General features: G+C 46.3%; 2 protein-coding genes and 3 long non-coding RNA genes across 66 annotated transcripts in view; 2 read left to right on the top strand and 3 right to left on the bottom strand.

Annotated features, from left to right (window-relative positions):
* Nucleotides 1-44,276, top strand: part of LOC127929122 (serine/threonine-protein kinase 24-like) — a 75,982-nt gene extending 31,706 nt beyond the window's left edge. For all 5 annotated transcript variants that reach the window (XM_052516659.1, XM_052516658.1, XM_052516657.1 and 2 more), the window contains exons 6-11: nt 27,522-27,679; nt 28,415-28,600; nt 32,094-32,245; nt 34,438-34,612; nt 40,261-40,397; nt 41,829-44,276. In XM_052516659.1, coding sequence (XP_052372619.1) covers nt 27,522-27,679; nt 28,415-28,600; nt 32,094-32,245; nt 34,438-34,612; nt 40,261-40,397; nt 41,829-41,868 — 848 coding nt within the window. In that variant the 3' untranslated portion in view covers nt 41,869-44,276. The remainder of the gene's footprint in view (nt 1-27,521; nt 27,680-28,414; nt 28,601-32,093; nt 32,246-34,437; nt 34,613-40,260; nt 40,398-41,828) is intronic.
* LOC127929124 (uncharacterized) lies at nt 28,515-32,074 on the bottom strand. Its single transcript, XR_008133292.1, has 4 exons — nt 31,746-32,074; nt 31,401-31,469; nt 29,641-29,916; nt 28,515-28,654 (listed from the first exon to the last, which is right to left on the bottom strand). It is a non-coding gene; the product is annotated as an uncharacterized LOC127929124 (long non-coding RNA).
* A 13,999-nt stretch (nt 44,277-58,275) lies between the features above and the next one.
* On the top strand, nt 58,276-68,940 carry LOC127929120 (uncharacterized). Of its 50 annotated transcripts, none has more exons than XR_008133252.1 (7): nt 59,113-59,489; nt 60,500-61,895; nt 62,358-62,475; nt 62,716-62,924; nt 64,955-65,072; nt 65,149-65,312; nt 67,386-68,940. It is a non-coding gene; the product is annotated as an uncharacterized LOC127929120 (long non-coding RNA). The 50 variants fall into 50 exon arrangements; XR_008133253.1 differs by lacking the exon at nt 65,149-65,312 and adding an exon at nt 65,927-66,010 and having other exon boundaries at nt 64,955-65,110; XR_008133243.1 differs by lacking the exon at nt 65,149-65,312 and adding an exon at nt 65,519-65,682 and having other exon boundaries at nt 64,955-65,110; nt 67,424-68,940.
* Nucleotides 59,827-67,584, bottom strand: LOC127929121 (uncharacterized). Of its 9 annotated transcripts, none has more exons than XR_008133287.1 (5): nt 67,242-67,336; nt 63,395-63,642; nt 61,996-62,121; nt 61,706-61,869; nt 59,827-60,077 (listed from the first exon to the last, which is right to left on the bottom strand). It is a non-coding gene; the product is annotated as an uncharacterized LOC127929121 (long non-coding RNA). The 9 variants fall into 9 exon arrangements; XR_008133286.1 differs by having other exon boundaries at nt 59,827-60,039; XR_008133285.1 differs by having other exon boundaries at nt 59,827-59,997.
* Nucleotides 68,941-74,933: 5,993 nt separating the features above from the next.
* On the bottom strand, nt 74,934-143,923 carry LOC127929125 (solute carrier family 15 member 1-like; the record flags this gene model as incomplete). The annotated part of the gene is made up of 14 exons (XM_052516661.1): nt 74,934-75,589; nt 77,145-77,252; nt 77,405-77,542; nt 78,033-78,150; nt 78,237-78,386; nt 102,043-102,047; nt 102,223-102,357; nt 102,729-102,848; nt 103,699-103,780; nt 113,780-113,868; nt 116,754-116,786; nt 132,283-132,327; nt 143,199-143,288; nt 143,837-143,923. Coding segments are annotated over 14 exons (1,470 nt in total), but the record flags the coding sequence as incomplete, so codon positions are not given.
* Nucleotides 143,924-144,179: the final 256 nt, after the last annotated feature.

The raw sequence follows: 144,179 nt of genomic DNA, 5'->3' as shown, positions 1-144,179 counted from the left end.
GGGTTAATGTAGAAGGTACAGAGACATCAACAGTACTGACAGGGTTAATGTAGAAGGTACAGAGACATCAACAGTACTGACAGGGTTAATGTAGAAGGTACAGAGACATCAACAGTACTGACAGGGTTAATGTAGAAGGTACAGAGACATCAACAGTACTGACAGGGTTAATGTAGAAGGTACAGAGACATCAACAGTACTGACAGGGTTAATGTAGAAGGTACAGAGACATCAACAGTACTGACAGGGTTAATGTAGAAGGTACAGAGACATCAACAGTACTGACAGGGTTAATGTAGAAGGTACAGAGACATCAACAGTACTGACAGGGTTAATGTAGAAGGTACAGAGACATCAACAGTACTGACAGGGTTAATGTAGAAGGTACAGAGACATCAACAGTACTGACAGGGTTAATGTAGAAGGTACAGAGACATCAACAGTACTGACAGGGTTAATGTAGAAGGTACAGAGACATCAACAGTATCTGACAGGGTTAATGTAGAAGGTACAGAGACATCAACAGTACTGACAGGGTTAATGTAGAAGGTACAGAGACATCAACAGTACTGACAGGGTTAATGTAGAAGGTACAGAGACATCAACAGTACTGACAGGGTTAATGTAGAAGGTACAGAGACATCAACAGTACTGACAGGGTTAATCAACAGTAGAAGGTTACAGAGACATCAACAGTACTGACAGGGTTAATGTAGAAGGTACAGAGACATCAACAGTACTGACAGGGTTAATGTAGAAGGTACAGAGACATCAACAGTACTGACAGGGTTAATGTAGAAGGTACAGAGACATCAACAGTACTGACAGGGTTAATGTAGAAGGTACAGAGACATCAACAGTACTGACAGGGTTAATGTAGAAGGTACAGAGACATCAACAGTACTGACAGGGTTAATGTAGAAGGTACAGAGACATCAACAGTACTGACAGGGTTAATGTAGAAGGTACAGAGACATCAACAGTACTGACAGGGTTAATGTAGAAGGTACAGAGACATCAACAGTACTGACAGGGTTAATGTAGAAGGTACAGAGACATCAACTGACAGGGTTAATGTAGAAGGTACAGAGACATCAACAGTACTGACAGGGTTAATGAGACATCAACAGTAAGGTACAGAGACATCAACAGTACTGACAGGGTTAATGTAGAAGGTACAGAGACATCAACAGTACTGACAGGGTTAATGTAGAAGGTACAGAGACATCAACAGTACTGACAGGGTTAATGTAGAAGGTACATACTGAGACATCAACAGTACTGACAGGGTTAATGTAGAAGGTACAGAGACATCAACAGTACTGACAGGGTTAATGTAGAAGGTACAGAGACATCAACAGTACTGACAGGGTTAATGTAGAAGGTACAGACATCAACAGTACTGACAGGGTTAATGTAGAAGGTACAGAGACATCAACAGTACTGACAGGGTTAATGTAGAAGGTACAGAGACATCAACAGTACTGACAGGGTTAATGTAGAAGGTACAGAGACATCAACAGTACTGACAGGGTTAATGTAGAAGGTACAGAGACATCAACAGTACTGACAGGGTTAATGTAGAAGGTACAGAGACATCAACAGTACTGACAGGGTTAATGTAGAAGGTACAACAACAGTACTGACAGGGTTAATGTAGAAGGTACAGAGACATCAACAGTACTGACAGGGTTAATGTAGAAGGTACAGAGACATCAACAGTACTGACAGGGTTAATGTAGAAGGTACAGAGACATCAACAGTACTGACAGGGTTAATGTAGAAGGTACAGAGACATCAACAGTACTGACAGGGTTAATGTAGAAGGTACAGAGACATCAACAGTACTGACAGGGTTAATGTAGAAGGTACAGAGACATCAACAGTACTGACAGGGTTAATGTAGAAGGTACAGGACATCAACAGTACTGACAGGGTTAATGTAGAAGGTACAGAGACATCAACAGTACTGACAGGGTTAATGTAGAAGGTACAGAGACATCAACAGTACTGACAGGGTTAATGTAGAAGGTACAGAGACATCAACAGTACTGACAGGGTTAATGTAGAAGGTACAGAGACATCAACAGTACTGACAGGGTTAATGTACAGAGACATCAACAGGTAATGTAGGTACAGAGACATCAACAGTACTGACAGGGTTCATGTAGAAGGTACAGAGACATCAACAGTACTGACAGGGTTAATGTAGAAGGTACAGAGACATCAACAGTACTGACAGGGTTAATGTAGAAGGTACAGAGACATCAACAGTACTGACAGGGTTAATGTAGAAGGTACAGAGACATCAACAGTACTGACAGGGTTAATGTAGAAGGTACATGGACATCAACAGTACTGACAGGGTTAATGTAGAAGGTACAGAGACATCAACAGTACTGACAGGGTTAATGTAGAAGGTACAGAGACATCAACAGTACTGACAGGGTTAATGTAGAAGGTACATGGACATCAACAGTACTGACAGGGTTAATGTAGAAGGTACAGAGACATCAACAGTACTGACAGGGTTAATGTAGAAGGTACAGGACATCAACAGTACTGACAGGGTTAATGTAGGTAGGTACAGAGACATCAACAGTACTGACAGGGTTAATGTAGAAGGTACAGAGACATCAACAGTACTGACAGGGTTAATGTAGAAGGTACAGAGACATCAACAGTACTGACAGGGTTAATGTAGAAGGTACAGAGACATCAACAGTACTGACAGGGTTAATGTGAAGGTACAGAGACATCACAGTACTGACAGGGTTAATGTAGAAGGTACAGAGACATCAACAGTACTGACAGGGTTAATGTAGAAGAGTACAGAGACATCAACAGTACTGACAGGGTTAATGTAGAAGGTACAGAGACATCAACAGTACTGACAGGGTTAATGTAGAAGGTACAGAGACATCAACAGTACTGACAGGGTTAATGTAGAAGGTACAGAGACATCAACAGTACTGACAGGGTTAATGTAGAAGGTACAGAGACATCAACAGTACTGACAGGGTTAATGTAGAAGGTACAGAGACATCAACAGTACTGACAGGGTTAATGTAGAAGGTACAGAGACATCAACAGTACTGACAGGGTTAATGTAGAAGGTACATGGACATCAACAGTACTGACAGGGTTAATGTAGAAGGTACATGGACATCAACAGTACTGACAGGGTTAATGTAGAAGGTACAGAGACATCAACAGTACTGACATTAATGTAGAAGGTACATGGACATCAACAGTACTGACAGGGTTAATGTAGAAGGTACATGGACATCAACAGTACTGACAGGGTTAATGTAGAAGGTACAGAGACATCAACAGTACTGACAGGGTTAATGTAGAAGGTACAGAGACATCAACAGTACTGACAGGGTTAATGTAGAAGGTACAGAGACATCAACAGTACTGACAGGGTTAATGTAGAAGGTACAGGTCAACAGTACTGACAGGGTTAATGTAGAAGGTACAGAGACATCAATACTGACAGGGTTAATGTAGAAGGTACAGAGACATCAACAGTACTGACAGGGTTAATGTAGTAGGTACAGACACATCAACAGTACTGACAGGGTTAATGTAGAAGGTACAGAGACATCAACAGTACTGACAGGGTTAATGTAGAAGGTACAGAGACATCAACAGTACTGACAGGGTTAATGTAGAAGGTACAGAGACATCAACAGTACTGACAGAGTTAATGTAGAAGGTACAGAGACATCAACAGTACTGACAGGGTTAATGTAGAAGGTACAGAGACATCAACAGTACTGACAGGGTTAATGTAGAAGGTACAGAGACATCAACAGTACTGACAGGGTTAATGTAGAAGGTACAGAGACATCAACAGTACTGACAGGGTTAATGTAGAAGGTACAGAGACATCAACAGTACTGACAGGGTTAATGTAGAAGGTACAGAGACATCAACAGTACTGACAGGGTTAATGTAGAAGGTGTACAGAGACATCAACAGTACTGACAGGGTTAATGTAGAAGGTACAGAGATATCAACAGTACTGACAGGGTTAATGTAGAAGGTACAGAGTACTGACAGGGTTAATGTAGAAGGTACAGAGACATCAACAGTACTGACAGGGTTAATGTAGAAGGTACAGAGACATCAACAGTACTGACAGGGTTAATGTAGAAGGTACAGAGACATCAACAGTACTGACAGGGTTAATGTAGAAGGTACAGAGACATCAACAGTACTGACAGGGTTAATGTAGAAGGTACAGAGACATCAACAGTACTGACAGGGTTAATGTAGAAGGTACAGAGACATCAACAGTACTGACAGGGTTAATGTAGAAGGTACAGAGACATCAACAGTACTGACAGGGTTAATGTAGAAGGTACAGAGACATCAACAGTACTGACAGGGTTAATGTAGAAGGTACAGAGACATCAACAGTACTGACAGGGTTAATGTAGAAGGTACAGAGACATCAACAGTACTGACAGGGTTAATGACAGGGTACAGAGACATCAATACTGACAGGGTAATGAAGGTACAGAGACATCAACAGTACTGACAGGGTTAATGTAGAAGGTACAGAGACATCAACAGTACTGACAGGGTTAATGTAGAAGGTACAGAGACATCAACAGTACTGACAGGGTTAATGTAGAAGGTACAGAGACATCAACAGTACTGACAGGGTTAATGTAGAAGGTACAGAGACATCAACAGTACTGACAGGGTTAATGTAGAAGGTACAGAGACATCAACAGTACTGACAGGGTTAATGTAGAATGTACAGAGACATCAACAGTACTGACAGGGTTAATGTAGAAGGTACAGAGATATCAACAGTACTGACAGGGTTAATGTAGAAGGTACAGAGACATCAACAGTACTGACAGGGTTAATGTAGAAGGTACAGAGACATCAACAGTACTGACAGAGAAATCAACAGTACTGACAGGGTTAATGTAGAAGGTACAGAGATATCAACAGTACTGACAGGGTTAATGTAGAAGGTACAGTATCAACAGTACTGACAGGGTTAATGTAGAAGGTACAGAGACATCAACAGTACTGACAGGGTTAATGTAGAAGGTACAGAGACATCAACAGTACTGACAGGGTTAATGTAGAAGGTACAGAGACATCAACAGTACTGACAGGGTTAATGTAGATTGTACAGAGACATCAACAGTACTGACAGGGTTAATGTAGAAGGTACAGAGACATCAACAGAGACATCAACAGACATTAATGTAGAAGGTACAAGACATCAACAGTACTGACAGGGTTAATGTAGAAGGTACAGAGACATCAACAGTACTGACAGGGTTAATGTAGAAGGTACAGAGACATCAACAGTACTGACAGGGTTAATGTAGAAGGTACAGACATCAACAGTACTGACAGGGTTAATGTAGAAGGTACAGAGACATCAACAGTACTGACAGGGTTAATGTTAATGTAGAAGGTACAGAGACATCAACAGTACTGACAGGGTTAATGTAGAAGGTACAGAGACATCAACAGTACTGACAGGGTTTCATGTAGAAGGTACAGAGACATCAACAGTACTGACAGGGTTCATGTAGAAGGTACAGAGACATCAACAGTACTGACAGGGTTAATGTAGAAGGTACAGAGACATCAACAGTACTGACAGGGTTAATGTAGAAGGTACAGAGACATCATCACAGGGTTAATGTAGAAGGTACAGAGACATCACTGACAGGGTTAATGTAGAAGGTACAGAGACATCAACAGTACTGACAGGGTTAATGTAGAAGGTACAGAGACATCAACAGTACTGACAGGGTTAATGTAGAAGGTACAGAGACATCAACAGTACTGACAGGGTTAATGTAGAAGGTACAGAGACATCAACAGTACTGACAGGGTTAATGTAGATTTGTACAGAGACATCAGAAGTACTGACAGGGTTAATGTAGAAGGTACAGAGACATCAACAGTACTGACAGGGTTAATGTAGAAGGTACAGAGACATCAACAGTACTGACAGGGTAGAAGGTACAGAGACATCAACAGTACTGACAGGGTTAATGTAGAAGGTACAGAGACATCAACAGTACTGACAGGGTTAATGTAGAAGGTACAGAGACATCAACAGAACTGACAGGGTTAATGTAGAAGGTACAGAGACATCAACAGTACTGACAGGGTTAATGTAGAAGGTACAGAGACATCAACAGTACTGACAGGGTTAATGTAGAAGGTACAGAGACATCAACAGTACTGACAGGGTTAATGTAGAAGGTACAGAGACATCAACAGTACTGACAGGGTTAATGTAAAGGTACAGAGATATCAACAGTACTGACAGGGTTAATGTAGAAGGTACAGAGACATCAACAGTACTGACAGGGTTAATGTAGAAGGTACAGAGACATCAACAGTACTGACAGGGTTAATGTAGAAGGTACAGAGACATCAACAGTACTGACAGGGTTAATGTAGAAGGTACAGAGACATCAACAGTACTGACAGGGTTAATGTAGAAGGTACAGAGACATCAACAGTACTGACAGGGTTAATGTAGAAGGTACAGAGACATCAACAGTACTGACAGGGTTAATGTAGAAGGTACAGAGACATCAACAGTACTGACAGGGTTAATGTAGAAGGTACAGAGACATCAACAGTACTGACAGGGTTAATGTAGAAGGTACAGAGACATCAACAGTACTGACAGGGTTAATGTAGAAGGTACAGAGACATCAACAGTACTGACAGGGTTAATGTAGAAGGTACAGAGACATCAACAGTGACAGGGTTAATGTAGAAAGGTACAGAGACATCAACAGTACTGACAGGGTTAATGTAGAAGGTACAGTACTGACAGAGACATCAACAGTACTGACAGGGTTAATGTAGAAGGTACAGAGACATCAACAGTACTGACAGGGTTAATGTAGAAGGTACAGAGACATCAAACAGTACTGACAGGGTTAATGTAGAAGGTACAGAGACATCAACAGTACTGACAGGGTTAATGTAGAAGGTACAGACATCAACAGTACTGACAGGGTTAATGTAGAAGGTACATGGACATCAACAGACATTAATGTAGAAGGTACAGACATCAACAGTACTGACAGGGTTAATGTAGAAGGTACATGGACATCAACAGTACTGACAGGGTTAATGTAGAAGGTACAGAGACATCAACAGTACTGACAGGGTTAATGTAGAAGGTACAGACATCAACAGACATCAACATCAACAGTACTGACAGGGTTAATGTAGAACATCAACAGTACTGACAGGGTTAAGAGGTACATCATCACAGTACTGACAGGGTTAATGTAGAAGGTACAGAGACATCAACAGTACTGACAGGGTTAATGTAGAAGGTACAGGACATCACAGTACTGACAGGGTTAATGTAGAAGGTACATGGACATCAACAGTACTGACAGGGTTAATGTAGAAGGTACAGAGACATCAACAGTACTGACAGGGTTAATGTAGAAGGTACAGAGACATCAACAGTACTGACAGGGTTAATGTAGAAGGTACAGAACATCAACAGTACTGACAGGGTTAATGTAGAAGGTACAGAGACATCAACAGTACTGACAGGGTTAATGTAGAAGGTACAGAGACATCAACAGTACTGACAGGGTTAATGTAGAAGGTACAGAGACATCAACAGTACTGACAGGGTTAATGTAGAAGGTACAGAGACATCAACAGTACTGACAGGGTTAATGTAGAAGGTACAGAGACATCAACAGTACTGACAGGGTTAATGTAGAAGGTACAGAGACATCAACAGTACTGACAGGGTTAATGTAGAAGGTACAGAGACATCAACAGTACTGACAGGGTTAATGTAGAAGGTACAGAGACATCAACAGTACTGACAGGGTTAATGTAGAAGGTACAGAGACATCAACAGTACTGACAGGGTTAATGTAGAAGGTACAGAGACATCAACAGTACTGACAGGGTTAATGTAGAAGGTACAGGACATCAACAGTACTGACAGGGTTAATGTAGAAGGTACAGAGACATCAACAGTACTGACAGGGTTAATGTAGAAGGTACAGAGACATCAACAGTACTGACAGGGTTAATGTAGAAGGTACAGAGACATCAACAGTACTGACAGGGTTAATGTAGAAGGTACAGAGACATCAACAGTACTGACAGGGTTAATGTAGAAGGTACAGAGACATCAACAGTACTGACAGGGTTAATGTAGAAGGTACAGAGACATCAACAGTACTGACAGGGTTAATGTAGAAGGTACAGAGACATCAACAGTACTGACAGGGTTAATGTAGAAGGTACAGAGACATCAACAGTACTGACAGGGTTAATGTAGAAGGTACAGAGACATCAACAGTACTGACAGGGTTAATGTAGAAGGTACAGAGACATCAACAGTACTGACAGGGTTAATGTAGAACAGGACATCAACAGTACTGACAGGGTTAATGTAGAAGGTACATCATCAACAGTACTGACAGGGTTAATGTAGAAGGTACAGAGACATCAACAGTACTGACAGGGTTAATGTAGAAGGTACAGAGACATCAACAGTACTGACAGGGTTAATGTAGAAGGTACATCAACAGTACTGACAGGGGTTAATGTAGAAGGTACAGAGGGTTAATGTAGAAGGTACAGAGACATCAACAGTACTGACAGGGTTAATGTAGAAGGTACAGAGACATCAACAGTACTGACAGGGTTAATGTAGAAGGTACAGAGACATCAACAGTACTGACAGGGTTAATGTAGAAGGTACAGAGACATCAACAGTACTGACAGGGTTAATGTAGAAGGTACAGAGACATCAACAGTACTGACAGGGTTAATGTAGAAGGTACAGAGACATCAACAGTACTGACAGGGTTAATGTAGAAGGTACAGAGACATCAACAGTACTGACAGGGTTAATGTAGAAGGTACAGAGACATCAACAGTACTGACAGGGTTAATGTAGAAGGTACAGAGACATCAACAGTACTGACAGGGTTAATGTAGAAGGTACAGAGACATCAACAGTACTGACAGGGTTAATGTAGAAGGTACAGAGACATCAACAGTACTGACAGGGTTAATGTAGAATGGTACAGAGACATCAACAGTACTGACAGGGTTAATGTAGAAGGTACAGAGACATCAACAGTACTGACAGGGTTAATGTAGAAGGTACAGAGACATCAACAGTAGACAGGGTTAATGTAGAAGGTACAGAGACATCAACAGTACTGACAGGGTTAATGTAGAAGGTACAGGACATCAACAGTACTGACAGGGTTAATGTAGAAGGTACATGGACATCAACAGTACTGACAGGGTTAATGTAGAAGGTACAGAGACATCAACAGTACTGACAGGGTTAATGTAGAAGGTACAGAGACATCAGGTACTGACAGGGTTAATGTAGAAGGTACAGAGACATCAACAGTACTGACAGGGTTAATGTAGAAGGTACAGAGACATCAACAGTACTGACAGGGTTAATGTAGAACAGAGACATCAACAGTACTGACAGGGTTAATGTAGAAGGTACAGAGACATCAACAGTACTGACAGGGTTAATGTAGAAGGTACAGAGACATCAACAGTACTGACAGGGTTAATGTAGAAAGGTACAGAGACATCAACAGTACTGACAGGGTTAATGTAGAAGGTACAGAGACATCAACAGTACTGACAGGGTTAATGTAGAAGGTACAGAGACATCAACAGTACTGACAGGGTTAATGTAGAAGGTACAGAGACATCAACAGTACTGACAGGGTTAATGTAGAAGGTACAGAGACATCAACAGTACTGACAGGGTTAATGTAGAAGGTACAGAGACATCAACAGTACTGACAGGGTTAATGTAGAAGGTACAGAGACATCATACTGACAGGGTTAATGTAGAAGGTACAGAGACATCACAGTACTGACAGGGTTAATGTAGAAGGTACAGAGACATCAACAGTACTGACAGGGTTAATGTAGAAGGTACAGAGACATCAACAGTACTGACAGGGTTAATGTAGAAGGTACAGAGACATCAACAGTACTGACAATGTAGGGTTAATACTGACAGGGTTAATGTAAAGGTACAGAGACATCAACAGTACTGACAGGGTTAATGTAGAAGGTACAGAGACATCAACAGTACTGACAGGGTTAATGTAGAAGGTACAGAGACATCAACAGTACTGACAGGGTTAATGTAGAAGGTACAGAGACATCAACAGTACTGACAGGGTTAATGTAGAAGGTACAGAGACATCAACAGTACTGACAGGGTTAATGTAGAAGGTACAGGGTTAATGTAGAAGGTACAGAGACATCAACAGTACTGACAGGGTTAATGTAGAAGGTACAGAGACATCAACAGTACTGACAGGGTTAATGTAGAAGGTACAGAGACATCAACAGTACTGACAGGGTTAATGTAGAAGGTACAGTAGACATTAATGTAGAAGTACAAGACATCAACAGTACTGACAGGGTTAATGTAGAAGGTACAGAGACATCAACAGTACTGACAGGGTTAATGTAGAAGGTACAGAGACATCAACAGTACATAGACATGACTGAGGGTTAATGTAGAAGGTACAGAGACATCAACAGTACTGACAGGTTAATGTAGAAGGTACAGAGACATCAACAGTACTGACAGGGTTAATGTAGAAGGTACAGACACATCAACAGTACTGACAGGGTTAATGGTACAGAGACATCAACAGTACTGACAGGGTTAATGTAGAAGGTACAGAGACATCAACAGTACTGACAGGGTTAATGTAGAAGGTACAGAGACATCAACAGTACTGACAGGGTTAATGTAGAAGGTACAGAGACATCAACAGTACTGACAGGGTTAATGTAGAAGGTACAGAGACATCAACAGTACTGACAGGGTTAATGTAGAAGGTACAGACATCAGACATCATGGACATCAACAGTACTGACAGGGTTAATGTAGAAGGTACAGAGACATCAACAGTACTGACAGGGTTAATGTAGAAGGTACAGAGACATCAGTACTGACAGGGTTAATGTAGAAGGTACAGAGACATCAACAGTACTGACAGGGTTAATGTAGGTACAGAGACATCAACAGTACTGACAGGGTTAATGTAGAAGGTACAGAGACATCAACAGTACTGACAGGGTTAATGTAGAAGAGACATCAACAGTAGACATCAACAGTACTGACAGGGTTAATGTAGAAGGTACAGAGACATCAACAGTACTGACAGGGTTAATGTAGAAGGTACAGAGACATCAACAGTACTGACAGGGTTAATGTAGAAGGTACAGAGACATCAACAGTACTGACAGGGTTAATGTAGAAGGTACAGAGACATCAACAGTACTGACAGGGTTAATGTAGAAGGTACAGAGATATCAACAGTACTGACAGGGTTAATGTAGAAGGTACAGAGATATCAACAGTACTGACAGGGTTAATGTAGAAGGTACAGAGACATCAACAGTACTGACAGGGTTAATGTAGAAGGTACAGAGACATCAACAGTACTGACAGGGTTAATGTAGAAGGTACAGAGACATCAACAGTACTGACAGGGTTAATGTAGAAGGTACAGAGACATCAACAGTACTGACAGGGTTAATGTAGAAGGTACAGAGACATCAACAGTACTGACAGGGTTAATGTAGAAGGTACAGAGACATCAACAGTACTGACAGGGTTAATGTAGAAGGTACAGAGACATCAACAGTACTGACAGGGTTAATGTAGAAGGTACAGAGACATCAACAGTACTGACAGGGTTAATGTAGAAGGTACAGAGACATCAACAGTACTGACAGGGTTAATGTAGAAGGTACAGAGACATCAACAGTACTGACAGGGTTAATGTAGAAGGTACAGAGACATCAACAGTACTGACAGGGTTAATGTAGAAGGTACAGAGACATCAACAGTACTGACAGGGTTAATGTAGAAGGTACAGAGACATCAACAGTACTGACAGGGTTAATGTAGAAGGTACAGAGACATCAACAGTACTGACAGGGTTAATGTAGAAGGTACAGGACATCAACAGTACTGACAGGGTTAATGTAGAAGGTACAGAGACATCAACAGTACTGACAGGGTTAATGTAGAAGGTACAGAGACATCAACAGTACTGACAGGGTTAATGTAGAAGGTACAGAGACATCAACAGTACTGACAGGGTTAATGTAGAAGGTACAGAGACATCAACAGTACTGACAGGGTTAATGTAGAAGGTACATGGACATCAACAGTACTGACAGGGTTAATGTAGAAGGAGACATCACAGAGACATCAACAGTACTGACAGGGTTAATGTAGAAGGTACAGAGACATCAACAGTACTGACAGGGTTAATGTAGAAGGTACAGAGACATCAACAGTACTGACAGGGTTAATGTAGAAGGTACAGGACATCAACAGTACTGACAGGGTTAATGTAGAAGGTACAGAGACATCAACAGTACTGACAGGGTTAATGTAGAAGGTACAGAGACATCAACAGTACTGACAGGGTTAATGTAGAAGGTACAGAGACATCAACAGTACTGACAGGGTTAATGTAGAAGGTACAGAGACATCAACAGTACTGACAGGGTTAATGTAGAAGGTACAGAGACATCAACAGTACTGACAGGGTTAATGTAGAAGGTACAGAGACATCAACAGTACTGACAGGGTTAATGTAGAAGGTACAGGACATCAACAGTACTGACAGGGTTAATGTAGAAGGTACAGAGACATCAACAGTACTGACAGGGTTAATGTAGAAGGTACAGAGACATCAACAGTACTGACAGGGTTAATGTAGAACAGAGACATCAACACTGACAGGGTTAATGTAGAAGGTACAGAGACATCAACAGTACTGACAGGGTTAATGTAGAAGGTACAGAGACATCAACAGTACTGACAGGGTTAATGTAGAAGGTACAGAGACATCAACAGTACTGACAGGGTTAATGTAGAAGGTACAGAGACATCAACAGTACTGACAGGGTTAATGTAGAAGGTACAGAGACATCAACAGTACTGACAGGGTTAATGTAGAAGGTACAGAGACATCAACAGTACTGACAGGGTTAATGTAGAAGGTACAGAGACATCAACAGTACTGACAGGGTTAATGTAGAAGGTACAGAGACATCAACAGTACTGACAGGGTTAATGTAGAAGGTACAGAGACATCAACAGTACTGACAGGGTTAATGTAGAAGGTACAGAGACATCAACAGTACTGACAGGGTTAATGTAGAAGGTACAGAGACATCAACAGTACTGACAGGGTTAATGTAGAAGGTACAGAGACATCAACAGTACTGACAGGGTTAATGTAGAAGGTACAGAGACATCAACAGTACTGACAGGGTTAATGTAGAAGGTACAGAGACATCAACAGTACTGACAGGGTTAATGTAGAAGGTACAGAGACATCAACAGTACTGACAGGGTTAATGTAGAAGGTACATGGACATCAACAGTACTGACAGGGTTAATGTAGAAGGTACATGGACATCAACAGTACTGACAGGGTTAATGTAGAAGGTACAGAGACATCAAGTACTGAGGGTTAATGTAGTAGGTACAGAGACATCAACAGGGTTAATGTAGAAGGTACATCAACAGAGACATCAACAGTACTGACAGGGTTAATGTAGAAGGTACAGAGACATCAACAGTACTGACAGGGTTAATGTAGAAGGTACAGAGACATCAACAGTACTGACAGGGTTAATGTAGAAGGTCAACAGTACTGACAGGCTAATGTAGAAGGTACAGAGACATCAACAGTACTGACAGGGTTAATGTAGAAGGTACAGAGACATCAACAGTACTGACAGGGTTAATGTAGAAGGTACAGAGACATCAACAGTACTGACAGGGTTAATGTAGAAGGTCAACAGTACTGACATTAATGTAGAACGTACAACATCAACAGTACTGACAGGGTTAATGTAGAAGGTACAGAGACATCAACAGTACTGACAGGGTTAATGTAGAAGGTACAGAGACATCAACAGTACTGACAGGGTTAATGTAGAAGGTACAGAGACATCAACAGTACTGACAGGGTTAATGTAGAAGGTACAGAGACATCAACAGTACTGACAGGGTTAATGAGAAGGTACAGGACATCAACAGTACTGAAGGGTTAATGTAGAAGGTACAGAGACATTAATGTAGAAGGTACAGAGACATCAACAGTACTGACAGGGTTAATGTAGAAGGTACAGAGACATCAACAGTACTGACAGGGTTAATGTAGAAGGTACAGAGACATCAACAGTACTGACAGGGTTAATGTAGAAGGTACAGGACATCAACAGTACTGACAGGGTTAATGGGTTAAGAATGAGAAGGTACAGAGACATCAACAGTACTGACAGGTTAATGTAGAAGGTACAGAGACATCAACAGTACTGACAGGGTTAATGTAGAAGGTACAGAGACATCAACAGTACTGACAGGGTTAATGTAGAACGAGACATCAACAGTACTGACAGGGTTAATGTAGTAGGTACAGAATGACATGGACATCAACAGTACTGACAGGGTTAATGTAGAAGGTACAGAGACATCAACAGTACTGACAGGGTTAATGTAGAAGGTACAGGTCAACAGTGGACAGGGTTAATGTAGAAGGTACAGAGATCAACAGTACTGACAGGGTTAATGTAGAAGGTACAGAGACATCAACAGTACTGACAGGGTTAATGTAGAAGGTACAGAGACATCAACAGTACTGACAGGGTTAATGTAGAAGGTACAGAGACATCAACAGTACTGACAGGGTTAATGTAGAAGGTACAGAGACATCAACAGTACTGACAGGGTTAATGTAGAAGGTACAGAGACATCAACAGTACTGACAGGGTTAATGTAGAAGGTACAGAGACATCAACAGTACTGACAGGGTTAATGTAGAAGGTACAGAGACATCAACAGTACTGACAGGGTTAATGTAGAAGGTACAGAGACATCAACAGTACTGACAGGGTTAATGTAGAAGGTACAGAGACATCAACAGTACTGACAGGGTTAATGTAGAAGGTACAGAGACATCAACAGTACTGACAGGGTTAATGTTAATGTACAGAGACATCAACAGTACTGACAGGGTTAATGTAGAAGGTACAGAGACATCAACAGTACTGACAGGGTTAATGTAGAAGGTACAGAGACATCAACAGTACTGACAGGGTTAATGTAGAAGGTACAGAGACATCAACAGTACTGACAGGGTTAATGTAGAAGGTACAGAGACATCAACAGTACTGACAGGGTTAATGTAGAAGGTACAGTCAACAGTACTGACAGGGTTAATGTAGAAGGTACAGAGACATCAACAGTACTGACAGGGTTAATGTAGAAGGTACAGAGACATCAACAGTACTGACAGGGTTAATGTAGAAGGTACAGAGACATCAACAGTACTGACAGGGTTAATGTAGAAGGTACAGAGACATCAACAGTACTGACAGGGTTAATGTAGAAGGTACAGAGACATCAACAGTACTGACAGGGTTAATGTAGAAGGTACAGAGACATCAACAGTACTGACAGGGTTAATGTAGAAGGTACAGAGACATCAACAGTACTGACAGGGTTAATGTAGAAGGTACAGAGACATCAACAGTACTGACAGGGTTAATGTAGAAGGTACAGAGACATCAACAGTACTGACAGGGTTAATGTAGAAGGTACAGAGACATCAACAGTACTGACAGGGTTAATGTAGAAGGTACAGAGACATCAACAGTACTGACAGGGTTAATGTAGAAGGTACAGAGACATCAACAGTACTGACAGGGTTAATGTAGAAGGTACAGAGACATCAACAGTACTGACAGGGTTAATGTAGAAGGTACAGAGACATCAACAGTACTGACAGGGTTAATGTAGAAGGTACAGAGACATCAACAGTACTGACAGGGTTAATGTAGAAGGTACAGAGATATCAACAGTACTGACAGGGTTAATGTAGAAGGTACAGAGACATCAACAGTACTGACAGGGTTAATGTAGAAGGTACAGAGACATCAACAGTACTGACAGGGTTAATGTAGAAGGTACAGAGACATCAACAGTACTGACAGGGTTAATGTAGATTGTACAGAGACATCAACAGTACTGACAGGGTTAATGTAGAAGGTACATGGACATCAACAGACATCAAAGGTACAGAGACATCAACAGTACTGACAGGGTTAATGTAGAAGGTACAGAGACATCAACAGTACTGACAGGGTTAATGTAGAAGGTACAGAGATATCAACAGTACATCAACAGTACTGACAGGGTTAATGTAGAAGGTACAGAGACATCAACAGTACTGACAGGGTTAATGTAGAAGGTACAGAGACATCAACAGTACTGACAGGGTTAATGTAGAAGGTACAGAGACATCAACAGTACTGTTCATGTAGATTGTACAGAGACATCAACAGTACTGACAGGGTTAATGTAGAAGGTACAGAGACATCAACAGTACTGACAGGGTTAATGTAGAAGGTACAGAGACATCAACAGTACTGACAGGGTTAATGTAGAAGGTACAGAGACATCAACAGTACTGACAGGGTTAATGTAGAAGGTACAGAGACATCAACAGTACTGACAGGGTTAATGTAGAAGGTACAGAGACATCAACAGTACTGACAGGGTTAATGTAGAAGGTACAGAGACATCAACAGTACTGACAGGGTTAATGTAGAAGGTACAGAGACATCAACAGTACTGACAGGGTTAATGTAGAAGGACATAACAGAGACAGGGTCAATGTAGAAGGTGTACAGAGACATCAACAGTGACAGGGTTAATGTAGAAGGTACAGAGACATCAACAGTACTGACAGGGTTAATGTAGAAGGTACAGAGACATCAACAGTACTGACAGGGTTAATGCAGAAGGTACAGAGACATCAACAGTACTGACAGGGTTAATGTAGAAGGTACAGAGACATCAACAGTACTGACAGGGTTAATGTAGAAGGTAGAGACATCAACAGTACTGACAGGGTTAATGTAGAAGGTACAGAGACATCAACAGTACTGACAGGGTTAATGTAGAAGGTACAGAGACATCAACAGTACTGACAGGGTTAATGTAGAAGGTACAGAGACATCAACAGTACTGACAGGGTTAATGTAGAAGGTACAGAGACATCAACAGTACTGACAGGGTTAATGTAGAAGGTACAGAGACATCAACAGTACTGACAGGGTTAATGTAGAAGGTACAGAGACATCAACAGTACTGACAGGGTTAATGTAGAAGGTACAGAGACATCAACAGTACTGACAGGGTTAATGTAGAAGGTACAGAGACATCAACAGTACTGACAGGGTTAATGTAGAAGGTACAGAGACATCAACAGTACTGACAGGGTTAATGTCAGAAGGGTTAATGTAGAGACATCAACAGTACTGACAGGGTTAATGTAGAAGGTACAGAGACATCAACAGTACTGACAGGGTTAATGTAGAAGGTACAGAGACATCAACAGTACTGACAGGGTTAATGTAGAAGGTACAGAGACATCAACAGTACTGACAGGGTTAATGTAGAAGGTACAGAGACATCAACAGTACTGACAGGGTTAATGTAGAAGGTACAGAGACATCAACAGTACTGACAGGGTTAATGTAGAAGGTACAGAGACATCAACAGTACTGACAGGGTTAATGTAGATTGTACAGAGACATCAACAGTACTGACAGGGTTAATGTAGAAGGTACAGAGACATCAACAGTACTGACAGGGTTAATGTAGAAGGTACAGAGACATCAACAGTACTGACAGGGTTAATGTAGAAGGTACAGAGACATCAACAGTACTGACAGGGTTAATGTAGAAGGTACAGAGACATCAACAGTACTGACAGGGTTAATGTAGAAGGTACAGAGACATCAACAGTACTGACAGGGTTAATGTAGAAGGTACAGAGACATCAACAGTACTGACAGGGTTAATGTAGAAGGTACAGAGACATCAACAGTACTGACAGGGTTAATGTAGAAGGTACAGAGACATCAACAGTACTGACAGGGTTAATGTAGAAGGTACAGAGACATCAACAGTACTGACAGGGTTAATGTAGAAGGTACAGAGACATCAACAGTACTGACAGGGTTAATGTAGAAGGTACAGAGACATCAACAGTACTGACAGGGTTAATGTAGAAGGTACAGAGACATCAACAGTACTGACAGGGTTAATGTAGAAGGTACAGAGACATCAACAGTACTGACAGGGTTAATGTAGAAGGTACAGAGACAGGGTTAATGGACATCAATGTAGAAGGTACAGAGACATCAACAGTACTGACAGGGTTAATGTAGAAGGTACAGAGACATCAACAGTACTGACATTAATGTAGAAGGTACAGTACATCAACAGTACAGACAGGGTTAATGTAGAAGGTACAGAGACATCAACAGTACTGACAGGGTTAATGTAGAAGGTACAGGTCAACAGTACTGACAGGGTTAATGGAAGGTATCAACAGTACTGACAGGGTTAATGTAGAAGGTACAGAGACATCAACAGTACTGACAGGGTTAATGTAGAAGGTACAGAGACAGGGGTTAATGTAGAAGGTACAGAGACATCAACAGTACTGACAGGGTTAATGTAGAAGGTACAGAGACATCAACAGTACTGACAGGGTTAATGTAGAAGGTACAGAGACATCAACAGTACTGACAGGGTTAATGTAGAAGGTACAGAGACATCAACAGTACTGACAGGGTTAATGTAGAAGGTACAGAGACATCAACAGTACTGACAGGGTTAATGTAGAAGGCAGGGTTAAGGCTTAATGTAGAAGGTACATGGACATCAACAGTACTGACAGGGTTAATGTAGAAGGTACAGAGACATCAACAGTACTGACAGGGTTAATGTAGAAGGTACAGAGACATCAACAGTACTGACAGGGTTAATGTAGAAGGTACAGAGACATCAACAGTACTGACAGGGTTAATGTAGAAGGTACAGAGACATCAACAGTACTGACAGGGTTAATGTAGAAGTACAGAGACATCAACAGTACTGACAGGGTTGTAGAATGTCAACAGTACTGACAGGGTTAATGTAGAAGGTACAGAGACATCAACAGTAGAATGACATCAACAGTACTGACAGGGTTAATGTAGAAGGTACAGAGACATCAACAGTACTGACAGGGTTAATGTAGAAGGTACAGAGACATCAACAGTGACAGGGTTAATGTAGAAGGTACAGAGACATCAACAGTACTGACAGGGTTAATGTAGAAGGTACAGAGACATCAACAGTACTGACAGGGTTAATGTAGAGGTACAGAGACATCAACAGTACTGACAGGGTTAATGTAGAAGGTACAGAGACATCAACAGTACTGACAGGGTTAATGTAGAAGGTACAGAGACATCAACAGTACTGACAGGGTTAATGTAGAAGGTACAGAGACATCAACAGTACTGACAGGGTTAATGACATCAACAGAAGGTAATGTAGAAGGTACAGAGACATCAACAGTACTGACAGGGTTAATGTAGAAGGTACAGAGACATCAACAGTACTGACAGGGTTAATGTAGAAGGTACATGGACATCAACAGTACTGACAGGGTTAATGTAGAAGGTAAGAGACATCAACAGTACTGACAGGGTTAATGTAGAAGGTACAGAGACATCAACAGTACTGACAGGGTTAATGTAGAAGGTACAGAGACATCAACAGTACTGACAGTACTGAGACATCAAACAGTACTGACAGTTAATGTAGAAGGTACAGAGACATCAACAGTACTGACAGGGTTAATGTAGAAGGTACAGAGACATCAACAGTACTGACAGGGTTAATGTAGAAGGTACAGAGACATCAACAGTACTGACAGGGTTAATGTAGAAGGTACAGAGACATCAACAGTACTGACAGGGTTAATGTAGAAGGTACAGAGACATCAACAGTACTGACAGGGTTAATGTAGAAGGTACAGAGACATCAACAGTACTGACAGGGTTAATGTAGAAGGTACAGAGACATCAACAGTACTGACAGGGTTAATGTAGAAGGTACAGAGACATCAACAGTACTGACAGGGTTAATGTAGAAGGTACAGAGACATCAACAGTACTGACAGGGTTAATGTAGAAGGTACAGAGACATCAACAGTACTGACAGGGTTAATGTAGAAGGTACAGAGACATCAACAGTACTGACAGGGTTAATGTAGAAGGTACAGAGACATCAACAGTACTGACAGGGTTAATGTAGAAGGTACAGAGACATCAACAGTACTGACAGGGTTAATGTAGAAGGTACAGACATCAACAGTACTGACAGGGTTAATGTAGAAGGTACAGAGACATCAACAGTACTGACAGGGTTAATGTAGAATGGAGACATCAACAGTACTGACAGGGTTAATGTAGAAGGTACAGAGACATCAACAGTACTGACAGGGTACTGAGACATCAACAGTACTGACAGGGTTAATGTAGAAGGTACAGAGACATCAACAGTACTGACAGGGTTAATGTAGAAGGTACAGAGACATCAACAGTACTGACAGGGTTAATGTAGAAGGTACAGAGACATCAACAGTACTGACAGGGTTAATGTAGAAGGGGTACAGAGACATCAACAGTACTGACAGGGTTAATGTAGAAGGTACAGAGACATCAACAGTACTGACAGGGTTAATGTAGAAGGTACAGAGACATCAACAGTACTGACAGGGTTAATGTAGAAGGTACAGAGACATCAACAGTACTGACAGGGTTAATGTAGAAGGTACAGAGACATCAACAGTACTGACAGGGTTAATGTAGAAGGTACAGAGACATCAACAGTACTGACAGGGTTAATGTAGAAGGTACAGAGACATCAACAGTACTGACAGGGTTAATGTAGAAGGTACAGAGACATCAACAGTACTGACAGGGTTAATGTAGAAGGTACAGAGACATCAACAGTACTGACAGGGTTAATGTAGAAGGACATCAACAGTACTGACAGGGTTAATGTAGAAGGTACAGAGACATCAACAGTACTGACAGGGTTAATGTAGAAGGTACAGAGACATCAACAGTACTGACAGGGTTAATGTAGAAGGTACATGGACATCAACAGTAGACATTAATGTAGAAGGTACAACATCAACAGTACTGACAGGGTTAATGTAGAAGGTACAGAGACATCAACAGTACTGACAGGGTTAATGTAGAAGGTACATGGACATCAACAGTACTGACAGGGTTAATGTAGAAGGTACAGAGACATCAACAGTACTGACAGGGTTAATGTAGAAGGTACAGAGACATCAACAGTACTGACAGGGTTAATGTAGAAGGTACAGAGACATCAACAGTACTGACAGGGTTAATGTAGAAGGTACAGAGACATCAACAGTACTGACAGGGTTAATGTAGAAGGTACAGAGACATCAACAGTACTGACAGGGTTAATGTAGAAGGTACAGAGACATCAACAGTACTGACAGGGTTAATGTAGAAGGTACAGAGACATCAACAGTACTGACAGGGTTAATGTAGAAGGTACAGAGACATCAACAGTACTGACAGGGTTAATGTAGAAGGTACAGAGACATCAAGGGTTAATGTACTGACAGGGTTAATGTAGAAGGTACAGAGACATCAACAGTACTGACAGGGTTAATGTAGAAGGTACAGAGACATCAACAGTACTGACAGGGTTAATGTAGAAGGTACAGAGACATCAACAGTACTGACAGGGTTAATGTAGAAGGTACAGAGACATCAACAGTACTGACAGGGTTAATGTAGAAGGTACAGAGACATCAACAGTACTGACAGGGTTAATGTAGAAGGTACAGAGACATCAACAGTACTGACAGGGTTAATGTAGAAGGTACAGAGACATCAACAGTACTGACAGGGTTAATGTAGAAGGTACATCATCAACAGTACTGACAGGGTTAATGTAGAAGGTACATGGACATCAACAGTACTGACAGGGTTAATGTAGAAGGTACAGAGACATCAACAGTACTGACAGGGTTAATGTAGAAGGTACAGAGACATCAACAGTACTGACAGGGTTAATGTAGAAGGTACAGAGACATCAACAGTACTGACAGGGTTAATGTAGAAGGTCACAGAGACATCAACAGTACTGACAGGGTTAATGTAGAAGGTACAGAGACATCAACAGTACTGACAGGGTTAATGTAGAAGGTACAGTCAACAGTACTGACAGGGTTAATGAGACAGAGACATCAACAGTACTGACAGGGTTAATGTAGAAGGTACAGAGACATCAACAGTACTGACAGGGTTAATGTAGAAGGTACAGGACATCAACAGGGACAGGGTTAATGTAGAAGGTACAGGACATCAACAGTACTGACAGGGTTAATGTAGAAGGTACAGAGACATCAACAGTACTGACAGGGTTAATGTAGAAGGTACAGAGACATCAACAGTACTGACAGGGTTAATGTAGAAGGTACAGAGACATCAACAGTACTGACAGGGTTAATGTAGAAGGTACAGAGACATCAACAGTACTGACAGGGTTAATGTAGAAGGTACAGAGACATCAACAGTACTGACAGGGTTAATGTAGAAGGTACAGAGACATCAACAGTACTGACAGGGTTAATGTAGAAGGTACAGAGACATCAACAGTACTGACAGGGTTAATGTAGAAGGTACAGAGACATCAACAGTACTGACAGGGTTAATGTAGAAGGTACAGAGACATCAACAGTACTGACAGGGTTAATGTAGAAGGTACAGAGACATCAACAGTACTGACAGGGTTAATGTAGAAGGTACAGAGACATCAACAGTACTGACAGGGTTAATGTAGAAGGTACAGAGACATCAACAGTACTGACAGGGTTAATGTAGAAGGTACAGAGACATCAACAGTACTGACAGGGTTAATGTAGAAGGTACAGAGACATCAACAGTACTGACAGGGTTAATGTAGAAGGTACAGAGACATCAACAGTACTGACAGGGTTAATGTAGAAGGTACAGAGACATCAACAGTACTGACAGGGTTAATGTAGAAGGTACAGAGACATCAACAGTACTGACAGGGTTAATGTAGAAGGTACAGAGACATCAACAGTACTGACAGGGTTAATGTTAGAAGGTACAGAGACATCAACAGTACTGACAGGGTTAATGTAGAAGGTACAGAGACATCAACAGTACTGACAGGGTTAATGTAGAAGGTACAGAGACATCAACAGTACTGACAGGGTTAATGTAGAAGGTACAGAGACATCAACAGTACTGACATCAACATCAACACTGACAGAGACATCAGGGTTAATGTAGAAGGTACAGAGACATCAACAGTACTGACAGGGTTAATGTAGAAGGTACAGAGACATCAACAGTACTGACAGGGTTAATGTAGAAGGTAACAGTACTGACAGGGTTAATGTAGAAGGTACAGAGACATCAACAGTACTGACAGGGTTAATGTAGAAGGTACAGAGACATCAACAGTACTGACAGGGTTAATGTAGAAGGTACAGAGACAGAGACATCAACAGTACTGACAGGGTTAATGTAGAAGAAGGTACAGGGTTAATGACATCAACAGTACTGACAGGGTTAATGTAGAAGGTACAGAGACATCAACAGTACTGACAGGGTTAATGTAGAAGGTACAGAGACATCAACAGTACTGACAGGGTTAATGTAGAAGGTACAGAGACATCAACAGTACTGACAGGGTTAATGTAGAAGGTACAGAGACATCAACAGTACTGACAGGGTTAATGTAGAAGGTACAGAGACATCAACAGTACTGACAGGGTTAATGTAGAAGGTACAGAGACATCAACAGTACTGACAGGGTTAATGTAGAAGGTACAGAGACATCAACAGTACTGACAGGGTTAATGTAGAAGGTACAGAGACATCAACAGTACTGACAGGGTTAATGTAGAAGGTACAGAGACATCAACAGTACTGACAGGGTTAATGTAGAAGGTACAGAGACATCAACAGTACTGACAGGGTTAATGTAGAAGGTACAGAGACATCAACAGTACTGACAGGGTTAATGTAGAAGGTACAGAGACATCAACAGTACTGAATGTAGAAGGTTACATCAACAGTACTGAAGGGTTAATGTAGAAGGTACATCATCACAGTACTGACAGGGTTAATGTAGAAGGTACAGAGACATCAACAGTACTGACAGGGTTAATGTAGAAGGTACAGAGACATCAACAGTACTGACAGGGTTAATGTAGAAGGTACAGAGACATCAACAGTACTGACAGGGTTAATGTAGAAGGTACAGAGACATCAACAGTACTGACAGGGTTAATGTAGAAGGTACAGAGACATCAACAGTACTGACAGGGTTAATGTAGAAGGTACAGAGACATCAACAGTACTGACAGGGTTAATGTAGAAGGTACATGGACATCAACAGTACTGACAGGGTTAATGTAGAAGGTACAGAGACATCAACAGTACTGACAGGGTTAATGTAGAAGGTACAGAGACATCAACAGTACTGACAGGGTTAATGTAGAAGGTACAGAGACATCAACAGTACTGACAGGGTTAATGTAGTAGGTACAGAGACATCAACAGTACTGAGTACTGACAGTGGTTAATGTAGAAGGTACAGAGACATCAACAGTACTGACAGGGTTTTGTCTACAGAGACATCAACAGTACTGACAGGGTTAATGTTGGGTTGACATCAACTGGACCTGGGTTTGATGTCCTGGTCTGGCCTTCCCCAGGTTCCATTCTGGGTTTGAGTCCTGGTTTCTACCCCTGAACAGTTCCCCATTCTGGGTTTGAGTCCTGGTCGGGGTCTGGCCTTCCCCCTGGTTCCATTCTGGGTTTGAGTCTACCATTCTGGGTTTGAGTCCTTCGGGCCTACCCCTTGGTTCCATTCTGGGTTTGAGTCCTGGTCGGGCCATCACCCTGGTTCCATTCTGGGTTTGAGTCCTGGTCGGGCCTTCCCCCTGGTTCCATTCTGGGTTTGAGGCCTGGCCGGGTCTACCCCTTGGTTCCATTCTGGGTTTGTGGCCTGGTCGGGCCTTCCCCCTGGTTCCATTCTGGGTTTGAGTCCTGTTCGGGCCTACCCCCTTGGTTCCATTCTGGGTATGAGTCCTGGTCGGGCCTTCCCCCTGGTTCCATTCTGGGTTTGAGTCCTGGTCGGGCCTTCCCCCTGGTTCCATTCTGGGTTTGAGTCCTGGTCGGGCCTTCCCCCTGGTTCCATTCTGGGTTTGAGTCCTGTTCGGGCCTACCCCCTTGGTTCCATTCTGGGTTTGAGGCCTGGTCGGGCCTTCCCCCTGGTTCCATTCTGGGTATGAGTCCTGGTCGGGCCTTCCACCTAGTTCCATTCTGGGTTTGAGTCCTGGTCGGGCCATCCCACTAGTTCCATTCTGGGTTTGAGGCCTGGTCGGGCCTTCCCCCTGGTTCCATTCTGGGTTTGAGTGCTGGTCGGGCCTTCCCCCTGGTTCCATTCTGGGTTTGAGTCCTGGCCGGGCCTACCCCCTGGTTCCATTCTGGGTTTGAGTCCTGGTCGGGCCTTTCCCCCTGGTTCCATTCTGGGTTTGAGTCCTGGTCGGGCCTTCCTTCCCCCTGGTTCCATTCTGGGTTTGAGTCCTGGTCGGGCCTTCCCCCTGGTTCCATTCTGGGTTTGAGTCCTGGTCGGGCCTTCCCCCTGGTTCCATTCTGGGTTTGAGTCCTGGTCGGGCCTACCCCTTGGTTCCATTCTGGGTTTGAGTCCTGGTCGGGCCTTCCCCCTAGTTCCATTCTGGGTTTGAGTCCTGGTCGGGCCTTCCTTCCCCCTGGTTCCATTCTGGGTTTGAGTCCTGGTCGGGCCTTCCCCCTGGTTCCATTCTGGGTTTGAGTCCTGGTCGGGCCTTCCCCCTGGTTCCATTCTGGGTTTGAGTCCTAGTCGGGCCTACCCCCTGGTTCCTTTCTGGGTTTGAGTCCTGGTCGGGCCTACCCCCTATTTCCATTCTGGGTATGAGTCCTGGTCGGGCCTACCCCCTTGGTTCCATTCTGGGTTTGAGTCCTGGTCGGGCCTACCCCTTAGTTCCATTCTGGGTTTGAGTCCTGGTCGGGCCTACCCCCTGGTTCCTTTCTGGGTTTGAGTCCTGGTTGGGCCTACCCCTTGGTTCCATTCTGGGTATGAGTCCTGGTCGGTCCTTCCACCTAGTTCCATTCTGGGTTTGAGTCCTGGTCGGGCCATCCCCCTAGTTCCATTCTGGGTTTGAGTTCTGGTCGGGCCTTTCCCCCTGGTTCCATTCTGGGTTTGAGTCCTGGTCGGGCCTTCCCCCTGGTTCCATTCTGGGTTTGAGGCCTGGTCGGGCCTTCCCCCTGGTTCCATTCTGGGTTTGAGTCCTGGTCGGGCCTTCCGCCTGGTTCCATTCTGGGTTTGAGTCCTGGTCAGGCCTACCCCCTATTTCCATTCTGGGTTTGAGTCCTGGTCGGGCCTACCCCCTTGGTTCCATTCTGGGTTTGAGTCCTGGTCGGGCCTTCCCCCTGGTTCCATTCTGGGTTTGAGTCCTGGTCGGGCCTTCCCCCTAGTTCCATTCTGGGTTTGAGTCCTAGTCGGGCCTACCCCCTGGTTCCTTTCTGGGTTTGAGTCCTGGTCGGGCCTACCCCCTATTTCCATTCTGGGTTTGAGTCCTGGTCGGGCCTACCCCCTTGGTTCCATTCTGGGTTTGAGTCCTGGTCGGGCCTACCCCTTAGTTCCATTCTGGGTTTGAGTCCTGGTCGTGCCTACCCCCTGGTTCCTTTCTGGGTTTGAGTCCTGGTCGGGCCTACCCCTTGGTTCCATTCTGGGTATGAGTCCTGGTCGGGCCTTCCACCTAGTTCCATTCTGGGTTTGAGTCCTGGTCGGGCCATCCCCCTAGTTCCATTCTGGGTTTGAGTTCTGGTCGGGCCTTTCCCCCTGGTTCCATTCTGGGTTTGAGTCCTGGTCGGGCCTTCCCCCTGGTTCCATTCTGGGTTTGAGGCCTGGTCGGGCCTTCCCCCTAGTTCCATTCTGAGTTTGAGTCCTGGTCGGGCCTTCCCCCTGGTTCCATTTTGGGTTTGAGTCCTGGTCGGGCCTTCCCCCTAGTTCCATTCTGGGTTTGAGTCCTGGTCGGGTCTTCCCCCTAGTTCCATTCTGGGTTTGAGTCCTGGTCGGGCCTACCCCTAGTTCCATTCTGGGTTTGAGAACTGGTCGGGCCTTCCCCCTGGTTCCATTCTGGGTTTGAGTCCTGGTTGGGCCTTCCCCCTAGTTCCATTCTGGGTTTGAGTCCTGGTCGGGCCTACCCCCTGGTTCCATTCTGGGTTTGAGTCCTGTTCGGGCCTTCCCCCTAATACCATTCTGGGTTTTAGTCCTGGTCGGGCCTACCCCTAGTTCCATTCTGGGTTTGAGTCCTGGTCGGGCCTACCCCTTGGTTCCATTCTGGGTTTGAGTCCTGGTCGGGCCTACCCCCTAGTTCCATTCTGGGTTTGAGTCCTGGTCGGTCCTACCCCTGGCTTCATTGTGATCCAAACTGCTCTCATCTCTCCCTCAGCTGCCAACGTCCTGCTGTCGGAGCGTGGGGAGGTGAAGCTGGCAGACTTTGGGGTGGCGGGACAGCTAACAGACACCCAGCTCAAACGCAGCACCTTCGTTGGCACGCCCTTCTGGATGGCTCCAGAGGTCATCAAGCAGTCAGCCTACGACTGTAAGGTGAGAGGTCGAAGGTTACAGTCAGCCTATGACTCTATGGTGAGAGGTCAGAGATTAGTCAGCCTACGACTCTATGGTGAGAGGTCAGAGGTTAGTCAGCCTACGACTCTATGGTGAACGTCAGAGATTAGTCAGCCTACGACTGTAAGGTGAGAGGTCGAAGGTTACAGTCAGCCTACGACTCTATGGTGAGAGGTCAGAGGTGAGTCAGCCTACGACTCTATGGTGAGGGGTCAGATATTAGTCAGCCAACGACTCTATGGTGAGAGGTCGGAGGTTACAGTCAGTCTACGACTCTATGGTGAGAGGTCGGAGGTTACAGTCAGCCTATGACTATGGTGAGAGGTCAGAGGTTAGTCAGCCTACGACTCTATGGTGAGAGGTCAGAGGTTAGTCAGCCTACGACTCTATGGTGATAGGTCAGATATTAGTCTGTTTACGACTCTATGGTGAGAGGTCAGAGATTAGTCAGCCTACGACTCTATGGCGAGAGGTCAGAGGTTAGTCAGCCTACGACTCAGGGGTCATACAGGAAGTTCTGTTTATAATGACAACAAAGACGTTATCCTAAATGCCACACAAGGTCTACATCTGAATCGGCACCCTATTCCCTATATAGTACACTAGCCCATAGGACTCTGGTCAAAAGTCATGACTTTTATATAAACAGTAGGGTGTCATTTTGGATGATCCGAAGGTGAAAACATCTCTCTCCCTGTCCCTTCTGTGTTGCAGGCAGACATCTGGTCTCTGGGCATAACATGTATAGAGCTGGCTAAAGGAGAACCCCCACACTCTGAGCTACACCCGATGAAAGTGCTGTTCCTTATCCCAAAGAACACCCCTCCTACCCTGGAGGGGAACTACAGCAAGCCCCTCAAGGAGTTTGTGGAGGCCTGCCTAAACAAGGAGCCAAGCTTCGTAAGTGTTCCTTTGGAGTTAGGCTTCAGAAGTGTTCACTTTCAAACCCCAAACCTAACTGGTTTCAACTGGTTTCAACTGGTTTTACTTCCCTGTGAAGTGCTCTGTTAGGAACCACGTTTAAACCCCAAACCTAACTGGTTTCAACTGGTTTTACTTCCCTTTGAAGTGCTCTGTTAGGAACCACGTTTAAACCCCAAACCTAACTGGTTTCAACTGGTTTTACTTCCCTTTGAAGTGCTCTGTTAGGAACCACGTTTAAACCCCAAACCTAACTGGTTTCAACTGGTTTTACTTCCCTTTGAAGTGCTCTGTTAGGAACCACGTTTAAACCCCAAACCTAACTGGTTTCAACTGGTTTTACTTCCCTGTGAAGTGCTCTGTTAGGAACCACGTTTAAACCCCAAACCTAACTGGTTTCAACTGGTTTTACTTCCCTTTGAAGTGCTCTGTTAGGAACCACGTTTAAACCCCAAACCTAACTGGTTTCAACTGGTTTTACTTCCCTGTGAGGTGCTCTGTTAGGAAACACATTTAAACCCCAAACCTAACTGGTTTCAACTGGTTTTACTTCCCTTTGAAGTGCTCTGTTAGGAACCACGTTTAAACCCCAAACCTAACTGGTTTCAACTGGTTTTACTTCCCTTTGAAGTGCTCTGTTAGGAACCACGTTTAAACCCCAAACCTAACTGGTTTCAACTGGTTTCAACTGGTTTTACTTCCCTTTGAAGTGCTCTGTTAGGAACCACGTTTAAACCCCAAACCTAACTGGTTTCAACTGGTTTTACTTCCCTTTGAAGTGCTCTGTTAGGAACCACGTTTAAACCCCAAACCTAACTGGTTTCAACTGGTTTTACTTCCCTTTGAAGTGCTCTGTTAGGAACCACGTTTAAACCCCAAACCTAACTGGTTTCAACTGGTTTTACTTCCCTTTGAAGTGCTCTGTTAGGAACCACGTTTAAACCCCAAACCTAACTGGTTTCAACTGGTTTTACTTCCCTTTGAAGTGCTCTGTTAGGAACCACGTTTAAACCCCAAACCTAACTGGTTTCAACTGGTTTTACTTCCCTGTGAAGTGCTCTGTTAGGAACCACGTTTAAACCCCAAACCTAACTGGTTTCAACTGGTTTTACTTCCCTTTGAAGTGCTCTGTTAGGAACCACGTTTAAACCCCAAACCTAACTGGTTTCAACTGGTTTTACTTCCCTGTGAGGTGCTCTGTTAGGAAACACATTTAAACCCCAAACCTAACTGGTTTCAACTGGTTTTACTTCCCTTTGAAGTGCTCTGTTAGGAACCACGTTTAAACCCCAAACCTAACTGGTTTCAACTGGTTTTACTTCCTTTGAAGTGCTCTGTTAGGAACCACGTTTAAACCCCAAACCTAACTGGTTTCAACTGGTTTCAACTGGTTTTACTTCCCTTTGAAGTGCTCTGTTAGGAACCACGTTTAAACCCCAAACCTAACTGGTTTCAACTGGTTTTACTTCCCTGTGAAGTGCTCTGTTAGGAACCACGTTTAAACCCCAAACCTAACTGGTTTCAACTGGTTTTACTTCCCTTTGAAGTGCTCTGTTAGGAACCACGTTTAAACCCCAAACCTAACTGGTTTCAACTGGTTTTACTTCCCTGTGAAGTGCTCTGTTAGGAACCACGTTTAAACCCCAAACCTAACTGGTTTCAACTGGTTTTACTTCCCTTTGAAGTGCTCTGTTAGGAACCACGTTTAAACCCCAAACCTAACTGGTTTCAACTGGTTTTACTTCCCTGTGAGGTGCTCTGTTAGGAACAACTGGTTTTACTTCCTTTGTTTAAACCCCAAACCTAACTGGTTTCAACTGGTTTTACTTCCTTTGAAGTGCTCTGTTAGGAACCACGTTTAAACCCCAAACCTAACTGGTTTCAACTGGTTTCAACTGGTTTTACTTCCTTTGAAGTGCTCTGTTAGGAACCACGTTTAAACCCCAAACCTAACTCTGTTAGGAACCACGTTTAAACCCCAAACCTAACTGGTTTCAACTGGTTTTACTTCCCTTTGAAGTGCTCTGTTAGGAACCACGTTTAAACCCCAAACCTAACTGGTTTCAACTGGTTTTACTTCCCTTTGAAGTGCTCTGTTAGGAACCACGTTTAAACCCCAAACCTAACTGGTTTCAACTGGTTTTGGTTTTACTTCCCTTTGAAGTGCTCTGTTAGGAACCACGTTTAAACCCCAAACCTAACTGGTTTCAACTGGTTTTACTTCCCTTTGAAGTGCTCTGTTAGGAACCACGTTTAAACCCCAAACCTAACTGGTTTCAACTGGTTTTACTTCCCTTTGAAGTGCTCTGTTAGGAACCACGTTTAAACCCCAAACCTAACTGGTTTCAACTGGTTTTACTTCCCTTTGAAGTGCTCTGTTAGGAACCACGTTTAAACCCCAAACCTAACTGGTTTCAACTGGTTTTACTTCCCTTTGAAGTGCTCTGTTAGGAACCACGTTTAAACCCCAAACCTAACTGGTTTCAACTGGTTTTACTTCCCTTTGAAGTGCTCTGTTAGGAACCACGTTTAAACCCCAAACCTAACTGGTTGCATCTGGTTTCAACTGGTTTTACTTCCCTTTGAAGTGCTCTGTTAGGAACCACGTTTAAACCCCAAACCTAACTGGTTTCAACTGGTTTCAACTGGTTTTACTTCCCTTTGAAGTGCTCTGTTAGGAACCACGTTTAAAACCCAAACCTAACTGGTTTCAACTGGTTTCAACTGGTTTTACTTCCCTTTGAAGTGCTCTGTTAGGAACCACGTTTAAACCCCAAACCTAACTGGTTTCAACTGGTTTTACTTCCCTTTGAAGTGCTCTGTTAGGAGCCACGTTTAAACCCCAAACCTAACTGGTTTCAACTGGTTTTACTTCCCTTTGAAGTGCTCTGTTAGGAACCACGTTTAAACCCCAAACCTAACTGGTTTCAACTGGTTTTACTTCCCTTTGAAGTGCTCTGTTAGGAAACACGTTTAAACCCCAAACCTAACTGGTTTCAACTGGTTTTACTTCCCTTTGAAGTGCTCTGTTAGGAACCACGTTTAAACCCCAAACCTAACTGGTTTCAACTGGTTTTACTTCCCTTTGAAGTGCTCTGTTAGGAACCACGTTTAAACCCCAAACCTAACTGGTTTCAACTGGTTTTACTTCCCTTTGAAGTGCTCTGTTAGGAAACACATTTAAACCCCAAACCTAACTGGTTTCAACTGGTTTTACTTCCCTTTGAAGTGCTCTGTTAGGAACCACGTTTAAACCCCAAACCTAACTGGTTTCAACTGGTTTCAACTGGTTTCAACTGGTTTTACTTCCTTTCGCTGGCCTGGCAATATCAGAGAGCATTTGGAGGTAATTTGTGCATCTGTGCCTGCGTAGTTTTACCCTCTCTGTATCCAGTCCTGTCTCTCCACTCCTCACCTTGCTTAAACTTCCTTCTCATCCCTTCCGCTTTCCTCCTTCCCTCTCTCTCTGCAGAGGCCCACTGCCAAAGAGCTGTTGAAACACAAGCTGATTGTGCGTCACGCCAAGAAGACGTCGTACCTGACAGAGCTGGTGGATAGATACAGGAGGTGGAAGGCTGAGCAGACCAGACAGCAGGCAGAGTCCAGCTCAGACGAGTCTGACTCGTAAGTCAGGATCAGACCAGACAGCAGGCAGAGTCCAGCTCAGACGAGTCTGACTCGTAAGTCAGGATCAGACCAGACAGCAGGCAGAGTCCAGCTCAGACGAGTCTGACTCGTAAGTCAGGATCAGACCTAGACTGCAGGCAGAGTCCAGCTCAGACGAGTCTGACTCGTAAGTCAGGATCAGACCAGACAGCAGGCAGAGTCCAGCTCAGACGAGTCTGACTCGTAAGTCAGGATCCGACCAGACAGCAGGCAGAGTCCAGCTCAGACGAGTCTGACTCGTAAGTCAGGATCAGACCTAGACTGCAGGCAGAGTCCAGCTCAGACGAGTCTGACTCGTAAGTCAGGATCAGACCAGACAGCAGGCAGAGTCCAGCTCAGACGAGTCTGACTCGTAAGTCAGGATCCGACCAGACAGCAGGCAGAGTCCAGCTCAGACGAGTCTGACTCGTAAGTCAGGATCAGACCAGACAGCAGGCAGAGTCCAGCTCAGACGAGTCTGACTTGTAAGTCAGGATCAGACCAGACAGACCAGACAGCAGGCAGAGTCCAGCTCAGACGAGTCTGACTCGTAAGTCAGGATCAGACCAGACAGCAGGCAGAGTCCAGCTCAGACGAGTCTGACTTGTAAGTCAGGATCCGACCAGACAGCAGGCAGAGTCCAGCTCAGACGAGTCTGACTCGTAAGTCAGGATCAGACCAGACAGCAGGCAGAGTCCAGCTCAGACGAGTCTGACTCGTAAGTCAGGATCCGACCAGACAGCAGGCAGAGTCCAGCTCAGACCTGACTCGTAAGTCAGACAGACCAGACAGCAGGCAGAGTCCAGCTCAGACGAGTCTGACTCGTAAGTCAGGATCAGACCAGACAGCAGGCAGAGTCCAGCTCAGACCTGACTCGTACAGACCAGACAGCAGGCAGAGTCCAGCTCAGACGAGTCTGACTCGTAAGTCAGGATCAGACCAGACAGCAGGCAGAGTCCAGCTCAGACGAGTCTGACTCGTAAGTCAGGATCAGACCAGACAGACCAGACAGCAGGCAGAGTCCAGCTCAGACGAGTCTGACTCGTAAGTCAGGATCAGACCAGACAGCAGGCAGAGTCCAGCTCAGACGAGTCTGACTCGTAAGTCAGGATCAGACCAGACAGCAGGCAGAGTCCAGCTCAGACGAGTCTGACTCGTAAGTCAGGATCCGACCAGACAGCAGGCAGAGTCCAGCTCAGACGAGTCTGACTCGTAAGTCAGGATCAGACCAGACAGCAGGCAGAGTCCAGCTCAGACGAGTCTGACTCGTAAGTCAGGATCAGACCAGACAGACCAGACAGCAGGCAGAGTCCAGCTCAGACGAGTCTGACTCGTAAGTCAGGATCAGACCTAGACTGCAGGCAGAGTCCAGCTCAGACGAGTCTGACTTGGTCAGATCCGACCAGACAGCAGGCAGAGTCCAGCTCAGACGAGTCTGACTCGTAAGTCAGGATCAGACCAGACAGCAGGCAGAGTCCAGCTCAGACGAGTCTGACTCGTAAGTCAGGATCCGACCAGACAGCAGGCAGAGTCGAGCTCAGACGAGTCTGACTCTTAAGTCAGGATCAGACCAGACAGCAGGCAGAGTCCAGCTCAGACGAGTCTGACTCGTAAGTCAGGATCAGACCAGACAGCAGGCAGAGTCCAGCTCAGACGAGTCTGACTCGTAAGTCAGGATCAGACCAGACAGCAGGCAGAGTCTAGCTCAGACGAGTCTGACTCGTAAGTCAGGATCAGACCAGACAGACCAGACAGCAGGCAGAGTCCAGCTCAGACAAGTCTGACTCGTAAGTCAGGATCAGACCTAGGTAGACCAGACAGCAGGCTGAGTCCAGCTCAGACGAGTTTGACTCGTAAGTCAGGATCAGACCAGACAAACCAGACAGCAGGCAGAGTCCAGTTCAGATGTGTCTAACTCGTAAGTCGGGATCAGACCAGACAGCAGGCAGAGTCCAGCTCAGACGAGTCTAACTCGTAAGTCAGGATCAGACCAGACAGCAGGCAGAGTCCAGCTCAGACGAGTCTGACTCGTAAGTCAGGATCAGACCTAGTTTGCATACTAAATGGAACCCTCTTCCTTTTGCAGTGCACTACTTTAACCAAGGCTATTGAGTCATACTGTCGTGCTGAGCCAATTAGAGTCCTGACTCTGGTCTATCTTGTCCAATCAGGGAGCAGGATGGGCAGGCGTCGGGCGGGAACAACTTTGGGAGTGATGACTGGATCTTCACCATCAGAGAGAAGGATCCTAAGAAACTGCAGAACGGGGGAGAGGGACAGGAAGTGGAGAGTGGAGACATTTCAGGGAGGCTGTTTTCCACCATCATCTCTCCTTCTCTGGCCGAAGTAAGAAGCTCCCCCCTGTCATAGGGCAGACAGACCAACCCAACCCCCGGCCATGAGACAGACCAACCCAACCACCGGCCATGGTCAGACAGACCAACCCAACCCCCGGCCATGAGACAGACCAACCCAACCACCGGCCATGGTCAGACAGACCAACCCAACCCCGGCCATGGTCAGACAGACCAACCCAACCCCCGGCCATGAGACAGACCAACCCAACCCCCGGCCATGGTCAGACAGACCAACCCAACCCTCGGCCATGGTCAGACAGACCAACCCAACCCCGGCCATGAGACAGACCAACCCAACCCTCGGCCATGGTCAGACAGACCAACCCAACCCCGGCCATGGTCAGACAGACCAACCCAACCCCCCGACCATGGTCAGACAGACCAACCCAACCCTCGGCCATGGTCAGACAGACCAACCCAACCCTCGGCCATGAGACAGACCAACCCAACCCTCGGCCATGGTCAGACAGACCAAACCAACCCCCGGCCATGGTCAGACAGACCAACCCAACCCTCGGCCATGAGACAGACCAACCCAACCCTCGGCCATGAGACAGACCAACCCAACCCCCGGCCATGGTCAGACAGACCAACCCAACCCTCGGCCATGAGACAGACCAACCCAACCCCGGCCATGGTCAGACAGACCAACCCAACCCCGGCCATGGTCAGACAGACCAACCCAACCCCCGGCCATGAGACAGACCAACCCAACCCTCGGCCATGGTCAGTCAGACCAACCCAACCCCCGGCCATGGTCAGACAGACCAACCCAACCCTCGGCCATGGTCAGACAGACCAACCCAACCCCGGCCATGGTCAGACAGACCAACCCAACCCCCGGCCATGGTCAGACAGACCAACCCAACCCCCGGCCATGGTCAGACAGACCAACCCAACCCTCTGCCATGGTCAGACAGACCAACCCAACCCTCGGCCATGAGACAGACCAACCCAACCCTCGGCCATGAGACAGACCAACCCAACCCCCGGCCATGGTCAGACAGACCAACCCCCCCCGGCCATGGTCAGACAGACCAACCCAACCCCGGCCATGGTCAGACAGACCAACCCCCGGCCATGAGACCCAACCCAACCTCGGCCATGGTCAGTCAGACCAACCCAACCCCGGCCATGGTCAGACAGACCAACCCAACCCTCGGCCATGGTCAGACAGACCAACCCAACCCCCGGCCATGGTCAGACAGACCAACCCAACCCCGGCCATGGTCAGACAGACCAACCCAACCCCCGGCCATGGTCAGACAGACCAACCCAACCCTCTGCCATGGTCAGACAGACCAACCCAACCCTCGGCCATGAGACAGACCAACCCAACCCTCGGCCATGAGACAGACCAACCCAACCCCGGCCATGGTCAGACAGACCAACCCAACCCCCGGCCATGGTCAGACAGACCAACCCAACCCCCGGCCATGGTCAGACAGACCAACCCAACCCCCGGCCATGAGACAGACCAACCCAACCCTCTGCCATGGTCAGACAGACCAACCCAACCCTCGTCCATGGTCAGACAGACCAACCCTGGCCATGGTCAGACAGACCAACCCAACCCCCGGCCATGGTCAGACAGACCAACCCAACCCCGGCCATGAGACAGACCAACCCAACCCCCGCCATGGTCAGACAGACCAACCCAACCCCCGGCCATGGTCAGACAGACCAACCCAACCCCCGGCCATGAGACAGACCAACCCAACCCTCGGCCATGGTCAGACAGACCAACCCAACCCCCGGCCATGGTCAGACAGACCAACCCAACCCCCGACCATGGTCAGACAGACCAACTCAACCCTCGGCCATGGTCAGACAGACCAACCCAACCCTCGGCCATGAGACAGACCAACCCAACCCTCGGCCATGGTCAGACAGACCAAACCAACCCCCGGCCATGGTCAGACAGACCAACCCAACCCTCGGCCATGAGACAGACCAACCCAACCCTCGGCCATGAGACAGACCAACCCAACCCTCGGCCATGAGACAGACCAACCCAACCTCGGCCATGAGACAGACCAACCCAACCCCGGCCATGGTCAGACAGACCAACCCAACCCCGGCCATGGTCAGACAGACCAACCCAACCCCGGCCATGGTCAGACAGACCAACCCAACCTCGGCCATGAGACAGACCAACCCAACCCCGGCCATGGTCAGACAGACCAACCCAACCCCGGCCATGGTCAGACAGACCAACCCAACCCCGGCCATGAGACAGACCAACCCAACCCTCGGCCATGGTCAGTCAGACCAACCCAACCCCCGGCCATGGTCAGACAGACCAACCCAACCCTCGGCCATGGTCAGACAGACCAACCCAACCCCGGCCATGGTCAGACAGACCAACCCAACCCCCGGCCATGGTCAGACAGACCAACCCAACCCCCGGCCATGGTCAGACAGACCAACCCAACCCTCTGCCATGGTCAGACAGACCAACCCAACCCTCGGCCATGAGACAGACCAACCCAACCCTCGGCCATGAGACAGACCAACCCAACCCCCGGCCATGGTCAGACAGACCAACCCAACCCCCGGCCATGGTCAGACAGACCAACCCCCCGCCATGGTCAGACAGACCAACCCAACCCTCGGCCATGGTCAGACAGACCAACCCAACCCTCGGCCATGAGACAGACCAACCCAACCCCCGGCCATGGTCAGACAGACCAACCCAACCCCGGCCATGGTCAGACAGACCAACCCAACCCCGGCCATGAGACAGACCAACCCAACCCCGGCCATGGTCAGACAGACCAACCCAACCCCCGGCCATGGTCAGACAGACCAACCCAACCCTCGGCCATGAGACAGACCAACCCAACCCCTGGCCATGGTCAGACAGACCAACCCAACCCCCGGCCATGAGACAGACCAACCCAACCCCCGGCCATGAGACAGACCAACCCAACCCCTGGCCATGGTCAGACAGACCAACCCAACCCCCGGCCATGAGACAGACCAACCCAACCCCCGGCCATTGTGTTCCCTTCTCTCTGTCCTCCCTCCTAACCCTGTTGTTCCCTTCTCTCTGTCCTCTCTCCTAACCCTGCTGTTCCCTTCTCTCTGTCCTCCCTCCTAACCCTGTTGTGTTCCCTTCTCTCTGTCCTCCCTCCTAACCCTGCTGTTCCCTTCTCTCTGTCCTCCCTCCTAACCCTGTTGTTCCCTTCTCTCTGTCCTCCCTCCTAACCCTGTTGTGTTCCCTTCTCTCTGTCCTCCCTCCTAACCCTGTTGTTCCCTTCTCTCTGTCCTCCCTCCTAACCCTGTTGTTCCCTTCTCTCTGTCCTCCCTCCTAACCCTATTGTTCCCTTCTCTCTGTCCTCCCTCCTAACCCTGTTGTGTTCCCTTCTCTCTGTCCTCCCTCTTAACCCTGTTGTGTTCCCTTCTCTCTGTCCTCCCTCTTAACCCTGTTGTTTTCCCGTCTCTCTGTCCTCCCTCCTAACCCTGTTGTTCCCTTCTCTCTGTCCTCCCTCCTAACCCTGTTGTGTTCCCTTCTCTCTGTCCTCCCTCTTAACCCTGCTGTTCCCTTCTCTCTGTCCTCCCTCCTAACCCTGTTGTTCCCTTCTGTCTGTCCTCCCTCCTCACCCTGTTGTGTTCCCTTCTCTCTGTCCTCCCTCCTAACCCTGTTGTGTTCCCTTCTCTCTGTCCTCCCTCCTAACCCTGTTGTTCCCTTCTCTCTGTCCTCCCTCCTAACCCTGTTGTTCCCGTCTCTCTGTCCTCCCTCCTAACCCTGTTGTGTTCCCTTCTCTCTGTCCTCCCTCTTAACCCTGCTGTTCCCTTCTCTCTGTCCTCCCTCTTAACCCTGTTGTTCCCTTCTCTCTGTCCTCCCTCCTAACCCTGCTGTTCCCTTCTCTCTGTCCTCCCTCCTAACCCTGTTGTTCCCTTCTCTCTGTCCTCCCTCCTAACCCTGTTGTGTTCCCTTCTCTCTGTCCTCCCTCCTAACCCTGTTGTTCCCTTCTCTCTGTCCTCCCTCCTAACCCTGTTGTGTTCCCTTCTTTCTGTCCTCCCTCCTAACCCTGTTGTGTTCCCTTCTCTCTGTCCTCCCTCTTAACCCTGTTATGTTCCCGTCTCTCTGTCCTCCCTCCTAACCCTGTTGTGTTCCCTTCTCTCTGTCCTCCCTCTTAACCCTGCTGTTCCCTTCTCTCTGTCCTCCCTCCTAACCCTGTTGTGTTCCCTTCTCTCTTTCCTCCCTCCTAACCCTGCTGTTCCCTTCTCTCTGTCCTCCCTCTTAACCCTGTTGTTCCCTTCTCTCTTTCCTCCCTCCTAACCCTGTTGTTCCCTTCTCTCTGTCCTCCCTCCTAACCCTGTTGTGTTCCCTTCTCTCTGTCCTCCCTCCTAACCCTGCTGTTCCCTTCTCTCTGTCCTCCCTCTTAACCCTGTTGTTCCCTTCTCTCTTTCCTCCCTCCTAACCCTGTTGTTCCCTTCTATCTGTCCTCCCTCCTAACCCTGTTGTTCCCTTCTCTCTGTCCTCCCTCCTAACCCTGCTGTTCCCTTCTCTCTGTCCTCCCTCCTAACCCTGTTGTGTTCCCTTCTCTCTGTCCTCCCTCCTAACCCTGCTGTGTTCCCTTCTCTCTGTCCTCCCTCCTAACCCTGTTATGTTCCCTTCTCTCTGTCCTCCCTCCTAACCCTGTTGTGTTCCCTTCTCTCTGTCCTCCCTCTTAACCCTGCTGTTCCCTTCTCTCTTTCCTCCCTCCTAACCCTGTTGTTCCCTTCTCTCTGTCCTCCCTCCTCATCCTGTTGTGTTCCCTTCTCTCTGTCCTCCCTCCTAACCCTGTTGTTCCCTTCTCTCTGTCCTCCCTCCTAACCCTGTTGTGTTCCATTCTCTCTGTCCTCCCTCCTAACCCTGTTGTTCCCTTCTCTCTGTCCTCCCTCCTAACCCTGTTGTTCCCTTCTCTCTGTCCTCCCTCCTAACCCTGTTGTTCCCTTCTCTCTGTCCTCCCTCCTAACCCTGTTGTGTTCCCTTCTCTCTGTCCTCCCTCCTAACCCTGTTGTTCCCTTCTCTCTGTCCTCCCTCCTAACCCTGTTGTTCCCTTCTCTCTGTCCTCCCTCCCTAACCCTGTTGTGTTCCCTTCTCTCTGTCCTCCCTCCTACCCCTGTTGTTCCCTTCTCTCTGTCCTCCCACCTAACCCTGTTGTTCCCTTCTCTCTGTCCTCCCTCCTAACCCTGTTGTTCCCTTCTCTCTGTCCTCCCTCCTAACCCTGTTGTTCCTTCTCTCTGTCCTCCCTCCTAACCCTGCTGTTCCCTTCTCTCTGTCCTCCCTCCTAACCCTGCTGTTCCCTTCTCTCTGTCCTCCCTCCTAACCCTGATGTGTTCCCTTCTCTCTGTCCTCCCTCCTAACCCTGTTGTGTTCCCTTCTCTGTCCTCCCTCCTAACCCTGTTGTTCCCTTCTCTCTGTCCTCCCTCCCAACCCTGTTATGTTCCCTTCTCTCTGTCCTCCCTCCTAACCCTGTTGTTCCCTTCTCTCTGTCCTCCCTCCTAACCCTGTTGTTCCCTTCTCTCTGTCCTCCCTCCTAACCCTGTTGTGTTCCCTTCTCTCTGTCCTCCCTCCTAACCCTGTTGTTCCCTTCTCTCTGTCCTCCCTCCTAACCCTGCTGTTCCCTTCTCTCTGTCCTCCAGTTGAAGCAGCGTCAGGAGGCAGTGAATGGGAACCCCATGGCTCTAGATGAACTGAGAGAAGCTATTCTCCTAGCTGAGGAGGCCTACCCTGGGATCTCTGACTCCCTGGTCACACAGCTGGTTAACAGACTGCAGAGGTGTGACTACTAGCCCCTATAACCCTAGTACCCTACCACTAGCCCCTATAACCCGAGTACCCTACCACTAACCTAACCCTTGTACCCTACCACTAACCCCTATAACCCTAGTACCCTACCACTAGCCCCTATACCCCTAGTACCCTACCACTAACCCCTATAACCCTAGTACCCTACCACTAACCCCTATAACCCTAGTACCCTACCACTAACCCCTATAACCCTAGTACCCTACCACTAACCCCTATAACCCTAGTACCCTACCACTAGCCCCTATAACCCTAGTACCCTACCACTAACCCCTATACCCCTAGTACCCTACCACTAACCCCTATACCCCTAGTACCCTACCACTAGCCCCTATAACCCTAGTACCCTACCCCTAGCCCCTATAGCCCTAGTACCCTACCACTAACCCTAGTACCCTACCGCTAACCCTAGTTCCCTACCGCTAACCCTAGTACCCTACCGCTAACCCTAGTACCCTACCGCTAACCCTAGTACCCTACCACTAGCCCCTATAGCCCTAGTACCCTACCGCTAACCCTAGTACCCTACCACTAGCCCCTATAGCCCTAGTACCCTACCGCTAACCCTAGTACCCTACCGCTAACCCTAGTACCCTACCGCTAACCCTAGTACCCTACCGCTAACCCTAGTACCCTACCGCTAACCCTAGTACCCTACCACTAACCCTAGTACCCTACCGCTAACCCTAGTACCCTACCACTAACCCTAGTGCCCTACCGCTAACCCTAGTACCCTACCACTAACCCTAGTACCCTACCACTAACCCGAGTACCCTACCGCTAACCCTAGTACCCTAATGCTAACCCTAGTACCCTACCGCTAACCCTAGTGCCCTACCGCTAACCCTAGTACCCTACCGCTAACCCTAGTACCCTACCGCTAACCCTAGTACCCTACCGCTAACCCCTATAGCCCTAGTACCCTACCACTAACCCTAGTACCCTACCACTAACCCCTATAGCCCTAGTACCCTACCGCTAACTCTAGTACCCTACCGCTAACCCTAGTACCCTACCACTAACCCCTATAGCCCTAGTACCCTACCGCTAACCCTAGTACCCTACCACTAACCCCTATAGCCCTAGTACCCTACCACTAACCCTAGTACCCTACCACTAACCCTAGTACCCTACCACTAACCCCTATAGCCCTAGTACCCTACCGCTAAGCCTAGTACCCTACCGCTAACCCTAGTACCCTACCACTAACCCCTATAGCCCTAGTACCCTACCGCTAACCCTAGTACCCTACCACTAACCCCTATAGCCCTAGTACCCTACCACTAACCCTAGTACCCTACCACTAACCCTAGTACCCTACCACTAACCCCTATAGATACATCTAAACCCACACCTGTCCACTGTCCTAACCTATCTCCATCTTCTCTCTCCTCTCTCTTAGATTTTCTTCAGGCAGGACGTCTTCGTGCTCTTCTCCCTAGTGATTGTCTCTCTGCCCCAGCCCGCCTCTCCCAGGTCCCGCCCCCTGTCTGTGGTCCAGTCAGAGGTTAGAGGTCAGCCTGGATAACACCATAGGTGTCCGTCACACATTCCTGCTGGAGAACCCTGAACACACCCGACGCTTGGTGATCAACTCCAAGGCCTCTTTTAGGAACTTGATAAACCTGTGGAGATCAGAGGGGGCAGTAGAGCCCAGTCACTCTGTTAACACTGCTGGAGAATTAACCCAAGAGCAAGGAGACACTGCTTCTCAGAGGGAGACCCATCAGTATGGACCCAGTCTGATGGAACCAGAGGAGGAGCCATCAGTATGGACCCAGTCTGATGGAACCAGAGGAGGACCCATCAGTATGGACCCAGTCTGATGGAACCAGAGGAGGACCCATCAGTATGGACCCAGTCTGATGGAACCAGAGGAGGAGCCATCAGTATGGACCCAGTCTGACGGAACCAGAGGAGGAGCCATCAGTATGGACCCAGTCTGTCTGGAACCAGAGGAGGACCCATCAGTATGGACCCAGTCTGACGGAACCAGAGGAGGACCCATCAGTATGGACCCAGTCTGATGGAACCAGAGGAGGACCCATCAGTATGGACCCAGTCTGATGGAACCAGAGGAGGACCCATCAGTATGGACCCAGTCTGACGGAACCAGAGGAGGACCCATCAGTATGGACCCAGTCTGATGGAACCAGAGGAGGAGCCATCAGTATGGACCCAGTCTGACGGAACCAGAGGAGGACCCATCAGTATGGACCCAGTCTGATGGAACCAGAGGGAGACCCATCAGTATGGACCCAGTCTGACGGAACCAGAGGAGGACCCATCAGTATGGACCCAGTCTGATGGAACCAGAGGAGGACCCATCAGTATGGACCCAGTCTGATGGAACCAGAGGAGGAGCCATCAGTATGGACCCAGTCTGATGGAACCAGAGGAGGACCCATCAGTATGGACCCAGTCTGATGGAACCAGAGGAGGACCCATCAGTATGGACCCAGTCTGATGGAACCAGAGGAGGACCCATCAGTATGGACCCAGTCTGATGGAACCAGAGGAGGACCCATCAGTATGGACCCAGTCTGATGGAACCAGAGGAGGAGCCATCAGTATGGACCCAGTCTGATGGAACCAGAGGAGGACCCATCAGTATGGACCCAGTCTGTCTGGAACCAGAGGAGGAGCCATCAGTATGGACCCAGTCTGACTGGAACCAGAGGAGGAGCCATCAGTATGGACCCAGTCTGTCTGGAACCAGAGGAGGACCCATCAGTATGGACCCAGTCTGATGGAACCAGAGGAGGACCCATCAGTATGGACCCAGTCTGACTGGAACCAGAGGAGGAGCCATCAGTATGGACCCAGTCTGTCTGGAACCAGAGGAGGACCCATCAGTATGGACCCAGTCTGATGGAACCAGAGGAGGATCCATCAGTATGGACCCAGTCTGACTGGAACCAGAGGAGGAGCCATCAGTATGGACCCAGTCTGACTGGAACCAGAGGAGGAGCCATCAGTATGGACCCAGTCTGTCTGGAACCAGAGGGAGACCCATCAGTATGGACCCAGTCTGACTGGAACCAGAGGAGGAGCCATCAGTATGGACCCAGTCTGACTGGAACCAGAGGAGGAGCCATCAGTATGGACCCAGTCTGACGGAACCAGAGGAGGAGCCATCAGTATGGACCCAGTCTGACTGACTGACTGACTGGAACCAGAGTTAACTAACCTGTGTCTCTGCAGCACCATGCCTGAAGGGGAGATAATCAAACGCACCCCCTCCTACCACACCTAAAACCCAAGCTCCTCCTCTCTGTGATCTCCTGACTCCCCCCTGCTCCTCTCTGTGGTCTCCAGACTCCCCCTGCTCCTCTCTGTGATCTCCTGACTCCCCCTGCTCCTCTCCCTGCTCCTCTCTGTGGTCTCCAGACTCCCCCTACTCCTCTCTGTGATCTCCAGACTCCCCCTGCTCCTCTCTGTGATCTCCTGACTCCCCCTGCTCCTCTCCCTGCTCCTCTCTGTGGTCTCCAGACTCCCCCTACTCCTCTCTGTGGTCTCCTGACTCCCCCTGCTCCTCTCTGTGGTCTCCAGACTCCCCCTGCTCCTCTCTGTGGTCTCCAGACTCCCCCCTGCTCCTCTCTGTGGTCTCCAGACTCCCCCTGCTCCTCTCTGTGGACTCCAGACTCCCACCTGCTCCTCTCTGTGGTCTCCAGACTCCCCCCTGCTCCTCTCTGTGGTCTCCTGACTCCCCCTGCTCCTCTCTGTGGTCTTCAGACTCCCCCTGCTCCTCTCCCTGCTCCTCTCCGTGGTCTCCTGACTCCCCCTGCTCCTCTCCCTGCTCCTCTCTGTGGTCTCCAGACTCCCCCTGCTCCTCTCTGTGGTCTCCAGACTCCCCTGCTCCTCTCTGTGGTCTCCTGACTCCCCCCTGCTCCTCTCTGTGGTCTCCTGACTCCCCCTGCTCCTCTTTGTGGTCTCCTGACTCCCCCTGCTTCTCTCCCTGCTCCTCTCTGTGGTCTCCTGACTCCCCCTGCTCCTCTCTGTGGTCCCCAGACTCCCCCTGCTCCTCTCTGTGGTCCCCAGACTCCCCCTGCTCCTCTCTGTGGTCTCCTGACTCCACCTGCTCCTCTCTGTTGTCTCCAGACCCCCCCTGCTCCTCTCTGTGGTCTCCTGACTCCCCCTGCTCCTCTCCCTGCTCCTCTCTGTGGTCTCCAGACTCCCCCTGCTCCTCTCTGTGGTCTCCTGACTCCCGCTGCTCCTCTCTGTGGTCTCCAGACCCTCCCTGCTCCTCTCCGTGGTCTCCAGACCCCCTGCTCATCTCTGTGGTCTCCAGACCCCCCCTGCTCCTCTCTGTGGTCTCCAGACTCCCCCTGCTCCTCTCTGTGGTCTCCTGACTCCCCCTGCTCCTCTCTGTGGTCTCCAGACTCCCCCTGCTCCTCTCTGTGGTCTCCAGACTCCCCCTGCTCCTCTCTGTGGTCTCCTGACTCCCCCTGCTCCTCTCTGTGGTCTCCTGACTCCCCCTGCTCCTCTCCCTGCTCCTCTATGTGGTCTCCTGACTCCCCCTGCTCCTCTCCCTGCTCCTCTCTGTGGTCTCCAGACTCCCCCTGCTCCTCTCCGTGGTCTCCAGACTCCCCCTGCTCCTCTCTGTGGACTCCAGACTCCCACCTGCTCCTCTCTGTGGTCTCCAGACTCCCCCCTGCTCCTCTCTGTGGTCTCCTGACTCCCCCTGCTCCTCTCTGTGGTCTTCAGACTCCCCCTGCTCCTCTCTGTGGACTCCAGACTCCCCCCTGCTCCTCTCTGTGGTCTCCTGACTCCCCCTGCTCCTCTCTGTGGTCTCCTGACTCCCCCTGCTCCTCTCCCTGCTCCTCTATGTGGTCTCCTGACTCCCCCTGCTCCTCTCCCTGCTCCTCTCTGTGGTCTCCAGACTCCCCCTGCTCCTCTCTGTGGTCTCCTGACTCCCCTGCTCCTCTCTGTGGTCTCCTGACTCCCCTGCTCCTCTCTGTGGTCTCCTGACTCCCCCTGCTTCTCTCCCCTGCTCCTCTCTGTGGTCTCCTGACTCCCCCTGCTCCTCTCCCTGCTCCTCTCTGTGGTCTCCAGACTCCCCCTGCTCCTCTCTGTGGTCTCCTGACTACCCCTGCTCCTCTCTGTGGTCTCCAGACTCCCCCCTGCTCCTCTCTGTGGTCTCCTGACTCCCCCTGCTCCTCTCTGTGGTCTCCAGACTCCCCCTGCTCCTCTCTGTGGTCTCCTGACTCCCCCCTGCTCCTCTCTGTGGTCTCCTGACTCCCCCTGCTCCTCTTTGTGGTCTCCTGACTCCCCCTGCTTCTCTCCCTGCTCCTCTCTGTGGTCCCCAGACTCCCCCTGCTCCTCTCTGTGGTCTCCTGACTCCACCTGCTCCTCTCTGTGGTCTCCTGACTCCCCCTGCTCCTCTCCCTGCTCCTCTCTGTGGTCTCCAGACTCCCCTGCTCCTCTCTGTGGTCTCCTGACTCCCCCTGCTCCTCTCTGTGGTCTCCCGACTCCCCCCTGCTCCTGTCTGTGGTCTCCTGACTCCCCCTGCTCCTCTCTGTGGTCTCCTGACTCCCCCTGCTCCTCTCCCTGCTCCTCCCTGTGGTCTCCTGACTCCCCCTGCTCCTCTCCCTGCTCCTCTCTGTGGTCTCCAGACTCCCCCTGCTCCTCTCTGTGGTCTCCTGACTCCCCCTGCTCCTCTCTGTGGTATCCTGACTCCCCCTGCTCCTTTCTGTGGTCTCCTGACTCCCCCTGCTTCTCTCCCTGCTCCTCTCTGTGGTCTCCTGACTCCCCCTGCTCCTCTCTGTGGTCTCCAGACTCCCCCTGCTCCTCTCTGTGGTCTCCTGACTCCCCCTGCTCCTCTCTGTGGTCTCCAGACCCCCCCTGCTCCTCTCTGTGGTCTCCAGACCCCCCCTGCTCCTCTCTGTGGTCTCCAGACTCCCCCTGCTCCTCTCTGTGGTCTCCAGACTCCCCCCTGCTCCTCCCTGTGGTCTCCTGACTCCCCTGCTCCTCTCCCTGCTCCTCTCTGTGGTCTCCAGACTCCCCCTGCTCCTCTCTGTGGTCTCCAGACCCCCCCTGCTCCTCTCTGTGGTCTCCAGACTCCCCCTGCTCCTCTCTGTGGTCTCCAGACCCCCCCTGCTCCTCTCTGTGGTCTCCAGACTCCCCTGCTCCTCTCTGTGGTCTCCAGACCCCCTGCTCCTCTCTGTGGTCTCCAGACTCCCCCTGCTCCTCAGGGCTGTTGCAGCAGTCTTTGTGAACCTCAGGTGAAGTGCTTTAGATGGATGGCTCCTCCATGCCACTGGGGGCACTGTGCTGTGTAGGATTTATTTGTAAATAAACCAAACTGTATATATGTTCAGCTGTCACTGACGTTGCAGACTTCAGTCACTGTGTACAAACTGTCATGATGTGCTTTTGTAGATAATGTTGAAGGTAAATATTTAAGACTCTAATGGACAAAATGACTTGTTTTTTTGTTGAGATGCGTTGTAAACAGCAGTTTTACTGAGCAGTGAAACTCAACAGCACTTTGTTTTCTTTGGGAGTTTGACCCTGTTGGGCTAGGTCAGTAACCATAGTAACCAACCACAGCAGGAAGTTCACTACAGAGGGACTGAGTTTACATGTGTTCTCACCCTCTGATCTATACTCCCTTCAAGTGTGCACTTGTCCTTATAACAATCCACTGCTTTTAAACCCATGAAGGGCAGTGAGTTCATCCAGCTCCTCTCAGCTCAGTGTATATATAGACACTGTTCTGTTGATGGGTAGTGAGTTCACCCAGCTCCTCTCAGCTCAGTGTATATATAGACACTGTTCTGTTGATGGGTAGTGAGTTCACCCAGCTCAGTGTATATATAGACACTGTTCTGTTGATGGGTAGTGAGTTCACTCAGCTCAGTGTATATATAGACACTGTTCTGTTGATGGGTAGTGAGTTCACTCAGCTCAGTGTATATATAGACACTGTTCTGTTGATGGGTAGTGAGTTCACTCAGCTCAGTGTATATATAGACACTGTTCTGTTGATGGGTAGTGAGTTCACCCAGCTCAGTGTATATATAGACACTGTTCTGTTGATGGGTAGTGAGTTCACTCAGCTCAGTGTATATATAGACACTGTTCTGTTGATGGGTAGTGAGTTCACCCAGCTCCTCTCAGCTCAGTGTATATATAGACACTGTTCTGTTGATGGGCAGTGAGTTCACCCAGCTCCTCTCAGCTCAGTGTATATATAGACACTGTTCTGTTGATGGGTAGTGAGTTCACCCAGCTCAGTGTATATATAGACACTGTTCTGTTGATGGGTAGTGAGTTCACCCAGCTCAGTGTATATATAGACACTGTTCTGTTGATGGGTAGTGAGTGTTGCTAATGGCCTTCTGCTATACGTTGACTCTGGCCGGGATTCGATCCGAATCCGGTTTATAGGCATTGCGGCTTTTAAAGGGGCACATTTTAAATTGAACCGACCGTGAATGTGGTCTCCACAAACCCCTGAACAACGCCTTCCACCCTTTAACTGGCACACCAACTGAAACAATATCAATAAAAGGGTTCTGCAAAACATGTGTATTTAGCCTCGATATAGGCCTTAAATTAATCGTTTTTGACTACATGACTTCAACTTTAATAGAGAATGCATCACAAACATCTCAACCCCGTTGGTTGACTTGACCAATTAGGGTCAACCCCGTTGGTTGACTTGACCGATTAGGGTCAACCCCGTTGGTTGACTTGACCAATTAGGGTCAACCCCGTTGGTTGACTTGACCAATTAGGGTCAACCCCGTTGGTTGACTTGACCAATTAGGGTCAACCCCGTTGGTTGACTTGACCAATTAGGGTCAACCCCGTTGGTTGACTTGACCGATTAGGGTCAACCCCGTTGGTTGACTTGACCGATTAGGGTCAACCCCGTTGGTTGACTTGACCGATTAGGGTCAACCCCGTTGGTTGACTTGACCAATTAGGGTCAACCCCGTTGGTTGACTTGACCAATTAGGGTCAACCCCGTTGGTTGACTTGACCAATTAGGGTCAACCCCGTTGGTTGACTTGACCAATTAGGGTCAACCCCGTTGGTTGACTTGACCAATTAGGGTCAACCCCGTTGGTTGACTTGACCAATTAGGGTCAACCCCGTTGGTTGACTTGACCAATTAGGGTCAACCCCGTTGGTTGACTTGACCAATTAGGGTCAACCCCGTTGGTTGACTTGACCAATTAGGGTCAACCCCGTTGGTTGACTTGACCAATTAGGGTCAACCCCGATTTAGGTTGACTTGACCACTTTTTAAATCATCAAAACCCATTAATTGACTTGTCTGCTGAATAATTAAATCAGTCAACCCCGTTTGGTTGACTTGACATGTCAATTAGGGTCAACCCCGTTGGTTGACTTGACCAATTAGGGTCAACCCCGTTGGTTGACTTGACTAATTAGGGTCAACCCCTTGTTGGTTGACTTGACCAATTAGGGTCAACCCTCGTTGGTTGACTTGACCAATTAGGGTCAACCCTTTGGTTGACTTGACCAATTAGGGTCAACCCTTGTCCATCACTGACTTTGATTTCATGGCTTTGAACCCAATATGGTCTGACTTGATCCTAGGGGTTTAACCCTCAATATGGTTGACTTGACCATTAGGGTCAACCCCGTTGGTTGACTTGACCTTTAGGGTCAACCCTTGTTCACTAGTTGACTTGATTCCTTTAGGGTCAACCCCTTGGTTGACTTTGACCGATTAGGGTCAACCCCGTTGGTTGACTTGACCGATTAGGGCAACTCAACCCTCTTGTTCACTAGTTGACTTGATTCCTTTAGGGTCAACCCCGTTGGTTGACTTGATCATTAGGGTCAACCCCGTTGGTTGACTTGACCTTTAATGGGCAACCCCGTTGGTTGACTTGTTTCATTCCTTTAGGGTCAACCCTTGTTGGTTGACTTGACCTTTAATGGGGGTCAACCCTTGGTTGACTTGATTTCATTCCTTAGGGTCAACCCCTTGTTGGCTTTGACTTGACCTTTAGGGCAACTCAATATGTCCTCTTGTCCATGACTTGACTTTGATTTCAGGGCAACCCTTTGAGCTTTCATGGCTTTAATGGGCAACTCAATATGTCTCTCTTGTCCATCACTCAATTAGGGCAACTCAACCCTCTTGTCCATCACTAGCTTTGATTGACTTGAACTCAATAGTCTCAACCATCACTAGCTTTTAACTTCACCTTTAATGGGCAACAATATGTCCCCTTTGTCCATCACTAGCTTTGACCAATTTAGGGCAACCCTCTTGGTCACTACTTGATTTCATTCCTTTAGGGTCAACCCTCAATTGATTGAACTAATTAGGGTCAACCCTAGCGTTGGTTGACTTGATCCTAGCTTTGATTTCATGGCTTTAATGGGCAACCCTCTCTTGTCCATTGACTTTGATTTTTAGGGGAACTCAACCCCATCACTAGCTTGACTTGAAATTATGGTCAACCATCACTCCTTTAATGGGCAACCCCGTTGGTTGACTTGACCATCACTAGGGTCAACCCTGTTGGTTGACTCACTAGGGTCAACCCCGTTGGTTGACTTGACCAATTAATGGGTAAATGTCTGTCCATTTAGTTTGATTTCATTCCTTTGCATAGACTTTTTCCATCATCTGAAAATTCAATGATCCATTAATTTCTTGTCCATGCTGAAGGCCTAATTAAATCAATATGTCTCTCTCTCTGTATCTATATATTAACAACATATTATACATTTGTCTATAATATTTAAATGCATGTCAATTTATATTTGACAGTTTAAATGCTTAGAACACAATTAAAATGACATGCGCTGAATAGATAGTGAAACATATGGAAGATAACAGGCAGACCGTAAATAATGATATGGATTTGAAAGGATTTTTGTATTTGCTCAGACCAGGAAATCCCATAACAATATGTCTCTCTTGTCCATCACTAGCTTTGATTTCATTCCTTTAATGGGCAACTCAATATGTCTCTCTTGTCCATCACTAGCTTTGATTTCATTCCTTTAATGGGCAACTCAATATGTCTCTCTTGTCCATCACTAGCTTTGATTTCATGGCTTTAATGGGCAACTCAATATGTCTCTCTTGTCCATCACTAGCTTTGATTTCATTCCTTTAATGGGCAACTCAATATGTCTCTCTTGTCCATCACTAGCTTTGATTTCATTCCTTTAATGGGCAACTCAATATGTCTCTCTTGTCCATCACTAGCTTTGATTTCATTCCTTTAATGGGCAACTCAATATGTCTCTCTTGTCCATCACTAGCTTTGATTTCATTCCTTTAATGGGCAACTCAATATGTCTCTCTTGTCCATCACTAGCTTTGATTTCATGGCTTTAATGGGCAACTCAATATGTCTCTCTTGTCCATCACTAGCTTTGATTTCATTCCTTTAATGGGCAACTCAATATGTCTCTCTTGTCCATCACTAGCTTTGATTTCATTCCTTTAATGGGCAACTCAATATGTCTCTCTTGTCCATCACTAGCTTTGATTTCATTCCTTTAATGGGCAACTCAATATGTCTCTCTTGTCCATCATCACTAGCTTTGATTTCATTCCTTTAATGGGCAACTCAATATGTCTCTCTTGTCCATCACTAGCTTTGATTTCATGGCTTTAATGGGCAACTCAATATGTCTCTCTTGTCCATCACTAGCTTTGATTTCATTCCTTTAATGGGCAACTCAATATGTCTCTCTCTTGTCCATCACTAGCTTTGATTTCATTCCTTTAATGGGCAACTCAATATGTCTCTCTTGTCCATCACTAGCTTTGATTTCATTCCTTTAATGGGCAACTCAATATGTCTCTCTTGTCCATCACTAGCTTTGATTTCATTCCTTTAATGGGCAACTCAATATGTCTCTCTTGTCCATCACTAGCTTTGATTTCATGGCTTTAATGGGCAACTCAATATGTCTCTCTTGTCCATCACTAGCTTTGATTTCATTCCTTTAATGGGCAACTCAATATGTCTCTCTTGTCCATCACTAGCTTTGATTTCATTCCTTTAATGGGCAACTCAATATGTCTCTCTTGTCCATCACTAGCTTTGATTTCATTCCTTTAATGGGCAACTCAATATGTCTCTCTTGTCCATCACTAGCTTTGATTTCATTCCTTTAATGGGCAACTCAATATGTCTCTCTTGTCCATCACTAGCTTTGATTTCATGGCTTTAATGGGCAACTCAATATGTCTCTCTTGTCCATCACTAGCTTTGATTTCATTCCTTTAATGGGCAACTCAATATGTCTCTCTTGTCCATCACTAGCTTTGATTTCATTCCTTTAATGGGCAACTCAATATGTCTCTCTTGTCCATCACTAGCTTTGATTTCATTCCTTTAATGGGCAACTCAATATGTCTCTCTTGTCCATCACTAGCTTTGATTTCATGGCTTTAATGGGCAACTCAATATGTCTCTCTTGTCCATCACTAGCTTTGATTTCATTCCTTTAATGGGCAACTCAATATGTCTCTCTTGTCCATCACTAGCTTTGATTTCATGGCTTTAATGGGCAACTCAATATGTCTCTCTTGTCCATCACTAGCTTTGATTTCATGGCTTTAATGGGCAACTCAATATGTCTCTCTTGTCCATCACTAGCTTTGATTTCATTCCTTTAATGGGCAACTCAATATGTCTCTCTTGTCCATCACTAGCTTTGATTTCATTCCTTTAATGGGCAACTCAATATGTCTCTCTTGTCCATCACTAGCTTTGATTTCATGGCTTTAATGGGCAACTCAATATGTCTCTCTTGTCCATCACTAGCTTTGATTTCATTCCTTTAATGGGCAACTCAATATGTCTCTCTTGTCCATCACTAGCTTTGATTTCATTCCTTTAATGGGCAACTCAATATGTCTCTCTTGTCCATCACTAGCTTTGATTTCATTCCTTTAATGGGCAACTCAATATGTCTCTCTTGTCCATCACTAGCTTTGATTTCATTCCTTTAATGGGCAACTCAATATGTCTCTCTTGTCCATCACTAGCTTTGATTTCATGGCTTTAATGGGCAACTCAATATGTCTCTCTTGTCCATCACTAGCTTTGATTTCATTCCTTTAATGGGCAACTCAATATGTCTCTCTTGTCCATCACTAGCTTTGATTTCATTCCTTTAATGGGCAACTCAATATGTCTCTCTTGTCCATCACTAGCTTTGATTTCATGGCTTTAATGGGCAACTCAATATGTCTCTCTTGTCCATCACTAGCTTTGATTTCATGGCTTTAATGGGCAACTCAATATGTCTCTCTTGTCCATCACTAGCTTTGATTTCATGGCTTTAATGGGCAACTCAATATGTCTCTCTTGTCCATCACTAGCTTTGATTTCATGGCTTTAATGGGCAACTCAATATGTCTCTCTTGTCCATCACTAGCTTTGATTTCATTCCTTTAATGGGCAACTCAATATGTCTCTCTTGTCCATCATCACTAGCTTTGATTTCATTCCTTTAATGGGCAACTCAATATGTCTCTCTTGTCCATCACTAGCTTTGATTTCATGGCTTTAATGGGCAACTTAACAAAATGCGAACTGAAGAGAGATCTGACATGTTTATAGGGTTTAAAGGGGAATCCCAGCCTCACACGTTGACGATATGTTTCAGATTGACTACTGTAGCAACAAGGCTGAGGAGTTGCATCATCTACCCAGGGACGAACTGAAGAGAGATCTGACATGTTTATAGGGTTTAAAGGGGAATCCCAGCCTCACACGTTGACAATATGTTTCAGATTGACTACTGTAGCAACAAGGCTGAGGAGTTGCATCATCTACCCAGGGACGAACTGAAGAGAGATCTGACATGTTTATAGGGTTAGAGTCCAGTATCAGAGTAAGGATATGGGGCCGCAGACGGCCAACACTGAAGCGGACATTTTGGTTCCTTCATCCGATCTGCTGCTTTCTAGGACTGTCTGTGTGTGTCATCTCTGCTTGTCATTCCGAACCCCTCCAAGGTAATGGAAAGCTCCTGTAGCTTTCAGTGACCTCACCAATAAACACTTCCTGCAACAGACTCTGGTCCCTGGATGTTGCATTTCTACCCAGTTGGTCGCACTGCAGAAGACCCTGGACACCACGTATTAAACTCCGGGCCTTTGTGTGTCTGGGGTTTTTCTCTCTTCACTCGATTTGATCAATTAAGGTCCTTAATGAGTTAGAATACCAGCAACAAGGCTGAGGGGACTCTACCCAGCATCCTGTGTCGTAACTGGACAGGAAATAAGGTTGTGTCTCCACTGACATGGGACTTCTGCGACCAGAATAGAAGATCACATTGAAAAGACCGGGTTCTACACGCACACACGTGTTCAATTCTGTTCAGATCTGTCTTGACCACTTCAGGTGGTGGTCAGGGATGTGAGCAGGTTTCCTCATCAGTCTGGGACCCAATCGGGCTCCTGAAAGAGCATACAGTGGGTGACGTCATCAGTCTGGGACCCAATCGGGCTCCTGAAAGAGCATACAGTGGGTGACGTCATCAGTCTGGGACCCAATCGGGCTCCTGAAAGAGCATACAGTGGGTGACGTCATCAGTCTGGGACCCAATCGGGCTCCTGAAAGAGCATACAGTGGGTGACGTCATCAGTCTGGGACCCAATCGGGCTCCTGAAAGAGCATACAGTGGGTGACGTCATCAGTCTGGGACCCAATCGGGCTCCTGAAAGAGCATACAGTGGGTGACGTCATCAGTCTGGGACCCAATCGGGCTCCTGAAAGAGCATACAGTGGGTGACGTCATCAGTCTGGACCCACATCGGGCTCCTGAAAGAGCATACAGTGGGTGACGTCATCAGTCTGGACCCAATCGGCTCCTGAAAGAGCATACAGTGGGTGACGTCATCAGTCTGGGACCCAATCGGGCTCCTGAAAGAGCATACAGTGGGTGACGTCATCAGTCTGGACCCAATCGGGCTCCTGAAAGAGCATACAGTGGGTGACATCATCAGTCTGGACCCAATCGGGCTCCTGAAAGAGCATACAGTGGGTGACGTCATCAGTCTGGGACCCAATCGGGCTCCTGAAAGAGCATACAGTGGGTGACGTCATCAGTCTGGGACCCAATCGGGCTCCTGAAAGAGCATACAGTGGGTGACGTCATCAGTCTGGGACCCAATCGGGCTCCTGAAAGAGCATACAGTGGGTGACGTCATCAGTCTGGACCCAATCGGGCTCCTGAAAGAGCATACAGTGGGTGACGTCATCAGTCTGGACCCAATCGGGCTCCTGAAAGAGCATACAGTGGGTGACGTCATCAGTCTGGGACCCAATCGGGCTCCTGAAAGAGCATACAGTGGGTGACGTCATCAGTCTGGGACCCAATCGGGCTCCTGAAAGAGCATACAGTGGGTGACGTCATCAGTCTGGACCCAATCGGGCTCCTGAAAGAGCATACAGTGGGTGACGTCATCAGTCTGGACCCAATCGGGCTCCTGAAAGAGCATACAGTGGGTGACGTCATCAGTCTGGGACCCAATCGGGCTCCTGAAAGAGCATACAGTGGGTGACGTCATCAGTCTGGACCCAGGGCTCCTGAAAGAGCATACAGTGGGTGACGTCATCAGTCTGGGACCCAATCGCGCTCCTGAAAGAGCATACAGTGGGTGACGTCATCAGTCTGGGACCCAATCGGGCTCCTGAAAGAGCATACAGTGGGTGACGTCATCAGTCTGGACCCAATCGGGCTCCTGAAAGAGCATACAGTGGGTGACGTCATCAGTCTGGACCCAATCGGGCTCCTGAAAGAGCATACAGTGGGTGACGTCATCAGTCTGGGACCCAATCGGGCTCCTGAAAGAGCATACAGTGGGTGACGTCATCAGTCTGGGACCCAATCGGGCTCCTGAAAGAGCATACAGTGGGTGCGTCATCAGTCTGGGACCCAATCGGGCTCTGAAAGAGCATACAGTGAGTGACGTCATCAGTCTGGGATAATCGGGCTCCTGAAAGAGCATACAGTGGTGACGTCATCAGTCTGGACCCACGGGCTCCTGAAAGAGCATACAGTTGACATCATCAGTCTGGACCCAGGGCTCTGAAAGAGCATACAGTGGGTGACGTCATCAGTCTGGGACCCAATCGGGCTCCTGAAAGAGCATACAGTGGGTGACGCCATCAGTCTGGGACCCAATCGGGCTCCTGAAAGAGCATACAGTGGGTGACGTCATCAGTCTGGGACCCAATCGGGCTCCTGAAAGAGCATACAGTGGGTGACGCCATCAGTCTGACCCAATCGGGCTCCTGAAAGAGCATACAGTGGGTGACGCATCAGTCTGGGACCCAATCGGGCTCCTGAAAAGAGCATACAGTGGGTGACGTCATCAGTCTGGACCCAATCGGGCTCCTGAAAGAGCATACAGTGGGTGACGTCATCAGTCTGGGACCCAATCGGGCTCCTGAAAGAGCATACAGTGAGTGACGCGTCATCAATCTGGGACCCAATCGGGCTCCTGAAAGAGCATACAGTGGGTGACGTCATCAGTCTGGGACCCTGATCGGGCTCCTGAAAGAGCATACAGTGGGTGAAACGCCATCAGTCTGGGACCCATCCTCCTGAAACTGAGCATACAGGGGTGATTGTCATCAGTCTGGGACAAAATCGGGCTCCTGAAAGAGCATACAGTGGGTGACGTCATCAGTCTGGGACCCAATCTGGGCTCCTGAAAGAGCATACAGTGGGTGATTTATCAGCGTCAGATCAGTCTGGACCCAATCAAGGCTCCTGAAAGAGCATACAGTGGGTGACGCCATCAGTCTGGACCTTTCGGGCTCCTGAAAGAGCATACAGTGGGTGACGCCCTCAGTCTGGACCCAATCGGGCTCCTGAAAGAGCATACAGTGGGTGACGTCATCAGTCTGGGACCCAATCGGGCTCCTGAAAGAGCATACAGTGGGTGACGCTCATCAGTCTGGACCCAAAAAGGCTGAAAGAGCATACAGTGGGTGACGTCATCAGTCTGGGACCCACCGGGCTCCTGAAAGAGCATACAGTGGGTGACGCCATCAGTCTGGGACCCAATCTGGGCTCCTGAAAGAGCATACAGTGGGTGACGCCATCAGTCTGGGACCCAAGGGCTCCTGAAAGAGCATACAGTGGGTGACGTCATCAGTCTGGGACCCAATCGCGCTCCTGAAAGAGCATACAGTGGGTGACGTCATCAGTCTGGGACCCAATCGCTCCTGAAAGAGCATACAGTGGGTGACGTCATCAGTCTGGGACCCAATCGGGCTCCTGAAAGAGCATACAGTGGGTGACGTCATCAGTCTGGGACCCAATCGGGCTCCTGAAAGAGCATACAGTGGGTGACGCCATCAGTCTGGGACCACGGGCTCCTGAAAGAGCATACAGTGGGTGACGTCCTCAGTCTGGACCCAATTGGGCTCCTGAAAGAGCATACAGTGGGTGACGTCATCAGTCTGGGACCCAATCGGGCTCCTGAAAGAGCATACAGTGGGTGACGTTTATCAGTCTGGGACAATCGGGCTCCCTGAAAGAGCATACAGTGGGTGACGTCATCAGTCTGGGACCCAATCGGGCTCCTGAAAGAGCATACAGTGGGTGACGTCATCAGTCTGGGACCCAATCGGGCTCCTGAAAGAGCATACAGTGGGTGACGTCATCAGTCTGGACCCAATCGGGCTCCTGAAAGAGCATACAGTGGGTGACGTCCTCAGTCTGGACCCAATCGGGCTCCTGAAAGAGCATACAGTGGGTGACGTCATCATCTGGGACCCAATCGGGCTCCTGAAAGAGCATACAGTGGGTGACGTCATCAGTCTGGACCCAATCGGGCTCCTGAAAGAGCATACAGTGGGTGACGTCATCAGTCTGGACCCAATCGGGCTCCTGAAAGAGCATACAGTGGGTGACGTCATCAGTCTGGGACCCAATCGGGCTCCTGAAAGAGCATACAGTGGGTGACGTCATCAGTCTGGGACCCAATCGGGCTCCTGAAAGAGCATACAGTGGGTGACGTCATCAGTCTGGGACCCAATCGGGCTCCTGAAAGAGCATACAGTGGGTGACGTCATCAGTCTGGGACCCAATCGGCTCCTGAAAGAGCATACAGTGGGTGACGTCATCAGTCTGGGACCCAATCGCGCTCCTGAAAGAGCATACAGTGGGTGACGTCATCAGTCTGGGACCCAATCGGGCTCCTGAAAGAGCATACAGTGGGTGACGTCATCAGTCTGGGACCCAATCGGGCTCCTGAAAGAGCATACAGTGGGTGACGTCATCAGTCTGGGACCCAATCGGGCTCCTGAAAGAGCATACAGTGGGTGACGTCATCAGTCTGGGACCCAATCGGGCTCCTGAAAGAGCATACAGTGGGTGACGTCATCAGTCTGGGACCCAATCGGGCTCCTGAAAGAGCATACAGTGGTGACGTCATCAGTCTGGGACCCAATCGGGCTCCTGAAAGAGCATACAGTGGGTGACGTCATCAGTCTGGACCCAATCGGGCTCCTGAAAGAGCATACAGTGGGTGACGTCATCAGTCTGGACCCAATCGGGCTCCTGAAAGAGCATACAGTGGGTGACGTCATCAGTCTGGGACCCAATCGGGCTCCTGAAAGAGCATACAGTGGGTGACGTCATCAGTCTGGGACCCAATCGGGCTCCTGAAAGAGCATACAGTGGGTGACGTCATCAGTCTGGGACCCAATCGGGCTCCTGAAAGAGCATACAGTGGGTGACGTCATCAGTCTGGACCCAATCGGGCTCCTAAAAGAGCATACAGTGGGTGACATCATCAGTCTGGACCCAATCGGGCTCCTGAAAGAGCATACAGTGGGTGACGTCATCAGTCTGGGACCAAATCGGGCTCCTGAAAGAGCATACAGTGGGTGACGTCATCAGTCTGGGACCCAATCGGGCTCCTGAAAGAGCATACAGTGGGTGACGTCATCAGTCTGGGACCCAATCGGGCTCCTGAAAGAGCATACAGTGGGTGACGTCATCAGTCTGGGACCCAATCGGGCTCCTGAAAGAGCATACAGTGGGTGACGTCATCAGTCTGGGACCCAATCGGGCTCCTGAAAGAGCATACAGTGGGTGACGTCATCAGTCTGGGACCCAATCGGGCTCCTGAAAGAGCATACAGTGGGTGACGTCATCAGTCTGGGACCCAATCGGGCTCCTGAAAGAGCATACAGTGGGTGACGTCATCAGTCTGGGACCCAATCGGGCTCCTGAAAGAGCATACAGTGGGTGACGTCATCAGTCTGGGACCCAATCGGGCTCCTGAAAGAGCATACAGTGGGTGACATCATCAGTCTGGGACCCAATCGGGCTCCTGAAAGAGCATACAGTGGGTGACGTCATCAGTCTGGACCCAATCGGGCTCCTGAAAGAGCATACAGTGGGTGACATCATCAGTCTGGACCCAATCGGGCTCCTGAAAGAGCATACAGTGGGTGACGTCATCAGTCTGGGACCCAATCGGGCTCCTGAAAGAGCATACAGTGGGTGACGTCATCAGTCTGGGACCCATTCCATTGAAGGGTTTAGGTAAACTGTCTGGGACCTGGTAGAATCCATTGAGGGGTTTAGGTAAACTGTCTGGGACCTGGTAGAATCCATTGAAGGGTTTAGGTAAACTGTCTGGGACCTGGTAGAATCCATTGAGGGGTTTAGGTAAACTGTCTGGGACCTGGTAGAATCCATTGAAGGCTTTAGGAAACTGTCTGGGACCTGGTAGAATCCATTGAAGGCTTTAGGTAAACTGTCTGGGACCTGGTAGAATCCATTGAAGGGTTTAGGTAAACTGTCTGGGACCTGGTAGAATCCATTGAAGGGTTTAGGTAAACTGGGACCTGGTAGAATCCATTGAAGGGTTTAGGTAAACTGGAACCTGGTAGAATCCATTGAAGGGTTTAGGTAAACTGGGACCTGGTAGAATCCATTGAGGGGTTTAGGTAAACTGTCTGGGACCTGGTAGAATCCATTGAAGGGTTTAGGTAAACTGTCTGGGACCTGGTAGAATCCATTGTAGGGTTTAGGTAAACTGGAACCTGGTAGAATCCATTGAAGGGTTTAGGTAAACTGTCTGGGACCTGGTAGAATCCATTGAAGGGTTTAGGTAAACTGTCTGGGACCTGGTAGAATCCATTGAAGGGTTTAGGTAAACTGGGACCTGGTAGAATCCATTGAAGGGTTTAGGTAAACTGTCTGGGACCTGGTAGAATCCATTGAAGGGTTTAGGTAAACTGTCTGGGACCTGGTAGAATCCATTGAAGGGTTTAGGTAAACTGTCTGGGACCTGGTAGAATCCATTGAAGGGTTTAGGTAAACTGTCTGGGACCTGGTAGAATCCATTGAAGGGTTTAGGTAAACTGTCTGGGACCTGGTAGAATCCATTGAAGGGTTTAGGTAAACTGTCTGGGACCTGGTAGAATCCATTGAAGGGTTTAGGTAAACTGTCTGGGACCTGGTAGAATCCATTGAAGGGTTTAGGTAAACTGTCTGGGACCTGGTAGAATCCATTGAAGGGTTTAGGTAAACTGGGACCTGGTAGAATCCATTGAAGGGTTTAGGTAAACTGGGACCTGGTAGAATCCATTGAAGGGTTTAGGTAAACTGTCTGGGACCTGGTAGAATCCATTGAAGGGTTTAGGTAAACTGGGACCTGGTAGAATCCATTGAAGGGTTTACCCTGGTAGAATCCATTGAAGGGTTTAGGTAAACTGTCTGGGACCTGGTAGAATCCATTGAAGGGTTTAGGTAAACTGTCTGGGACCTGGTAGAATCCATTGAAGGGTTTAGGTAAACTGTGGTAGAATCCATTGAAGGGTTTAGGTAAACTGTCTGGGACCTGGTAGAATCCATTGAAGGGTTTAGGTAAACTGTCTGGGACCTGGTAGAATCCATTGAAGGGTTTAGGTAAACTGTCTGGGACCTGGTAGAATCCATTGAAGGGTTTAGGTAAACTGTCTGGGACCTGGTAGAATCCATTGAAGGGTTTAGGTAAACTGTCTGGGACCTGGTAGAATCCATTGAAGGGTTTAGGTAAACTGTCTGGGACCTGGTAGAATCCATTGAAGGGTTTAGGTAAACTGGGACCTGGTAGAATCCATTGAAGGGTTTAGGTAAACTGTCTGGGACCTGGTAGAATCCATTGAAGGGTTTAGGTAAACTGTCTGGGACCTGGTAGAATCCATTGAAGGGTTTAGGTAAACTGTCTGGGACCTGGTAGAATCCATTGAAGGGTTTAGGTAAACTGTCTGGGACCTGGTAGAATCCATTGAAGGGTTTAGGTAAACTGTCTGGGACCTGGTAGAATCCATTGAAGGGTTTAGGTAAACTGTCTGGGACCTGGTAGAATCCATTGAAGGGTTTAGGTAAACTGTCTGGGACCTGGTAGAATCCATTGAAGGGTTTAGGTAAACTGGGACCTGGTAGAATCCATTGAAGGGTTTAGGTAAACTGTCTGGGACCTGGTAGAATCCATTGAAGGGTTTAGGTAAACTGTCTGGGACCTGGTAGAATCCATTGAAGGGTTTAGGTAAACTGGGACCTGGTAGAATCCATTGAAGGGTTTAGGTAAACTGTCTGGGACCTGGTAGAATCCATTGAAGGGTTTAGGTAAACTGTCTGGGACCTGGTAGAATCCATTGAAGGGTTTAGGTAAACTGTCTGGGACCTGGTAGAATCCATTGAAGGGTTTAGGTAAACTGTCTGGGACCTGGTAGAATCCATTGAAGGGTTTAGGTAAACTGTCTGGGACCTGGTAGAATCCATTGAAGGGTTTAGGTAAACTGTCTGGGACCTGGTAGAATCCATTGAAGGGTTTAGGTAAACTGGGACCTGGTAGAATCCATTGAAGGGTTTAGGTAAACTGTCTGGGACCTGGTAGAATCCATTGAAGGGTTTAGGTAAACTGTCTGGGACCTGGTAGAATCCATTGAAGGGTTTAGGTAAACTGGGACCTGGTAGAATCCATTGAAGGGTTTAGGTAAACTGTCTGGGACCTGGTAGAATCCATTGAAGGGTTTAGGTAAACTGTCTGGGACCTGGTAGAATCCATTGAAGGGTTTAGGTAAACTGTCTGGGACCTGGTAGAATCCATTGAAGGGTTTAGGTAAACTGGGACCTGGTAGAATCCATTGAAGGGTTTAGGTAAACTGTCTGGGACCTGGTAGAATCCATTGAAGGGTTTAGGTAAACTGTCTGGGACCTGGTAGAATCCATTGAAGGGTTTAGGTAAACTGGGACCTGGTAGAATCCATTGAAGGGTTTAGGTAAACTGTCTGGGACCTGGTAGAATCCACTGAAGGGTTTAGGTAAACTGTCTGGGACCTGGTAGAATCCATTGAAGGGTTTAGGTAAACTGTCTGGGACCTGGTAGAATCCATTGAAGGGTTTAGGTAAACTGGGACCTGGTAGAATCCATTGAAGGGTTTAGGTAAACTGTCTGGGACCTGGTAGAATCCATTGAAGGGTTTAGGTAAACTGTCTGGGACCTGGTAGAATCCATTGAAGGGTTTAGGTAAACTGTCTGGGACCTGGTAGAATCCATTGAAGGGTTTAGGTAAACTGTCTGGGACCTGGTAGAATCCACTGAAGGGTTTAGGTAAACTGTCTGGGACCTGGTAGAATCCATTGAAGGGTTTAGGTAAACTGTCTGGGACCTGGTAGAATCCATTGAAGGGTTTAGGTAAACTGTCTGGGACCTGGTAGAATCCATTGAAGGGTTTAGGTAAACTGTCTGGGACCTGGTAGAATCCATTGAAGGGTTTAGGTAAACTGTCTGGGACCTGGTAGAATCCATTGAAGGGTTTAGGTAAACTGTCTGGGACCTGGTAGAATCCATTGAAGGGTTTAGGTAAACTGTCTGGGACCTGGTAGAATCAATTGAAGGGTTTAGGTAAACTGTCTGGGACCTGGTAGAATCCATTGAAGGGTTTAGGTAAACTGGGACCTGGTAGAATCCACTGAAGGGTTTAGGTAAACTGGGACCTGGTAGAATCCATTGAAGGGTTTAGGTAAACTGTCTGGGACCTGGTAGAATCCATTGAAGGGTTTAGGTAAACTGGGACCTGGTAGAATCCATTGAAGGGTTTAGGTAAACTGGGACCTGGTAGAATCCATTGAAGGGTTTAGGTAAACTGTCTGGGACCTGGTAGAATCCATTGAAGGGTTTAGGTAAACTGTCTGGGACCTGGTAGAATCCATTGAAGGGTTTAGGTAAACTGGGACCTGGTAGAATCCATTGAAGGGTTTAGGTAAACTGTCTGGGACCTGGTAGAATCCATTGAAGGGTTTAGGTAAACTGTCTGGGACCTGGTAGAATCCATTGAAGGGTTTAGGTAAACTGTCTGGGACCTGGTAGAATCCATTGAAGGGTTTAGGTAAACTGTCTGGGACCTGGTAGAATCCATTGAAGGGTTTAGGTAAACTGTCTGGGACCTGGTAGAATCCATTGAAGGGTTTAGGTAAACTGTCTGGGACCTGGTAGAATCCATTGAAGGTTTAGGTAAACTGTCTGGGACCTGGTAGAATCCATTGAAGGGTTTAGGTAAACTGTCTGGGACCTGGTAGAATCCATTGAAGGGTTTAGGTAAACTGTCTGGGACCTGGTAGAATCCATTGAAGGGTTTAGGTAAACTGTCTGGGACCTGGTAGAATCCATTGAAGGGTTTAGGTAAACTGTCTGGGACCTGGTAGAATCCATTGAAGGGTTTAGGTAAACTGTCTGGGACCTGGTAGAATCCATTGAAGGGTTTAGGTAAACTGGGACCTGGTAGAATCCATTGAAGGGTTTAGGTAAACTGTCTGGGACCTGGTAGAATCCATTGAAGGGTTTAGGTAAACTGTCTGGGACCTGGTAGAATCCATTGAAGGGTTTAGGTAAACTGTCTGGGACCTGGTAGAATCCATTGAAGGGTTTAGGTAAACTGGGACCTGGTAGAATCCATTGAAGGGTTTAGGTAAACTGTCTGGGACCTGGTAGAATCCATTGAATGGTTTAGGTAAACTGTCTGGGACCTGGTAGAATCCATTGAAGGGTTTAGGTAAACTGTCTGGGACCTGGTAGAATCCATTGAAGGGTTTAGGTAAACTGTCTGGGACCTGGTAGAATCCATTGAAGGGTTTAGGTAAACTGTCTGGGACCTGGTAGAATCCATTGAAGGGTTTAGGTAAACTGGGACCTGGTAGAATCCATTGAAGGGTTTAGGTAAACTGTCTGGGACCTGGTAGAATCCATTGAAGGGTTTAGGTAAACTGTCTGGGACCTGGTAGAATCCATTGAAGGGTTTAGGTAAACTGTCTGGGACCTGGTAGAATCCATTGAAGGGTTTAGGTAAACTGTCTGGGACCTGGTAGAATCCATTGAAGGGTTTAGGTAAACTGGGACCTGGTAGAATCCATTGAAGGGTTTAGGTAAACTGTCTGGGACCTGGTAGAATCCATTGAAGGGTTTAGGTAAACTGTCTGGGACCTGGTAGAATCCATTGAAGGGTTTAGGTAAACTGTCTGGGACCTGGTAGAATCCATTGAAGGGTTTAGGTAAACTGGGACCTGGTAGAATCCATTGAAGGGTTTAGGTAAACTGTCTGGGACCTGGTAGAATCCATTGAAGGGTTTAGGTAAACTGTCTGGGACCTGGTAGAATCCATTGAAGGGTTTAGGTAAACTGTCTGGGACCTGGTAGAATCCATTGAAGGGTTTAGGTAAACTGGGACCTGGTAGAATCCATTGAAGGGTTTAGGTAAACTGTCTGGGACCTGGTAGAATCCATTGAAGGGTTTAGGTAAACTGTCTGGGACCTGGTAGAATCCATTGAAGGGTTTAGGTAAACTGGGACCTGGTAGAATCCATTGAAGGGTTTAGGTAAACTGTCTGGGACCTGGTAGAATCCATTGAAGGGTTTAGGTAAACTGGGACCTGGTAGAATCCATTGAAGGGTTTAGGTAAACTGTCTGGGACCTGGTAGAATCCATTGAAGGGTTTAGGTAAACTGGGACCTGGTAGAATCCATTGAAGGGTTTAGGTAAACTGTCTGGGACCTGGTAGAATCCATTGAAGGGTTTAGGTAAACTGTCTGGGACCTGGTAGAATCCATTGAAGGGTTTAGGTAAACTGGGACCTGGTAGAATCCATTGAAGGGTTTAGGTAAACTGTCTGGGACCTGGTAGAATCCATTGAAGGGTTTAGGTAAACTGTCTGGGACCTGGTAGAATCCATTGAAGGGTTTAGGTAAACTGGGACCTGGTAGAATCCATTGAAGGGTTTAGGTAAACTGTCTGGGACCTGGTAGAATCCATTGAAGGGTTTAGGTAAACTGTCTGGGACCTGGTAGAATCCATTGAAGGGTTTAGGTAAACTGGGACCTGGTAGAATCCATTGAAGGGTTTAGGTAAACTGTCTGGGACCTGGTAGAATCCATTGAAGGGTTTAGGTAAACTGTCTGGGACCTGGTAGAATCCATTGAAGGGTTTAGGTAAACTGTCTGGACCTGGTAGAATCCATTGAAGGGTTTCTGGTAAACCATGAAGGGTTTAGGTAAACTGGGACCTGGTAGAATCCATTGAAGGGTTTAGGTAAACTGTCTGGGACCTGGTAGAATCCATTGAAGGGTTTAGGTAAACTGGGACCTGGTAGAATCCATTGAAGGGTTTAGGTAAACTGGGACCTGGTAGAATCCATTGAAGGGTTTAGGTAAACTGGGACCTGGTAGAATCCATTGAAGGGTTTAGGTAAACTGTCTGGGACCTGGTAGAATCCATTGAAGGGTTTAGGTAAACTGGGACCTGGTAGAATCCATTGAAGGGTTTAGGTAAACTGTCTGGGACCTGGTAGAATCCATTGAAGGGTTTAGGTAAACTGTCTGGGACCTGGTAGAATCCATTGAAGGGTTTAGGTAAACTGTCTGGGACCTGGTAGAATCCATTGAAGGGTTTAGGTAAACTGTCTGGGACCTGGTAGAATCCATTGAAGGGTTTAGGTAAACTGTCTGGGACCTGGTAGAATCCATTGAAGGGTTTAGGTAAACTGTCTGGGACCTGGTAGAATCCATTGAAGGGTTTAGGTAAACTGGGACCTGGTAGAATCCATTGAAGGGTTTAGGTAAACTGTCTGGGACCTGGTAGAATCCATTGAAGGGTTTAGGTAAACTGTCTGGGACCTGGTAGAATCCATTGAAGGGTTTAGGTAAACTGTCTGGGACCTGGTAGAATCCATTGAAGGGTTTAGGTAAACTGGGACCTGGTAGAATCCATTGAAGGGTTTAGGTAAACTGGGACCTGGTAGAATCCATTGAAGGGTTTAGGTAAACTGTCTGGGACCTGGTAGAATCCATTGAAGGGTTTAGGTAAACTGTCTGGGACCTGGTAGAATCCATTGAAGGGTTTAGGTAAACTGTCTGGGACCTGGTAGAATCCATTGAAGGGTTTAGGTAAACTGTCTGGGACCTGGTAGAATCCATTGAAGGGTTTAGGTAAACTGGGACCTGGTAGAATCCATTGAAGGGTTTAGGTAAACTGTCTGGGACCTGGTAGAATCCATTGAAGGGTTTAGGTAAACTGTCTGGGACCTGGTAGAATCCATTGAAGGGTTTAGGTAAACTGTCTGGGACCTGGTAGAATCCATTGAAGGGTTTAGGTAAACTGTCTGGGACCTGGTAGAATCCATTGAAGGGTTTAGGTAAACTGGGACCTGGTAGAATCCATTGAAGGGTTTAGGTAAACTGTCTGGGACCTGGTAGAATCCATTGAAGGGTTTAGGTAAACTGTCTGGGACCTGGTAGAATCCATTGAAGGGTTTAGGTAAACTGTCTGGGACCTGGTAGAATCCATTGAAGGGTTTAGGTAAACTGGGACCTGGTAGAATCCATTGAAGGGTTTAGGTAAACTGGGACCTGGTAGAATCCATTGAAGGGTTTAGGTAAACTGTCTGGGACCTGGTAGAATCCATTGAAGGGTTTAGGTAAACTGGGACCTGGTAGAATCCATTGAAGGGTTTAGGTAAACTGGGACCTGGTAGAATCCATTGAAGGGTTTAGGTAAACTGTCTGGGACCTGGTAGAATCCATTGAAGGGTTTAGGTAAACTGGGACCTGGTAGAATCCATTGAAGGGTTTAGGTAAACTGTCTGGGACCTGGTAGAATCCATTGAAGGGTTTAGGTAAACTGTCTGGGACCTGGTAGAATCCATTGAAGGGTTTAGGTAAACTGTCTGGGACCTGGTAGAATCCATTGAAGGGTTTAGGTAAACTGGGACCTGGTAGAATCCATTGAAGGGTTTAGGTAAACTGGGACCTGGTAGAATCCATTGAAGGGTTTAGGTAAACTGTCTGGGACCTGGTAGAATCCATTGAAGGGTTTAGGTAAACTGTCTGGGACCTGGTAGAATCCATTGAAGGGTTTAGGTAAACTGTCTGGGACCTGGTAGAATCCATTGAAGGGTTTAGGTAAACTGGGACCTGGTAGAATCCATTGAAGGGTTTAGGTAAACTGTCTGGGACCTGGTAGAATCCATTGAAGGGTTTAGGTAAACTGTCTGGGACCTGGTAGAATCCATTGAAGGGTTTAGGTAAACTGGGACCTGGTAGAATCCATTGAAGGGTTTAGGTAAACTGTCTGGGACCTGGTAGAATCCATTGAAGGGTTTAGGTAAACTGTCTGGGACCTGGTAGAATCCATTGAAGGGTTTAGGTAAACTGTCTGGGACCTGGTAGAATCCATTGAAGGGTTTAGGTAAACTGGGACCTGGTAGAATCCATTGAGGGGTTTAGGTAAACTGTCTGGGACCTGGTAGAATCCATTGAAGGCTTTAGGAAACTGTCTGGGACCTGGTAGAATCCATTGAAGGCTTTAGGTAAACTGTCTGGGACCTGGTAGAATCCATTGAAGGGTTTAGGTAAACTGGGACCTGGTAGAATCCATTGAAGGGTTTAGGTAAACTGGGACCTGGTAGAATCCATTGAAGGGTTTAGGTAAACTGGGACCTGGTAGAATCCATTGAAGGGTTTAGGTAAACTGTCTGGGACCTGGTAGAATCCATTGTAGGGTTTAGGTAAACTGTCTGGGACCTGGTAGAATCCATTGAAGGGTTTAGGTAAACTGTCTGGGACCTGGTAGAATCCATTGAAGGGTTTAGGTAAACTGTCTGGGACCTGGTAGAATCCATTGAAGGGTTTAGGTAAACTGTCTGGGACCTGGTAGAATCCATTGAAGGGTTTAGGTAAACTGTCTGGGACCTGGTAGAATCCATTGAAGGGTTTAGGTAAACTGTCTGGGACCTGGTAGAATCCATTGAAGGGTTTAGGTAAACTGTCTGGGACCTGGTAGAATCCATTGAAGGGTTTAGGTAAACTGTCTGGGACCTGGTAGAATCCATTGAAGGGTTTAGGTAAACTGGGACCTGGTAGAATCCATTGGAGGGTTTAGGTAAACTGTCTTGGAGATATGAGTATTTGTACGAAATGGTGTACATTAATGTCCTAAGACATTGAGTATATTGAGTTTCTTAAACAAAGGTGCAGATGGAGCCAGGTAATTAGAGAGGAGGTGGGTTGTCTTGTAAATGTATTTTGAGTTGGTTTCATTAATTAGTGAATGAAAATGATTGTGTAATAAAATCAAATTGGTGTCATCAGCAAAGAGAAGGGGAAGTACGGTAGAATACCCAGCAGTCAGGTTATTGATATAGTTCAGGGGCAGAACGACAGATTTGTACCATGTCAGCTCGGGGGTTTGAACTTGCAACCTTCCGGTTACTAGTCCAACGCTCTAACCACTAGGCTACCTTGTCGCCCCTATAGATTAGTATGGTAGAAGACCCAGCAGGTAATTGATATAGATAAGTATGGTAGAAGACCCAGCAGTCAGGTTATTGATATAGATTAGTATGATATGGTAGAAGACCTAGCAGGTTATTGATATAGATTAGTATGGTAGAAGACCCAGCAGGTTATTGATATAGATAAGTATGGTAGAAGACCCAGCAGGTTATTGATATAGATAAGTATGGTAGAAGACCCAGCAGTAAGGTTATTGATATAGATTAGTATGGTAGAAGACCCAGCAAGTTATTGATATAGATTAGTATGGTACGGTAGAAGACCCAGCAGTAAGGTTATTGATATAGATTAGTATGGTACTAGACCCAGCAGTCAGGTTATTGATATAGATGAGGAATAACAAGGTCTAATTATCCAACCCTGTGGTACGCCTGGACATCTTGGCCCTAGTAGATGCACAGCCATTTGTGTTCTAGTTCCTGCCAATATCAAACTCCACACAGCCATTGAGGAGGAATGGGACATTCCCAATCACCAGCCTGATCAGCTCTATGCATCACGCTGCACAAGGTAAATGGTGGTCACACCAGAACCTGACTGGTTTTCTGATCCATGCCCCTACCTTTTTTTAAGCTGTCTGCATTCTCAGGCACGTGGAATCCATAGTATAGGGCCTAATGAATGTATTTCAATTGACTGATTGATTTCCTTATGTGAACTGTATCTCAGTAAAGTCTTTGAAATTGTTGCATGTTGTGCGTATATATAATTTACAATCCTCTTATACAAATGGCTTACTCATTTACCGAGCTCTTATCAATAGCTAAGAAAGCTGTTATCGTGCTGTTAAGTTCAAGGTCAGAAAAACACGTAGAGAAAACTGCATAAAAAGGGAATGACGTTCACTTGGAATTCCGGTCTGATTGTTCCAGGGGTAGAGTAGTGATATTAACCCTAGGAACCAAACTAAACTGGTCTGATTGTTCCAGGGGTAGAGTAGTGATATTAACCCCTAGGAACCAAACTAAACTGGTCTGATTGTTCCAGGGGTAGAGTAGTGATATTAACCCCTAGGAACCAAACTAAACTGGTCTGATTGTTCCAGGGGTAGAGTAGTGATATTAACCCCTAGGAACCAAACTAAACTGGTCTGATTGTTCCAGGGGTAGAGTAGTGATATTAACCCCTAGGAACCAAACTAAACTGGTCTGATTGTTCCAGGGGGTAGAGTAGTGATATTAACCCCTAGGAACCAAACTAAACTGGTCTGATTGTTCCAGGGGGTAGAGTAGTGATATTAACCCCTAGGAACCAAACTAAACTGGTCTGATTGTTCCAGGGGGTAGAGTAGTGATATTAACCCCTAGGAACCAAACTAAACTGGTCTGATTGTTCCAGGGGGTAGAGTAGTGATATTAACCCCTAGGAACCAAACTAAACTGGGATGGAGAGGTCTGATTGTTCCAGGGGGTAGAGTAGTGATATTAACCCCTAGGAACCAAACTAAACTGGGATGGAGAGGTCTGATTGTTCCAGGGGGTAGAGTAGTGATATTAACCCCTAGGAACCAAACTAAACTGGGATGGAGAGGTCTGATTGTTCCAGGGGGTAGAGTAGTGATATTAACCCCTAGGAACCAAACTAAACTGGTCTGATTGTTCCAGGGGGTAGAGTAGTGATATTAACCCCTAGGAACCAAACTAAACTGGTCTGATTGTTCCAGGGGGTAGAGTAGTGATATTAACCCCTAGGAACCAAACTAAACTGGTCTGATTGTTCCAGGGGGTAGAGTAGTGATATTAACCCCTAGGAACCAAACTAAACTGGGATGGAGAGGTCTGATTGTTCCAGGGGGTAGAGTAGTGATATTAACCCCTAGGAACCAAACTAAACTGGTCTGATTGTTCCAGGGGGTAGAGTAGTGATATTAACCCCTAGGAACCAAACTAAACTGGTCTGATTGTTCCAGGGGGTAGAGTAGTGATATTAACCCCTAGGAACCAAACTAAACTGGTCTGATTGTTCCAGGGGGTAGAGTAGTGATATTAACCCCTAGGAACCAAACTAAACTGGGATGGAGAGGTCTGATTGTTCCAGGGGGTAGAGTAGTGATATTAACCCCTAGGAACCAAACTAAACTGGGATGGAGAGGTCTGATTGTTCCAGGGGTAGAGTAGTGATATTAACCCCTAGGAACCAAACTAAACTGGTCTGATTGTTCCAGGGGTAGAGTAGTGATATTAACCCCTAGGAACCAAACTAAACTGGTCTGATTGTTCCAGGGGTAGAGTAGTGATATTAACCCCTAGGAACCAAACTAAACTGGTCTGATTGTTCCAGGGGGTAGAGTAGTGATATTAACCCCTAGGAACCAAACTAAACTGGTCTGATTGTTCCAGGGGGTAGAGTAGTGATATTAACCCCTAGGAACCAAACTAAACTGGTCTGATTGTTCCAGGGGGTAGAGTAGTGATATTAACCCCTAGGAACCAAACTAAACTGGTCTGATTGTTCCAGGGGGTAGAGTAGTGATATTAACCCCTAGGAACCAAACTAAACTGGTCTGATTGTTCCAGGGGGTAGAGTAGTGATATTAACCCCTAGGAACCAAACTAAACTGGGATGGAGAGGTCTGATTGTTCCAGGGGGTAGAGTAGTGATATTAACCCCTAGGAACCAAACTAAACTGGGATGGAGAGGTCTGATTGTTCCAGGGGGTAGAGTAGTGATATTAACCCCTAGGAACCAAACTAAACTGGGATGGAGAGGTCTGATTGTTCCAGGGGGTAGAGTAGTGATATTAACCCCTAGGAACCAAACTAAACTGGTCTGATTGTTCCAGGGGGTAGAGTAGTGATATTAACCCCTAGGAACCAAACTAAACTGGTCTGATTGTTCCAGGGGGTAGAGTAGTGATATTAACCCCTAGGAACCAAACTAAACTGGTCTGATTGTTCCAGGGGGTAGAGTAGTGATATTAACCCCTAGGAACCAAACTAAACTGGGATGGTTCCAGGGGTAGAGTAGTGATTGTTCCAAACTAAACTGGGATTGTTCCAGGGGTAGAGTAGTGATATTAACCCCTAGGAACCAAACTAAACTGGGATGGAGCTCTGATTGTTCCAGGGGTAGAGTAGTGATATTAACCCCTAGGAACCAAACTAAACTGGTCTGATTGTTCCAGGGGTAGAGTAGTGATATTAACCCCTCAGGAACCAAACTAAACTGGTCTGATTGTTCCAGGGGGTAGAGTAGTGATATTAACCCCTAGGAACCAAACTAAACTGGTCTGATTGTTCCAGGGGTAGAGTAGTGATATTAAAATCAAACCAAATCAAACTTTGATTGTTCCAGGGGTACACATGATATTAACCCCTAGAACCAAACTAAACTGGTCTGATTGTTCCAGGGGTAGAGTAGTGATATTAACCCCTAGGAACCAAACAATGGTCTGATTGTTCCAGGGGTAGAGTAGTGATATTAACCCCTAGGAACCAAACTAAACTGGTCTGATTGTTCCAGGGGTAGATAGTGATATAACCCCTAGGAACCAAACTAAACTGGTCTGATTGTTCCATGGGTAGATAGTGTATTAACCCTAGGAACCAAACTAAACTGGGATGGAGAGGTCTGATTGTTCCAGGGGATAGAGTAGTGATATTAACCCCTAGGAACCAAACTAAACTGGGAAGTGGCATGATTGTTCCAGGGGTGGCTAGTGATATTAACCCCTAGGAACCAAACTAAACTGGGATGGAGAGGTCTGATTGTTCCAGGGGTAGAGTACAGTGATATTAACCCCTAGGAACCAAACTAAACTGGTCTGATTGTTCCAGGGGTAGAGTAATATTAACCCCTAGGAACCAAACTAAACTGGTCTGATTGTTCCAGGGGTAGAGTAGTGATATTAACCCCTAGGAACCAAACTAAACTGGTCTGATTGTTCCAGGGGTAGAGTAGTGATATTAACCCCTAGGAACCAAACTAAACTGGGATGGAGAGGTCTGATTGTTCCAGGGGTAGAGTTGATATTAACCCAGCCAAACTAAACTGGGATGGAGCGTCTGGCTGTTCCAGGGGTAACAGTAGTGATATTAACCTTAGGAACCAAACTGGGGATGGAGGTCTGATTGTTCCAGGGGTAGAGTAGTGATATTAACCCCTGGAACCAAACTAAACTGGGATGGAGAGGTCTGATTGTTCTGGGGTGATAGTGATATTAACCCCTAGGAACCAAACTAAACTGGTCTGATTGTTCCAGGGGGTAGAGTAGATATTTATGGCCTTCCTAGGAACCAAACTAAACTGGTCTGATTGTTCCAGGGGCAGAGTAGTGATTGCCCCTAGGAACCAAACTAAACTGGTCTGATTGTTCCAGGGGTAGAGTAGTGATATTAACCCCTAGGAACCAAACTAAACTGGTCTGATTGTTCCAGGGGGTAGAGTAGTGATATTAACCCCTAGGAACCAAACTAAACTGGGATGGAGAGGTCTGATTGTTCCAGGGGGTAGAGTAGTGATATTAACCCCTAGGAACCAAACTAAACTGGGATGGAGAGGTCTGATTGTTCCAGGGGGTAGAGAGTGATATTAACCCCTAGGAACCAAACTAAACTGGTCTGATTGTTCCAGGGTGTAGAGTAGTGATATTAACCCCTAGGAACCAAACTAAACTGGTCTTTGTTCCAGGGGGTGAGTAGTGATATTAACCCCTAGGAACCAAACTAAACTGGTCTGATTGTTCCAGGGGTAGAGTAGTGATATTAACCCCTAGGAACCAAACTAAACTGGTCTGATTGTTCCAGGGGTAGAGTAGTGATATTAACCCCAGGAACCAAACTAAACTGGTCTGATTGTTCCAGGGGTAGAGTAGTGATATTAACCCCTAGGAACCAAACTAAACTGGTCTGATTGTTCCAGGTAGAGTAGTGATATTAACCCCTAGGAACCAAACTAAACTGGTCTGATTGTTCCAGGGGGTAGAGTAGTGATATTAACCCCTAGGAACCAAACTAAACTGGTCTGATTGTTCCAGGGGTAGAGTAGTGATATTAACCCCTAGGAACCAAACTAAACTGGTCTGATTGTTCCAGGGGGTAGAGTTGATATTAACCCCTAGGAACCAAACTAAACTGGGATGGACAGGGATTGTTCCAGGGGTAGAGTAGGATATTAACCCCTAGGAACCAAACTAAACTGGGATGGAGCGGTCTGATTGTTCCAGGGGTAGAGTAGTGATATTAACCCCTAGGAACCAAACTGGGATGGAGAGGTCTGATTGTTCCAGGGGTAAGTCCCCTAGGAACCAAACTAAACTGGGATGGAGAGGTCTGATTGTTCCAGGGGTAGAGTAGTGATATTAACCCCTAGGAACCAAACTAAACTGGTCTGATTGTTCCAGGGGTAGAGTAGTGATATTAACCCCTAGGAACCAAACTAAACTGGTCTGATTGTTCCAGGGGTAGAGTAGTGATATTAACCCCTAGGAACCAAACTAAACTGGTCTGATTGTTCCAGGGGTAGAGTAGTGATATTAACCCCTAGGAACCAAACTAAACTGGTCTGATTGTTCCAGGGGGTAGAGTAGTGATATTAACCCCTAGGAACCAAACTAAACTGGGATGGAGAGGTCTGATTGTTCCAGGGGGTAGAGTAGTGATATTAACCCCTAGGAACCAAACTAAACTGGGATGGAGAGGTCTGATTGTTCCAGGGGGTAGAGTAGTGATATTAACCCCTAGGAACCAAACTAAACTGGTCTGATTGTTCCAGGGGGTAGAGTAGTGATATTAACCCCTAGGAACCAAACTAAACTGGTCTGATTGTTCCAGGGGTAGAGTAGTGATATTAACCCCTAGGAACCAAACTAAACTGGTCTGATTGTTCCAGGGGGTAGAGTAGTGATATTAACCCCTAGGAACCAAACTAAACTGGTCTGATTGTTCCAGGGGTAGAGTAGTGATATTAACCCCTAGGAACCAAACTAAACTGGTCTGATTGTTCCAGGGGTAGAGTAGTGATATTAACCCCTAGGAACCAAACTAAACTGGTCTGATTGTTCCAGGGGGTAGAGTAGTGATATTAACCCCTAGGAACCAAACTAAACTGGTCTGATTGTTCCAGGGGGTAGAGTAGTGATATTAACCCCTAGGAACCAAACTAAACTGGTCTGATTGTTCCAGGGGGTAGAGTAGTGATATTAACCCCTAGGAACCAAACTAAACTGGGATGGAGCGGTCTGATTGTTCCAGGGGGTAGAGTAGTGATATTAACCCCTAGGAACCAAACTAAACTGGTCTGATTTTGTCCAAAAGAAACTCTCATTTTTGTTGCAAAACAAAGCGGTTTGCAACGGTTTAGACTAATGATTACCTGGACTAATGATTACCTGGACTAAAGATTACCTGGACTAAAGATTACCTGGACTAATGATTACCTGGACTAAAGATTACCTGGACTAATGATTACCTGGACTAATGATTACCTGGACTAAAGATTACCTGGACTAATGATTACCTGGACTAAAGATTACCTGGACTAATGATTACCTGGACTAAAGATTACCTGGACTAATGATTACCTGGACTAAAGATTACCTGGACTAATGATTACCTGGACTAACGATTACCTGGACTAATGATTACCTGGACTAATGATTACCTGGACTAATGATTACCTGGACTAATGATTACCTGGACTAATGATTACCTTACACCTGGCTGACAATATCACCACACAAAGTTAGACTCATCCTCTTTATTGAAGCACTTGACTACCAGGGACTCACTTGGTGTGGAATTAATACCAAGAGTCCCTGGCAACATCAAACCCAAAACAACTACATATCCAGTACACAAAACACTGTACTGGGAAATTAATAGGAATGGTCATTCATACAGTATGTCCTCTTTCAAATAAATTATGATGAGCAAAAATACATTCATAATGTTGCTTTTGCTACATGGTGCAAAATAAATCGTTGTAAAAAATTATTTACAATATATCAAAGTCTAAATTTACCCATAAAGCTGTAAGGATTAATGTTCATAAGATTAAGTTCCAATGGTTCTCTCTCTGAGACCTGTTCTGATTGGTTCAGGAGGAGGAGGTAGTGTGGATGGGGAGTTTTACATCTTGCTCTGTTTGACGTCTTGGTTATGCTGCTCAACAACAGAATCCCTCTTCTTCTTGTCAGAACCCTTGCTGCTCTTGCTGCAGTCTGAGTCCTTTCTCTCCATCTCAACCCGATCTCTCTTCTTCTCCTCCGGCTCGTGTTCCGGCTGGCAGAACTGGGCCTCGATCTCCGCTGGGTCAGTGTAGGTGTAGAAGTAGGACATGACGGCGAACACAATACACACCACCAAAAGGAGAGAGGCAAACAGGATATATTCTGCCCACTGGAACACACAGACACACAGGGGTTAATATCACTACTCTGCCCCCTGGAACACAGGGGTTAATATCACTACTCTACCCCCTGGAACACAGGGGTTAATATCACTACTCTGCCCCCTGGAACACAGGATTTAATATAACTACTCTGCCCCCTGGAACACAGGGGTTAATATCACTACTCTGCCCCCTGGAACACAGGGGTTAATATCACTACTCTGCCCCCTGGAACACAGGGGTTAATATCACTACTCTACCCCCTGGAACACAGGGGTTAATATCACTACTCTGCCCCCTGGAACACAGGGGTTGATATAACTACTCTACCCCCTGGAACACACAGACACACAGGGGTTAATATCACTACTCTGCCCCTGGAACACAGGGGTTAATATAACTACTCTACCCCTGGAACACACAGACACACAGGGGTTAATATCACTACTCTGCCCCCTGGAACACACAGGGGTTAATATCACTACTCTGCCCCTGGAACACACAGGGGTTAATATCACTACTCTGCCCCTGGAACACACAGACACACAGGGGTTAATATCACTACTCTACCCCTGGAACACACAGGGGTTAATATCACTACTCTGCCCCTGGAACACACAGGGGTAATATCACTACTCTGCCCCCTGGAACACACAGACACACAGGGGTTAATATCACTACTCTACCCCTGGAACACACAGGGGTTAATATCACTACTCTGCCCCCTGGAACACAGGGGTTAATATCACTACTCTGCCCCTGGAACACACAGACACACAGGGGTTAATATCACTACTCTACCCCCTGGAACACACAGGGGTTAATATCACTACTCTGCCCCTGGAACACACAGACACACAGGGTTAATATCACTACTCTACCCCTGGAACACACAGGGGTTAATATCACTACTCTGCCCCCTGGAACACACAGGGGTTAATATCACTACTCTGCCCCTGGAACACACAGACACACAGGGATTAATATCACTACTCTGCCCCCTGGAACACACAGGGGTTAATATCACTACTCTGCCCCCTGGAACACACAGACACACAGGGGTTAATATCACTACTCTACCCCCTGGAACACACAGGGGTTAATATCACTACTCTACCCCCTGGAACACACAGGGGTTAATATCACTACTCTACCCCCTGGAACACACAGGGGTTAATATCACTACTCTACCCCCTGGAACACACAGGGGTTAATATCACTACTCTACCCCTGGAACACACAGGGGTTAATATCACTACTCTGCCCCCTGGAACACACAGACACACAGGGGTTAATATCACTACTCTGCCCCCTGGAACACACAGACACACAGGGGTTAATATCACTACTCTACCCCCTGGAACACACAGGGGTTAATATCACTACTCTGCCCCCTGGAACACACAGACACACAGGGGTTAATATCACTACTCTACCCCCTGGAACACACAGATAACAAGGTTTAGATATCAATGAACTTAGGCCCTATCTGACCTCAGTACAGTGGTCAGTATTGTTTAGAGGGTTTTATAGGGTTCTAGATGTTAGAAGATCTGTAGTAACCTGATCTGAGAGCTGTGCTGCCTCGGCAACAATCAGCACTATGATGTTTCCCACGGCGACGGTGAACAGCCAACCAGCCTGCAGCACCGACTTCATGTTGCTAGGCGCCTGCAGAGCAAGAAGAGGTTTTGGGGTTGAGATGAGAATTGAAAGTTAATTGTTTAAGTAACAGGTCTGAGTTGAGTTGTGTTTGGATGACAGAGAGCCACTAGAGACCAAGGCTAGTGTGATGGGTGAGAGAGGACAGTGGCGCCCCCTACCTGCGAGTAGGAGAACTCCAGGCCAGTCACAGAGAACACCACCTCTCCTGCTGTCATGAGGAAGTACTGAGGGATTTGCCAGCCCATGTGGATGGTGTTGGGCTTGATGTCTTCTACCACCTGGATGGCCTGCCAACACTGGACACAGTAATCAACACATGAAACCTGGTAAACAGCCCAACATGGGCCTTCACAACACAATCAGACACAACAAACAGAAAAACATGCAGTAAGACCCTGGTAAACAGCCCAACATGGGCCTTCACAACACAATCAGACACAACAAACAGAAAAACATGCAGTAAGACCCTGGTAAACAGCCCAACATGGGCCTTCACAACACAATCAGACACAGCAAACAGAAAAACATGCAGTAAGACCCTGGTAAACAGCCCAACATGGGCCTTCACAACACAATCAGACACAACAAACAGAAAAACATGCAGTAAGACCCTGGTAAACAGCCCAACATGGGCCTTCACAACACAATCAGACACAACACACAGAAACACATGCAGTAAGACCTGGTAAACAGCCCAACATGGGCCTTCACAACACAATCAGACACAGCACATTGCTAGTTTGGTTGAGGGTTGGGTATCAGGGGTTATAGGATAGAGGACTTTACATCAGGGGGTCCGATGTTGAATGTGGATGGTATGACGAGGGTGAAGGCGCTGCCAAAGCCCAGCTCTTTAGAGTACAGACACGATGCACCACCTCTGTTCATGATGGTAAACTCCGCCCTGAGACACACAACAGCCAATCAGATCTCTCTCCTCGCCCCCATACGGTATAAATGTGTGTTGATATGAAGCAAAAAGCCACTCACTTTCCCTGTGGAACCAGACTGTAGTTGGAGACAGACAGAGGAGCGATGTCACCGACTCCCAACGTGACATTCAACGGACTGCCCAAACCATTCACGAATCTACGGTGTGAAACAGCAAAACAACAGGTCAGGAACACTTTAGATGGATAACTCATTGATCAGTTCAGAACCCAGACCCTAACCACTAACTGGACTGTTGGTAACACTCAGGGTCCTGACCCTAACCACTAACTGGACTGTTGGTAACACTCAGGGTCCTGACCCTAACCACTAACTGGACTGTTGGTAACACTCAGGGTCCTGACCCTAACCACTAACTGGACTGTTGGTAACACTCAGGGTCCTGACCCTAACCACTAACTGGACTGTTGGTAACACTCAGGGTTCAGACCCTAACCACTAACTGGACTGTTGGTAACACTCAGGGTCCTGACCCTAACCACTAACTGGACTGTTGGTAACACTCAGGGTTCAGACCCTAACCACTAACTGGACTGTTGGTAACACTCAGGGTCCTGACCCTAACCACTAACAGGACTGTTGGTAACATTCAGGGTCCTGACCCTAACCACTAACGGGACTGTTGGTAACACTCAGGGTCCTGACCCTAACCACTAACTGGACTGTTGGTAACACTCAGGGTCCTGACCCTAACCACTAACGGGACTGTTGGTAACACTCAGGGTCCTGACCCTAACCACTAACTGGACTGTTGGTAACACTCAGGGTCCTGACCCTAACCACTAACGGGACTGTTGGTAACACTCAGGGTCCTGACCCTAACCACTAACTGGACTGTTGGTAACACTCAGGGTCCTGACCCTAACCACTAACGGGACTGTTGGTAACACTCAGGGTCCTGACCCTAACCACTAACGGGACTGTTGGTAACACACAGGGTCCTGACCCTAACCACTAACGGGACTGTTGGTAACACTCAGGGTCCTGACCCTAACCACTAACGGGACTGTTGGTAACACTCAGGGTCCTGACCCTAACCACTAACGGGACTGTTGGTAACACACAGGGTCCTGACCCTAACCACTAACTGGACTGTTGGTAACACTCAGGGTCCTGACCCTAACCACTAACGGGACTGTTGGTAACACACAGGGTCCTGACCCTAACCACTAACAGGACTGTTGGTAAGACTCAGGGTCCTGACCCTAACCACTAACTGGACTGTTGGTAACACTCAGGGTCCTGACCCTAACCACTAACTGGACTGTTGGTAACACTCAGGGTCCTGACCCTAACCACTAACTGGACTGTTGGTAACACTCAGGGTCCTGACCCTAACCACTAACTGGACTGTTGGTAACACTCAGGGTCCTGACCCTAACCACTAACTGGACTGTTGGTAACACTCAGGGTCCTGACCCTAACCACTAACTGGACTGTTGGTAACACTCAGGGTCCTGACCCTAACCACTAACGGGACTGTTGGTAACACTCAGGGTCCTGACCCTAACCACTAACTGGACTGTTGGTAACACTCAGGGTCCTGACCCTAACCACTAACTGGACTGTTGGTAACACTCAGGGTCCTGACCCTAACCACTAACTGGACTGTTGGTAACACTCAGGGTCCTGACCCTAACCACTAACAGGACTGTTGGTAACACTCAGGGTCCTGACCCTAACCACTAACGGGACTGTTGGTAACACTCAGGGTCCTGACCCTAACCACTAACTGGACTGTTGGTAACACTCAGGGTCCTGACCCTAACCACTAACGGGACTGTTGGTAACACTCAGGTCCTGACCCTAACCACTAACGGGACTGTTGGTAACACACAGGGTCCTGACCCTAACCACTAACTGGACTGTTGGTAACACTCAGGGTCCTGACCGTAACCACTAACGGGACTGTTGGTAACACTCAGGGTCCTGACCCTAACCACTAACGGGACTGTTGGTAACACTCAGGGTCCTGACCCTAACCACTAACTGGACTGTTGGTAACACTCAGGGTCCTGACCCTAACCACTAACTGGACTGTTGGTAACACTCAGGGTCCTGACCCTAACCACTAACTGGACTGTTGGTAACACTCAGGGTCCTGACCCTAACCACTAACTGGACTGTTGGTAACACTCAGGGTCCTGACCCTAACCACTAACTGGACTGTTGGTAACACTCAGGGTCCTGACCCTAACCACTAACTGGACTGTTGGTAACACTCAGGGTCCTGACCCTAACCACTAACGGGACTGTTGGTAACACTCAGGGTCCTGACCCTAACCACTAACTGGACTGTTGGTAACACTCAGGGTCCTGACCCTGACCACTAACAGGACTGTTGGTAACATTCAGGGTCCTGACCCTAACCACTAACGGGACTGTTGGTAACACTCAGGGTCCTGACCCTAACCACTAACAGGACTGTTGGTAACATTCAGGGTCCTGACCCTAACCACTAACTGGACTGTTGGTAACACTCAGGGTCCTGACCCTAACCACTAACTGGACTGTTGGTAACACTCAGGGTCCTGACCCTAACCACTAACTGGACTGTTGGTAACACTCAGGGTCCTGACCCTAACCACTAACTGGACTGTTGGTAACACTCAGGGTCCTGACCCTAACCACTAACTGGACTGTTGGTAACACTCAGGGTTCAGACCCTAACCACTAACTGGACTGTTGGTAACACTCAGGGTCCTGACCCTAACCACTAACTGGACTGTTGGTAACACTCAGGGTCCTGACCCTAACCACTAACTGGACTGTTGGTAACACTCAGGGTCCTGACCCTAACCACTAACGGGACTGTTGGTAACACTCAGGTCCTGACCCTAACCACTAACTGGACTGTTGGTAACACTCAGGGTTCTGACCCTAACCACTAACAGGACTGTTGGTAACACTCAGGGTTCTGACCCTAACCACTAACGGGACTGTTGGTAACACACAGGGTTCTGACCCTAACCACTAACAGGACTGTTGGTAACACTCAGGGTTCTGACCCTAACCACTAACAGGACTGTTGGTAACACTCAGGGTCCTGACCCTAACCACTAACTGGACTGTTGGTAACACTCAGGGTCCTGACCCTAACCACTAACAGGACTGTTGGTAACACTCAGGGTCCTGACCCTAACCACTAACAGGACTGTTGGTAACACTCAGGGTCCAGACCCTAACCACTAACGGGACTGTTGGTAACACTCAGGGTCCTGACCCTAACCACTAACAGGACTGTTGGTAACACTCATGGTCCTGACCCTAACCACTAACAGGACTGTTGGTAACACTCAGGGTCCTGACCCTAACCACTAACTGGACTGTTGGTAACACTCAGGGTCCTGACCTAACCACTAACAGGACTGTTGGTAACACTCAGGGTCCTGACCCTAACCACTAACTGGACTGTTGGTAACACTCAGGGTCCTGACCCTAACCACTAACAGGACTGTTGGTAACACGCAGGGTCCTGACCCTAACCACTAACTGGACTGTTGGTAACACTCAGGGTCCTGACCCTAACCACTAACGGGACTGTTGGTAACACTCAGGGTTCTGACCCTAACCACTAACAGGACTGTTGGTAACACTCAGGGTCCTGACCCTAACCACTAACTGGACTGTTGGTAACACTCAGGGTCCTGACCCTAACCACTAACAGGACTGTTGGTTACACTCAGGGTCCTGACCCTAACCACTAACAGGACTGTTGGTAACACTCAGGGTCCAGACCCTAACCACTAACGGGACTGTTGGTAACACTCAGGGTCCTGACCCTAACCACTAACAGGACTGTTGGTAACACTCAGGGTCCTGACCCTAACCACTAACAGGACTGTTGGTAACACTCAGGTCCTGACCTAACCACTAACTGGACTGTTGGTAACACTCAGGATCCTGACCCTAACCACTAACAGGACTGTTGGTAACACTCAGGGTCCTGACCCTAACCACTAACTGGACTGTTGGTAACACTCAGGGTCCTGACCCTAACCACTAACAGGACTGTTGGTAACACTCAGGGTCCTGACCCTAACCACTAACTGGACTGTTGGTAACACTCAGGGTCCTGACCCTAACCACTAACAGGACTGTTGGTAACACTCAGGGTCCTGACCCTAACCACTAACTGGACTGTTGGTAACACTCAGGGTCCTGACCCTAACCACTAACAGGACTGTTGGTAACACTCAGGGTTCTGACCCTAACCACTAACAGGACTGTTGGTAACACTCAGGGTCCTGACCCTAACCACTAACTGGACTGTTGGTAACACTCAGGGTCCTGACCCTAACCACTAACAGGACTGTTGGTAACACTCAGGGTCCTGACCCTAACCACTAACAGGACTGTTGGTTACACTCAGGGTCCAGACCCTAACCACTAACGGGACTGTTGGTAACACTCAGGGTCCTGACCCTAACCACTAACGGGACTATTGGTAACACTCAGGGTCCTGACCCTAACCACTAACGGGACTGTTGGTAACACTCAGGTCCTGACCCTAACCACTAACAGGACTGTTGGTAACACTCAGGGTCCTGACCCTAACCACTAACTGGACTGTTGGTAACACTCAGGGTTCAGACCCTAACCACTAACAGGACTGTTGGTAACACTCAGGGTCCTGACCATAACCACTAACTGGACTGTTGGTAACACTCAGGGTCCTGACCCTAACCACTAACAGGACTGTTGTTAACACTCAGGGTCCTGACCCTAATCACTAACAGGATTGTTGGTAACACTCAGGTCCTGACCCTAACCACTAACGGGACTGTTGGTAACACTCAGGGTCCTGACCCTAACCACTAACGGGACTATTGGTAACACTCAGGGTCCTGACCCTAACCACTAACGGGACTGTTGGTAACACTCAGGGTCCTGACCCTAACCACTAACAGGACTGTTGGTAACACTCAGGGTCCTGACCCTAACCACTAACTGGACTGTTGGTAACACTCAGGGTTCAGACCCTAACCACTAACAGGACTGTTGGTAACACTCAGGGTCCTGACCCTAACCACTAACTGGACTGTTGGTAACACTCAGGGTCCTGACCCTAACCACTAACAGGACTGTTGGTAACACTCAGGGTCCTGACCCTAACCACTAACAGGACTGTTGGTAACACTCAGGTCCTGACCCTAACCACTAACTGGACTGTTGGTAACACTCAGGGTTCAGACCCTAACCACTAACAGGACTGTTGGTAACACTCAGGGTCCTGACCCTAACCACTAACTGGACTGTTGGTAACACTCAGGGTCCTGACCCTAACCACTAACAGGACTGTTGGTAACACTCAGGGTCCAGACCCTAACCACTAACGGGACTGTTGGTAACACTCAGGGTCCTGACCCTAACCACTAACAGGACTGTTGGTAACACTCAGGGTCCTGACCCTAACCACTAACTGGACTGTTGGTAACACTCAGGGTCCTGACCCTAACCACTAACAGGACTGTTGGTAACACTCAGGGTCCAGACCCTAACCACTAACAGGACTGTTGGTAACACTCAGGGTCCAGACCCTAACCACTAACGGGACTGTTGGTAACACTCAAGGTCCAGACCCTAACCACTAACAGGACTGTTGGTAACACTCAGGGTCCTGACCCTAACCACTAACTGGACTGTTGGTAACACTCAGGGTCCTGACCCTAACCACTAACAGGACTGTTGGTAACACACAGGGTCCTGACCGTAATCACTAACTGGACTGTTGGTAACACTCAGGGTCCTGACCCTAACCACTAACTGGACTGTTGGTAACACTCAGGGTCCTGACCCTAACCACTAACAGGACTGTTGGTAACACTCAGGGTCCTGACCCTAACCACTAACGGGACTGTTGGTAACACTCAGGGTCCTGACCCTAACCACTAACAGGACTGTTGGTAACACTCAGGGTCCTGACCCTAACCACTAACTGGACTGTTGGTAACACTCAGGGTCCTGACCCTAACCACTAACAGGACTGTTGGTAACACTCAGGGTCCAGACCCTAACCACTAACGGGACTGTTGGTAACACTCAGGGTCCTGACCCTAACCACTAACAGGACTGTTGGTAACACTCAGGGTCCTGACCCTAACCACTAACTGGACTGTTGGTAACACTCAGGGTCCTGACCCTAACCACTAACAGGACTGTTGTTAACACTCAGGGTCCTGACCCTAACCACTAACAGGATTGTTGGTAACACTCAGGGTCCTGACCCTAACCACTAACGGGACTGTTGGTAACACTCAGGGTCCTGACCCTAACCACTAACGGGACTATTGGTAACACTCAGGGTCCTGACCCTAACCACTAACGGGACTGTTGGTAACACTCAGGGTCCTGACCCTAACCACTAACTGGACTGTTGGTAACACTCAGGGTCCTGACCCTAACCACTAACTGGACTGTTGGTAACACTCAGGGTTCAGACCCTAACCACTAACTGGACTGTTGGTAACACTCAGGGTCCTGACCCTAACCACTAACTGGACTGTTGGTAACACTCAAGGTCCAGACCCTAACCACTAACAGGACTGTTGGTAACACTCAGGGTCCAGACCCTAACCACTAACAGGACTGTTGGTAACACTCAGGGTCCTGACCCTAACCACTAACAGGACTGTTGGTAACACTCAGGGTCCAGACCCTAACCACTAACGGGACTGTTGGTAACACTCAGGGTCCTGACCCTAACCACTAACAGGACTGTTGGTAACACTCAGGGTCCTGACCCTAACCACTAACAGGACTGTTGGTAACACTCAGGGTTCAGACCCTAACCACTAACGGGACTGTTGGTAACACTCAGGGTCCTGACCCTAACCACTAACTGGACTGTTGGTAACACTCAGGGTCCTGACCCTAACCACTAACTGGACTGTTGGTAACACTCAGGGTCCTGACCCTAACCACTAACAGGACTGTTGGTAACACTCAGGGTCCTGACCCTAACCACTAACTGGACTGTTGGTAACACTCAGGGTCCTGACCCTAACCACTAACAGGACTGTTGGTAACACTCAGGGTCCTGACCCTAACCACTAACTGGACTGTTGGTAACACTCAGGGTCCTGACCCTAACCACTAACAGGACTGTTGGTAACACTCAGGGTTCTGACCCTAACCACTAACAGGACTGTTGGTAACACTCAGGGTCCTGACCCTAACCACTAACTGGACTGTTGGTAACACTCAGGGTCCTGACCCTAACCACTAACAGGACTGTTGGTAACACTCAGGGTCCTGACCCTAACCACTAACAGGACTGTTGGTTACACTCAGGGTCCAGACCCTAACCACTAACGGGACTGTTGGTAACACTCAGGGTCCTGACCCTAACCACTAACGGGACTATTGGTAACACTCAGGGTCCTGACCCTAACCACTAACGGGACTGTTGGTAACACTCAGGGTCCTGACCCTAACCACTAACAGGACTGTTGGTAACACTCAGGGTCCTGACCCTAACCACTAACTGGACTGTTGGTAACACTCAGGGTTCAGACCCTAACCACTAACAGGACTGTTGGTAACACTCAGGGTCCTGACCATAACCACTAACGGGACTGTTGGTAACACTCAGGGTCCTGACCCTAACCACTAACAGGACTGTTGTTAACACTCAGGGTCCTGACCCTAACCACTAACAGGATTGTTGGTAACACTCAGGGTCCTGACCCTAACCACTAACGGGACTGTTGGTAACACTCAGGGTCCTGACCCTAACCACTAACGGGACCATTGGTAACACTCAGGGTTCAGACCCTAACCACTAACGGGACTGTTGGTAACACTCAGGGTCCTGACCCTAACCACTAACAGGACTGTTGGTAACACTCAGGGTCCTGACCCTAACCACTAACGGGACTGTTGGTAACACTCAGGGTTCAGACCCTAACCACTAACAGGACTGTTGGTAACACTCAGGGTCCTGACCCTAACCACTAACAGGACTGTTGGTAACACTCAGGGTCCTGACCCTAACCACTAACAGGACTGTTGGTAACACTCAGGGTCCAGACCCTAACCACTAACGGGACTGTTGGTAACACTCAGGGTCCTGACCCTAACCACTAACAGGACTGTTGGTAACACTCAGGGTCCTGACCCTAACCACTAACTGGACTGTTGGTAACACTCAGGGTCCTGACCCTAACCACTAACAGGACTGTTGTTAACACTCAGGGTCCTGACCCTAACCACTAACAGGATTGTTGGTAACACTCAGGGTCCTGACCCTAACCACTAACGGGACTGTTGGTAACACTCAGGGTCCTGACCCTAACCACTAACAGGACTGTTGGTAACACTCAGGGTCCAGACCCTAACCACTAACGGGACTGTTGGTAACACTCAGGGTCCTGACCCTAACCACTAACGGGACTGTTGGTAACACTCAGGGTCCTGACCCTAACCACTAACTGGACTGTTGGTAACACTCAGGGTTCAGACCCTAACCACTAACAGGACTGTTGGTAACACTCAGGGTCCTGACCCTAACCACTAACAGGACTGTTGGTAACACTCAGGGTCCTGACCCTAACCACTAACAGGACTGTTGGTAACACTCAGGGTCCTGACACTAACCACTAACAGGACTGTTGGTAACACTCAGGGTCCTGACCCTAACCACTAACTGGACTGTTGGTAACACTCAGGGTTCAGACCCTAACCACTAACAGGACTGTTGGTAACACTCAGGGTCCTGACCCTAACCACTAACAGGACTGTTGGTAACACTCAGGGTCCTGACCCTAACCACTAACAGGACTGTTGGTAACACTCAGGGTCCTGACCCTAACCACTAACTGGACTGTTGGTAACACTCAGGTCCTGACCCTAACCACTAACAGGACTGTTGGTAACACTCAGGGTCCTGACCCTAACCACTAACTGGACTGTTGGTAACACTCAGGGTCCTGACCCTAACCACTAACAGGACTGTTGGTAACACTCAGGGTCCTGACCCTAACCACTAACTGGACTGTTGGTAACACTCAGGTCCTGACCCTAACCACTAACAGGACTGTTGGTAACACTCAGGGTCCTGACCCTAACCACTAACAGGACTGTTGGTAACACTCAGGTCCAGACCCTAACCACTAACGGGACTGTTGGTAACACTCAGGGTCCTGACCCTAACCACTAACAGGACTGTTGGTAACACTCATGGTCCTGACCCTAACCACTAACAGGACTGTTGGTAACACTCTGGGTCCAGACCCTAACCACTAACGGGACTGTTGGTAACACTCAGGGTCCAGACCCTAACCACTAACAGGACTGTTGGTAACACTCAGGGTCCTGACCCTAACCACTAACTGGACTGTTGGTAACACTCAGGGTCCTGACCCTAACCACTAACTGGACTGTTGGTAACACTCAGGGTCCTGACCCTAACCACTAACTGGACTGTTGGTAACACTCAGGGTCCTGACCCTAACCACTAACGGGACTGTTGGTAACACTCAGGGTTCAGACCCTAACCACTAACAAGACTGTTGGTAACACTCAGGGTCCTGACCCTAACCACTAACTGGACTGTTGGTAACACTCAGGGTCCTGACCCTAACCACTAACAGGACTGTTGGTAACACTCAGGGTCCTGACCCTAACCACTAACAGGACTGTTGGTAACACTCAGGGTCCAGACCCTAACCACTAACAGGACTGTTGGTAACACTCAGGGTCCTGACCCTAACCACTAACAGGACTGTTGGTAACACTCAGGGTCCTGACCCTAACCACTAACAGGACTGTTGGTAACACTCAGGGTCCTGACCCTAACCACTAACTGGACTGTTGGTAACACTCAGGGTCCTGACCCTAACCACTAACAGGACTGTTGGTAACACTCAGGGTCCTGACCCTAACCACTAACTGGACTGTTGGTAACACTCAGGGTCCTGACCCTAACCACTAACAGGACTGTTGGTAACACTCAGGGTCCTGACCCTAACCACTAACTGGACTGTTGGTAACACTCAGGGTCCTGACCCTAACCACTAACAGGACTGTTGGTAACACTCAGGGTCCTGACCCTAACCACTAACTGGACTGTTGGTAACACTCAGGGTCCTGACCCTAACCACTAACAGGACTGTTGGTAACACTCAGGGTTCAGACCCTAACCACTAACGGGACTGTTGGTAACACTCAGGGTCCTGACCCTAACCACTAACTGGACTGTTGGTAACACTCAGGGTCCTGACCCTAACCACTAACAGGACTGTTGGTAACACTCAGGGTCCTGACCCTAACCACTAACAGGACTGTTGGTTACACTCAGGGTCCAGACCCTAACCACTAACGGGACTGTTGGTAACACTCAGGGTCCTGACCCTAACCACTAACGGGACTATTGGTAACACTCAGGGTCCTGACCCTAACCACTAACAGGACTGTTGGTAACACTCAGGGTCCTGACCCTAACCACTAACAGGACTGTTGGTAACACTCAGGGTCCTGACCCTAACCACTAACTGGACTGTTGGTAACACTCAGGGTTCAGACCCTAACCACTAACAGGACTGTTGGTAACACTCAGGGTCCTGACCATAACCACTAACTGGACTGTTGGTAACACTCAGGGTCCTGACCCTAACCACTAACAGGACTGTTGTTAACACTCAGGGTCCTGACCTAACCACTAACAGGACTGTTGGTAACACTCAGGGTCCTGACCCTAACCACTAACGGGACTGTTGGTAACACTCAGGGTCCTGACCCTAACCACTAACGGGACTATTGGTAACACTCAGGGTCCTGACCCTAACCACTAACGGGACTGTTGGTAACACTCAGGGTCCTGACCCTAACCACTAACTGGACTGTTGGTAACACTCAGGGTCCTGACCCTAACCACTAACTGGACTGTTGGTAACACTCAGGGTTCAGACCCTAACCACTAACAGGACTGTTGGTAACACTCAGGGTCCTGACCCTAACCACTAACTGGACTGTTGGTAACACTCAGGGTCCTGACCCTAACCACTAACAGGACTGTTGGTAACACTCAGGGTCCTGACCCTAACCACTAACAGGACTGTTGGTAACACTCAGGGTCCTGACCCTAACCACTAACTGGACTGTTGGTAACACTCAGGGTTCAGACCCTAACCACTAACAGGACTGTTGGTAACACTCAGGGTCCTGACCCTAACCACTAACAGGACTGTTGGTAACACTCAGGGTCCAGACCCTAACCACTAACAGGACTGTTGGTAACACTCAGGGTCCAGACCCTAACCACTAACGGGACTGTTGGTAACACTCAGGGTCCTGACCCTAACCACTAACAGGACTGTTGGTAACACTCAGGGTCCTGACCCTAACCACTAACTGGACTGTTGGTAACACTCAGGGTCCTGACCCTAACCACTAACAGGACTGTTGGTAACACTCAGGGTCCTGACCTAACCACTAACAGGACTGTTGGTAACACTCAGGGTCCTGACCCTAACCACTAACGGGACTGTTGGTAACACTCAGGGTCCTGACCCTAACCACTAACAGGACTGTTGGTAACACTCAGGGTCCTGACCCTAACCACTAACTGGACTGTTGGTAACACTCAGGGTCCTGACCCTAACCACTAACAGGACTGTTGGTAACACTCAGGGTCCTGACCCTAACCACTAACTGGACTGTTGGTAACACTCAGGTCCTGACCCTAACCACTAACAGGACTGTTGGTAACACTCAGGGTCCTGACCCTAACCACTAACTGGACTGTTGGTAACACTCAGGGTCCTGACCCTAACCACTAACGGGACTGTTGGTAACACTCAGGGTTCTGACCTAACCACTAACAGGACTGTTGGTAACACTCAGGGTCCTGACCCTAACCACTAACTGGACTGTTGGTAACACTCAGGGTCCTGACCCTAACCACTAACAGGACTGTTGGTAACACTCAGGGTCCTGACCCTAACCACTAACAGGACTGTTGGTAACACTCAGGGTCCTGACCCTAACCACTAACGGGACTGTTGGTAACACTCAGGGTCCTGACCCTAACCACTAACAGGACTGTTGGTAACACTCAGGGTCCTGACCATAACCACTAACTGGACTGTTGGTAACACTCAGGGTCCTGACCCTAACCACTAACAGGACTGTTGGAACACTCAGGGTCCTGACCCTAACCACTAACAGGATTGTTGGTAACACTCAGGGTCCTGACCCTAACCACTAACAGGACTGTTGGTAACACTCAGGGTCCTGACCCTAACCACTAACGGGACTATTGGTAACACTCAGGTCCTGACCCTAACCACTAACGGGACTGTTGGTAACACTCAGGGTCCTGACCCTAACCACTAACAGGACTGTTGGTAACACTCAGGGTCCTGACCCTAACCACTAACTGGACTGTTGGTAACACTCAGGGTTCAGACCCTAACCACTAACAGGACTGTTGGTAACACTCAGGGTCCTGACCCTAACCACTAACTGGACTGTTGGTAACACTCAGGGTCCTGACCCTAACCACTAACAGGACTGTTGGTAACACTCAGGGTCCTGACCCTAACCACTAACAGGACTGTTGGTAACACTCAGGGTCCTGACCCTAACCACTAACTGGACTGTTGGTAACACTCAGGGTTCAGACCCTAACCACTAACAGGACTGTTGGTAACACTCAGGGTCCTGACCCTAACCACTAACAGGACTGTTGGTAACACTCAGGGTCCTGACCCTAACCACTAACAGGACTGTTGGTTACACTCAGGGTCCTGACCCTAACCACTAACGGGACTGTTGGTAACACTCAGGGTCCTGACCCTAACCACTAACAGGACTGTTGGTAACACTCAGGGTCCTGACCCTAACCACTAACGGGACTGTTGGTAACACTCAGGGTTCAGACCCCAACCACTAACTGGACTGTTGGTAACACTCAGGGTCCTGACCCTAACCACTAACTGGACTGTTGGTAACACTCAGGGTCCTGACCCTAACCACTAACTGGACTGTTGGTAACACTCAGGGTCCTGACCCTAACCACTAACAGGACTGTTGGTAACACTCAGGGTCCTGACCCTAACCACTAACTGGACTGTTGGTAACACTCAGGGTCCTGACCCTAACCACTAACTGGACTGTTGGTAACACTCAGGGTCCTGACCCTAACCACTAACTGGACTGTTGGTAACACTCAGGGTCCTGACCCTAACCACTAACAGGACTGTTGGTAACACTCAGGGTTCAGACCCTAACCACTAACAGGACTGTTGGTAACACTCAGGGTCCTGACCCTAACCACTAACTGGACTGTTGGTAACACTCAGGGTCCTGACCCTAACCACTAACAGGACTGTTGGTAACACTCAGGGTCCTGACCCTAACCACTAACAGGACTGTTGGTTACACTCAGGTCCAGACCCTAACCACTAACGGGACTGTTGGTAACACTCAGGTCCTGACCCTAACCACTAACGGGACTATTGGTAACACTCAGGGTCCTGACCCTAACCACTAACGGGACTGTTGGTAACACTCAGGGTCCTGACCCTAACCACTAACAGGACTGTTGGTAACACTCAGGGTCCTGACCCTAACCACTAACTGGACTGTTGGTAACACTCAGGGTTCAGACCCTAACCACTAACAGGACTGTTGGTAACACTCAGGGTCCTGACCATAACCACTAACTGGACTGTTGGTAACACTCAGGGTCCTGACCCTAACCACTAACAGGACTGTTGTTAACACTCAGGGTCCTGACCCTAACCACTAACAGGATTGTTGGTAACACTCAGGGTCCTGACCCTAACCACTAACGGGACTGTTGGTAACACTCAGGGTCCTGACCCTAACCACTAACGGGACTATTGGTAACACTCAGGGTCCTGACCCTAACCACTAACGGGACTGTTGGTAACACTCAGGGTCCTGACCCTAACCACTAACGGGACTGTTGGTAACACTCAGGGTCCTGACCCTAACCACTAACTGGACTGTTGGTAACACTCAGGGTTCAGACCCTAACCACTAACAGGACTGTTGGTAACACTCAGGGTCCTGACCCTAACCACTAACTGGACTGTTGGTAACACTCAGGGTCCTGACCCTAACCACTAACAGGACTGTTGGTAACACTCAGGGTCCTGACCCTAACCACTAACAGGACTGTTGGTAACACTCAGGGTCCTGACCCTAACCACTAACGGGACTGTTGGTAACACTCAGGGTCCTGACCCTAACCACTAACAGGACTGTTGGTAACACTCAGGGTCCTGACCCTAACCACTAACTGGACTGTTGGTAACACTCAGGGTCCTGACCCTAACCACTAACAGGACTGTTGGTAACACTCAGGGTCCTGACCCTAACCACTAACAGGACTGTTGGTAACACTCAGGGTCCTGACCCTAACCACTAACGGGACTGTTGGTAACACTCAGGGTCCTGACCTAACCACTAACAGGACTGTTGGTAACACTCAGGGTCCTGACCCTAACCACTAACTGGACTGTTGGTAACACTCAGGGTTCAGACCCTAACCACTAACAGGACTGTTGGTAACACTCAGGGTCCTGACCCTAACCACTAACTGGACTGTTGGTAACACTCAGGGTCCTGACCCTAACCACTAACAGGACTGTTGGTAACACTCAGGGTTCAGACCCTAACCACTAACAGGACTGTTGGTAACACTCAGGGTCCTGACCCTAACCACTAACTGGACTGTTGGTAACACTCAGGGTTCAGACCCTAACCACTAACAGGACTGTTGGTAACACTCAGGGTCCTGACCCTAACCACTAACAGGACTGTTGGTAACACTCAGGGTCCTGACCCTAACCACTAACTGGACTGTTGGTAACACTCAGGGTCCTGACCCTAACCACTAACTGGACTGTTGGTAACACTCAGGGTCCTGACCCTAACCACTAACTGGACTGTTGGTAACACTCAGGGTCCTGACCCTAACCACTAACTGGACTGTTGGTAACACTCAGGGTCCTGACCCTAACCACTAACAGGACTGTTGGTAACACTCAGGGTCCTGACCCTAACCACTAACAGGACTGTTGGTAACACTCAGGGTCCTGACCCTAACCACTAACTGGACTGTTGGTAACACTCAGGGTCCTGACCCTAACCACTAACAGGACTGTTGGTAACACTCAGGGTCCTGACCCTAACCACTAACAGGACTGTTGGTAACACTCAGGGTCCTGACCCTAACCACTAACAGGACTGTTGGTAACACTCAGGGTCCTGACCCTAACCACTAACGGGACTGTTGGTAACACTCAGGGTCCTGACCCTAACCACTAACTGGACTGTTGGTAACACTCAGGGTCCTGACCCTGACCACTAACAGGACTGTTGGTAACACTCAGGGTCCTGACCCTAACCACTAACTGGACTGTTGGTAACACTCAGGGTTCAGACCCTAACCACTAACAGGACTGTTGGTAACACTCAGGGTCCTGACCTAACCACTAACGGGACTGTTGGTAACACTCAGGGTCCTGACCCTAACCACTAACAGGACTGTTGGTAACACTCAGGGTCCTGACCCTAACCACTAACAGGATTGTTGGTAACACTCAGGGTCCTGACCCTAACCACTAATGGGACTGTTGGTAACACTCAGGGTCCTGACCCTAACCACTAACGGGACCATTGGTAACACTCAGGTCCTGACCCTAACCACTAACAGGACTGTTGGTAACACTCAGGGTCCTGACCTAACCACTAACAGGACTGTTGGTAACACTCAGGGTCCTGACCCTAACCACTAACTGGACTGTTGGTAACACTCAGGGTTCAGACCCTAACCACTAACAGGACTGTTGGTAACACTCAGGGTCCTGACCCTAACCACTAACTGGACTGTTGGTAACACTCAGGGTCCTGACCCTAACCACTAACAGGACTGTTGGTAACACTCAGGGTCCTGACCCTAACCACTAACAGGACTGTTGGTAACACTCAGGGTCCAGACCTAACCACTAACGGGACTGTTGGTAACACTCAGGGTCCTGACCCTAACCACTAACAGGACTGTTGGTAACACTCAGGGTCCTGACCATAACCACTAACTGGACTGTTGGTAACACTCAGGGTCCTGACCTAACCACTAACAGGACTGTTGTTAACACTCAGGGTCCTGACCCTAACCACTAACAGGATTGTTGGTAACACTCAGGGTCCTGACCCTAACCACTAACAGGACTGTTGGTAACACTCAGGGTCCTGACCCTAACCACTAACGGGACTATTGGTAACACTCAGGGTCCTGACCCTAACCACTAACGGGACTGTTGGTAACACTCAGGGTCCTGACCCTAACCACTAACAGGACTGTTGGTAACACTCAGGGTCCTGACCCTAACCACTAACTGGACTGTTGGTAACACTCAGGTTCAGACCCTAACCACTAACAGGACTGTTGGTAACACTCAGGGTCCTGACCCTAACCACTAACTGGACTGTTGGTAACACTCAGGGTCCTGACCCTAACCACTAACAGGACTGTTGGTAACACTCAGGGTCCTGACACTAACCACTAACAGGACTGTTGGTAACACTCAGGGTCCTGACCCTAACCACTAACTGGACTGTTGGTAACACTCAGGGTTCAGACCCTAACCACTAACAGGACTGTTGGTAACACTCAGGGTCCTGACCCTAACCACTAACAGGACTGTTGGTAACACTCAGGGTCCTGACCCTAACCACTAACAGGACTGTTGGTTACACTCAGGTCCTGACCCTAACCACTAACGGGACTGTTGGTAACACTCAGGTCCTGACCTAACCACTAACAGGACTGTTGGTAACACTCAGGGTCCTGACCCTAACCACTAACGGGACTGTTGGTAACACTCAGGGTTCAGACCCCAACCACTAACTGGACTGTTGGTAACACTCAGGGTCCTGACCCTAACCACTAACTGGACTGTTGGTAACACTCAGGGTCCTGACCCTAACCACTAACTGGACTGTTGGTAACACTCAGGGTCCTGACCCTAACCACTAACAGGACTGTTGGTAACACTCAGGGTCCTGACCCTAACCACTAACAGGACTGTTGGTAACACTCAGGGTCCTGACCCTAACCACTAACAGGACTGTTGGTAACACTCAGGGTCCTGACCCTAACCACTAACTGGACTGTTGGTAACACTCAGGGTCCTGACCCTAACCACTAACAGGACTGTTGGTAACACTCAGGGTTCTGACCCTAACCACTAACAGGACTGTTGGTAACACTCAGGGTCCTGACCCTAACCACTAACTGGACTGTTGGTAACACTCAGGGTCCTGACCCTAACCACTAACAGGACTGTTGGTAACACTCAGGGTCCTGACCCTAACCACTAACAGGACTGTTGGTAACACTCAGGGTCCTGACCCTAACCACTAACGGGACTGTTGGTAACACTCAGGGTCCTGACCCTAACCACTAACGGGACTGTTGGTAACACTCAGGGTCCTGACCCTAACCACTAACAGGACTGTTGGTAACACTCAGGGTCCTGACCCTAACCACTAACGGGACTGTTGGTAACACTCAGGGTCCTGACCCTAACCACTAACGGGACTGTTGGTAACACTCAGGGTTCAGACCCTAACCACTAACGGGACTGTTGGTAACACTCAAGGTCCAGAACCTAACCACTAACAGGACTGTTGGTAACACTCAGGTCCTGACCCTAACCACTAACAGGACTGTTGGTAACACTCAGGGTCCTGACCTAACCACTAACAGGACTGTTGGTAACACTCAGGGTCCTGACCCTAACCACTAACGGGACTGTTGGTAACACTCAGGGTCCTGACCCTAACCACTAACGGGACTGTTGGTAACACTCAGGGTCCTGACCCTAACCACTAACGGGACTGTTGGTAACACTCAGGGTCCTGACCCTAACCACTAACAGGACTGTTGGTAACACTCAGGGTCCTGACCTAACCACTAACTGGACTGTTGGTAACACTCAGGTTCAGACCCTAACCACTAACAGGACTGTTGGTAACACTCAGGGTCCTGACCCTAACCACTAACAGGACTGTTGGTAACACTCAGGTCCTGACCCTAACCACTAACAGGACTGTTGGTAACACTCAGGGTCCTGACCCTAACCACTAACAGGACTGTTGGTAACACTCAGGACCCTAACCACTAACGGACTGTTGGTAACACTCAGGGTCCTGACCCTAACCACTAACAGGACTGTTGGTAACACTCAGGGTCCTGACCCTAACCACTAACAGGACTGTTGGTAACACTCAGGGTTCAGACCCTAACCACTAACTGGACTGTTGGTAACACTCAGGGTCCTGACCCTAACCACTAACGGACTGTTGGTAACACTCAGGTCCTGACCCTAACCACTAACAGGACTGTTGGTAACACTCAGGGTCCTGACCCTAACCACTAACGGGACTGTTGGTAACACTCAGGGTCCTGACCCTAACCACCAACAGGACTGTTGGTAACACTCAGGTCCTGACCCTAACCACTAACAAGACTGTTGGTAACACTCAGGGTCCTGACCCTAACCACTAACAGGACTGTTGGTAACACTCAGGGTCCTGACCCTAACCACTAACGGGACTGTTGGTAAACACTCAGGGTCCTGACCCTAACCACTAACAGGACTGTTGGTAAGACTCAGGGTCCTGACCCTAACCACTAACTGGACTGTTGGTAACACTCAGGGTCCTGACCCTAACCACTAACAGGACTGTTGGTAACACTCAGGGTCCTGACCCTAACCACTAACAGGACTGTTGGTAACACTCAGGGTCCTGACCCTAACCACTAACAGGACTGTTGGTAACACTCAGGGTCCTGACCCTAACCACTAACTGGACTGTTGGTAACACTCAGGGTCCAGACCCTAACCACTAACAAGACTGTTGGTAACACTCAGGTCCTGACCCTAACCACTAACAGGACTGTTGGTAACACACAGGGTTCAGACCCTAACCACTAACAGGACTGTTGGTAACACTCAGGGTCCTGACCCTAACCACTAACGGGACTGTTGGTAACACTCAGGGTCCTGACCCTAACCACTAACAGGACTGTTGGTAACACTCAGGGTCCTGACCCTATCCACTAACGGGACTGTTGGTAACACTCAGGGTCCTGACCCTAACCACTAACAGGACTGTTGGTAACACTCAGGGTCCTGACCCTAACCACTAACAAGACTGTTGGTAACACTCAGGGTCCTGACCCTAACCACTAATGGGACTGTTGGTAACACTCAGGGTCCTGACCCTAACCACTAACAGGACTGTTGGTAACACTCAGGGTCCTGACCCTAACCACTAACAGGACTGTTGGTAACACTCAGGGTCCTGACCTAACCACTAACTGGACTGTTGGTAACACTCAGGGTCCTGACCCTAACCACTAATGGGACTGTTGGTAACACTCAGGTCCTGACCCTAACCACTAACAGACTGTTGGTAACACTCAGGGTCCTGACCCTAACCACGAACAGGACTGTTGGTAAGACTCAGGGTCCTGACCCTAACCACTAACTGGACTGTTGGTAACACTCAGGGTCCTGACCCTAACCACTAACAGGACTGTTGGTAACACACAGGGTCCTGACCGTAATCACTAACTGGACTGTTGGTAACACTCAGGGTCCTGACCCTAACCACTAACTGGACTGTTGGTAACACTCAGGGTCCTGACCCTAACCACTAACGGGACTGTTGGTAACACTCAGGGTTCAGACCCTAACCACTAACAAGACTGTTGGTAACACTCAGGGTCCTGACCCTAACCACTAACTGGACTGTTGGTAACACTCAGGGTCCTGACCCTAACCACTAACAGGACTGTTGGTAACACTCAGGGTCCTGACCCTAACCACTAACAGGACTGTTGGTAACACACAGGGTTCAGACCCTAACCACTAACAGGACTGTTGGTAACACTCAGGGTCCTGACCCTAACCACTAACAGGACTGTTGGTAACACTCAGGGTCCTGACCCTAACCACTAACAGGACTGTTGGTAACACTCAGGGTCCAGACCCTAACCACTAACAGGACTGTTGGTAACACTCAGGGTCCTGACCCTAACCACTAACAGGACTGTTGGTAACACTCAGGGTCCTGACCCTAACCACTAACAAGACTGTTGGTAACACTCAGGGTCCTGACCCTAACCACTAATGGGACTGTTGGTAACACTCAGGGTCCTGACCCTAACCACTAACGGGACTGTTGGTAACACTCAGGGTCCTGACCCTAACCACTAATGGGACTGTTGGTAACACTCAGGGTTCAGACCCTAACCACTAACAGGACTGTTGGTAACACTCAGGGTTCAGACCCTAACCACTAATGGGACTGTTGGTAACACTCAGGGTCCTGACCCTAACCACTAACAGGACTGTTGGTAACACTCAGGGTCCTGACCCTAACCACTAACAGGACTGTTGGTAACACTCAGGGTCCAGACCCTAACCACTAACGGGACTGTTGGTAACACTCAGGGTTCAGACCCTTACCACTAACAAGACTGTTGGTAACACTCAGGGTCCTGACCCTAACCACTAACTGGACTGTTGGTAACACTCAGGGTCCTGACCCTAACCACTAACAGGACTGTTGGTAACACTCAGGGTCCTGACCCTAACCACTAACAGGACTGTTGGTAACACTCAGGGTTCAGACCCTAACCACTAACAGGACTGTTGGTAACACTCAGGTCCTGACCCTAACCACTAACAGGACTGTTGGTAACACTCAGGGTCCTGACCCTAACCACTAACAGGACTGTTGGTAACACTCAGGTTCTGACCCTAACCACTAACAGGACTGTTGGTAACACTCAGGGTTCTGACCCTAACCACTAACAGGACTGTTGGTAACACTCAGGGTTCAGACCCTAACCACTAACAGGACTGTTGGTAACACTCAGGGTTCTGACCCTAACCACTAACAGGACTGTTGGTAACACTCAGGGTTCAGACCTAACCACTAACAGGACTGTTGGTAACACTCAGGGTCCTGACCCTAACCACTAACGGGACTGATGGTAACACTCAGGGTCCTGACCCTGACCACTAACAGGACTGTTGGTAACAACAGGGTCCTGACCTACCACTAACGAATGGTAACATCAGGGTCCTGACCCTAACCACTAACGGGACTGTTGGTAGATCAGGGTCCTGACCCTAACCACTAACGGACTGTTGGTACACTAGACCTAACCACTGGACTGTTGGCAGACACTCAGGGTTCTGACCCCAACCACTAACGGGAGACCCTAACCACTAACAGGACTGTTGGTAACAGACTAACCACTAACAGGACTGTTGGTAACACTCAGGGTCCAGACCAACCACTAACGGGACTGTTGGTAGACTCAGGGTCCTGACCCTAACCACTAACAGGGACTGTTGGTAACACTGGGTTCAGACCCTAACCACTACAACAGGACTGTTGGTAGATCAACCACTGGGAAGGGACTGGACTGGTAACACTCAGGGTCAGACCCTAACCACTAGAATGGTAGATCAAGTTCAGACCAAGACTAATGGGACTGTTGGTAGATCAACAGACCAGATAGACCAAGATATCAACAACAGGGACTAGTTGGTAGATCAACAGACCAAGACTAGGGATGGTAGACTCAGGGTCAGACCAACCACTAGGGATGGTAGATCATGGCGTTCATGCAACAGACCTGACTAGACCTGGTAGAGAACAGACAACTATAGTGGACTGATATCAACAACAGACATAGTGGCTGAAGACTAGAATGGTGGCAGATCATACCACAACAGATATAGTGGCTGAGATCAACCAGACATAGACTAGAATGTGGCAGATAGACTGATATCAACAGACAGATATAATGGCAGATAGACTGATATCAACAACAGATATAGTGGCATCAACAGACCAAGATAGACTAGAATCAACAACAAGATATAATGGCAATAGACTAGAATGGTAGATCAAGTGGCAGATAGACTGACCAGACCAGATAGAATGGTAGATCAACAGACCAAGACTAGAATGGTAGATCAACAACAGACATAAGACTAGAATGGTAGATCAACAGACCAAGACTAGAATGCAGATAGATGATATCAGACAACAGAATGGTAGATCAAAGACTAGAATGGTAGATCAACAACCAAGACTAGAATGGTAGATCAGACCAAGACTAGAATGGTAGATCAACAGACCAAGACGAGAATGGTAGATCAACAGACCAAGACTAGAATGGTAGATCAACAGACCAAGACTAGAATGGTAGATCAAGACTAGAATGGTAGATCAGACCAAGACTAGAATGGTAGATCAACAGACCAAGACTAGAATGGTAGATCAACAGACCAAGACTAGAATGGTAGATCAACAGACCAAGACTAGAATGGTAGATCAACAGACCAAGACTAGAATGGTAGATCAACAGACCAAGACTAGAATGGTAGATCAACAGACCAAGACTAGAATGGTAGATCAACAGACCAAGACTAGAATGGTAGATCAACAGACCAAGACTAGAATGGTAGATCAACAGACCAAGACTAGAATGGTAGATCAACAGACCAAGACTAGAATGGTAGATCAACAGACCAAGACTAGAATGGTAGATCAACTCAGACCAAGACTAGAATGGTAGATCAACAGACCAAGACTAGAATGGTAGATCAACAGACCAAGACTAGAATGGTAGATCAACAGACCAAGACTAGAATGGTAGATCAACAGACCAAGACTAGAATGGTAGATCAACAGACCAAGACTAGAATGGTAGATCAACAGACCAAGACTAGAATGGTAGATCAACAGACCAAGACTAGAATGGTAGATCAACAGACCAAGACTAGAATGGTAGATCAACAGACCAAGATTATAATGGTAGATCAACAGACCAAGACTAGAATGGTAGATCAACAGACCAAGACTAGAATGGTAGATCAACAGACCAAGACTAGAATGGTAGATCAACAGACCAAGATTATAATGGTAGATCAACAGACCAAGACTAGAATGGTAGATCAACAGACCAAGACTAGAATGGTAGATCAACAGACCAAGACTAGAATGGTAGATCAACAGACCAAGACTAGAATGGTAGATCAACAGACCAAGATTATAATGGTAGATCAACAGACCAAGACTAGAATGGTAGATCAACAGACCAAGACTAGAATGGTAGATCAACAGACCAAGACTAGAATGGTAGATCAACAGACCAAGATTATAATGGTAGATCAACAGACCAAGACTAGAATGGTAGATCAACAGACCAAGACTAGAATGGTAGATCAACAGACCAAGACTAGAATGGTAGATCAACAGACCAAGACCAAGACTAGAATGGTAGATCAACAGACCAAGACTAGAATGGTAGATCAGACCAAGACTAGAATGGTAGATCAACAGACCAAGACTAGAATGGTAGATCAACAGACCAAGACTAGAATGGTAGATCAACAGACCAAGACTAGAATGGTAGATCAACAGACCAAGACTATAATGGTAGATCAACAGACCAAGACTAGAATGGTAGATCAACTCAGACCAAGACTAGAATGGTAGATCAACAGACCAAGACTAGAATGGTAGATCAACAGACCAAGACTAGAATGGTAGATCAACAGACCAAGACTAGAATGGTAGATCAACAGACCAAGACTAGAATGGTAGATCAACAGACCAAGACTAGAATGGTAGATCAACAGACCAAGATTATAATGGTAGATCAACAGACCAAGACTAGAATGGTAGATCAACAGACCAAGACTAGAATGGTAGATCAACAGACCAAGATTATAATGGTAGATCAACAGACCAAGATTATAATGGTAGATCAACAGACCAAGACTAGAATGGTAGATCAACAGACCAAGATTATAATGGTAGATCAACAGACCAAGATTATAATGGTAGATCAACAGACCAAGACTAGAATGGTAGATCCTATGACTATGGACCAAGCTTTGTTCTGTAGAGTCATTTCATCAGAAGTTAGGATAAGTAAATATAGTGTGAAACTCACCAAGTTCATATCCAGGGTTGGAGAAACCAGGGCTGTGCGTCGGGTCTGGGACATTAAGGGCAGATCCACTGCCGTGTTCTTGTTGAACACGACTCTGACTGGTTTGTCAAACGTCAAGTAGCCCCCAGTATTCACCTGAAGGAAGCAGGGAGGATCATGGTCATGGAAACAGGGAGGATCATGGTCATGGAAACAGGGAGGATCATGGTCATGGAAACAGGGAGGATCATGGTCATGGAAACAGGGAGGATCATGGTCATGGAAACAGGGAGGATCATGGTCATGGAAACAGGGAGGATCATGGTCATGGAAACAGGGAGGATCATGGTCATGGAAACAGGGAGGATCATGGTCATGGAAACAGGGATCAGGATGTGTCTTCAATGACAGGCAAGAATAGTTTTTGAGCACCACTTGACATGAAAGTAGAGGCTAAATGACTTGCCTGGTGAGCAGGTACAGACACGTCAGGGAGGATCATGACTAGTAGAGGCTAAATGACTTGCCTGGTGAGCAGGTACAGACACGTCAGCTGTCCCATCGATGGTAACAGTCAACGGGGCCTGGTTGAGATTCAGGAACTTGACCTGGCCTGCCACACCTTTAGGCAGCTTGGGAAGGGTTTGCTGCAAGAACAATTAAAACGTGCCCTCTCCCTGTCACTCTCTTCTGCTCTCTCACTGTGTGTGTGGGGAGGTGTGCGTGTGTGGGGGGTGTATGTGTGTGGGGGGCATATGTGTGTGGGGGGGTGTATGTGTGTGGGGGGCATATGTGTGTGGGGGTGTGTATGTGTGGGGGGGTATGTGTGTGGGGGGTGTATGTGTGTGGGGGGTGTATGTGTGTGGGAGGTGTATGTGTGTGGGGGATGTATGTGTGTGGGGGGCATATGTGTGTGGGGGGGTGTATGTGTGTGGGGGTGTGTGTGTGTGTGGGGGGTGTATGTGTGTGGGGGGTGTATGTGTGTGGGGGGGCATATGTGTGTGGGGGCATATGTGTGTGGGGGGGGTGTATGTGTGTGGGGGGGTGTATGTGTGTGGGGGGTATGTGTGTGGGGGGGTATGTGTGTGGGGGTGTATGTGTGTGGGGGGTGTGTGTGTGTGTGGTGGGGGGTATGTGTGGGGGGTGTGTGTGGGGGGGTATGTGTGTGGGGGTGTATGTGTGTGGGGGGTGTGTGTGTGGGGGTGTATGTGGTGGGGGTGTATGTGTGTGGGTGTGTGGGGATGTGTGTGGGGGTGTATGTGTGTGGGGTGTGTGTGGGGGCGTATGTGTGTGGGGGTGTATGTGTGGGGGGTGTGGGTGTATGTGTGTGGGGGGGGTGTATGTTGGTGGGGGGGGTGTGTGTGTGTGTGGGGGGTGTGTGGGGGGTATGTGGGGTGTGGGGGGGTATGTGTGTGGGTGTGTATATGTGTGGGTGTGTATGTGTGTGGGGGGGGTGTGTGTGTGTGGGTGTGTATATATATATATATACATACTCACATCAATCTGTAACTGCAGCAGGGCAGCGGCTACAAAAGCCAACGCAGCAATCAGCATCCCTACTGTCATCCTCTTCAGAGGCCTACACAGACAGACAGACAGACAGACAGACAGACAGACAGACAGACAGACAGACAGACAGACACACAAACACACAAACACACAAACACACAGACACAGTGACTGTGTTAACATGTTTTTGTAGTCATAATGATGCAGAATATGTGTTGTATATCAGCGCAACAACCTAAGGCCCAGTCTGTGTGACTCTGTTCATACAGCAGGTCACACAACAGCGTGAGGCCCAGTCTGTGTGACTCTGTTCATACAGCAGGTCACACAACAACGTGAGGCCCAGTCTGTGTGACTCTGTTCATACAGCAGGTCACACAACAACGTGAGGCCCAGTCTGTGTGACTCTGTTAATACAGCAGGTCACACAACAACGTGAGGCCCAGTCTGTGTGACTCTGTTAATACAGCAGGTCACACAACAACGTGAGGCCCAGTCTGTGTGACTCTGTTAATACAGCAGGTCACACAACAACGTGAGGCCCAGTCTGTGTGACTCTGTTCATACCGCAGGTCACACAACAACGTGAGGCCCAGTCTGTGTGACTCTGTTAATACAGCAGGTCACACAACAACGTGAGGCCCAGTCTGTGTGACTCTGTTAATACAGCAGGTCACACAACAACGTGAGGCCCAGTCTGTGTGACTGTTAATACAGCAGGTCACACAACAACGTGAGGCCCAGTCTGTGTGACTGTTAATACAGCAGGTCACACAACAACGTGAGGCCCAGTCTGTGTGACTCTGTTCAAAAGCAGGTCACACAACAACGTGAGGCCCAGTCTGTGTGACTCTGTTCAAACAGCAGGTCACACAACAACGTGAGGCCCAGTCTGTGTGACTCTGTTCATACCGCAGGTCACACAACAACGTGAGGCCCAGTCTGTGTGACTCTGTTAATACAGCAGGTCACACAACAACGTGAGGCCCAGTCTGTGTGACTCTGTTCATACCGCAGGTCACACAACAACGTGAGGCCCAGTCTGTGTGACTCTGTTCATACAGCAGGTCACACAACAACGTGAGGCCCAGTCTGTGTGACTCTGTTAATACAGCAGGTCACACAACAACGTGAGGCCCAGTCTGTGTGACTCTGTTAATACAGCAGGTCACACAACAACATGAGGCCCAGTCTGTGTGACTCTGTTAATACAGCAGGTCACACAACAACGTGAGGCCCAGTCTGTGTGACTGTTAATACAGCAGGTCACACAACAACGTGAGGCCCAGTCTGTGTGACTGTTAATACAGCAGGTCACACAACAACGTGAGGCCCAGTCTGTGTGACTCTGTTCATACAGCAGGTCACACAACAACGTGAGGCCCAGTCTGTGTGACTCTGTTCATACAGCAGGTCACACAACAACGTGAGGCCCAGTCTGTGTGACTCTGTTCATACCACGCAGGTCACACAACAACGTGAGGCCCAGTCTGTGTGACTCTGTTAATACAGCAGGTCACACAACAACGTGAGCCCAGTCTGTGTGACTCTGTTCATACCGCAGGTCACACAACAACGTGAGGCCCAGTCTGTGTGACTCTGTTCCCTCAGCAGGTCACACAACAACGTCCCAGTCTGTGTGACTCTGTTAATACAGCAGGTCACACAACAACGTGAGGCCCAGTCTGTGTGACTCTGTTAATACAGCAGGTCACACAACAACGTGAGGCCCAGTCTGTGTGACTCTGTTAATACAGCAGGTCACACAAGAACGTGAGGCCCAGTCTGTGTGACTCTGTTCATACAGCAGGTCACACAACAACGTGAGGCCCAGTCTGTGTGACTCTGTTAATACAGCAGGTCACACAACAACGTGAGGCCCAGTCTGTGTGACTCTGTTAATACAGCAGGTCACACAACAACGTGAGGCCCAGTCTGTGTGACTCTGTTAATACAGCAGGTCACACAACAGCGTAAGGCCCAGTCTGTGTGACTCTGTTAATACAGCAGGTCACACAACAACGTGAGGCCCAGTCTGTGTGACTCTGTTAATACAGCAGGTCACACAACAATGTGAGGCCCAGTCTGTGTGACTCTGTTCATACAGCAGGTCACACAACAACGTGAGGCCCAGTCTGTGTGACTCTGTTCATACAGCAGGTCACACAACAACGTGAGGCCCAGTCTGTGTGACTCTGTTAATACAGCAGGTCACACAACAACGTGAGGCCCAGTCTGTGTGACTCTGTTCATACAGCAGGTCACACAACAACGTGAGGCCCAGTCTGTGTGACTCTGTTAATACAGCAGGTCACACAACAACGTGAGGCCCAGTCTGTGTGACTCTGTTAATACAGCAGGTCACACAACAACGTGAGGCCCAGTCTGTGTGACTCTGTTAAAACCGCAGGTCACACAACAACGTGAGGCCCAGTCTGTGTGACTCTGTTCATACAGCAGGTCACACAACAACGTGAGGCCCAGTCTGTGTGACTCTGTTAATACCGCAGGTCACACAACAACGTGAGGCCCAGTCTGTGTGACTCTGTTCATACAGCAGGTCACACAACAACGTGAGGCCCAGTCTGTGTGACTCTGTTAATACAGCAGGTCACACAACAACGTGAGGCCCAGTCTGTGTGACTCTGTTAATACAGCAGGTCACACAACAACGTGAGGCCCAGTCTGTGTAACTCTGTTAATAAAGCAGGTCACACAACAACGTGAGGCCCAGTCTGTGTGACTCTGTTAATACAGCAGGTCACACAACAACGTGAGGCCCAGTCTGTGTGACTCTGTTAATACAGCAGGTCACACAACAACGTGAGGCCCAGTCTGTGTGACTCTGTTAATACAGCAGGTCACACAACAACGTGAGGCCCAGTCTGTGTGACTGTTAATACAGCAGGTCACACAACAACGTGAGGCCCAGTCTGTGTGACTCTGTTAATACAGCAGGTCACACAACAACGTGAGGCCCAGTCTGTGTGACTCTGTTAATACAGCAGGTCACACAACAACGTGAGGCCCAGTCTGTGTGACTCTGTTAATACAGCAGGTCACACAACAACGTGAGGCCCAGTCTGAGTGACTCTGTTCATACCGCAGGTCACACAACAACGTGAGGCCCAGTCTGTGTGACTCTGTTACATCCGCAGGTCACACAACAACGTGAGGTCCAGTCTGTGGACTCTGTTAATACCGCAGGTCACACAACAACGTGAGGCCCAGTCTGTGTGACTCTGTCCCTACAACAGCAGGTCACACAACAACGTGAGGCCCAGTCTGTGTGACTCTGTTCATACTCAGGTCACACAACAACGTGAGGCCCAGTCTGTGTGACTCTGTTAATACAGCAGGTCACACAACAACGTGAGGCCCAGTCTGTGTGACTCTGTTAATACAGCAGGTCACACAACAACGTGAGGCCCAGTCTGTGTGACTGTTAATACAGCAGGTCACACAACAACGTGAGGCCCAGTCTGTGTGACTCTGTTCATACAGCAGGTCACACAACAACGTGAGGCCCAGTCTGTGTGACTCTGTTAATACAGCAGGTCACACAACAACGTGAGGCCCAGTCTGTGTGACTCTGTTCATACAGCAGGTCACACAACAACGTGAGGCCCAGTCTGTGTGACTCTGTTCATACAGCAGGTCACACAACAACGTGAGGCCCAGTCTTTGTGACTCTGATACAGTTTTTTCCAACTGCTGACACCCAACATCTTTTCATGTCACCTCTCACTCAAAGTGCAAAACTACACACCAAATATCTAAACCATAGTGCAAAACTACACACCAAATATCTAAACCATTAGTGCAAAACTACACACCGAATATCTAAACCATAGTGCAAAACTACACACAAAACTACACACCAAATATCTAAACCATTAGTGCAAAACTACACACCAAATATCTAAACCATAGTGCAAAACTACACACCAAATATCTAAACCATTAGTGCAAAACTACACACCGAATATCTAAACCATAGTGCAAAACTACACACCAAATATCTAAACCATTAGTGCAAAACTACACACGAATATCTAAACCATTAGTGCAAAACTACACACAAATATCTAAACCATTAGTGCAAAACTACACACCAAATATCTAAACCATTAGTGCAAAACTACACACCAAATATCTAAACCATTAGTGCAAAACTACACACCGAATATCTAAACCATTAGTGCAAAACTACACACCAAATATCTAAACCATTAGTGCAAAACTACACACCGAATATCTAAACCATTAGTGCAAAACTACACACCAAATATCTAAACCATTAGTGCAAAACTACACACCGAATATCTAAACCATAGTGCAAAACTACACACCGAATATCTAAACCATAGTGCATTCCTCTCTGCCTCCTTCTTTCCACTCCTCTCCTCTTTTGACCTCACCCTCTCACCTTCCCCCCCTACTCACAAGGCAGGCAATACGCTCGACCTCATCTTTACTAGATGCTGTTCTTCCACTAACCTCATTGCAACTCCCCTCCAAGTCTCCGACCACTACCTTGTATCCTTTTCCTCTCGCTCTCATCCAACACTTCCCACACTGCCCCTACTCGGATGGCGCCGTCCCAACCTTCGCTCTCTCTCCCCGCTACTCTCTCCTCTTCCATCCTATCATCTCTTCCCTCTGCTCAAACCTTCTCCAACCTATCTCCTGATTCTGCCTCTCAACCCTCCTCTCCTCCCTTTCTGCATCCTTTGACTCTCTATGTCCCCTATCCTCCAGGCCGGCTCGGGTCCTCCCCTCCCGCCTCCGTGGCTCGACGACTCATTGCGAGCTCACAGAACAGAGCTCCGGGCAGCTGAGCGGAAATGAGGAAAACTCGCCTCCCCTGCGGACCTGGCATCCTTTCACTCCCTCCTCTCTACATTTTCCTCCTCTGTCTCTGCTGCTAAAGCCACTTTCTACCACTCTAAATTCCAAGCATCTGCCTCTAACCCTAGGAAGCTCTTTATAACCTTCTCCTCCCTCCTGAATCCCTCCCCCTCCCCACCCCTCCTCCCTCTCTGCAGATGACTTCGTCAACCATTTTGAAAAGAAGGTCGACGACATCCGATCCTCGTTGCTAAGTCAAACGACACCGCTGGTTCTGCTCACACTGCCCTACCCTGTGCTCTGACCTCTTCTCCCCTCTCTCTCAGATGAAATCTCGCGTCTTGTGACGGCCGGCCGCCCAACAACCTGCCCGCTTGACCCTATCCCCTCCTCTCTTCTTCAGACCATTTCGGAGACCTTCTCCTTACAGCTCACCTCACTCATCCGTCTTCAAGAGAGCGAGAGTTGCACCCCTTCTGAAAAAACCTACTCTCGATCCCTCCGATGTCAACAACTACAGACCAGTATCCCTTCTTTCTTTTCTCTCCAAAACTCTTGAACGTGCCATCCTTTGGCCAGCTCTCCCGCTATCTCAATCAGAATGACCTTCTTGATCCAAATCAGTCAGGTTTCAAGACTAGTCATTCAACTGAGACTGCTCTTCTCTGTATCACGGAGCGCTCCGCACTGCTAAAGCTAACTCTCTCTCCTCTGCTCTCATCCTTCTAGACCTATCGGCTGCCTTCGATACTGTGAACCATCAGATCCTCCTCTCCACCCTCTCCGAGTTGGGCATCTCCGGCGCGGCCCACACTTGGATTGCGTCCTACCTGACAGGTCGCTCCTACCAGGTGGCGTGGCGAGAATCTGTCTCCTCACCACGCGCTCTCACCACTGGTGTCCCCCAGGGCTCTGTTCTAGGCCCTCTCCTATTCTCGCTATACACCAAGTCACTTGGCTCTGTCATATATATATATATGCCATTTAGCAGACGCTTTTATCCAAAGCGACTTACAGTCATGTGTGCATACATTCTACGTATGGGTGGTCCCGGGGATCGAACCCACTACCCTGGCGTTACAAGCGCCATGCTCTACCAACTGAGCTACAGGTCTCTCCTATCATTGCTATGCAGACGACACACAATTAATCTTCTCCTTTCCCCTTCTGATGACCAGGTGGCGAATCGCATCTCTGCATGTCTGGCAGACATATCAGTGTGGATGACGGATCACCACCTCAAGCTGAACCTCGGCAAGACGGAGCTGCTCTTCCTCCCGGGGAAGGACTGCCCGTTCCATGATCTCGCCATCACGGTTGACAACTCCATTGTGTCCTCCTCCCAGAGCGCTAAGAACCTTTGCGTGATCCTGGGGGTAACACCCTGTCGTTCTCAACTAACATCAAGGCGGTGGCCCGTTCCTGTAGGTTCATGCTCTACAACATCCGCAGAGTACGACCCTGCCTCACACAGGAAGCGGCGCAGGTCCTAATCCAGGCACTTGTCATCTCCCGTCTGGATTACTGCAACTCGCTGTTGGCTGGGCTCCCCTGCCTGTGCCATTAAACCCCTACAACTCATCCAGAACGCCGCAGCCCGTCTGGTGTTCAACCTTCCCAAGTTCTCTCACGTCACCCCGCTCCTCCGCTCTCTCCACTGGCTTCCAGTTGAAGCTCGCATCCGCTACAAGACCATGGTGCTTGCCTACGGAGCTGTGAGGGGGAACGGCACCTCAGTACCTCCAGGCTCTGATCAGGCCCTACACCCAAACAAGGGCACTGCGTTCATCCACCTCTGGCCTGCTCGCCTCCCTACCACTGAGGAAGTACAGTTCCCGCTCAGCCCAGTCAAAACTGTTCGCTGCTCTGGCCCCCAATGGTGGAACAAACTCCCTCACGACGCCAGGACAGCGGAGTCAATCACCACCTTCCGGAGACACCTGAAACCCCACCTCTTTATGGAATACCTAGGATAGGATAAAGTAATCCTTCTCACCCCCCCCCCCCTTAAAAGATTTAGATGCACTATTGTAAAGTGGCTGTTCCACTGGATGTCATAAGGTGAATGCACCAATTTGTAAGTCGCTCTGGATAAGAGCGTCTGCTAAATGACTTAAATGTAAATATGTAAATGTAATGTAAATGACTTTGTAGAGGTATGTATGCAACACTACATCCAGTACCTCAGACCATATTTACTCATCTGTATATCCTTTTGTCTGTTACAGAGAGTATTGGAGCTGGATGCCCATGTAATTCACCATGAATTCATTTATGTGGATGAGGTTGGCTTCAAACTCACCAAAACCAGGCGCCGCGGAAGAAATGTAATAGGACAGAGGGCAACTACCAATGTCCCTGGACAGCGTGGGGGTAATATAACTATGGACAGCGTGGGGGTAATATAACTATGGACAGCGTGGGGGTAATATAACTATGGACAGCCTGGGGGTAATATAACTATGGACAGCGTGAGGGTAATATAACTATGGACAGCGTGGGGTAATATAACTATGGACAGCGTGAGGGTAATATAACTATGGCCAGCGTGGGGGTAATATAACTATGGACAGCGTGGGGTAATATAACTATGGACAGCGTGGGGGTAATTGCATTGGTGTTTACAGTGGACTTGTTACCCCTCCATTGGTGTCTACAGTGTACTTGTTACCCCTCCATTGGTGTTTACAGTGTACTTATTACCCCTCCATTGGTGTTTACAGTGTACTTGTTACCCCTCCATTGGTGTTTACAGTGTACTTGTTACCCTCCATTGGTGTTTACAGTGTACTTGTTACCCCTCCATTGGTGTTTACAGTGTACTTGTTACCCCTCCATTGGTGTTTACAGTGTACTTGTTACCCCTCCATTGGTGTTTACAGTGTACTTGTTACCCCTCCATTGGTGTTTACAGTGTACTTGTTACCCCTCCATTGGTGTTTACAGTGTACTTGTTACCCCTCCATTGGTGTTAACAGTGTACTTGTTACTCCTCTCAGCAGATTACTTTCACTGTAGAACATTGTATTGAAATGTAGATATAAGCCTATGAAAGACCACAGAGCTTTAGATTTAGAACAACATTTTGAAGGAGATGTGAGGCATTTTGAAGGAGATGTGAGGCATTTTGTGGGAGATGTGAGGCATTTGAAGGAGATGTGAGGCATTTTGAAGGAGATGTGAGGCATTTTGAAGGAGATGTGAGGCATTTTGAAGGAGATGTGAGGCATTTTGAAGGAGATGTGAGGCATTTTGAAGGAGATGTGAGGCATTTTGAAGGAGATGTGAGGCATTTTGAAGGAGATGTGAGGCATTTTGTGGGAGATGTGAGGCATTTTGAGGAGATGTGAGGCATTTTGTGGGAGATGTGAGGCATTTTGTGGGAGATGTGAGGCATTTTGAGGGAGATGTGAGGCATTTTGAAGGAGATGTGAGGCATTTTGTGGGAGATGAGGCATTTTGTGGGAGATGTGAGGCATTTTGAGGAGATGTGAGGCATTTTGAAGGAGATGTGAGGCATTTTGAAGGAGATGTGAGGCATTTTGAAGGAGATGTGAGGCATTTTGAAGGAGATGTGAGGCATTTTGAAGGAGATGTGAGGCATTTTGAAGGAGATGTGAGGCATTTTGAAGGAGATGTGAGGCATTTTGAAGGAGATGTGAGGCATTTTGAAGGAGATGTGAGGCATTTTGAAGGAGATGTGAGGCATTTTGAAGGAGATGTGAGGCATTTTGTGGGAGATGTGAGGCATTTTGAGGGAGATGTGAGGCATTTTGAAGGAGATGTGAGGCATTTTGAAGGAGATGTGAGGCATTTTGAGGAGATGTGAGGCATTTTGTGGGAGATGTGAGGCATTTTGAAGGAGATGTGAGGCATTTTGAAGGAGATGTGAGGCATTTTGAAGGAGATGTGAGGCATTTTGAAGGAGATGTGAGGCATTTTGAGGGAGATGTGAGGCATTTTGAGGGAGATGTGAGGCATTTTGAAGGAGATGTGAGGCATTTTGAGGGAGATGTGAGGCATTTTGAAGGAGATGTGAGGCATTTTGAAGGAGATGTGAGGCATTTTGAGGGAGATGTGAGGCATTTTGTGGGAGATGTGAGGCATTTTGAAGGAGATGTGAGGCATTTTGAAGGAGATGTGAGGCATTTTGAAGGATATGTGAGGCATTTTGAAGGAGATGTGAGGCATTTTGAAGGAGATGTGAGGCATTTTGAGGAGATGTGAGGCATTTTGAAGGAGATGTGAGGCATTTTGAGGAGATGAGGCATTTTGTGGGAGATGTGAGGCATTTTGAAGGAGATGTGAGGCATTTTGAAGGAGATGTGAGGCATTTTGAAGGAGATGTGAGGCATTTTGAAGGAGATGTGAGGCATTTTGAAGGAGATGTGAGGCATTTTGTGGGAGATGTGAGGCATTTTGAAGGAGATGTGAGGCATTTTGAAGGAGATGTGAGGCATTTTGAAGGAGATGTGAGGCATTTTGTGGAGTTGTGAGGCATTTTGTGGGAGTTGTGAGGCATTTTGTGGGAGATGTGAGGCATTTTGAGGAGATGTGAGGCATTTTGAAGGAGATGTGAGGCATTTTGAAGGAGATGTGAGGCATTTTGAAGGAGATGTGAGGCATTTTGAAGGAGATGTGAGGCATTTTGAAGGAGATGTGAGGCATTTTGAGGGAGATGTGAGGCATTTTGAGGGAGATGTGAGGCATTTTGAGGGAGATGTGAGGCATTTTGAGGGAGATGTGAGGCATTTTGAGGGAGATGTGAGGCATTTTGAGGGAGATGTGAGGCATTTTGAAGGAGATGTGAGGCATTTTGAAGGAGATGTGAGGCATTTTGAAGGAGATGTGAGGCATTTTGAAGGAGATGTGAGGCATTTTGAGGGAGATGTGAGGCATTTTGAAGGAGATGTGAGGCATTTTGAGGGAGATGTGAGGCATTTTGAAGGAGATGTGAGGCATTTTGAAGGAGATGTGAGGCATTTTGAAGGAGATGTGAGGCATTTTGAAGGAGATGTGAGGCATTTTGAGGGAGATGTGAGGCATTTTGAGGGAGATGTGAGGCATTTTGAAGGAGATGTGAGGCATTTTGAAGGAGATGTGAGGCATTTTGAAGGAGATGTGAGGCATTTTGTGGGTGCCGTTTTGGGAATTGCGTGTAGAGTTTTGAAAAAAGGAGACAGTTTTTAAAACGTGTGTAAGCAGTCACACAACTCACGTAAAGTTCAGGTGGCATTTCTTTATGAGAGGGTAGACCAGGCTGTCCATGATGGGGACCAGGGCCAGGATCAGGATGGGGTTGACAGTCTGACAGACAGGAAGCAGAACATGGTAAGAGCATGTCACGCCTAGAAATTACAGTATATATTTAATCAATAAGGCCAGAGGAGGTCTGGTATATTTAATCAATAAGGCCAGAGGAGGTCTGGTATATTTAATCAATAAGGCCAGAGGAGGTCTGGTATATTTAATCAATAAGGCCAGAGGAGGTCTGGTATATTTAATCAATAAGGCCAGAGGAGGTCTGGTATATTTAATCAATAAGGCCAGAGGAGGTCTGGTATATTTAATCAATAAGGCCAGAGGAGGTCTGGTATATTTAATCAATAAGGCCAGAGGAGGTCTGGTATATTTAATCAATAAGGCCAGAGGAGGTCTGGTATATTTAATCAATAAGGCCAGAGGAGGTCTGGTATATTTCATCAATAAGGCCAGAGGAGGTCTGGTATATTTAATCAATAAGGCCAGAGGAGGTCTGGTATATTTAATCAATAAGGCCAGAGGAGGTCTGGTATATTTAATCAATAAGGCCAGAGGAGGTCTGGTATATTTAATCAATAAGGCCAGAGGAGGTCTGGTATATTTAATCAATAAGGCCAGAGGAGGTCTGGTATATTTAATCAATAAGGCCAGAGGAGGTCTGGTATATTTAATCAATAAGGCCAGAGGAGGTCTGGTATATTTAATCAATAAGGCCAGAGGAGGTCTGGTATATTTAATCAATAAGGCCAGAGGAGGTCTGGTATATTTAATAAGGCCAGAGGAGGTCTGGTATATTTAATCAATAAGGCCAGAGGAGGTCTGGTATATTTAATCAATAAGGCCAGAGGAGGTCTGGTATATTTAAGCAATAAGGCTTGTATATATAGTTAGTATAGTTAGTATATAGAGTTAATATATAGTATATAGAGTTAGTACATAGTATATAGAGTTAGTACATAGTATATAGAGTTACTATAGTTAGTATATATAGTTAGTATAATATATATAGTTAGTATATAGTATATATAGTTAGTATATAGTATATAGTTAGTATATATAGTTAGTATAGTTAGTATATATTTAGTATAGTTAGTATAGATAGTATATATAGTTTTAGTATATATAGTTAGTTAGTAGATAGTATATATAGTTAGTATTATTTAATATATATATAGTTAGCATAGTTAGTATATTTATATATAGTTAGTATATAGTTAGTATATATAGTTAGTATAGTTAATATATAAGTATATATATATATATATATATATATAGGTAGTATAGTTAGTATATATAGTTATATATGGTTTATAGAGTTAGTATATGGTTTGTATAGTTAGTATATGGTTTATAGCGTTAGTATATGGTTTGTATAGTTAGTATATATAGGTAGTATAGTTAATATATATATATATATATATAGTTAGTATATATAGTTAGTATATGGTTTATATAGTTAGTATATGGTTTATAGAGTTAGTATATGGTTTGTATAGTTAGTATATATAGTTAGCATGTGGTTAATATAGTTTGTATATGGTTTGTATAGTTAGTATATATAGTAAGTATAGTTAGTATATATAGTTAGCATGTGGTTAATATAGTTTGTATATGGTTTGTATAGTTAGTGTATATATAGTAAGTATAGTTAGTATATATAGTTAGTATAGTTAGTATATATAGTTAGTATAGTTAGTATATATAGTAAGTATATATAGTTAGCATGTGGTTATTAGAGTTCGTGTATGGTTTGTATAGTTAGTATAGTTAGTATATATAGTTAGTATAGTTAGTATATATAGTTAGCATGTGGTTAATAGAGTTTGTATATGGTTTTTATAGTTAGTATATATAGTAAGTATAGTTAGTATATATAGTTAGTATAGTTAGTATATATTATATATAGTTAGCATATGGTTTATAGAGTTTGTACATGGTTTGTATAGTTAGTATATATAGTAAGTATAGTTAGTATATATAGTTAGCATGTGGTTAATAGAGTTAGTATATGGTTTGTATAGTTAGTATAGTTAGTATATATAGTTAGTATAGTTAGTATATATAGTTAGTATAGTTAGTATATATAGTTAGCATATGGTTAATAGAGTTAGGATATGGTTTGTATAGTTAGTATAGTTAGTATATATAGTTAGTATAGTTAGTATATATAGTTAGTATAGTTAGTATATATAGTTAGTATAGTTAGTATATATAGTTAGTATAGTTAGTATATATAGTTAGCATGTGGTTATTAGAGTTAGGATATGGTTTGTATAGTTAGTATAGTTTAAGTTGTTAGCATATAAAGATAGGGGAATATATAGTTAGCATGTGGTTAATAGAGTTAGGATATGGTTTGTATAGTTAGTATATTTAGTATATATAGTTAGTATAGTTAGTATATATAGTTAGCATATGGTTAATAGAGTTAGTATATGGTTTGTATAGTTAGTATAGTTAGTATATATAGTTAGCATGTGGTTAATAGAGTTAGTATATGGTTTGTATAGTTAGTATATATAGTTAGTATAGTTAGTATATATAGTTAGCATGTGGTTAATAGAGTTAGTATATGGTTTGTATAGTTAGTATATATAGTTAGTATAGTTAGTATATATAGTTAGCATGTGGTTAATAGAGTTAGGATATGGTTTGTATAGTTAGTATAGTTAGTATATATAGTTAGTATAGTTAGTATATATAGTTAGCATATGGTTAATAGAGTTAGTATATGGTTTGTATAGTTAGTATAGTTAGTATATATAGTTAGCATGTGGTTAATAGAGTTAGTATATGGTTTGTATAGTTAGTATATATAGTTAGTATAGTTAGTATATATAGTTAGCATGTGGTTAATAGAGTTAGTATATGGTTTGTATAGTTAGTATAGTTTAACTTGTTAGCATATAAAGATAGGGGAAGTGGCTCACCTGCATCTGATCTGGCTGCACCATGAGAATTCCCTGCGGAGGAGAAACAGCAGTTAGTTACGTATGTTCCTGGGTGTCATTAATTCAGGTGAACATGTCCCTGGGTGTCATTAATTCAGGTAAACATGTTCTTGGGTGTCTTTAATTCAGGTTAACATGTTCTTGGGTGTCATTAATTCAGGTAAACATGTCCCTGGGTGTCATTAATTCAGGTAAACATGTTCTTGGGTGTCATTAATTCAGGTAAACATGTTCTTGGGTGTCATTAATTCAGGTAAACATGTCCCTGGGTGTCATTAATTTAGGTAAACATGTTCCTGGGTGTCATTAATTCAGGTAAACATGTTCTTGGGTGTCATTAATTTAGGTAAACATGTTCTTGGGTGTCATTAATGCAGGTAAACATGTTCTTGGGTGTCTTTAATTCAGGTGAACATGTCCTAGGGTGTCATTAATTTAGGTAAACATGTTCTTGGGTGTCATTAATGCAGGTAAACATGTCCCTGGGTGTCATTAATTGAGGTAAACCTGTCCTTGGGTGTCTTTAATTCAGGTGAACATGTCCTAGGGTGTCATTAATTCAGGTAAACATGTCCCTGGGTGTCATTACTTTAGGTAAACATGTTCTTGGGTGTCATTAATTTAGGTAAACATGTTCTTGGGTGTCATTAATTCAGGTGAACATGTCCTAGGGTGTCATTAATTCAGGTAAACATGTCCTTGGGTGTCATTAATTCAGGTAAACATGTCCTTGGGTGTCATTAATTTAGGTAAACATGTTCCTGGGTGTCATTAATTCAGGTAAACATGTTCTTGGGTGTCATTAATTTAGGTAAACATGTTCTTGGGTGTCATTAATGCAGGTAAACATGTTCTTGGGTGTCTTTAATTCAGGTGAACATGTCCTAGGGTGTCATTAATTTAGGTAAACATGTTCTTGGGTGTCATTAATGCAGGTAAACATGTCCCTGGGTGTCATTAATTGAGGTAAACCTGTCCTTGGGTGTCTTTAATTCAGGTGAACATGTCCTAGGGTGTCATTAATTCAGGTAAACATGTCCCTGGGTGTCATTAATTCAGGTAAACATGTCCCTGGGTGTCATTACTTTAGGTAAACATGTTCTTGGGTGTCATTAATTTAGGTAAACATGTTCTTGGGTGTCATTAATTCAGGTGAACATGTCCTAGGGTGTCATTAATTCAGGTAAACATGTCCTTGGGTGTCATTAATTCAGGTAAACATGTCCCTGGGTGTCATTAATTCAGGTAAACATGTCCTTGGGTGTCATTAATTCAGGTAAACATGTCCTAGGGTGTCATTAATTCAGGTAAACATGTCCTTGGGTGTCATTAATTCAGGTAAACATGTCCCTGGGTGTCATTAATTTAGGTAAACATGTCCTTGGGTGTCATTAATTCAGGTAAACATGTCCTAGGGTGTCATTAATTCAGGTAAACATGTCCTAGGGTGTCATTAATTCAGGTAAACATGTCCTAGGGTGTCATTAATTCAGGTAAACATGTCCTTGGGTGTCATTAATTCAGGTAAACATGTCCTTGGGTGTCATTAATTCAGGTAAACATGTCCCTGGGTGTCATTAATTCAGGTGAACATGTCCTTGGGTGTCATTAATTCAGGTGAACATGTCCTAGGGTGTCATTAATTCAGGTAAACATGTCCTAGGGTGTCATTAATTCAGGTAAACATGTTCTTGGGTGTCATTAATTTAGGTAAACATGTCCCTGGGTGTCATTAATTCAGGTAAACATGTTCTTGGGTGTCATTAATTCAGGTAAACATGTTCTTGGGTGTCATTAATTCAGGTAAACATGTCCCTGGGTGTCATTAATTTAGGTAAACATGTTCCTGGGTGTCATTAATTCAGGTAAACATGTTCTTGGGTGTCATTAATTTAGGTAAACATGTTCTTGGGTGTCATTAATGCAGGTAAACATGTTCTTGGGTGTCTTTAATTCAGGTGAACATGTCCTAGGGTGTCATTAATTCAGGTAAACATGTTCTTGGGTGTCATTAATTCAGGTTAACATGTCCCTGGGTGTCATTAATTCAGGTAAACATGTTCTTGGGTGTCATTAATTCAGGTAAACATGTTCTTGGGTGTCATTAATTCAGGTAAACATGTCCCTGGGTGTCATTAATTCAGGTAAACATGTCCCTGGGTGTCATTACTTTAGGTAAACATGTTCTTGGGTGTCATTAATTTAGGTAAACATGTTCTTGGGTGTCATTAATTCAGGTGAACATGTCCTAGGGTGTCATTAATTCAGGTAAACATGTCCCTGGGTGTCATTAATTCAGGTAAACATGTCCCTGGGTGTCATTAATTCAGGTAAACATGTCCTTTGGTGTCATTAATTCAGGTAAACATGTCCTAGGGTGTCATTAATTCAGGTAAACATGTCCTTGGGTGTCATTAATTCAGGTAAACATGTCCCTGGGTGTCATAAAATTTTGCTAAACATGTCCTTGGGTGTCATTAATTCAGGTAAACATGTCCTAGGGTGTCATTAATTCAGGTGAACATGTCCTAGGGTGTCATTAATTCAGGTAAACATGTTCTTGGGTGTCATTAATGCAGGTAAACATGTTCTTGGGTGTCTTTAATTCAGGTGAACATGTCCTAGGGTGTCATTAATTCAGGTAAACATGTCCCTGGGTGTCATTAATTCAGGTAAACATGTCCCTGGGTGTCATTACTTTAGGTAAACATGTTCTTGGGTGTCATTAATTTAGGTAAACATGTCCCTGGGTGTCATTAATTCAGGTAAACATGTCCTTGGGTGTCATTAATTCAGGTAAACATATCCCTGGGTGTCATTAATTCAGGTAAACATGTCCTTGGGTGTCATTAATTCAGGTGAACATGTCCTAGGGTGTCATTAATTCAGGTAAACATGTCCCTTGTCATTAATTCAGGTAAACATGTCCCTGGGTGTCATTACTTTAGGTGAACATGTCCTAGGGTGTCATTAATTCAGGTAAACATGTCCTAGGGTGTCATTAATTCAGGTAAAACATGTCCTAGGGTGTCATTAATTCAGGTAAACATGTCCTTGGGTGTCTTTAATTCAGGTGAACATGTCCTAGGGTGTCATTAATTCAGGTAAACATGTCCCTGGTGTCATTAATTCAGGTAAACATGTCCCTGGGTGTCATTACTTTAGGTGAACATGTCCTAGGGTGTCATTAATTCAGGTAAACATGTCCCTGGGTGTCATTACTTTAGGTAAACATGTTCTTGGGTGTCATTAATTTAGGTAAACATGTCCCTGGGTGTCATTAATTCAGGTAAACATGTTCTTGGGTGTCATTAATTCAGGTAAACATGTTCTTGGGTGTCATTAATTCAGGTAAACATGTCCCTGGGTGTCATTAATTTAGGTAAACATGTTCCTGGGTGTCATTAATTCAGGTAAACATGTTCTTGGGTGTCATTAATTTAGGTAAACATGTTCTTGGGTGTCATTAATGCAGGTAAACATGTTCTTGGGTGTCTTTAATTCAGGTGAACATGTCCTAGGGTGTCATTAATTTAGGTAAACATGTTCTTGGGTGTCATTAATGCAGGTAAACATGTCCCTGGGTGTCATTAATTGAGGTAAACCTGTCCTTGGGTGTCTTTAATTCAGGTAAACATGTTCTTGGGTGTCATTAATTCAGGTAAACATGTTCTTGGGTGTCATTAATTCAGGTAAACATGTCCCTGGGTGTCATTAATTTAGGTAAACATGTTCTTGGGTGTCATTAATTCAGGTAAACATGTTCTTGGGTGTCATTAATTCAGGTGAACATGTCCTAGGGTGTCATTAATTCAGGTAAACATGTCCCTGGGTGTCATTAATTCAGGTAAACATGTCCCTGGGTGTCATTAATTTAGGTAAACATGTCCTTGGGTGTCATTAATTCAGGTAAACATGTCCTAGGGTGTCATTAATTCAGGTAAACATGTCCTTGGGTGTCATTAATTCAGGTAAACATGTCCCTGGGTGTCATTAATTCAGGTAAACATGTCCTTGGGTGTCATTAATTCAGGTAAACATGTCCTAGGGTGTCATTAATTCAGGTGAACATGTCCTAGGGTGTCATTAATTCAGGTAAACATGTCCTAGGGTGTCATTAATTCAGGTAAACATGTCCTTGGGTGTCTTTAATTCAGGTGAACATGTCCTAGGGTGTCATTAATTCAGGTAAACATGTCCCTGGGTGTCATTAATTCAGGTAAACATGTCCCTGGGTGTCATTACTTTAGGTAAACATGTTCTTGGGTGTCATTAATTTAGGTAAACATGTCCCTGGGTGTCATTAATTCAGGTAAACATGTTCTTGGGTGTCATTAATTCAGGTAAACATGTTCTTGGGTGTCATTAATTCAGGTAAACATGTCCCTGGGTGTCATTAATTTAGGTAAACATGTTCCTGGGTGTCATTAATTCAGGTTAACATGTTCTTGGGTGTCATTAATGCAGGTAAACATGTTCTTGGGTGTCTTTAATTCAGGTGAACATGTCCTAGGGTGTCATTAATTTAGGTAAACATGTTCTTGGGTGTCATTAATGCAGGTAAACATGTCCCTGGGTGTCATTAATTGAGGTAAACCTGTCCTGGGTGTCTTTAATTCAGGTGAACATGTCCTAGGGTGTCATTAATTCAGGTAAACATGTCCCTGGGTGTCATTAATTCAGGTAAACATGTCCCTGGGTGTCATTACTTTAGGTAAACATGTTCTTGGGTGTCATTAATTTAGGTAAACATGTTCTTGGGTGTCATTAATTCAGGTGAACATGTCCTAGGGTGTCATTAATTCAGGTAAACATGTCCTTGGGTGTCATTAATTCAGGTTAACATGTTCTTGGGTGTCTTTAATTCAGGTAAACATGTCCTTGGGTGTCATTAATTTAGGTAAACATGTCCTTGGGTGTCATTAATTCAGGTAAACATGTCCTAGGGTGTCATTAATTCAGGTAAACATGTCCCTGGGTGTCATTAATTTAGGTAAACATGTCCTTGGGTGTCATTAATTCAGGTAAACATGTCCCTGGGTGTCATTAATTTAGGTAAACATGTCCTTGGGTGTCATTAATTCAGGTAAACATGTCCTAGGGTGTCATTAATTCAGGTAAACATGTATTTCGGTGTCGTTAATTCAGGTAAACATGTTCTTGGGTGTCATTAATTCAGGTAAAACATGTCCTTGGGTGTCATTAATTCAGGTAAACATGTCCTAGGGTGTCATTAATTCAGGTAAACATGTATTTGGGTGTCATTAATTCAGGTAAACATGTTCTTGGGTGTCATTAATTTAGGTAAACATGTCCTTGGGTGTCATTAATTCAGGTAAACATGTCCTAGGGTGTCATTAATTCAGGTAAACATGTCCTAGGGTGTCATTAATTCAGGTAAACATGTCCTTGGGTGTCATTAATTCAGGTAAACATGTCCTTGGGTGTCATTAATTTAGGTAAACATGTCCTAGGGTGTCATTAATTTAGGTAAACATGTTCTTGGGTGTCTTTAATTCAGGTTAACATGTTCTTGGGTGTCATTAATTCAGGTTAACATGTTCTTGGGTGTCTTTAATTCAGGTAAACATGTCCTAGGGTGTCATTAATTCAGGTAAACATGTCCTTGGGTGTCATTAATTCAGGTAAACATGTCCTTGGGTGTCATTAATTTAGGTAAACATGTCCTAGGGTGTCATTAATTTAGGTAAACATGTCCCTGGGTGTCTTTAATTCAGGTTAACATGTTCTTGGGTGTCATTAATTCAGGTAAACATGTCCTAGGGTGTCATTAATTCAGGTTAACATGTCCTAGGGTGTCATTAATTCAGGTAAACATGTCCCTGGGTGTCATTAATTCAGGTAAACATGTCCTTGGGTGTCATTAATTCAGGTAAACATGTCCCTGGGTGTCATTAATTTAGCTAAACATGTCCTTGGGTGTCATTAATTCAGGTAAACATATCCCTGGGTGTCATTAATTCAGGTAAACATGTCCCTGGGTGTCATTAATTTAGGTAAACATGTCCTTGGGTGTCATTAATTCAGGTAAACATGTCCCTGGGTGTCATTAATTTAGGTAAACATGTCCTTGGGTGTCATTAATTCAGGTAAACATGTCCTAGGTGTCATTAATTCAGGTAAACATGTATTTCGGTGTCGTTAATTCAGGTAAACATGTTCTTGGGTGTCATTAATTCAGGTAAACATGTCCTAGGGTGTCATTAATTCAGGTAAACATGTCCTTGGGTGTCATTAATTCAGGTAAACATGTTCTTGGGTGTCATTAATTTAGGTAAACATGTCCTTGGGTGTCATTAATTTAGGTAAACATGTTCTTGGGTGTCATTAATTTAGGTAAACATGTTCTTGGGTGTCATTAATTCAGGTAAACATGTCCTTGGGTGTCATTAATTTAGGTAAACATGTTCTTGGGTGTCATTAATTCAGGTAAACATGTCCTTGGGTGTCATTAATTCAGGTAAACATGTCCTTGGGTGTCATTAATTCAGGTAAACATGTCCTAGGGTGTCATTAATTCAGGTAAACATGTCCTTGGGTGTCATTAATTCAGGTAAACATGTCCCTGGGTGTCATTAATTTAGGTAAACATGTCCTTGGGTGTCATTAATTCAGGTAAACATGTCCTAGGGTGTCATTAATTCAGGTAAACATGTCCTAGGGTGTCATTAATTCAGGTAAACATGTCCTAGGGTGTCATTAATTCAGGTAAACATGTTCTTGGGTGTCTTTAATTCAGGTGAACATGTCCTAGGGTGTCATTAATTCAGGTAAACATGTCCCTGGGTGTCATTAATTCAGGTAAACATGTCCCTGGGTGTCATTACTTTAGGTAAACATGTTCTTGGGTGTCATTAATTTAGGTAAACATGTCCCTGGGTGTCATTAATTCAGGTAAACATGTTCTTGGGTGTCATTAATTCAGGTAAACATGTTCTTGGGTGTCATTAATTCAGGTAAACATGTCCCTGGGTGTCATTAATTTAGGTAAACATGTTCCTGGGTGTCATTAATTCAGGTAAACATGTTCTTGGGTGTCATTAATGCAGGTAAACATGTTCTTGGGTGTCTTTAATTCAGGTGAACATGTCCTAGGGTGTCATTAATTTAGGTAAACATGTTCTTGGGTGTCATTAATGCAGGTAAACATGTCCCTGGGTGTCATTAATTGAGGTAAACCTGTCCTTGGGTGTCTTTAATTCAGGTGAACATGTCCTAGGTGTCATTAATTCAGGTAAACATGTCCCTGGGTGTCATTAATTCAGGTAAACATGTCCCTGGGTGTCATTACTTTAGGTAAACATGTTCTTGGGTGTCATTAATTTAGGTAAACATGTTCTGGGTGTCATTAATTCAGGTGAACATGTCCTAGGGTGTCATTAATTCAGGTGAACATGTCCTTGGGTGTCATTAATTCAGGTAAACATGTCCTTGGGTGTCATTAATTCAGGTAAACATGTCCCTGGGTGTCATTAATTTAGCTAAACATGTCCTTGGGTGTCATTAATTCAGGTAAACATATCCCTGGGTGTCATTAATTCAGGTAAACATGTCCCTGGGTGTCATTAATTTAGGTAAACATGTCCTTGGGTGTCATTAATTCAGGTAAACATGTCCTTGGGTGTCATTAATTCAGGTAAACATGTCCTTGGGTGTCATTAATTCAGGTAAACATGTCCTAGGGTGTCATTAATTCAGGTAAACATGTATTTCGGTGTCGTTAATTCAGGTAAACATGTTCTTGGGTGTCATTAATTCAGGTAAACATGTCCTAGGGTGTCATTAATTCAGGTAAACATGTCCTAGGGTGTCATTAATTCAGGTAAACATGTATTTGGGTGTCGTTAATTCAGGTAAACATGTTCTTGGGTGTCATTAATTTAGGTAAACATGTCCTAGGGTGTCATTAATTCAGGTAAACATGTCCTAGGGTGTCATTAATTCAGGTAAACATGTCCTAGGGTGTCATTAATTCAGGTAAACATGTCCTTGGGTGTCATTAATTCAGGTAAACATGTCCTTGGGTGTCATTAATTTAGGTAAACATGTCCTAGGGTGTCATTAATTTAGGTAAACATGTTCTTGGGTGTCTTTAATTCAGGTTAACATGTTCTTGGGTGTCATTAATTCAGGTTAACATGTTCTTGGGTGTCTTTAATTCAGGTTAACATGTTCTTGGGTGTCATTAATTCAGGTTAACATGTTCTTGGGTGTCATTAATTCAGGTTAACATGTCCTAGGGTGTCATTAATTCAGGTAAACATGTCCTAGGGTGTCATTAATTTAGGTAAACATGTCCCTGGGTGTCTTTAATTCAGGTTAACATGTTCTTGGGTGTCATTAATTCAGTTAAACATGTCCCTGGGTGTCATTAATTCAGGTTAACATGTCCTAGGGTGTCATTAATTCAGGTAAACATGTCCCTGGGTGTCATTAATTCAGGTAAACATGTCCTTGGGTGTCATTAATTCAGGTAAACATGTCCCTGGGTGTCATTAATTTAGCTAAACATGTCCTTGGGTGTCATTAATTCAGGTAAACATGTCCCTGGGTGTCATTAATTCAGGTAAACATGTCCTTGGGTGTCATTAATTCAGGTAAACATGTCCTTGGGTGTCATTAATTTAGGTAAACATGTCCTTGGGTGTCATTAATTCAGGTAAACATGTCCTAGGGTGTCATTAATTCAGGTAAACATGTCCTAGGGTGTCATTAATTCAGGTAAACATGTATTTCGGTGTCGTTAATTCAGGTAAACATGTTCTTGGGTGTCATTAATTTAGGTAAACATGTCCTGGGGTGTCATTAATTCAGGTAAACATGTCCTAGGGTGTCATTAATTCAGGTAAACATGTCCTAGGGTGTCATTAATTCAGGTAAACATGTCCTTGGGTGTCATTAATTCAGGTAAACATGTCCTTGGGTGTCATTAATTTAGGTAAACATGTCCTAGGGTGTCATTAATTCAGGTAAACATGTCCTTGGGTGTCATTAATTTAGGTAAACATGTTCTTGGGTGTCATTAATTTAGGTAAACATGTCCTTGGGTGTCATTAATTCAGGTAAACATGTCCTTGGGTGTCATTAATTCAGGTAAACATGTCCTAGGGTGTCATTAATTCAGGTAAACATGTCCTTGGGTGTCATTAATTCAGGTAAACATGTCCCTGGGTGTCATTAATTTAGGTAAACATGTCCTTGGGTGTCATTAATTCAGGTAAACATGTCCTAGGGTGTCATTAATTCAGGTGAACATGTCCTAGGGTGTCATTAATTCAGGTAAACATGTCCTAGGGTGTCATTAATTCAGGTAAACATGTCCTTGGGTGTCTTTAATTCAGGTGAACATGTCCTAGGGTGTAATTAATTCAGGTAAACATGTCCCTGGGTGTCATTAATTCAGGTAAACATGTCCCTGGGTGTCATTACTTTAGGTAAACATGTTCTGGGTGTAATTAATTTAGGTAAACATGTCCCTGGGTGTCATTAATTCAGGTAAACATGTTCTTGGGTGTCATTAATTCAGGTAAACATGTTCTTGGGTGTCATTAATTCAGGTAAACATGTCCCTGGGTGTCATTAATTTAGGTAAACATGTTCCTGGGTGTCATTAATTCAGGTTAACATGTTCTTGGGTGTCATTAATGCAGGTAAACATGTTCTTGGGTGTCTTTAATTCAGGTGAACATGTCCTAGGGTGTCATTAATTTAGGTAAACATGTTCTTGGGTGTCATTAATGCAGGGAAACATGTCCCTGGGTGTCATTAATTGAGGTAAACCTGTCCTTGGGTGTCTTTAATTCAGGTGAACATGTCCTAGGGTGTCTTTAATTCAGGTGAACATGTCCTAGGGTGTCATTAATTCAGGTAAACATGTCCCTGGGTGTCATTACTTTAGGTAAACATGTTCTTGGGTGTCATTAATTTAGGTAAACATGTTCTTGGGTGTCATTAATTCAGGTGAACATGTCCTAGGGTGTCATTAATTCAGGTAAACATGTCCTTGGGTGTCATTAATTCAGGTAAACATGTCCTTGGGTGTCATTAATTCAGGTAAACATGTCCCTGGGTGTCATTAATTTAGGTAAACATGTCCTTGGGTGTCATTAATTCAGGTAAACATGTCCCTGGGTGTCATTAATTCAGGTAAACATGTCCTTGGGTGTCATTAATTTAGGTAAACATGTCCTTGGGTGTCATTAATTCAGGTAAACATGTCCTTGGGTGTCATTAATTCAGGTAAACATGTCCTTGGGTGTCATTAATTCAGGTAAACATGTCCTAGGGTGTCATTAATTCAGGTAAACATGTATTTCGGTGTCGTTAATTCAGGTAAACATGTTCTTGGGTGTCATTAATTTAGGTAAACATGTCCTTGGGTGTCATTAATTCAGGTAAACATGTCCTAGGGTGTCATTAATTCAGGTAAACATGTACTTGGGTGTCATTAATTCAGGTAAACATGTCCTTGGGTGTCATTAATTTAGGTAAACATGTCCTTGGGTGTCATTAATTTAGGTAAACATGTCCTTGGGTGTCATTAATTCAGGTAAACATGTCCTAGGGTGTCATTAATTCAGGTAAACATGTCCTTGGGTGTCATTAATTCAGGTAAACATGTCCTTGGGTGTCATTAATTTAGGTAAACATGTCCTAGGTGTCATTAATTTAGGTAAAAATGTTCTTGGGTGTCTTTAATTCAGGTTAACATGTTCTTGGGTGTCTTTAATTCAGGTTAACATGTTCTTGGGTGTCATTAATTCAGGTAAACATGTCCTAGGGTGTCATTAATTCAGGTAAACATGTCCTTGGGTGTCATTAATTCAGGTAAACATGTCCTTGGGTGTCATTAATTTAGGTAAACATGTCCTAGGGTGTCATTAATTTAGGTAAACATGTCCCTGGGTGTCTTTAATTCAGGTTAACATGTTCTTGGGTGTCATTAATTCAGTTAAACATGTCCCTGGGTGTCATTAATTCAGGTTAACATGTCCTAGGGTGTCATTAATTCAGGTAAACATGTCCCTGGGTGTCATTAATTCAGGTAAACATGTCCTTGGGTGTCATTAATTCAGGTAAACATGTCACTGGGTGTCATTAATTTAGCTAAACATGTCCTTGGGTGTCATTAATTCAGGTAAACATATCCCTGGGTGTCATTAATTCAGGTAAACATGTCCTTGGGTGTCATTAATTCAGGTAAACATGTCCTTGGGTGTCATTAATTCAGGTAAACATGTCCTTGGGTGTCATTAATTTAGGTAAACATGTCCTTGGGTGTCATTAATTCAGGTAAACATGTCCTAGGGTGTCATTAATTCAGGTAAACATGTATTTCGGTGTCGTTAATTCAGGTAAACATGTTCTTGGGTGTCATTAATTTAGGTAAACATGTCCTTGGGTGTCATTAATTCAGGTAAACATGTCCCTGGGTGTCATTAATTCAGGTAAACATGTATTTGGGTGTCATTAATTCAGGTAAACATGTCCTTGGGTGTCATTAATTTAGGTAAACATGTTCTGGGTGTCATTAATTTAGGTAAACATGTCCTTGGGTGTCATTAATTCAGGTAAACATGTCCTAGGGTGTCATTAATTCAGGTAAACATGTCCTTGGGTGTCATTAATTCAGGTAAACATGTCCTTGGGTGTCATTAATTTAGGTAAACATGTCCTAGGGTGTCATTAATTTAGGTAAACATGTTCTTGGGTGTCTTTAATTCAGGTTAACATGTTCTTGGGTGTCATTAATTCAGGTTAACATGTTCTTGGGTGTCTTTAATTCAGGTAAACATGTCCTAGGGTGTCATTAATTCAGGTAAACATGTCCTTGGGTGTCATTAATTCAGGTAAACATGTCCTTGGGTGTCATTAATTTAGGTAAACATGTCCTAGGGTGTCATTAATTTAGGTAAACATGTCCCTGGGTGTCTTTAATTCAGGTTAACATGTTCTTGGGTGTCATTAATTCAGGTAAACATGTCCTAGGGTGTCATTAATTCAGGTAAACATGTCCTAGGGTGTCATTAATTCAGGTAAACATGTCCCTGGGTGTCATTAATTCAGGTTAACATGTTCTTGGGTGTCATTAATTTAGGTAAACATGTCCTTGGGTGTCATTAATTCAGGTAAACATGTCCTAGGGTGTCATTAATTCAGGTAAACATGTTCTTGGGTGTCATTAATTCAGGTTAACATGTTCTTGGGTGTCTTTAATTCAGGTTAACATGTTCTTGGGTGTCATTAATTCAGGTTAACATGTTCTTGGGTGTCATTAATTCAGGTTAACATGTTCTTGGGTGTCATTAATTCAGGTTAACATGTTCTTGGGTGTCATTAATTCAGGTTAACATGTTCTTGGGTGTCATTAATTCAGGTTAACATGTTCTTGGGTGTCATTAATTCAGGTTAACATGTTCTTGGGTGTCATTAATTCAGGTTAACATGTTCTTGGGTGTCATTAATTCAGGTTAACATGTTCTTGGGTGTCATTAATTCAGGTAAACATGTCCTTGGGTGTCATTAATTCAGGTAAACATGTCCTTGGGTGTCATTAATTCAGGTAAACATGTCCTTGGGTGTCATTAATTCAGGTAAACATGTTCTTGGGTGTCATTAATTCAGGTAAACATGTCCTTGGGTGTCATTAATTCAGGTAAACATGTCCCTGGGTGTCATTAATTCAGGTAAACATGTCCCTGGGTGTCATTAATTTAGGTAAACATGTCCTTGGGTGTCATTAATTCAGGTAAACATGTCCCTGGGTGTCATTAATTTAGGTAAACATGTCCTTGGGTGTCATTAATTCAGGTAAACATGTCCTAGGGTGTCATTAATTCAGGTAAACATGTATTTCGGTGTCGTTAATTCAGGTAAACATGTTCTTGGGTGTCATTAATTCAGGTAAACATGTCCTTGGGTGTCATTAATTCAGGTAAACATGTCCTTGGGTGTCATTAATTCAGGTAAACATGTATTTGGGTGTCATTAATTCAGGTAAACATGTTCTTGGGTGTCATTAATTTAGGTAAACATGTCCTAGGGTGTCATTAATTCAGGTAAACATGTCCTAGGGTGTCATTAATTCAGGTAAACATGTCCTAGGGTGTCATTAATTCAGGTAAACATGTCCTTGGGTGTCATTAATTCAGGTAAACATGTCCTTGGGTGTCATTAATTTAGGTAAACATGTCCTAGGGTGTCATTAATTTAGGTAAACATGTTCTTGGGTGTCTTTAATTCAGGTTAACATGTTCTTGGGTGTCTTTAATTCAGGTTAACATGTTCTTGGGTGTCATTAATTCAGGTAAACATGTCCTAGGGTGTCATTAATTCAGGTAAACATGTCCTTGGGTGTCATTAATTCAGGTAAACATGTCCTTGGGTGTCATTAATTTAGGTAAACATGTCCTAGGGTGTCATTAATTTAGGTAAACATGTCCCTGGGTGTCTTTAATTCAGGTTAACATGTTCTTGGGTGTCATTAATTCAGGTAAACATGTCCTAGGGTGTCATTAATTCAGGTAAACATGTCCTTGGGTGTCATTAATTCAGGTAAACATGTCCTTGGGTGTCATTAATTCAGGTAAACATGTCCTTGGGTGTCATTAATTCAGGTAAACATGTCCTTGGGTGTCATTAATTTAGGTAAACATGTCCTAGGGTGTCATTAATTTAGGTAAACATGTCCTTGGGTGTCATTAATTCAGGTAAACATGTTCTTGGGTGTCTTTAATTCAGGTTAACATGTTCTTGGGTGTCATTAATTCAGGTTAACATGTTCTTGGGTGTCATTAATTCAGGTTAACATGTTCTTGGGTGTCATTAATTCAGGTTAACATGTTCTTGGGTGTCATTAATTCAGGTTAACATGTTCTTGGGTGTCATTAATTCAGGTAAACATGTTCTTGGGTGTCATTAATTCAGGTTAACATGTTCTTGGGTGTCATTAATTCAGGTTAACATGTTCTTGGGTGTCATTAATTCAGGTAAACATGTCCTTGGGTGTCATTAATTCAGGTAAACATGTCCTTGGGTGTCATTAATTCAGGTAAACATGTTCTTGGGTGTCATTAATTCAGGTTAACATGTTCTTGGGTGTCTTTAATTCAGGTTAACATGTTCTTGGGTGTCATTAATTCAGGTTAACATGTTCTTGGGTGTCATTAATTCAGGTTAACATGTTCTTGGGTGTCTTTAATTCAGGTTAACATGTATTTGGGTGTCATTAATTCAGGTAAACATGTCCTTGGGTGTCATTAATTTAGGTAAACATGTCCTAGGGTGTCATTAATTTAGGTAAACATGTTCTTGGGTGTCTTTAATTCAGGTTAACATGTTCTTGGGTGTCATTAATTCAGGTTAACATGTTCTTGGGTGTCATTAATTCAGGTAAACATGTCCTTGGGTGTCATTAATTCAGGTAAACATGTCCTTGGGTGTCATTAATTCAGGTAAACATGTTCTTGGGTGTCTTTAATTCAGGTTAACATGTTCTTGGGTGTCATTAATTCAGGTTAACATGTTCTTGGGTGTCATTAATTCAGGTAAACATGTCCTTGGGTGTCATTAATTCAGGTTAACATGTTCTTGGGTGTCATTAATTCAGGTTAACATGTTCTTGGGTGTCTTTAATTCAGGTTAACATGTTCTTGGGTGTCATTAATTCAGGTTAACATGTTCTTGGGTGTCATTAATTCAGGTTAACATGTTCTTGGGTGTCTTTAATTCAGGTAAACATGTCCTAGGGTGTCATTAATTCAGGTAAACATGTATTTCGGTGTCGTTAATTCAGGTAAACATGTTCTTGGGTGTCATTAATTTAGGTAAACATGTCCTAGGGTGTCATTAATTCAGGTAAACATGTCCTTGGGTGTCATTAATTCAGGTGAACATGTTATTGGGGTGTCATTAATTCAGGTTAACATGTTCTTGGGTGTCATTAATTCAGGTTAACATGTTCTTGGGTGTCATTAATTCAGGTTAACATGTCCTTGGGTGTCATTAATTCAGGTAAACATGTCCTTGGGTGTCATTAATTCAGGTGAACATGTTCTTGGGTGTCATTAATTCAGGTTAACATGTCCTTGGGTGTCATTAATTCAGGTTAACATGTCCTTGGGTGTCATTAATTCAGGTTAACATGTTCTTGGGTGTCATTAATTCAGGTTAACATGTTCTTGGGTGTCATTAATTCAGGTTAACATGTTCTTGGGTGTCATTAATTCAGGTGAACATGTCCTTGGGTGTCATTAATTCAGGTTAACATGTTCTTGGGTGTCATTAATTCAGGTTAACATGTTCTTGGGTGTCATTAATTCAGGTTAACATGTTCTGGGTGTCATTAATTCAGGTGAACATGTCCTTGGGTGTCATTAATTCAGGTGAACATGTCCTTGGGTGTCTTTAATATTGAATTCAAATCTAATTTGATCAATAGTAATAACCCTTATATCATTGTTGTTCCTGAGGGTTGAATTACACGTACAAAGTTTCCATCCATGTTGGTGGCCTGGAGGGTCCATCTGGAGCCCTGGGGAGGAGACACAGGAGTTTAGGAGGATCTCAACCGCCTTAAAATACTGTCTACTGCCAAGGTGTAGTCTGTGGTTCTATGGCACAGCTCAGTCTACTGCCAAGGTGTAGTCTGTGGTTCTATGGAACAGCTCAGTCTACTGCCAAGGTGTAGTCTGTGGTTCTATGGCACAGCTCAGTCTACTGCCAAGGTGTAGTCTGTGGTTCTATGGAACAGCTCAGTCTACTGCCAAGGTGTAGTCTGTGGTTCTATGGAACAGCTCAGTCTACTGCCAAGGTGTAGTCTGTGGTTCTATGGCACAGCTCAGTCTACTGCCAAGGTGTAGTCTGTGGTTCTATGGAACAGCTCAGTCTACTGCCAAGGTGTAGTCTGTGGTTCTATGGCACAGCTCAGCCTACTGCCAAGGTGTAGTCTGTGGTTCTATGGCACAGCTCAGTCTACTGCCAAGGTGTAGTCTGTGGTTCTATGGCACAGCTCAGTCTACTGCCAAGGTGTAGTCTGTGGTTCTATGGCACAGCTCACTCTACTGCCAAGGTGTAGTCTGTGGTTCTATGGCACAGCTCAGTCTACTGCCAAGGTGTAGTCTGTGGTTCTATGGAACAGCTCAGTCTACTGCCAAGGTGTAGTCTGTGGTTCTATGGCACAGCTCAGTCTACTGCCCAGGCGCTCTCTTTTGACGACTTCTGTAACCGTAAAAGCCTTGGTTTCATGCATGTTAACATTAGAAGCCTCCTCCCTAAGTTTGTTCTATTCACTGCTTTAGCACACTCTGCCAACCCGGATGTTCTAGCTGTGTCTGAATCCTGGCTTAGGAAGAATTTTAATTCCAAACTACAACATTTTCAGACAAGATAGAACTGCCAAAGGGGGCGGTGTTGCAATCTACTGCAAAGATTCTGTCCTACTATCCAGGTCTGTACCCAAACAATTTGAACTTCTACTTTTAAAAATCCACCTCTCTAAAAACAAGTCTCTCACCGTTGCCGCCTGCTATAGACCACCCTCTGCCCCCAGCTGTGCTCTGGACACATGTGAACTGATTGCCCCCCATCTATCTTCAGAGCTCGTGCTGCTAGGCGACCTAAACTGGAACATGCTTAACACCCCAGCCATCCTACAATCTAAACTTGATGCCCTCAATCTCACACAAATTATCAATGAACCTACCAGGTACCTCCCCAAAGCCTTAAACACGGGCACCCTCATAGATATCATCCTAACCAACTTCCCTTAAAATACACCTCTGCTGTCTTCAACCAAGATCTCAGCGATCACTGCCTCATTGCCAGCATCCGTAATGGGTCAGCGGTCAAATGACCTCCACTCATCACTGTCAAACGCTCCCTGAAACACTTCAGCGAGCAGGCCTTTCTAATCGACCTGGCCGGGGTATCCTGGAAGGATATTGATCTCGTCCTATCAGTAGAGGATGCCTGGATATTTTAAAAAATGCCTTCCTAACCATCTTAAATAAACATGCCCCATTCAAGAAATTTAGAACCAGGAACAGATATAGCCCTTGGTTCTCCCCAGACCTGACTGCCCTTAACCAACACAATAACATCCTATGGCGTTCTGCATTAGCATCGAACAGCCCCCGTGATATGCAGCTGTTCAGGGAAGCTAGAAACCATTATACACAGGCAGTTAAAAAAGCCAAGGCTAGGTTTTTCAAGCAGAAATTGCTTCCTGCAACACTAACTCAAAAAAGTTCTGGGACACTGTAAAGTCCATGGAGAATAAGAACACCTCCTCCCAGCTGCCCACTGCACTGAAGATAGGAAACACTGTCACCACTGATAAATCCACCATAATTGAGAATTTCAATAAGCATTTTTCTACGGCTGGCCATGCTTTCCACCTGGCTACTCCTACCCCGGTCAACAGCACTGCACCCCCAACAGCAACTCGCCCAAGCCTTCCCCATTTCTCCTTCTCCCAAATCCATTCAGCTGATGTTCTGAAAGAGCTGCAAAATCTGGACCCCTACAAATCAGCCGGGCTAGACAATCTGGACCCTTTCTTTCTAAAATTATCTGCCGAAATTGTTGCCACCCCTATTACTAGCCTGTTCAACCTCTCTTTCGTGTCGTCTGAGATTCCCAAAGATTGGAAAGCAGCTGCGGTCATCTCCCTCTTCAAAGGGGGGACGCTCTTGACCCAAACTGCTACAGACCTATACAGCTCACAGATTACTGCACCTGTACATAGCCCACCTATAATTTAGCCCAAACAACTACCTCTTTCCCAACTGTATTTAATTAATTGATTTATTTTGCTCCTTTGCACCCCATTATTTTTATTTCTACTTTGCACATTCTTCCATTGCAAAACTACCATTCCAGTGTTTTACTTGCTATATTGTATTTACTTTGCCACCATGGCCTTTTTTGCCTTTACCTCCCTTCTCACCTCATTTGCTCACGTTGTATATAGACTTGTTTATACTGTATTATTGACTGTATGTTTGTTTTACTCCATGTGTAACTCTGTGTCGTTGTATCTGTCGAACTGCTTTGCTTTTTCTTGGCCAGGTCGCAATTGTAAATGAGAACTTGTTCTCAACTTCCCTACCTGGTTAAATAAAGGTAAAATAAATAAAAATAAAATAAAAGCTCAGTCTACTGCCAAGGTGTAGTCTGTGGTTCTATGGAACAGCTCAGTCTACTGCCAAGGTGTAGTCTGTGGTTCTATGGCACAGCTCAGTCTACTGCCAAGGTGTAGTCTGTGGTTCTATGGCACAGCTCAGTCTACTGCCAAGGTGTAGTCTGTGGTTCTATGGCACAGCTCAGTCTACTGCCAAGGTGTAGTCTGTGGTTCTATGGCACAGCTCAGTCTACTGCCAAGGTGTAGTCTGTGGTTCTATGGCACAGCTCAGTCTACTGCCAAGGTGTAGTCTGTGGTTCTATGGCACAGCTCAGTCTACTGCCAAGGTGTAGTCTGTGGTTCTATGGCACAGCTCAGTCTACTGCCAAGGTGTAGTCTGTGGTTCTATGGCACAGCTCAGTCTACTGCCAAGGTGTAGTCTGTGGTTCTATGGCACAGCTCAGTCTACTGCCAAGGTGTAGTCTGTGGTTCTATGGCACAGCTCAGTCTACTGCCAAGGTGTAGTCTGTGGTTCTATGGCACAGCTCAGTCTACTGCCAAGGTGTAGTCTGTGGTTGTATGGAACAGCTCAGTCTACTGCCAAGGTGTAGTCTGTGGTTCTATGGCACAGCTCAGTCTACTGCCAAGGTGTAGTCTGTGGTTCTATGGCACAGCTCAGTCTACTGCCAAGGTGTAGTCTGTGGTTGTATGGAACAGCTCAGTCTACTGCCAAGGTGTAGTCTGTGGTTCTATGGCACAGCTCAGTCTACTGCCAAGGTGTAGTCTGTGGTTCTATGGCACAGCTCAGCCTACTGCCAAGGTGTAGTCTGTGGTTCTATGGAACAGCTCAGCCTACTGCCAAGGTGTAGTCTGTGGTTCTATGGCACAGCTCAGTCTACTGCCAAGGTGTAGTCTGTGGTTCTATGGCACAGCTCAGCCTACTGCCAAGGTGTAGTCTGTGGTTCTATGGAACAGCTCAGCCTACTGCCAAGGTGTAGTCTGTGGTTCTATGGCACAGCTCAGTCTACTGCCAAGGTGTAGTCTGTGGTTCTATGGCACAGCTCAGCCTACTGCCAAGGTGTAGTCTGTGGTTCTACGGAACAGCTCAGTCTACTGCCAAGGTGTAGTATGTGGTTCTACGGCACATCTCAGTCTACTGCCAAGGTGTAGTCTGTGGTTGTATGGAACAGCTCAGTCTTCTGCCAAGGTGTAGTCTGTGGTTCTATGGCACAGCTCAGTCTACTGCCAAGGTGTAGTCTGTAGTTCTATGGCACAGCTCAGCCTACTGCCAAGGTGTAGTCTGTGGTTCTATGGAACAGCTCAGCCTACTGCCAAGGTGTAGTCTGTGGTTCTATGGCACAGCTCAGTCTACTGCCAAGGTGTAGTCTGTGGTTCTATGGCACAGCTCAGCCTACTGCCAAGGTGTAGTCTGTGGTTCTACGGAACAGCTCAGTCTACTGCCAAGGTGTAGTATGTGGTTCTACGGCACATCTCAGTCTACTGCCAAGGTGTAGTCTGTGGTTGTATGGAACAGCTCAGTCTACTGCCAAGGTGTAGTCTGTGGTTCTATGGCACAGCTCAGTCTACTGCCAAGGTGTAGTCTGTAGTTCTATGGCACAGCTCAGTCTACTGCCAAGGTGTAGTCTGTGGTTCTATGGCACAGCTCAGTCTACTGCCAAGGTGTAGTCTGTAGTTCTATGGCACAGCTCAGTCTACTGCCAAGGTGTAGTCTGTGGTTCTATGGCACAGCTCTTGTCTACAAAGTATCCTTGAAATCTAGCAGGGCTGTTTTGGGTTAGGGGTTAGGGTGAGTAGTGTTAGGGGTTAGGGTGAGTAGTCTTAGGGGTTAGGGGTTAGGGGTTAGGGTGAGTAGTGTTAGGGGTTAGGGTGAGTAGTCTTAGGGGTTAGGGGTTAGGGGTTAGGGGTTAGGGGTTAGGGGTTATGGTGAGTAGTCTTAGGGGTTATGGGTTAGGGTGAGTAGTCTTAGGGGTTAGGGTGAGTAATCTTAGGGGTTAGGGTGAGTAGTCTTAGGGGTTAGGGGTTAAGGTGAGTAGTATTAGGGGTTAGGGATTATGGTGAGTCGTCTTGGGGGTTAGGGGTTAGGGTGAGTAGTCTTATAGGGTTAGGGGTTAGGGTTAGGGGGGTTAGGGGTTAGAATGCCACTGAGTAGCACGTTCAGAAATGGGTTAAGGTTAGGGGTTAGGGGTTAGGGGTTAGAATCCCACGTTCAGAAATGGGTTAGGGTTAGGGATTAGGGTTAGGGTTAGTGTTAGGGATTAGGTTAGGGATTAGGGGTTAGGGGTTAGGGTTAGGGTTAGGGATTAGGGTTAGGGGTTAGGGGTTAGAATGCCACTGAGTAGCACGTTCAGAAATGGGTTAAGGTTAGGGTTAGGGGTTAGGGGTTAGAATCCCACGTTCAGAAATGGGTTAGGGTTAGGGGTTAGGGGTTAGGGGTTAGGGGTTAGAATCCCACGTTCAGAAATGGGTTAGGGTTAGGGATTAGGGTTAGGGGTTAGAATCCCACGTTCAGAAATGGGTTAGGGTTAGGGATTAGGGTTAGGGGTTAGGGGTTAGAATCCCACGTTCAGAAATGGGTTAGGGTTAGGGATTAGGGTTAGGGGTTAGAATCCCACGTTCAGAAATGGGTTAGGGTTAGGGATTAGGGTTAGGGGTTAGAATCCCACGTTCAGAAATGGGTTAGGGTTAGGGGTTAGGGTTTAGGGGTTAGGGGTTAGAATGCCACTGAGTAGCACGTTCAGAAATGGGTTAAGGTTAGGGGTTAGGGTTTAGGGGTTAGGGTTAGGGGTTAGAATCCCACGTTCAGAAATGGGTTAGGGTTAGGGATTAGGTTAGGGGTTAGGGGTTAGAATGCCACTGAGTAGCACGTTCAGAAATGGGTTAAGGTTAGGGTTAGGGTTTAGAATCCCACGTTCAGAAATGGGTTAGGGGTTAGAATCCCACGTTCAGAAATGGGTTAGGGATTAGAATCCCACGTTCAGAAATGGGTTAGGGTTAGGGGTTAGGGTTTAGGGGTTAGGGGTTAGAATCCCACGTTCAGAAATGGGTTAGGGTTAGGGATTAGGGGTTAGAATCCCACGTTCAGAAATGGGTTAGGGGTTAGAATCCCACGTTCAGAAATGGGTTAGGGGTTAGGGATTAGGGTTAGGGTTAGTGTTAGGGATTAGGGTTAGGGGTTAGGTTAGGGTTAGGGATTAGGGTTAGGGGTTAGGGGTTAGAATCCCACGTTCAGAAATGGGTTAAGGTTAGGGGTTAGGGGTTAGGGTTAGTGTTAGGGGTTAGGGTTAGTGTTAGGGGTTAGAATGCTACTGAGTAGCACGTTCAGAAATGGGTTAGTGTTAGGGATTAGGGTTAGGGTTAGGGTTAGTGTTAGGGGTTAGGGTTAGGGTTAGGGTTAGGGTTAGTGTTAGGGGTTAGGGTTAGGGTTAGGGTTAGTGTTAGGGGTTAGGGTTAGGGTTAGTGTTAGGGGTTAGTGTTAGGGGTTAGGGTTAGGGTTAGGGGTTAGTGTTAGGGGTTAGGGGTTAGGGTTAGGGTTAGGTTAGGGGTTAGGGTTAGGCCAGGCCAGGGTTAGGGTTAGGGGTTAGGGGCCAGGGGTTAGGCCAGGCCAGGGGTTAGGCCAGGGCCAGTTAGGGTTAGGGGGTTAGGGGGTTAGGCCAGGCCAGGGGCCAGGGGCCAGGGTTAGGGTTAGGGTTAGGCCAGGGTTAGGGCCAGGCCAGGCTAGGGTTAGGGTTAGGGGTTAGGGTTAGTGTTAGGGTTAGGGTTAGGGTTAGGGTTAGTGTTAGGGTTAGGGGTTAGTGTTAGGGGTTAGGGTTAGTGTTAGGGGTTAGGGTTAGTGTTAAGGGTTAAGGGTTAGGGGTTAGAATCCCACGTTCAGAAATGGCAACAAAAGACAGTCAACAAATAAATCATAAGGAAGAAGGTTTTGAAGTGATACAGATCTCTCCTGTATCTAGGAGATATAACAAAGCTCAGGCAATATAAATATATATATATCATTTTCTTTACACATATTTAACCCCATTTTGTGGGTAGTTTCAAATCTACCTCCATAATTCCATACATTTTTCAAACCAGGACCGGGTACCTTCAGATGAGAAGTGTCTCATGGTCTGCCAAACAGCGCTCTCGCTCTGCCAACTCTTTCACTGCCGATGCAGAACATCGGCGGACGATTGGATTGGATTGAGACGCAGCCAAAAATATATCTATCTCAAATTGATATCTGTACCATAAACAGATCTGTCTAGCTGAAACTGATCTCTCTAGCTGAAACTGAGTACTTCCGGCGCCGACAGAGATGGCCGCCCGCTCGCGTTCCTAGGAAACTATGCAGTTTTTTGTTTTTTACGTGTTATTTCTTACATTAGTACCCCAGGTCATCTTAGGTTTCATTACATACAGTCGAGAAGAACTACTGAACATAAGAGCAGCGTCAACTCACCATCAGTACGACCAAGAATATGACTTTCGCGAAGCGGATCCTGTGTTCTGCCTTTCACCCAGGACAACGGAATGGATCCCAGCCGGCGACCCAAAAAAACGACTTCGTAAAAGGGGGAAACGGAGCGGTCTTCTGGTCAGACTCCGGAGACGGGCACATCGTGCACCACTCCCTAGCATTCTTCTCGCCAATGTCCACTCTCTTGACAATAAGGTTGATGAAATCCGAGCAAGGGTAGCATTCCAGAGGGACATCAGAGACTGTAACGTTCTTTGCTTCACGAAAACATGGCTCACTGGAGAGACACTATCGGTGCAGCCAACTGGTTTCTCCACGCATCGCGCAGACAGAAACAAACATCTTTCTGGTAAGAAGAGGGGCGGGGGCGTATGCTTCATGGTTAACGTGACGTGGTGTGATCATAACAACATACAGGTACTCAAGTCCTTCTGTTCACCTGATTTAGAATTCCTCACAATCAAATGTAGACCGCATTATCTACCAAGGGAATTCTCTTCGATTATAATCACAGCCGTATATATCCCCCCCCAAGCAGACACATCGATGGCTCTGAACAAACTTTATTTGACTCTTTGCAAACTGGAATCCATTTATCCGGAGGCTGCATTCATTGTAGCTGGGGATTTTAACAAGGCTAATCTGAAAACAAGACTCCCTAAATTTTATCAGCATATCGATTGCGCAACCAGGGCTGGAAAAATCTTGGATCACTGCTATTCTAACTTCCGCGACGCATATAAGGCCCTGCCCCGCCCTCCTTTCGGAAAAGCTGACCACGACTCCATTTTAGTTTCTGCCTACAGACAGAAACTAAAACAAGAAGCTCCCGCGCTGAGGTCTGTTCAACGCTGGTCCGACCAATCTGATTCCACACTCCAAGACTGCTTCCATCACGTGGACTGGGATATGTTTCGTATTGCGTCAGACAACAACATTGACGAATACGCTGATTCGGTGAGCGAGTTCATTAGAACGTGCGTTGAAGATGTTGTTCCCATAGCAACGATTAAAACATTCCCAAACCAGAAATCGTGGATTGATGGCAGTATTCGCGTGAAACTGAAAGCCAGAACCACTGCTTTTAATCAGGGTAAGGTGACCGGAAACATGACCGAATACAAACAGTGTAGCTATTCCTCCGCAAGGCAATCAAACAAGCTAAGCATCAGTATAGAAACAAAGTAGAATCTCAATTCAACAGCTCAGACACAAGAGGTATGTGGCAGGGTCTACAGTCAATCAAGGATTACAAAAAGAAAAACCAGCCCCGTCATGGACCAGGATGTCTTGCTCCCAGGCAGACTAAATAACTTTTTGCCCGCTTTGAGGACAATACATTGCCACTGACACGGCCCGCAACTAAAACATGCGGACTCTCCTTCACTGCAGCCGACGTGAGGAAAACATTTAAACGTGTTAACCCTCGCAAGGCTGCAGGCCCAGAAGGCATCCCCAGCCGCGCCCTCAGAGCATGCGCAGACCAGCTGGCTGGTGTGTTTACGGACATATTCAATCAATCCCTATCCCAGTCTGCTGTTCCCACATGCTTCAAGAGGGCCACCATTGTTCCTGTTCCCAAGAAGGCTAAGGTAACTGAGTAGCACTCACTTCCGTCATCATGAAGTGCTTTGAGAGACTATGCAATCTCAACCACACTGCACACTGCCCTAACCCATCTGGACAAGAGGAATACCTATGAGAGAATGCTGTTCATCGACTACAGCTCGGCATTCAACACCATAGTACCCTCCAAGCTCGTCATCAAGCTCGAGACCCTGGGTCTCGACCCCGCCCTGTGCAACTGGGTACTGGACTTCCTGACGGGCCGCCCCCAGGTGGTGAGGGTAGGCAACAACATTTCCACCCCGCTGATCCTCAACACTGGGGCCCCACAAGGGTGCGTTCTGAGCCCTCTCCTGTACTCCCTGTTCACCCACGACTGCGTGGACACGCACGCCTCCAACTCAATAAATCAAGTTTGCGGACGACACAACAGTTTGAGGCTTGATTACCAACAACGACGAGACGGCCTACAGGGAGGAGGTGAGGGCCCTCGGAGTGTGGTGTCAGGAAAATAACCTCACACTCAACGTCAACAAAACTAAGGAGATGATTGTGGACTTCAGGAAACAGCAGAGGGAACACCCTCCTATCCACATCAATGGAACAGTAGTGGAGAGGGTAGTAAGTTTTAAGTTCCTCGGCGTACACATCACAGACAAACTGAATTGGTCCACCCACACAGACAGCATCGTGAAGAAGGCGCAGCAGCGCCTCTTCAACCTCAGGAGGCTGAAGAAATTTGGCTTGTCACCAAAAGCACTCACAAACTTCTACAGATGCACAATTGAGAGCATCCTGTCGGGCTATATCACCGCCTGGTACGGCAACTGCTCCGCCCACAACCGTAAGGCTCTCCAGAGGGTAGTGATGCACAACGCATCACCGGGGGCAAAATACCTGCCCTCCAGGACACCGACACCACCCGATGTCACAGGAAGGCCATAAAGATCATCAGGGACAACAACCACCCGAGCCACTGCCTGTTCACCCCGCTATCATCCAGAAGGCGAGGTCAGTACAGGTGCATCAAAGCTGGGACCGAGAGACTGAAAACAGCTTCTATCTCAAGGCCATCAGACTGTTAAACAGCCACAACTAACATTGAGTGGCTGCTGCCAACACACTGACTCAACTCCAGCCACTTTAATAATGGGAATTGATGGGAAATGAAGTAAAATATATCACTAGCCACTTTAAACAATGCTACCTAATATAATGTTTACATACCCTACATTATTCATCTCATATGTATATGTATATACTGTACTCTATATAATTTACTGCATCTTTATGTAGTACATGTATCACTAGCCACTTTAACTATGCCACTTTGTTTACATACTCATCTCATATGTATATACTGCACTCAATACCATCTACTGTATCTTGCCTATGCTGCTCTGTACCATCACTCATTCATGTATCTTTATGTACATATTCTTTATCCCCTTACACTTGTGTCTATAAGGTAGTAGTTTTGGAATTGTTAGCTAGATTACTTGTTGGTTATTACTGCATTGTCGGAACTAGAAGCACAAGCACTCGCATTAATATCTGCTAACCATATGTATGTGACAAATAAAATTTGATTTGATTTGATCTGTCTAGCTGAAACAGATATCTCTTGCTGAAACAGATATCTCTTGCTGAAACAGATCTATCTAGCTGAAATTGATCTGTCTAGCTGAAACTGATCTCTAGCTGAAACTGATCTGTCTAGCTGAAACTGATCTGTCTAGCTGAAACTGATCTGTCTAGCTGAAACAGATCCCTCTAGCTGAAACTGATCTGTCTAGCTGAAACTGATCTGTCTAGCTGAAACTGATCTGTCTAGCTGAAACAGATCTGTCTAGCTGAAACAGATCCCTCTAGCTGAAACTGATCTGTCTAGCTGAAACTGATCTGTCTGGCTGAAACAGATCTGTCTAGCTGAAACAGATCCCTCTAGCTGAAACTGATCTGTCTAGCTGAAACTGATCTGTCTAGCTGAAACTGATCTGTCTAGCTGAAACAGATCCCTCTAGCTGAAACCGATCTGTCTAGCTGAAACTGATCTGTCTAGCTGAAACTGATCTGTCTAGCTGAAACAGATCTCTCTAGCTGAAACAGATCTCTCTAGCGGAAACAGATATCTCTAGATTAAACTGACACATTTTGATGGGGATTTTTTCATTATGTTACTTGGTTCCATGTTACTTGGTTCCATCCATCTAGATGGGTTTAGGGTTAGGGTTCTTACCTGTTGGTCAAACAGAGTCCAGAACATGGGAAGGGGGATGTAGAGAAACAGAACCTTCAGCACCATCTTCACCTGGGCCACCAGCAATTTCTGGAGGAGAGGAGGAAGAAAGTGGAGGACGGGCAGGAGGAGGAGAGGGAGAGAAGGAGGAGGAGAGAGGAGGACAGGAAGAGGAGAGAGAAGAAAGGAGAGGAGGAGGAGGAGGAGGAGGAGGAGGAGGGAGGAGGAGGAGGAGGAGAGCAGAAAGGAGAGGAGGAGGAGAGCAGAGAGGAGAGAGGAGGATGGGAGGAGGAGGAGAGAGGAGGATGGGAGAAGGAGGAGAGCAGAAAGGAGAGGAGGAGGACGGGGAGGAGGAGGAGAGCAGAGAGGAGAGGGGAAAGAGAGAGGACGGGAGGAGGAGAGAGGAGAGAAGGGAAAGGAGAGAGGAGGATGGGAGGAGGATGAGAGCAGAAAGGAGGAGGAGGAGAGAGAAGGAGAGCAGAGAGGAGAGAAGAAGGAGGAAGAAGAGGAGAGGAAGGATTTATTATTGAGTTCTCTGTGTTGTAAACATCCTTCAGTTGACTTTCATTTTCAACAGTTTTATGAACTGCTAATTTGGTAGTGCTGGTTTTGCCATTGACCAATGAACATGGCCCTACGTCATATTTCTCATCGGCCCAGTCCATCCAGTGTTCTCTCTTAGGGAACGTCTTGCTGCGATGCCTGAAGCGGTTCTTTATGGCAAACTAGAGAGGAGCGAAAGAACACAAAAACACTTAATAGCTCTGCTGAAAACCAGATTTTGTTGTTGAATATCACATTCACTTCCTGTAGAGCTTCACATGGAAAGATATGACACTGTAAGTATTCTTCTGTCTGTATGGTATTTGACTGTCTCATCCCTTACTGTCTGTGTGTTATTAGACTGTCTCATCCCTTACTGTCTGTATGTTACTAGACTGTCTCATCCCTTACTGTCTGTATGTTACTAGACTGTCTCAT

This window comes from Oncorhynchus keta, unplaced genomic scaffold (assembly GCF_023373465.1).
Source record: "Oncorhynchus keta strain PuntledgeMale-10-30-2019 unplaced genomic scaffold, Oket_V2 Un_scaffold_5439_pilon_pilon, whole genome shotgun sequence".
In the NCBI taxonomy this organism is placed as follows: Eukaryota; Metazoa; Chordata; class Actinopteri; order Salmoniformes; family Salmonidae; genus Oncorhynchus; species Oncorhynchus keta.
This window is presented reverse-complemented; position numbering and strand designations above follow the sequence as displayed.